Source organism: Pinus tabuliformis, chromosome 5_2, assembly GCF_031772625.1.
Source record: "Pinus tabuliformis cultivar Carrire ecotype Pingquan chromosome 5_2, CPIR1, whole genome shotgun sequence".
Lineage (NCBI taxonomy): Eukaryota > Viridiplantae > Streptophyta > Pinopsida > Pinales > Pinaceae > Pinus > Pinus tabuliformis.
Window position 1 is genome coordinate 374,582,612 of NC_142306.1, and position 144,179 is coordinate 374,726,790.

Sequence of the window (144,179 nt, forward strand, 5' to 3'; positions counted from 1 at the left end):
AAAGTTCTAGTCTGAAGGTGCAGCAATTAAGAATTACACTTTCATAACCATAATTGGAGGAAAACATTCATAACAGCATAGATTGAGTTCAGGGTATTCAATAAATAAATCCTGAAACTATTCTTTCTCTATGCTATTAAGCTATGAAACATAGAGCATGAACGGATTATGAAAGAATGAAATACATAACAAGAAGGTTAAAGAAACTTATTATGCCATGAAATATGCAGGAATCTTGTAGCAGTCAGCAAACACACCACAACGCATCAAACAACACAGAACTTTGGAAATTCCATTAGCTCCCTGTATTAAACTCTGAAATTTACAACATAGGCTCTTTTTAAGAGAAAATCAACAACCCCTGCAAGCTTATGCGAGGGGACATATATACAATCTGTTTTTACAAAATATCTGAACGCTGAGTCATTCACTCAATAACTGCGTTCACCAACTTTCAGAATAGAAGATAAGGAAGTTATTGTTGTCTTAAATTTATAATGAATACCCATTACTTCTGTCAGAAATCTTTTGACTTTTGGAGGCTACTGAGTCGGTTGAGCGCTCTTCATTAATTCTGAATGATATGTCTTGATGGCTCTGTCATGTTGTAGCTTTCTCGGCCTTGTCATCTATACCTGTCACTGTTGCTTTTGTGGCCAAATTGCTTTGCTAAGTTGGCTCAGCCCAGTCTTTTCCTGTCATACTGAATGCATTAATTTTTCTGAAGAGGATATGAAAAAACTTGATGAAGACCTGTTGGCTCACAGTAATAACTGTATCATGCTGGTCCACCATTCCTGTGTAGGCAACTGATGCCTCAAAATTGTGCCTAATGTTTCATCTGCTTCAGTATACTTAAAGTAATTAGGAGGCACTTCAAACAGATGCCTGATTTCATTCATAATAAAAAACAAATTTTCTACTTTCTCATAGAGGCTCTGCCCAGATGCAGGCCCTGCTTCCTCTGGGATACTTGATCCTGCAGTGATCTGATTGGTGGCAAATGTATTTACCCTTTTTTCATAGTTCTCATGTGATAGTAGCCTTCCTGCGCTGTTCAGTAAGCTAGGAAGGCCTCGGCTATGCAATGCTGTGAATTTATCAGTGAATTTGTTTACCTCTGTTTGCATCTCCTGGCACCTTCTATCCAATGTCTGCACCAGATTTCTCAAAGTGAGGACCCTCTTTATCAGCAAAATGGTGTCAGTTCTATTGGTGATTCCTATTGCTGCCAGCTGAGGACCTATGTGGTTATTGAGAACATTGATCATTCTATTAGCTATCTCAGGCATAGTGCCTAGAGATGCCCTTGCTCTTTGGCTTTCCTTGTGTGCCCTGCCTATGAGCTCCATGTGCTCATGGATAGTTTCAATGTACTGCCATTGATCTGTTATTGATTGGCCAATATTGGCCCATAAAACTTTCTTGATCTCAGCTACCACTTTGTCAAGGGTGAGCTCTTTCTCTAGCTCTTTTATTTTCTCCTTAAGAGCCTTCACCTCTCTTGCCTTTTCAGCTACACTTTGCTTTGATTTGTCATATTTCTCATTAAGTGTGGCCAATTTCTCCTTGGCTTCATTCAGCTCTGCCATCTGTGCCTCTAGAACCTGAATTTCTTTCATCATCTTCTGCATGTCAAGGCTTTGAGCCTGTTCTGATGTCGTTGCTGGTGCTGATGTTGATGGGCCTGTTTCAGCTGTCTGCCCTGTGGGAGGAGTGATAGTTTGAGGGGGCTCCTCAAGATTTATAACTTGTTGAGGGGGCTGAGAATTTTGGCCTCCCTCTTTCTGCTTTAGTGCCTCCTGTAGTGCAGCCTCTGTCTCTACCAGCTTCCCTTCTGTTTGTACCAGTTGCTTATGTAGTGTTAGCAGCATGGCTGCTACATCCTGGTCCTTCCTCTGTTGAGCAACCTCTTCCGTTTGAGGGTGAAGGGTTGCTGGGATCTTCACCATCTTTCTCAAAGCTGCAATATCTGCATCTCTTTCCTTTAGCAGTGCTTGTACAGCTTTGGGATCCTTTGGGTCATGCCCAAGCTCTATAATAATGTCCTCCAGAGACCTGATCCTGTTGTCTTTGGCCTGAGAGGATGCTTTCTCCAATTCAAGTTGGGCTATTGTATTATGAAGGCTATTTTGCAACTTATGTGCCAGGAAGGTCTTGTCTGCAAGTGTTGAATAGACCATCTCACCCGTTTGCTTGTGAAGCTCTATCTGGTCCATTGGGTGAATGTCTTTGGCAAGAACCTCAAGGTTGGTCCTTATATAATTTGCAGCTGACTGTGGCTGCAACATAGTGGGCATGAAATGACTCATAGTCATTTTCCCCTCTGTTATGTCATATGCTGACATAAGTCTTTGTTGGTTTGTGGGAGCCATTTTTAGCAAGTGATTGTACAGCTGAAGTCTCACCGGCTCATTTCTCTTTTTGATGTCAATGAACTGTTGTTTTATACTGGACTCTGCCCTCCTCTGCTGACTTGATGAGCTGACCTCTCCTCCAAGGGTTCTTTCTTGTTCCTGCTGAAAGGAATTGGCAGATGCCTCCATGCTTGGTGGACCCATACCCAATGATTTCCCAATAGGCATTTCTTCTTCAGAGAGGGGATTTAATCTTTGCCTTTTCTCCCCTTGATCTGTGGATGTGGTGAGGGGTGTTTCCTGCTCTCTATCCCTCTTCCTGCTTCTTTCTTCATTCAGTGGAGTTTGGAGCACCGAGGCCTCCACTGCTGTTTCTTGCCTAGGAGGCACTCTCTCTTGAGCATGTTGCTCTGTAGCTATTGGGGCCTCAGTTGTTTCTTCTTGCTGCTTTGTCTGCTCTTTTTGTTGTTCTACTGTAGGGGGTGGCTGTTCCTGCTCCATCTCCTTTTCTTTACCCTTGCTGGCTGCCTGAGGAGTAGTTTTAGCTGCTTGCTGGTGGGCTGTAGAGGATGAGGCAGCTGCTCCAAGTTGCCTTTGAAAGGAAGAGGAAACCTGCCCACAAGTTTCCAAGTCAGCTTATTTCTCAAGTTTCTTTGCTTCTCTTTGTAGTATTTCCTCTCTAGGACTTTCTTCCTCTAATGTGCCCTCTTTCCATATTAACAAATTGGCATATTTCTCAATGTGGGGCAGCGTGACATGATCATAGCTAGCCAATTTAAACTTGACCCTTCTAAGACTAATGAAATGATTGGGGTCATAGGGTGACCAGAGGAAACTGGTTTTCAATTGGAGGCCCTCTAGGATCTTATCTGCTTCTTTCCATCCTTCTTCTCTTTTGTTATAAAGAAATGGGCCTAGCTGGTTTCTGATTTTGAGCTGTACCTTCTTGTTTTTGCTGTGGAAATGGACCATGTCTGCATTTCCAAATTGCCTGAAATATTCTAAGGCAAAGAGTCTCATAGGGACATATCTTGGCAGCCTATATGGGGCCAATTCACAGCCATATATTCTGATCATTGTATGGTTTTGGTAAAAGTACCAATCCCCAATGCTGTAGGCCTTTGAGAGCTGGAGAATCCTTTGCATCTCATCTGTTAATCTTGGAGGAGGGGTACCCAATAGCAAGGACATAGTTGGATGGATAAAGAGGTCTATGAACTCACAGTAGCTGTATGGTGAATAAGATGTGTGGTGAAAGACTGAAGTCCAAAATACCACAAACCTTGGGTTTCCCTGAGCATCAAACTTCTTGAGGGGAATAGGGAAGCCATCAGGTTGATAAAAAAGGAACAAGTGATAGATGTATGAAGTGTATCTAAACACCTTTTCCCTCTCTAGATTCATCAATTGTTCATGAATCTTATTGGCAATGTATGCAACATAATCATAGTGAACAGAAGGAGGCATTCCAGGGGAGAAGATAGACATCATTGCCAGAATGGTTTCATTAGCATCCTTAGCTGATCTGTAACCCAGGACATAACTGATCAAATCCACAAGCAACCTGCCCAACTCATTAAAATAGACATTTCCTATAGGAGGGGTCCTCACAGTTTGAGAGCCTGATTCAATGAATAGCTGATTAATCTTTAAGATTTGGGCACTAGACAGCTTGCCTCCTTTCTTTAGCAAGTCCATCATGGAAAGAGGAGTCAATGGCTTTGTAGAGTGAAAGTTCAGCATCTGATTTATAGCCTCAGGGGTAACATGGAACAAAACTGAACCTGAGGTATTGAGGACAGCTCTTTGACATGGGTCATAGTTGGCACTGCATCTGTGAATTAAATCTGGAAGGACATTGACTTCAGGGAGGTTGTAAATGGGCAAATTGGAGTCCCAAATCCCTAGAATATCAGTTCCATTGAGGTGCTTGGCCTTCAGCTCATTGAGTACATGAATATTATATTTGGTGTGCATTGAGAGTGTTTCTGTCATCTGGTAATCTCTATCACCTAGGGCCTGCCATTCCAACTCTCTGTGTGGGGCATTCAAGGGTGGAATGTTTAGTGCTACTGGTGTTCCCATGGTTACTTAGTACTCTGAATTGTACTAGAACTTGTTTCACTGGGCAGAGCAACACAGAGCGGTATTTTTTGCATAAGTAAGGCAATTTGCAGGGGAAGCAGGGTGAATTATGGTGAGAATAAATTGAAATTCTCTCAAGAAAGTCTGATGAGCAAATGTTGGGACTAACAAAGCTGTTTTCCCGGTGAATTAGTGCGGCAGAGGTTTTAAGTTCACGAATGCGCAAACTGACTATAAATTTATGGAAACTTGGCTCAATGTGGACTTTTGTAGGTGAATTTCGACCTTATAACTGAAGATAAATGCTGGTGACCGGGGATTTGCTGGTAATTACAGTGATTTCTCTCTATTTTCTCACTCGTTTTGGTGAATTTATACAAAAAAGCAGGCGCGGAGGGGAAACTTGGATAAATACCTGGTGAACTTTGGCAATGGTGGCAAGTGCAGGCAGATTGAGGGCGCCCACGGTCTTTAAATCGATTTCTGCAGGTTGGCGGCGAAATGGTCGTAATTTGCATGTAGAGAGCAGACATAGTTCTTTTGGCAAAAGTGATAAAAAACATGAATTTTGGTGAAAGTATGGACATTTTGGGCTATTGGCGCTTTTTTGGATGACGTCAGCATGACGTCATCGGGTGGGGTCGGGTACAGAAGGGTGACGTGGCGGCCTGTGAGTGGTCCACGGGGACTGGTGAGGTGGCAGACAGGTCGGAGCGATGGCGGGCCGGGCGCTGATGCGGGGCCGACTTGGCGTGACGTGGGCGTGACGTAGGTGTGACGTGGGCAGGCGGTATACGGAGGGCGGTAAGCGGTTCCATCGGACCGCTTATGGTACGGGGGCGGTATTGGCAGGCGGCCTCCCGATACGATTTGGGAGCGACGCGTGGCACTGGCCTGACGTCACCCTCTGACACTTTTCGGGAGGTAACGTCCGGACATCGGGGGCGGCCCGATATGGATATGGGCCGTCGGATGGGAAAGCCCAGATCCGACGGTCGACGGGTCATAAAAACGATAGGACGATACGGCAGCGGGGCGGGGAATAAACAATTGTATTTCTTTGAAATGTGCACCCGGGCGGGACTTTGGAAACCAAAGAAAATATGGGTTTTTCAATGTTTTTGTATTCAATGCGCATTACAACAAACTTTGGATAAGGGGCACAAGTGGGTTTATTGGCGTTTATTGCAAATAGCGCGGGTTAGAGAAAATGTGGGTTCTTACAAGGTTTTTCGCAAATAATGTGGGTAAAACATTTCAAAGTGGTTGTAAACGAAAAAAGGGTAGGGCTTAGGCTATTAAAACAACCAGGGGTCAGTTTAATCCCTGACTTTACACAACCACATACAACAAGACTTTATCTCTGCATGGTTTTCCAATATTTGAGCATATGGCTATAATGCCAAAGGGGAGGGAATATACATATTTTCTGGGGTTTTATACACCTTAGTGTTATAGTAATAGGGAAAGGGGAACATAGGGAATTAAGCATAGATAGAGTTAGTAGTTAGTATTGGAGGGGAATAGGAATGGGAGGAAGCAAAGACTAAGTTGTTAGGGAACAAACTTAGTTAGGAGAGTAGATCAAAATGAAAAGACTTTTACACAGGAAATGTGGCTCTTTATGCAACAAGAACCAATCAATGAGTTTTTTTTCTCTCATGATCAAAGGTGGTATTGGGATGTTAGCAAGGATTGTGATGGGGGATGATTGGGAAGTTAGACATGCTTCATCGTGCTGCTAGAAACTGCTGAATAAGATGATCTGCACTGACACCATGTTTCCCTTTGCTTAGGCCAATGTAATGTCATAAATCATGCTTCCGCAACCCCATCTACTTACCCATTCTATTGCCTACCATTTTTTGTTACTTCAAAGAGGGTGCACTTAGACTTGCAAACCCTTATGTGCCTTTTCTTTTCCTTTGGCTTTTTCTTTTGATTTTCTATCTAAGGTTAGCCTTATTACTTCCAAGGCCCCAGATTAAACAGTTGGGAACCTTCATTCTCTACCTAACTACTTTATCTACCAAGATTGAACAGTTTGGACAAATTTCTTTCTCTAATCTACAACAAACAATTGAAACATGGCATGACCCAGCTTAGACTGTTGGATCACCCATTCATAAGTAGGACAGCATCAACCAACTGTAGATATGTGTTTTTCACAAGAATATGAGATCTTTGCATCACCAAAGCAGATCATATTGGCACTTTCCCTGCCAATCATGAAAAATGAAACCTATTGGTATAGGTAGCTAATAGCAGCCACAACTTAATACTTTCGGTGCTAAGCCCTTTTGAGTCCTACACGAGCCAATTCATTGTATAAATGGCTCCATGTCATTTGTCATGCTTCTATGTCAAGTGACCAAGGAGTTGGTGCTTAGTTGCTCCAAGAGATTTTTTGGATATTTTTATCCTTTAAGTCCCAGGTTCCTACCTATGACGTAGGGCCTAGAGTGGGTTGTTAGCCTGTAGCCCCCAACATCCTGTCACTTTCATTTATGTGCCCCTTTACTCATCTGTTGGGGTCACACCTCTGGGTTGATGTGTCCCATGGGACCTCCCGATGCTTCTTCGTTTGGTTGCCACTATGCATTTTCATTGCTGATGTGTCTTGGCACTTGTTGCCCAACAAACTTGCTCTGTGCAACATAGTGAACCTTTTGAGCTATGTACAATAGCATGATGTCAACTATGCCACAGGCCGACTTGTGATTGGTGACACATGTCACCTAGAAATTGGCCATTATGGTGCCCAAAAATGCCAAATCTACCTTCCACGTGTCACACTTCCATTGGCTTTTGCTGATGTCACCATTCTGTATCGTCTATGCCAATCACACACTGCCACCTGTCTTCTATTGGAGGAGAGAGAAATAGTCCCAAGGTCATGGTTTTACGACCAATTCCTTTGTTAATTTATTTTTCCGAAAATCATCAAATTCAAGCACTTCTCTCCTCGACACCACTCCTGAGCCAATTGTGGTTTCAAGAGGAGTGACTCTAGAGTGGTTCTCCATCGTTGATCTATGTGATCAATGGTGTGTGAAACCACCTACCGTGACCACCATGGCGCTCTAAAGGGTCATCTTAAGTGACATTGGAAACCTTCCACGTGGCTCAATGCTTACCTCCTGAAACTTAGTTGTGTGCTCTCTGTTGTCATTCCCAAAGATAGCCTCAGATTGCTTACAAGACCAGTGCCTAGGCACATATAAATTTGGAGCATCACAAATGACTCACAGTAAAGGGAGACCTCACTTATATTCTATATGTATATATAATGGGTTGGTTCATTCCTCTAAAGGAGTAAAACATGGATTTGTCGGTACTTCTTCCCATATACAAATCTCAGAAATATGTATTAAACAGTGGAGGCTGAGTAGTCCAAGGTATTAAAGTTTAGTAGACTTTTGCAGAGCAATCATAGAGGATGAGGATGAGGTGTAACTCATCATATGGAGCTTACAACATCAAGAATTCTATGCATAACACATAGAGCTCGAAGCTTTAAGAATTACTATACTTATCTGAGTTAGAAATAGATATAATGGGAAGAAGAGAGGCTGTGTGCTATGATTCATGAAGAGAAATTGTTAAAGATATAATTTCAATAATCCATGCAGGCAGTAGCATTAACAATGTCGATACAAATGAATCTATGACAAACTTACATGCACATGCATGACATATTGATACCACCAAATATGTGAGGAAGTCTTGAAATGTTTCCAACAACAGTAATTACATGAATTTAGAGAAGAAACATGAACAAAATGGGTTTTAACAGGGGGAGAACATATTGTAGCACTTGGAGGGGAAATCACCACCATTTCTCTTCATATTCTGGAAAATATGTATTGTAAATCCATACAAACTTAAAATAACATGTAGTGTTTCTTTAGAATTTATGAACCTTTGTTAAGTCTTGATTTCCCCTATTTATCTGGAGAGGGGAACAAGAACATTCATTACAACAAAATATCTCTAGTCTAGACTCAGTTGTCGGGTCGACTAGCTGTCTCAATCATAAATGGCTCCATGTCTCAAAAATATTACATAATTAAATGCCTCATGAAAGGAGGCACGTTATAGTATGGTAAATAAGAAATACTCAGATAAAAAATACAAAAAAACTCTCCTTTCCCATCCTGTGATCATCTCTGCTACAGGGGTTGTTCTACTTGCGGTATGGCTTCCTGCACTGTTTCACCAACCTCTGTCATTTCTGCCTTTATTTTATTCAGCGTCCACTTCCAGATCCGTGTCATAGTAGGCTTCTTCTAGATCAGCCCATCTTGTGCTTTGGATGCACCCTCTGTTTTTCTTAAAACCACAATTGTCAAACCATCACGCCCTTTAAATCCCTGTCCTACACTATTGGTGCCTTGATGTACCAGGTGAGTCTCTCTTGATGGCAATATGGGGGAACTTGCTCATTTTGGCCTCTGGCTATACAAAATGTTGTGAAATAGATGAAACTCGACCTCCCTTAACCCTTTTTACTTTAGCTCCCCTTTTGTAACTTTCTCCATATGATCGGGGGCTGGAACCAGGGGCTTAGCCCTTTGGGTGCTAAGGCTTTCCACTGCTGTGCAGGGGACTTTTCCTTTATAATATTGGAAATTCCTTTGATAACTCTTTATACCACAGCAACCAATATCCCGAACATGAAATGTTTATACACCATGCCATAATAACTTATCGCATCTGGGGACCTTTTTCCTTATCGCAATCACAAGCCGGGAGGGATATCGGCAAGAATCAACTTTCACTTTATGTGATCGCCAATCACCGATCCCAAGGCAAATTCATCATTACCATATGTCACCCTGTGAGTGGTGACACGTGTTACCTGGAAACGGCCCCATAGGACCCCTGAAAACGCCAAAACTGAGTGCCATGTGTCCTTCGTACTGTCACGTCATTGATGACATCAACTGCCATATCAGCCATTAGGACCAATCACATTGCGCCACATGGCCCCCAAGAAGAGAGAGAAAATGGCCTACCCGACCCTGTTTTTGCATGGGTTTCCTTTGTAAAATGATCTCGGCCTTCCCCGATGATTTTACACAATATCACAGAATCGCACACTACAAGGTTTTGGAGTGGTAGCCCCTTCTTTTCATTGATTTCCAAAACTGTGGGACTGCAGGTAGTCTGCCACGTGGCTCCCCATAGGAGAGAGAAAGGGGGGTCCGCCTGCCCTTGGTTTTGCACTGATTTTCAGTGTAAATTGACCTCTGCCCTCTCGGGGCTTTAACACTATCGGCGTGTTTCCCCCTAGAAATTACTTAACGATGGCCCATAGGGTACTGTGAGGGTCATGCAGTACTGTAGGATGCCCAATATGCTTGACTTGTTATGCCCGAGGCCCTCTAATAAGCTCTTTTCCTTCAGTTCAAGGGAACAAAACTCTTTCCCTTCAATAGGTCATATATTCTGATCCAGAAGTCCATTTTGGGACTTCTATATATTGTTGGAAAGCTTGTTCTAGGAACTATTCAATGGAGAGGGCCCGAGTTAGCTATGAGATATTGTGTGGCCTAGGAAGGTGACTTCAAACTTCACTACTCTTGGGCAACCTTGACTAACTGAAACCCACAATGCAGTGAGTGACAACACTCTCCAAACAATGTTTTGGGAATTCCTTTCTGGGCTCCTCCTCAGTGGGTTGAGCTATCAAAGTGGGGACCTCTGCATGCTTCACATCGGTCAACTTACTATTGTCGTGTCTCGAAATCAATAGCCTGATGCTTTGCTTTGGGCACTAAATCTAATCCCTCAGGGTATGCCTTCGGGTTACCACTATTGAGTGGGATCCACCCGCTCAATGCATCCCGATTCTTTTAACTTGTGCCACATTTGAAACCTTCGGGGTACCACAACCGTGTGGGTTCCACCCACTATGAACTACTCCAATAAAAATGTTTTTTGTTGTGAACATGTCTGCCATGTCTACCTGGAGCTTCGCATAGAGGCTCTGCTAGACATTTTTCTATACTTTGTTAATGTGCAAAACTTATCTATGAGCCAAGGCTCCTCCACTCTCCTTCTAACTCTACTAGGTCTGATTTGGTGTCACCAAATTTGACTGGATTGATCTCACGATCTAGGAAGTCATTTTCGAACTTCTGCATAACGTTGGAAATCTCTTTCAGATCTCTATCCATATGAGTGGTTTCCATATGCTCTTGAGATGATCTACTACTCTAGAATTGGATCCAAATACACTACATTGATTCTGATCCTTTTCCCTTCTTGTGTGCTTGGAACCTGCTCCCTGACTAGTGCCTCTGGTTGACACTTGTTGATATCAATGACAACTTATTTCCAATAAATGGCCCTCACACATCCACGGATACTAAGACTACAATTGGGACTTAGCATCAACAACCATGCCAAAAAAACTACCTAAACAAGATACATTAACCATATGGATGATGTAGCATGCTCTCTTAGCTCCCCTCAGTTGTACCTTGAACACACTTTCCCGGATCCTTCGACTCTTGATTGAAACAACTCCAACCTAACTTTATCAATGAACTATCTCCATTAGGTCATTGAACATGGCTCAAACTTCTCTATTCTTGATCATTTTTCCTTCATCGCATCAACACATTGAGACTCTTGTCGAGTTGTTCACAACTCCATTTGTGAACAACTCTCAACTGCTCATTATTACTCCTCAGCTGCTTTGGGACTTCTTTCCCAACTAGCTACTCCTTAATCCTTCAAGCACACATCTCTTAGGGACATTATTCCCACTAGTGTCTTCTTGTGTTACCCAATTAAGACACGCTTAGGGCATGGAGGGATTCCACCTATAACTGTCAAACATCCTTCTCCAACGATGAACTTGGGATGATGTGACTTGTTCCCTTGACCTCCTTTCTTCGTCCTTCAAGAATTAGTCCTCAGATCGCCTAATTCCGCCTCTTCTAAAAACTCATTTTTCCTTCAATGACCTACACTTAGGGCTTGGAGTGAGCCATTATAGCCCTCATAACTCATGTTCTTTTGGCTCCTCCACCACTTTCCTAAACTATGACAACATCCTCTAGCAAATCACATCAAATCAAGAAGATGACAAGCTTGTCCAACAATCTATTGTTGCTCCTATAACCTTGTGCAACTGCTAGTGAATTTTCTTCTAGGATGTTCCAAATATATCCTCAAAACCATTGTTCCAATTTCTTATGGAACAACCTCATGCTTGGTAAACAACATCAACAAAAGTAGACCATCATGCTTTCTCACTTCTCTTCCTATCCTTGGAAAATTGTGCACTAATTTGGGTTGATGACAAACCTGGTTAGGGCACATGGCAACCCTAAACAACTGTTGCAAGCTCTATGTTTACCCTAAAGACAAGATCCAAAACATTTACTGATCCTTCATATGAATGCGTCGTAGGAATAAATTCCTTCTTGGCCTCTATGCCTCTCTCAAACCAAGGGTCCAAACCTATAGTAACATTAAAAGGGTTTGCGACCTAGTCTTGAAACAAAACACACCCCAAAAAATTCTCAAATGTGCACTAACCTGCTCATATATCTTCCCTACAAACTTAGCCTCCCGCCTAGGTAACTTTACCCTCCAAAGAGTCTTGAAAAACAAAAAAAAATTCTTTTTTTCCTCCTCCATTTGGAGTCTTCCTCATGTGGCCAATTTAGAGATCTTATCCCTTGACATGTTTCTTCTTGGATGTGTAAATGAGGTCTTGCAAGCTCTATATTTATATGTTTCATGTGGGTGCAATGGTTGCCATTGAAAGGAAACCTTTAACACAAAGTTGACCTGAACTTTAACCCATTTTACGCATATTTAATATATATAAATTAATATCTCATATTGTAGACCTCATATTTGAGTGCTTGTAGCTACCCCTTGCTCCTTTAGGGGTCCTCTATCAACTCCAAGCATCAAATCATTGAAATACTTCTTGGTTTTGGCCCCACATCTTTGGATACAAAACCCCAATCTTGGGTTCTTAGCCCAAAGCCACTTTCGTTTTCCAATTCCTCACAACCCTCTAGTCTAGGGTTTGGAGTACCTCCCAAGCCAGAAATATCAACAAGGATCCATTTTCATTAGAGTTCCCAAATCTATAAATTTTTGGGTGGATGGTCTTGAAAACATGCCAACCAACTTGTTAGTGTTTCCCTTCATGCACATGATAATTAAATGAAATTTCTATAAGAACCCCATCCTCTTGCAGTGTCTAGTATGTTGTAGCTTACTCTAGGCTTGTAGGTACTATAATGGATAGTGATTTATGTGGATGATGGTCTCCTTTACCATTAGATAGTGTTTCCACTTTTTAATAGCTTGTAGCAAAGCATAGAGCTCCTTGTCATCGGTAGGGTGGTTGATGATTTCCCCATGAAATACTTCAAAATGTTAGCATACTTGCCTTCATCCTGACATCAAGGCCACTCCCATGGCATACCCACTCACATCTTTCTCCACTTCCAAGGGCTACTGCAAGTTTGATAATGTAAGAAATGATGGTTTATTTTCTTTCTCAAATCTTCAAAGGCATTATTCTAAACCTTCCCCCATTGGAATCTCTTGCAACTCACTTTTATAATGTGGAGTGGTGTAGCGCTTGCTAAAAATGAAGCTATGAATTTTCTCAAGCTCTATGTTTCTCCAAAAAATCTCCTAGCTTAAAATAAATTTGTAGGCACCAATCATTTCATGATGGCCTCCCTCTTTGTAGGATCTATCTCCATCTCCCCTCCATCAATCACATAGCCTAAATACACCAATGGCTATTGTGAAAATTCACTTTTCTTGGGATTTTCCATAGCTAGCGTGTCTTCAAAGTTTCTAGCACATGTATCAAGTGTGAGATGTGCTCCTCTTAGGTAGCATTGTAAACTAATATATCATCCAAATAAACAATAACAAATGAATATAGATAAGGGCGCAAGACATTATTCACTAATCTCGTGAATGTAGTTGGTGTATTACATAGACAAAATGGCATGACTAGCCACTTTTAAAGACCTTCTATAGTTATGAAGGTGGTCTTCTAGGTGTCTTATTTTGTGACTTGAACCTTGTGATAGCCTAATTTCATTTCCATCTTGGTTAAATATATCGTTTCCTTGAAATAATACAAAATATTGTCACTCTTGGGTAGGGGCACTTGTTCTTGAGTATAATCTTATTTAATGCTCTATAATTGATGCACATTTTACAAGTCTAATACTTCTTTGGCACAATTATTGATGGGTGGCCCAAAATGTGTGGTACTTGGCTGAATCATTAGGGGAATTTTGAGGTCAAAAGTGGGTCTCAAAATTAAAAAATACTAAAAAAATAAACTTTAAAATAACCAATAGGATTTAAGATGATGGTCTCATCCCTAGGGGTACATATTTTTGGAGGGGAAAGAAGAAAACTATTTTTTTAATCATTTTTTTATTTATATCCTTATAGGTTTACTCAAATTTTAATTGTGATAGTCATTGGATGTAGAATTAGACTCCACACCCAATAGGTTCCCACTCTACATGCTTTTGTGTAGACTAACATGAAGAAAATTGAAAATACATGAGAAAATTATTTTTCTCATGTATTTTCAATTTTCTTGTTGTCAATCTACTCAAAAGTATGTAGAGTAGGTGCTTGTTGGATGTTGAATTATAGAGTGCTGAAACTCGAAACTTGAAGAAACGTACAAGGAAATAAGTTGAAAATACAATAAAAAAAGTAGTTTGCTTTCTTTTCATTTAAAATTTCATAGCTCTTGTTCTATTAATTTTACTATTATTTATTATTTTCCTTAGGAAGCACATTTTATATGCCAAATTTCCCCTAATTCACAACTTACTCCAATATTTTTTTCAATTACTTCTTCACTTCACATGCCTATAGAATGAACTATTTGTATTTCCCAATATTTGGTAATCGATAGAGTATGACAATAATTGAATTTTTTACTATACTTCCCTCTTGGATGGTATCCCTTTAGGTTCCTAGAAAACTCCCATGTATGCTTATATAAACCCTTCCAGTTGTTGCCTTTATTCTTTAGTGTTGGGTTTTGTTATATTCTTTCCATGACTAGCCCCAGTGGTTAAACTGGGGGGTTAGAGGGGGGGTGGAGCCCCCCTTCTTTGGGTCGAGGCCAGCTCCTTGAGGAAAATATTTTTGGACCCTATATTAGGTGGGTGGACCTACCTATGGTTTTGTGCATGGATTTCGCACATAGTTTTGGGCACGATGGTTTTCGGTCCATGGTATTTTGTAGATTCGGTTAAGGGAACTACGATTATGTTCTAATCTAGGGTTAATGGATTGGAGTTTATGGATGCTTCAATATGTATATATATTTATTGTAACATGAAAGGAACATAATGAAAATTCAATCTGGTAGTCTCGGTTTTGGGATCCAGGGGAAAATATCTGTGTATTTGTTTTATGTGTTGTGCTCTTGTCATTGTTTATTTTTTGTTTTTAGAATTCGTATGCAGGTAATTTCTGTACAGGGTTAAAACCTACATTTATTAGACCCCTCCAGGGATGCCTTTTCCCTTATTGACTCCTCACTAGTTTGATTTTCTATTAAAAATAGTAAACAATATTTCTTGCTTGAACTGATCAATTTCTTGGCTTGGTTGACACTTACCTGTGAAATCTTAGACTTTCCTTTGTGTCCATTGATGATGAATTATTTCCCATCATTGTTGAGACAATACTGGTTGCCTCTTTGCATGAATATTTCATCCCACATATACATGTAGGGACTTCCAAACATGATTCCACATACATCAAGTGGTACAACATCCAATTTTACTTCATCAATAAAATTAGTACTGTTAGGAATTTTATCCTACGTTTTTATGTTACCTTAATTTCTATGTTGTTATTTACCCATCCCAATGGATATGGGCTAGAATGATCATGAACTTCCAATCCAATTTGGTTGACCAGATCTGCTGCTATGAGGTTAGCTTACGAACCTAGGTTGAATAGGGCATCGATCTTTGTCTTCTTGACCTAGATATTTATATGGCTGAGTTTAGTCACCTACTTCTCTTCCTTGAGATGAAAACTAATCAGATTCATGTCCTTCTACACTTATTTGTATAGAAATTTCTTGTCCACATGAGAGTTACTTTCCACCTGATTGCTTGAATATGTGGTGAGAAGATTCATTTTCTTCTCATCCTTATTCAAATTCTTTAGGTTCATCTTTGGATGCAATTTCTAATGCCTTTCCTTTGTGTGACCATTAATGTTGTAGTGGTTGTAATGATTGTTAGGATCCTTATGCTAGTTTCATATGATTACTATCTTCTTCTCCATTCCCTTTTCCACTTCTTGTTCCCTTCCTTGGAAGTTTCTTGGTGTTCCTTTTGCTTTTGAACCATTTGATTTCTCTTTCGTTTGGCCTATGTTTTCCAAGTCTCATCCACTATTCTTGCCATGAACAACATCACTTGATTTTATAGATGATTATGTAGACTCCCTAGATACTTGAGGAGTACATCAAGACTCTTGGGATAGATACCCAACATGATGTCCATCTTCTTGAATTAAATGGTGTACTCATATACACTCTTCCCATGCCTCTACTTGAAGTACACTACAAAAAATCCATGTGATTATCTTCCTCCTTAGCTCCCTTATTTTTTCTTCAAATGACATTTTTAGTGTACTTTTTTCCCCCTTTTTGAAAAAACTAGCATTACTTATCGGGATGGCGCTATTTTTGGCATTTTCCCCGATCACAGACAGTCTTACTAAAGTTGGTGCTAAATAATGCCAGATATAGAACCAAATTTGGAGTCGACTTTAGTGCTGAATTTAGCATCGCATTTAGCACCGAATTTAGCACTAACTTTAGCATGACCTTTTCAAATCACCTTTAGCACCTCCATCAAATTTGAGCTTGATCTCTTGCACATCTATTTCTTTTTCAAATTGATAAAATTACTCATTCAAGATTGATTCTCCTCCTACAAAGAATAATTTTCATCTTGAAGGCCATTGATACAATATTTCTAACCCGTAGTCTTCATCCTCAGCAACAAAACCCCTCCCATTAGAAGTAGGTGAATAAAGTTATGCTTCCTTTGTATGGCATGCCTAATGAAGCTAATATTTTTTTGTTTTTTATTTATAAATGAAGGTTCCATCTCAGCTATGGAACTTGCAGATTACAATTTCAGAGATTTAACAACTGCAATCCGGGAGATTCACGCTTTTCTCCCAATTTTTTCTCTGGAGAGAGGCTACCCAAATCACACACATATATTTAAGGAGGGTTACTGTGAATGTGTACAAATTATGTATGTGCATCATTATGCTATCTTTGAAAGTTTGAAAGTCTGTGTGACAATCTTTACTAGAATTTGTTTCATTCAATATATAGACTATAGTTTTATAATATCCTTCAATTACTACTGAACAAAGAATAATGGATCTACAAAAGTTAATCCCCATTGATCATGCTATCATTCTACTTGGTTATTTGTTACCTTCCCATTTGAATTTCAGGTAATTGAAAATAATTTTGCCTTCATTATTTCTAATGATTCCACCACCAATACCCTGCCTCATGTTTTCCCTAGAAGCATCATGAAAGTTTAATTTATACCTCTTTAACACAAGTGGGTTCCACGGGGGCTTCACTCAACGAACCTCTAACATATCACATGCATTCATGGCATACTAAACAATACCCTTAATTTGACTACATATTGGAAAATACCTCTAAAAATCACATTATTTAACCACCTATCAATACAAACCTGATACACATTCCCAATTTTAAAACCCTATTTTCAGTAGATATTGTATGTATCCATTTTTTATACCCCTTTATATTGTTTTATTAACTTTGAGCTCCATTTTTTATACTTGCCAAATAAAAACCCTTTACTGCCTATTATAAGATCAATATATTATGTCATTTTTTCCTCAATGTATGTCCCCCAATATGAACCCATGTGGTATGGTATTGGTTCCCTAGTGAAGCCCCCGTGGTGAGTTCCAAGGAGACTACAGGCTGCATGTTCCCAAATCTTTGTCCATTAGTGGAAACACAATCAGATCTTATTGGAGTAGGAGGTAATACTATATTCAAAAAGAGAAAGATACTGTAGGATATCATAGGGGTTGTGCTCCTTTTCTGATTCTTGGATGGATCTCATCTAATTTAGCTCAAATTTGGGTTGGATCCTTTTTTTTGTTTTTTGTTTTTTGTTTTGGGGTTTTGGCTTTTATTCTCTTTTAATTTTTAAGCAGGTCATAAATTAAATGTAATGATTTCAATTTTTCTTGATTGGATCCTTCTTCATTGTTGGGGTCCTTCTTCAATCAATTTTGTGATGTTGAGGCCCTCTTAGCCTCTATCCTTTAATTTGTGATGGAAAATGTTGGTTTATTGGGCCCTTGAAGGTTGTTTCCTCTAGAAGTCACAATGAATCCATAAAATCACTATTTCTTGGAGTTGTTACCATTGTGGATACTTCATGGGGATCAGGTAAGAGTGTTTTGCAGGTGGACATGGTGGAAAATGGAAAGGTCAAGTCATGGCTTGGGCAAGGAGGAAAGAAACTAGCCCATACAGAAATGCCAATTTTTTAAAGTGTTGGGATTTCAATTATGCTTGATTGGATCAATGAAGATGATAATTAGAGACATGGTGGTGGCTTCCTTTTCCTCAAAAAGTGAAAAAAGTCAGATCTGATTTCTTTTTGTAAAACAGGCTAAAATGTATGGGGTTTTTAGGCCATTTTTTGAAAGTGCTCAGATCTTGGTTTTGACTTAGGGGATTGATGAGGTATTAAATTAGAATCCTAATGACACATTTCCCAACCAAATAGGTGAAAAAAACTTGCTTCTATAGTTTTTTCCTAAAACAACCTTGTAAATAAGACCATCGTGATGTTTTAGAGGTAATGTAAAGTGATGAGACCCACTTTTTGACACTTGGAGGTGGTGTAGGAATTTTTTTTGAAGCTATGGGTACCTTCCTTCATAAAAAAGGTGAAAACAAGATGGATCTATAGCTTTTTTTGTAATTAGATTTTTTGTATTTTCAAAGAGATTCAAATTGGAGACTATTTTATTACTCATAAGCAACATCAATGCAATTAAAGTTTTATAATTTATGATCTAAAGGTCAAAGTTAATATAAATGAAAGTGTTGAATGAATCACAGTTCATGGTGTCCCCCCAAAAGTTTCAATAGTTTGTGAACAATAGAAACTTACTAGAAGCATCTTATTGCGCAAAATTACTAATTAAATAGTATACAATTTGAATCAATAAGATTGGAAAAGAAATGAAGCCTGGCTATGCATTTTAGTGAAGCAAGGAAATTTTGGTCTACTTCACAAACATGCACGCCCAACCTTCATTTCAAGGCTAGATTGAATGTTCAACATGAAGATTATTTTTTTACTCATAAGTAACATTAATACAATTAAAATTTTCTAATTTATTGATATGAAAGTCAAAGTTAATATACATGAAATGCTACAACAATTGTAGTTCACGATGTCCCCCCAAAAGTTTCAACAATTTGTGAACAACAAAAACTTACTGGAAGCAAATTAGTGTATAAAATTACAAATTAAATAATATACAATTTGAATCAATCAGATTGACCAAGCAATGAAGCGTGAGCATGCATTTTAGTGAAGCAAGGGAATTTTGGCCTACTTCACAAAAATGCACTCCCAACCTTCATTTCAAAGCCAAATTGAATGATTCAACTACGAGAGTATTTTTGTACTAATAAGTAACATTAATTCAATTAAATTTTTCTAATTTAGTGATCTAAACGTCGAAGTTAATGTAAATGAAAGTGTTGCAACAATCGCAGTTCACGATGTCCCCTGAAAAGTGTCACAGTTTGTGAACAACAAAATCTTACTACAAGCAAAGTAGTGTGTAAAATTACTAATTAAATAGTATACATTTCGAATCAATCAGATTGGCCAAGAAATGAAGTATGAGCGTGCATTTTAGTGAAGCAAGGAAATTTTGGCCTGCTTCAAAAAAATGCACTCCCTGCGTTCATTTCAAGGCCAAATTGAATGATTCAACTTGGAGAGTATTTTCTACTCATAAGTGATATTAATGCAATTATTTTTTTCTAATTTAGTGATATGAAGGTCGAAGTTAATGTAAATGAAAGTGTTGCAACAATCTAGTTCACGTTGTCCCCCCAAAAGGGTCAACAGTTTGGGAATAACTAAAACTTGTTGGGAGAAAATTGGTGTGTAAAATTACTAATTGAATAGTATACAATTTGAATCAATCAAATTGGCCAAGAAATGAAGTGTGGGCGTGCATTTTAGTGAAGCAAGGCAATTTTGGCTTGCTTCACAAAAATGCACGTCCAACCTTCATTTCAAGGCCAAATTGAATGATTCAACTCGGAGAGTCTTTTTTTAGTCATAAGAAACATTAATACAATTAAATTTTTCCAATTTAGTGATCTGAAGGTCAAAGTTAATGTAAATGAAAGTGATGTAACAATTGCGGTTCACGGTGTCCCCCTAAGAGTGTCAATAGTTTGTGAACAATATAAACTTATTGGAAGAAAAATTGTATGTAAAATTACTAAGTAAATAGTATATGATTTAAGTCAATGAGATTGGCCAAGAAACAAAGCATGGGTGTGCATCTTAGTGAAGCAAGGAAATTTTGGCCTACTTCACAAAAATGCACTCCTATCCTTCATTTTCAAGGTCAAATTGAATGATTCAAATTTTATAGTATTTTTTTACTCATAAGTAACATTAATGCAATTAATGTTTTCCAATTTAGTGATCTGAAGGTCAAAGTTGATGTAAATGAAAGTGTTGCAGCAATCGTAATTCATGGTGTCCCCCCAAAAGTATCAATAGTTTGTGAACAATAGAAACTTACTAGAAGCAAATTAGTGTGTAAAATTACTAATTAAATAGTACACAATTTAAATAAATATATTGGTCAAGAAATGAAGCTTGGGTGTGCATTTTAGTGAAACAAGGAAAGTTTGGCCTGCCAAATTGAATGATTCAACTTGAAGAGAAATTGTTCACTCATAAGTATCATTAATATAATTAAAATTTTCTAATTTAGTGATTTGAAGTCAAATTTAATGTAAATAAAAGTGTTGCAGCAATCGCAGTTCACAGTGTTCCCCCAAAAGTGTCGAACATTTGAGAACAGTAGAAACTTACTAGAAGCAAATTAGTGTGTCAAATTACTAATTAAATATTATTTTGAATCAAACATATTCGCCAAGAAATGAAGCTTGGGCATGCAATTTAATGAAGCAAGGAAATTTTGGTATCCTTCATAAAATGCACACCCATCCTTGATTTCAAGGCAAAATTGAGTGTTTCAACTTGGAGAGTATTTTTTTACTCATAACATTAATATAATTATTTTTTTCTAATTTAGTGATATGTATGTTGAATTTAATTTAAATGAAAGTACTACAACAATCACAGTTCACATTGTCAACATTTTGTGAACAACATAAAATTACTAGAAGAAAATTAGTGTGTAAAATTATTAATTAAATAGTATAGAACTTGAATCAATTAGATTGGCCAATAAATGAAGCTTGGGTGTGCATTTTAGTGAAGCAAGGAAATTTTGGCCTATTTCACAAAATGCAATCCCAACCTTCATTTAAAGGCGAAATTGAATGATTCAACTTAGAGAGTATTTTTTTACTCATAAGTAAAATTAATGCAATTAAATATTTTTTTATTTTTCATATATATATTTATGTTGTTCAAGAATACTCCAAATTACATGGGCTTCATAGGGTAAAAGGCAAGGTTGTGCCTCAAATAAATGCACAAAAGGACCTGTAATTAGTTAGTAGTGATATAATGCTCATTCCATCCTATGGGTGTGCAAAATTGTACCTCGATATTGTGGTGTAACAGGGCCCTAATGGGCCTTAGCCTTGTGGTGTAACAACACCCTAATGAGGCTCGATATTGTGGTGTAACAATGCCCTAATGGGCCTCAATTTGACTCTAATGTAAACAGATACAACTACTATTAATTTTCATGGTGATACTTTAAACTTACAATACTAGAAAATGCTAAGCATATCCTGATAGAGGAGTGGGTAAACAAATCTATAATACGCAAGCATACAAATTTTGTAAACATATTTTTAGATAACAAAGTCAAAATTTTGTTGATTGTGATTACTGGTTAGAACTGTTCACATTCACTAGAGAACTTGTTAAGCAAAGAGACAACACCTTATTGAAAACATTAGGTGATTATTCTTATGCATGGATGTTTTTCCAATCTGTTGACATTCACCTCTAGCATCACAATACTATTGGTTGCTTTTTAATCCAAGTTTGAATTTTACATCTAAGATTTCTTTTTCCATCACTTGTTGTCTTCAAGGGTTAATAACTGGTGTCATACTCCAATATTTCTTGTAGTGTAAATATTAAGCATTCTTGAAAATCCATCTTTAAACAATTTGGACATTAGTGACTACAAATCTTCAAACTCATATTGATCTGAAATAAGTGGGGATCTCATTCAATTTTGCTTGGTGAGAATGCCTTAAATCTTATCAATGAACTATAATTATTGGTTATCCCAAATTGCAATGAGCTCCTCATCTCATAACATGCATGATAGATTGTCCCTAGTATCACTATGTAGTGCACAGGTATTGAAAACTCATAATTAGCATAATATATTATCGCTTAGCAGTGCCTTTATTGTTGGAAGTTGTTGAGAAGTATGTAGATTTACCATCATCTTTCAAGTTTTGACCTTAGTTTCTTATACCTATGTATAGTCACAATATTTATTGCATCTACTTTTTGGAAGTTGTTAAGGGACTGTACAGATGAAACATAGACATGGAAACACTTGTAGAGTCACCAGTGGCTTTCAAGCTTCAACTTTAGAAACTTCGACAACAACCCTTAGTTATCTTGTAAATTTTAGAACTGAAATTTAATGCTTGAGAATAACTGTTTACGAGTAGTATTATAATTCAAAAAATACATATATGTAAGTGGAAGATAAGACTTATTAAAATGATAATGTATTTATGTGTTTATGAAACTTTGTAACACAATCCTCATATGTACTAGTTATAGAATAAGTCTAACAACTTTAAAAATGGTTGGATACAAATTAAAAATAATTTGAGAAACTTCTAAACCCCATTCTCATCGTTGCATCTTGAGAGTTGGGTCTAATTAACAACAACTTACGCAAAACTCAAGAAAGTAGGGGGTTTTTATAATTACATCATATATACTCATTTTTTTTAAATTTTTGGCATGCAAATAAGCCTTTTATGGGAAAATTGTTATGTTGTCACAACTGATTTACATGATTCACAAGGTGACAAATCAATATTTCGTGTAATTCCATATTTTAGGTTTGATAATTATAGGTCATAAATGTCTTCAAAGTTTCACTTCTAATTGAGTATTTGTCAGGGTCGAGAATTGTCATATTTGATACATATTTTTGCCTCCATGATGCCTTTTTTTACCCCCTTTGTTTTACCAATTTCTGACATCTTTACCACACACTTACATTTTTTATGCAAAAATAAAGAATTGGGTTTAATGTTATTTTAATCAAAATTTCTTCATTTATGCATGATTTCCAAAGTTTATGAATCACTAATATGAATTATACAGTTCCTGCACCAACAAAAGAGTTCTTGCACCAACAAAATAGTTCCCACACCCATTTAGGATTTGACGTATTGGTGCACTCCCAGGAGAAAATCGAGACATGGTTTGTGTTCACAATGTTGTTTTAATGCTATCACATGAGTCAAAACACACCCAGGTCATATGGATGGATTTTTAGAAGCTAATTAATGCTTCAGACCAAATTTGCAACAATTTTCAAACAACCAACTTTCTCCCCGATTTTCGTGAATATGAGGTTGAATTTGAAAATTATGGAACATGGGTTTTGTTCCCAGTATAGAAAATTGAATAAAGAAAGGGTCTTCTTCCAAAATTTTCTATGCTATGGGAGATAGGAAAGGTTCTTTGGGTCCAATTTGTTAAAAATGCACAATTTTCCAAAATTTCTAAATTATGCTTAGATTTGAAAAACTAGGTTTTTACAGCCTAAATTTGTACTATAACATGTATAAAAATATTAATGATGGCCCTATGTCGGGGAGATGATTTTATTATATTCTTGTATTGTTGGTTTGAACCTAGAGAAGATGGCCTCAGATGTAAAAGATTGAGCATCTTTTAATACAATACTCATGCCAAGTTTCTTTTCTATCTTTTGGTGTATTCAATAAATAATTGCATCCTATGATTTAATTTTTTCCTAGAGGGTGCTACTTGGTTGGTTTGGGCCCAACCAACCCAACTCGTCACCACTACTGTAGATTATCCTAATGTAATAGCTTGTTGATTTGTCGAGGTGTGTGTGTGATTTCTCATTAAGGAGTGTTAACTGTCAAGATTTATTTTCAAACTTAATAATCTTGTTTGTATGGTTTATGCTTGTCTTCTCTAAGATCTGCACAACTTATTAATTATATCTAGTTTGCATTTGTTTCATGCTAAAGATTTGCAAATTTTGTGGTGAATGTTGCCAAGAAATTTTATATGTACCTCTGGTATGAGTAGTGGCCATAAGTTATCACAGGAAACACTTATTCTGCTCTAAGGACATTCATTTATTTTATACTATATTGCAAGTTGTGGTTTAAGGTTTCAAGCATTGTTGTTGAAGTATTGATACAAAGGTAAATTGAAATATGAGCTAGACTCATAGCTCCAGATTTCTTCATACTTATATAAGATAACATATTTCTTGACATTTTAAACTTATGTAACTTAGATCTTGAGTTAGATTGCAAGACCTCTAGTTATTGTTAGATGCCTTTACAGCTTGTTAGAACTTGGAAGGAATTATATCCTAATTAAGGTCTGAGAAGTTGTGGATCTGAGTTTTAATACACTGAGTGACCTGGAACTATTTGAATATGCTCTTAATACAAACTATGTAACATTCTCATTTGACATCTTTTGATAAGAAACAGAGTCAACAAATTTGATCATTATAGTTGCATAGTTTGTATATTATTGGTACTTGATCCACAAAGTTTGAAATCTTAAACATTCCACACAGATATTTATACTTATGACTTGCACTTACAAATATTGATCAACATTGCTTGACAAGAAGGAGCATTGAATTATAAAATTCCTATCTTTGAGGCCAAGCATCTGAAGTCTTTTAAATTATCTAGAGGTTGATTCACTATAATGCACTTATAATTTTTTCAAGTACTTATGCCCCATATTCTTGTAATGTCTTCATTTAGCTGCAATTGTTGAATTGTATTCCTTTTATGCCTATCACTTTTAAGCGTGATTATTTATTGAGTACTGGTTCATGCTCTTAGAATTAAATAGTGTTTTACGTTTGGTTTCCTTCTTGCACTATTGTTGATGAAATAGTGTTTCTAGATCTGTCATTTATTTTGAGGAGGTGAAACATTTGTTGAGGGTATGTATGGTTGTGATTAGAGAAAGGCTATTTTTACTCATGTGTGCAATACTTACAGTTGATGCATTTTATTAACACTTTAGACAAATTTGCATCTATTTCCCTGCTTCCTTGATTAAACATAGGTTGAGTGAAGATAGAATAAGAGTGTAGGACTGATATTAGGGTTTTTTTCATTCATTGTGTGCTTTTCTTAGCTTGAGGAATAATTAGAATTGTCCTTTTCTTAGATCAATAAGACAATTTTTTTTGGCTTGCTCAGTTAAATAAGTGTCTAGTGATCATTTTCGCAATTAATTAGTAGTTAGGGTTTTACTTGGCAATAATTAAGGTTTGCTGCTTAATTAGGATTTTCTTTCAGATATTGATAGTTAGGGTTTGGTTCCAATTGTTGGTAGATTGTAGGATTAATGTTTTCAATAATTAGGTTTTTGTTTCTAATGAATTCCTTTGATTGCAGGATTGACTAGTGTTTGTAGGAATTCGAAGGTGTGAGCAAATGAGTTCTAGACAAATTAGAGTTTTGTTTTGCAGGTCACTAAAGTCTTTCTCTAGCATTTCCAGTGATGTGCCTCGAAGTCCACAAACCCAAATTGGCATTAAATGTTGGTCCATTTATCTACCCCATACTACACCCAACAATATTCAACTGAACATATTGAATATATTATATGTAACTATTTTTCCCTCCACCCACTTATCATAACTTCCATAACCATTAGGTAGGGACATGTAGCTTTGATGTTATTTTTCTTGTTTAGTAAAAGATTTTCCAAGACTTTACACCTTTTTATATTTTATTTAAAGTTGTATAATTTACAATTTATAAAGTTTCAAGGTCTAATTTTTTTTAAGTCTAATTCTTTAAAGGGTCCTAGCTCAATGGAAGAGCACCTTCTTCACAAGTAGGAAGTTGGTGGTTTGGTTCCATCACACTCTAATATTCATATGGAATATTGATGAGCAGTTTTCTGTGACAAAGGAAGCAACAATGGAAGACAAACTAGAAGCACACCAGAATAAATCTTGGAAGCAAAACTTGGCATTACCTAAGAAGTGAAAAAGAAACAATTTAGGTAGAAAATAAAGAAGTAATAATGGAAGAAATACTAGTAGCCAAACTTGGCATTACTTGAGAAGCAAAAACAGAAGCAATTTAGGTAACAAACAAAGAAGTAATAATGGAATCAATGTTAGAAGCCAAACTTGGCGTTCACTAGGAAGAAAACAAAGAAGCGATTCAGGTAGCAAATGAAGAAGTAATAATGGAAGCGATATTAGAAGCAACAAGAGACACTATAATGGAAGCCATATTAGAAGCTAAAGAAGATGCCATAATGGAAGCAAATCTAGATGCAACAAGTGATGCCATATTGGAAGAAAAACTTGAAGCAACAACAACATTATAATGGAAGCATAACTTGGCATAAATTAGGAAGCCAAAAAAGAAGCTATTTTTGATGCCATACCAGAAGTAGAACAATTCTTTGCGCTAAACCTGGCGCTAAACCCGATGTTATTCCCGACACTAAACTCAATGTTATTCCTTATGCTATTCCTGGTGTTTTTCCTGGCACTGAAGTGAAAATGCCATTTTGTGTTGGGTTTCTCATCACCAGTTGAAGCGAATTTGTAGTCTCAAATACACTAGATTCGACACTATTTCCACTGCTAATGACCTATTTTATTGTATTTCATAGTGTTATTGGATCCATTAGTCCTCTACATACTCGATAAGGTAGAATTGGGAATTTATGATGATTTTAAAGTCCTCCCACTTAGTTATTGGTGGATTTCCCTCCAACTTAAGTGCCTCCATATGGATTTCCCACTAGGTTAGGGCATGGATCCTTAACTTCAATCTAGAAAATGATATTTTTTGCTCCTTGTCTATGTGGTGAATGTTAAAATATAATTCAATCTAATTGTTGCAACTAATGATTCAATTTTAAGGCATTGATCTCACCTTAGTACGCCTTTATGTTGACATATGCTTCTTCTTAAATAATGATTGTGAATGGGTAATGTCACTCAAACTTAGCTACTCTTTCTTGGGTTCTTTCCTTGACACCTTTTAGGGGTCTTCATGATCCCTCGATTTTCCCTCTAATCTAACCTCTGAGTTAGAACCTCCATATTATTTTATTCCAAACTTGTTTTCTAGAGCTTCCATAAGGAGGTGCATATTGTGGCTGATGTTGGTGACCCATGCTTCCAACCTCACGAATCTCCCTCTTGTCATATTAGGGTTATTATGAATAGACTCATCAATTATGTAGAAATTTCTTGTAGATTCACAAGCTCATGCAATTTACTAAAGCATAGGACAAGAATCTACTTCTACTTTCAACTAGTGGAAGCCAATAGATCGATGAAAACAATATGAACAAGAAGAAGATAAATCAATGACACATAACACAATAAGTTTTCGTAGGGAAAGCCACAACACAAAACCCCACCTATCAATATTGCATTAAGTCAAAAATATGAGTGAAGATACAAAGCTTGTTCACACAAGAATAATTCCGCACAAGTATGCTCAGCTCTTTACCTCACAAGTCCACTATTAGCCAACACTTAACCAATTTCCATTGCTTTCCAAGCCCCTATTTCCTTGCACAATTCCTATGATGAATAACTCGTATGTAAAGGGAATTCATGCTTCCATAACTGCGCAATCCAAATATAGGTCCTTCCCTGATTGCATGCATGATATTTACAACTTAGTAAATCATACAATTGATAGGACATTGTCCCTACACTTTAGTCTCAACTGGGTATTTCTCTGAATTGACGTGCATGAGTTTCTCATGAGGGAATCTTCAGTTAACCAGAGTAACACTTGTGGATGATCCAGTGCACCAACTGACTATTAGTCCTCTATTAGTTCCACAAACAATTAGAACTAATTTAACTGACCATAACTTAGTAAACTGAGTTATCTAATTACAACTCATACTGGACCCCTAAACTTTAGGGAGAACATATACATGACTACAAAAATACTTCCAACTCGAAATTCCTAAGCTAATTAAGTTAAGTAAAATTAATTAAGTATTTACAAGTTGCTATGAGAATAGAATTCGATTTTAATTCTCAGTTTAATTCAAGGAAAAATTAACTTGAATTTCTTGTTGCCATTTCTCAACACTTCCTCTCAACAAGAAAGGGAATATCAACTACCTTCATCTTGTCTCTATGAAACTTGAATTTACATCTTGACAATGCCTTTGTCAAAAATTCAGCATCTTGCTCCTCCATGGGAATTTACTCTAACAACATGATCTGCCTCAATATAGAGTCTCTAAGATGATGATATCAGATATCAATGTGCTTGGACCTATCATGAGAAACTAGATTTTCAGATAGTTTGATACAACTCTGATTATCACAGTAGTTCATTGTCAGATTCATTTGCTGACTAAACAAACCAACTGGTATCTTCCTCACCCAGATGACCTCACATGCCACCTGACTTGCAGTCATTTACTCTGCCCCTATTGAACTAAGTGCAACCGATATCTATTTCTTGTTGTACCAATAAACTGCCGCTCAACCAATACTGAATATTTGTCCTGATGTGCTCTTCCTGTTGGATGGACTCCCTGCCCAATCTGCATCTGCGGAGCCTTGAAGCTTCACTCCCTCTGTCTGTTTGTACCACAATCTGTACTGAGTAGTGCCCCTAAGGTATCTCAATACATTCCTTTGTCACCTTCCAATACAACTTAGTAGGCCTAAACATTGCTTGAATACTCTGGTTAACTACATAGCATAAATTTGGTCATGTGTTCACCAAGTGCATAAGTGAACCCACAAGTTGCCTGTAAATAGTGGCTTCCACTACCTCTCCTAAAGTAGCATCCTCCTTCCTCCAATTACTAGCTAGAGGAGTATCCTTAGGCTTGAAACTCTCCATAAAAAACCTCCCGAGTATCTCATTGGCATACTTGCCTTGAGACACAAACAAATCCCCATCACCCCCATACTTCCATGCCCAGAAAGTAATGCATGAGCCCCAAGTCCTTCATCTCAAACTCTCTTGCAAGGTCCTCCTTGCAATATGTGATCAGCTGATCATCACCTGTCAGTATGAGATCATCAACATAAAGTACAATGATCAAAAATTTACCTTCCATCACTATGTGGTACAAGTTCGCATCCGATTCACTCTTCATGAAGCCCAACCCAATGAAGTATTTATCTATCCTAGTGTACCAAGCATGAGGTGCTTGCTTTAGCCCATATTACGTTCTCTTGAGTCGAAACACATGCGACTCATGGTCAAAGGTTTGAAAACCTTTAGGATGATCTATGTACACCTCTTCCTTAATCGTGCCATTAAGGAAGGTTGTCTTTACATCCTTCTGATGTATCTTCCAACGCATATGTGCTAATAGTACCAATATAGATATGATCGATGAGTACCTTGCAATAGGATCAAAGGTCTCATCATAGTCAATCCCATTTACTTGTGAAAAGCCACGGGCCACAAATCTAGCCTTATGCTTCTCCACACTACCATCTACAGCTTGCTTTACCTCGTAAAGCCAATGGGAGCTCACCACGAACTTATCCTCAGGTCTCATGACCATATCCCAACACTGTTACAAACTATGGAGTTATACTCCTCCACCATGGCATCAACCTAAACTGGTTGCTGCACTTCTTCCTCAAAGGAAGATGGCTCCGTCACAACACATCTTCTCATAAGAGCCATGTATCCAGTGTACGTGCTAGGTAACCTCCTCTGTCTATGCTGTGATGTGGGCACTCCCACATTCTCTCTAGCATCCGACAACAATCTATTTGCCTCTCTGGTGCGCTTTCTCCCATCTCTGAAAGTCTTTGCCTCAGTGGATTTCTCCACTCCTGAATCCTCTACATGTGGATGCTCCACATCAATCTAAGGCTCCTCAACCTTAGGAGCTAAAATCTCCTCAACTGCACGTAGTTGAAGCTCCCTCTCAAGGGAAAATCACATGGCCTTCTCCTCATCGAATCTGACATCCCTGCAAACCACTGTCATCCTGTTGTTCGGCAAGTACACCTGATAGTTGTGAGGTGTATCAATGTACCCCACAAATATCCCCAACTCTGTTGTCAGCTCAAGCTTCTTCTGTGCAGCTTTGGTCACATGGAAATATATTGATGACCCAAAAATCCTGAAGTGACCAACATCTGGCCTCTTACTGGAATAACCCTACTTTGAACAATGTAAACTTTGAAATGGGAACTGATACTGTTACCCGTTTTGTAAAGATAGCAAAAAAGTGACCCGATTTTGAAAATGGGTGATGCAAAACACACATGTTTTTTTTAGAGCATAGTTTTTGGCACTTTAATTTTTTTTATGTACTTTGCGTTTTAGAATGGTAGTGAATGGTAGTGATTTTCATGCTAATTTAAAAAAGTGGTTATTCTGCATCACACCCTTTTTTTAAAAGACCTATTTTTTGACTTTAACTTTTTTTATTGTATGAAATGTAAATAATTATTTTTTAAATTTAATAATTTTGGAAGTGGTCTTCTTCTTCATATTATCTTTTTTTTTTTTTTTTTTTTTTTTTTTTGTAGTGAGGTTTTTATTGTTTTGCATATTTAAAGAAGAAGGTCGATATTTTGCATTTTCGATATTCTACATATTTATACATTGTTAATTAAATTTTCAATCCAAATGAAATAATTGTTTCTAAAAACAAATATAAAAAAATAAAAAAGACAAAAACAAAAAATAAACAATGTTAAAAAAAAATTATCTCATAAATCCTAAAGGAATTTGGAAAAAAACAAAAATTATATATATATATATATATAAAATTAAGTAAGTAAAAATAGAGAAATTAAGAAAAAACGTTAGCAAAAACTAAGAAAAAAAAATTAAATTAAAAACAATCTAGTTAAAAAAAAAAAAAAAAAAATTAACGAAAAAAATTAAAAAACTAGTAAAATTAATATTAAAAAAACAAAAATAAAATCAAATTATAAAAAAAAAAAACCCAAAAAAATATGAAAATGGCGGAAAATATATGTCTTTTCAAATGAAAAAATAAATAAAAAAACATTTACAATTTATAAAAAAAATACCTATTTTTGATTTTTTTTTTTTTAATTCAAATTATAAAAAAAAAAAAAAAACCAAAAAATAAATTAAAATTATAAAAGAAAAACCCCAAAAATGCATATTTTTTGTTTTTTTTTAAGTAAATAATAATTATTTTTATTAAACCTAACATTTTTATTTAAAAAAAAAAAAAAATTAAACAATTTTTTTTTTTTATTAAAAAAATTATATTTTTTTTAAACATTTTTTTTAATTTAAAAATACAAATAATTAAAAAAAAAAATTCAAAAAAATTTAATTTTTTAATTTCAAATTTAAAAAATTATTACAAAAAAATTTAAATTTAATTTTTTTTTTAACGGATTTTTTTGTTTTTTATTATATATATATATATATATATATATATATATATATATATATATATATATATATATATATATATATTTGCCGCCATCCGCTCCCCGGCCGCGCCACCACGGGCGGCCGGGGAGCGGAGGGCCGCAAAATTTTAATTTTTTTTTTAATAAAAAAAAATCCATTAAAAAAAATAATAAATTAAATTTTATTTTCAAATAATTTTTTTAAATTTGAAATTAAAAAATTAAATTCTTTGAAAAAAATTAAAATGTTTTAAATTATTTGTATTTTTAAATTAAAAAAAAAATGTTTAAAAAAAAGATTGTTTAAAATAAAATTTAAATTTAAATTTATTTTTTCATTTTTTTAAATAAAAATTGTAGGTTTAATAAAAAATAATTAGATTTTTTTTTTAATAATAAATATGCATTTTTTTTTATTTTTATTTTTTTTCAATTTGAATTTATTTTTGTTTTTTTTAATATTAATTTCACTAGTTTTTTAATTTCTTTTCGTTAATTTTCTTTTTTTTTAAACTAGTTTGTTTTTAATTTCTTTTTCTTTTTTTTTTTCCCTGTTTTTGCTAATGTTTTTTTTTTTAATTTCTCTGTTTTTACTTACTTATATATATATATATATATATATATATATAATTTTATTTTTTTTTCCAAACTCTTTTTTGATTTGTGAGATAATTTTTTTTTAACTTTTTTTATTTTTTATTTTTGTTAATTTTCTATTTTTTTAAATCTAGTTTGTTTTTAATTTTTTTTTTTTTATTATTATTTTTTTTTTCCCTATTTTTACCTATTTAATTTTTAGTTTATTTTAAATGTTTTGTTTTGTTTTCTTTTTTTTGCCAAATTTTTTATGGTTTACAAGATAATTTTTGTTTTTTTATTTTTTATTTTCACTATTTATTTGTTTATAATTTATTATTTTTTTTTAGTTTTTTAATTTTTACCATTATTTTTTACCATTATTTTTTTTTTTTTTACATTTTTATGATTGATATTTTTTTTTTTATATTTGATATTTTTTAAGTTTTATACTTTTATTTTGTGTTTTGTTTTTATTATATATCTTAATTTATGTTTTGTTAATTTTTTAAACTTTTTTTGTTTTCTGTTTTTTCGTTGTTTTAAATTTTTATTTATTTATTTATTTATTTTTATGTTTTCATTATTTTTTTAAAATTTAATGTTTTTCGGGGTCATGATAAAATATTTTACGCCATTATTTCGAAATGTTGAAATTTTACTGTCGAAAAAAAAAGTGTTCTTCCAGAATTAACACTATTCATTTTGAGGGTGTTTTTTGGATAATTTTTGTGCAAAAAATTGGTTTTCACCGTCATTTTTAAAACATGTTGAAAATTTACCCAAGAAAAAAAAAGGTGTTATTCCAGCATCAACACTTTTTGTTTTTAGCACTATTTTTGATGTTTTTTTTGGGTTTTTTGGCTAGAGTTCCTGTTTTGAGTTTATAGTTCCCGTTTCAAAGTTTACATTGTTTTTGGTGTCTTCATCCAAAGTATCTTATGTGGGCTACAGTTCTGAGCATAAACTGATGTGTTTCATGCCTCAACCCACAAGTGTAGTGGGAGACCCTGGTCATGCAACATCACCCTTGCTACCCCTACTATGCTTTTGTTCTTCCTCTCGGCCACCCCATTCTGATGAGAGTTATAGGGTGCCTTCAACTTCCATTTAATTACTTCCACTGCACAAAAGTTCTTAAACTCATTTGAGACATATTCACCACCATTATCACTCCATAGAGATTTAACCTTCTTGCTCGACTCTTTCTCCACCAATGCTTTAAACTCATAAAACTTTATGAAGGTTTGATCCCTTTTTTTGCATAAAAAATATCCAACATTTTTTAGAAAAGTCATAAAAAAAATAACATAATCCTTGTGTTCGGCCATGGATGTTGTCAAGACTGGTCCACACACATATGAATGGACTCGCTCTATAATAGCCTTTGCTCGACTGTCTCTCTCATGAAAGTACACTTTGGAAGACTTGGTGTATTTACCCAAAGTACACCCCTTGCATGTATCAACTTGCTCTAGCGTACCTTTGGGAAAACTGATGGAGATCTGCTACATGATCTTCAAAGCCCCATGATGCAAGTGGCCCAATCACTTGTGCCACAACTCACTAATGTCTCGGCTCTGCACCATCTCTTCTTTCATGCTCAAAGCAACACAATCTTCTACCTCCAACTTATAGAGATTCTTCACTCGAATCCCTATCTTCTTTACTTGACCCATGGCTATGTGTCAAAGGAACGCCTTTCCTTTCGAGAATATCACATCATAGCATCTATCGTCAAGCATGGCAATGAATACCAAGTTATTCTTTAGCCCTGGCAAATACATAGCATTCTTCAAGGTGAGTGAAGCCCCATGCTCCCCTTGAAAAGTAACCGTTCCCAATCCAGTAGCATGATACCTCTCGTCGTCACCCATCTCGATATGCATATGGAGATCTTTCTCCTCCAGGTCACTAAATAACTCCTTATCACCAGTCATGTGGAATGAAGCTCCACTGTCTAAGTACCATACACTTCCCATCATTGATGACACCATGCATGCAATGAGGGAAAAGAACAATTCGAATTGACAGCCCAAAGCCTCACTCGTCGCTCCTCCTAAGGACTTCTTCTTGGACTTCTTGAGTGGACAATTTGTAGCAAAATGGCCCAACTACGTCATGTCTCTCTTCTTGCCTCCATGACAAGAATCCGATTTGGAATGGGAAGCTTTCCCTTTCTCCTTATTTTCCTTAATCTCTAAGGCAAAGTTCTCTTCATCATCAGTCTTTGATGAAGAGCCATCCCTGGTGTTCCTCCTGATCTCCTCCTGCATCAAATCTGACCACAGTCACTCCCAATTTGGCAGCTTCTCCCGACCATTAGCAGAGTCCTGATAACTATGCCAACTCTTTGGGAATCCTAGAAGAGTAAGACTCACCATATCATCCATGGAAACCATGATTCCAACACTTCCAAGTTCATCACGACATTGAGTGAACTTGGTCAAGTATTTTGGAATAGACTCGCCTTTCTCCATTTTGTTTTTTTGAAGTTTGTCCTTCAGTGCCAATTTCATTTGGTTGTTATTGTTCTGATACAAGTCTGTCAATTCTTTCTACATATAATACGAAGTTTCCTTGCCGCAGAGACTCGAGAAATGTGGTCTCAAACTCCCTCAAGGATTATCCACCTCGCCTTTTCCACACACTTCTTCCATTCAGCCAGATTCTGTGCATTTGATGTTGTTGGCTTAGGAATTTCTTGATCAACGAATTCCTTCAAGCCATTATCCTCTAGCACAACCTCCATTCTGTCCCTCCAAGCTATAAAATTCGATCTACCTTCCAAGGCATACTCGAGTCGCAAACCATAGAACGCCATCTGCCAATCCTGAAGTATGTATTTCAAATTTGAATTTCACCTGTAACCCAAAACTCAAAACTTCGAAATATCCTCTAATATATTGAATTCAACTCCGATACCATGTAGAATTTTCTTGTAGATTCACATGCTTATGCAATTTACTAAAGCATAGGACAAGAATCTACTTCTACTTTCAACCAGTGGAAGCCAATAGATTGATGAAAACAATATGAACAAGAAGAAGATAAATCAATGGCACATAACACAATAAGTTTTCTTGGGGAAATCCACAGCACAAAACCCCACCTATCTATATTGCATTAAATCAGAAATATGAGTGAAGATACAAAGCTTGTTCACACAAGAACAATTCTGCACAAGTATGCTGAATTCTTTACCTCACAAGCCCACTATTAGCCAACACTTAGAAAATTTCCACTACCTTCCAAGCCCCTATTTCCTTAAGAAATTCCTCGGATGAATAACCTGTATGTAAAGGGAATTCATGCTTCCAAAACTACGCAATCCAAACATAGGTCCTTCTCTGATTGCATGCATGATATTTATATCTCAGTAAATCATACAACTGATAGTACACTGTCCCCACACTCTACTCTCAATTAGGTCTTTCTCCGAACTGACATGCATGAGTTTCTCATGAGGGAATCTTCAATTAACTGGAGTAACACTTATGGATGCACCAATGCACCAACTGACTATTAGTCCTCTATTAGTTCCACAAATAGTTAGAACTAATTTAACTGATCATAACTCAGTAAAGTAAGTTATCTAATTACAACTCAATTTAAACTCATATCAAACCCCTAAAATTTAGGGAGAACATATACATGACTACATAAAGACTTCCAACTCGAAATTCCTAAGCTAATTAAGTTAATTAAACTTAATTAACTATTTACAAGTTGCTATAAGAATAGAATTCGATTTTAATTCTAAGTTTAATTCAAGGACAAATTAACTGGAATTTCTTGTTGCCATTTCTCAACAGACCATGGTTAGGATTCTACAACTTTCTGCTTATACTGCTTCATGGATCCCCTACAACTCTCCACAACATTCCCCAATGAATCCTGCTCTAAAACCAATTTGATCTATAAATTGTTGTGGATATTCGACTATATAGTTTATCATAATAGATCTTATAAAAATTAACTAAAATCTATACTATGAAGGTTAAATTTGTTTAGATTCTATATTTGTTAATTACTAATTTGTTGTTTATGCGTGAAACAAATGAAATATCAAAAATGGAGAAAAACAAAAATATAATCACACACTAACCACAATGAACACAAATATATGCTCTAGGAAACCCTTATGGGAGGAAAATCAGCTACAGGGTAGGGCTACTATACTCTCTTTTGTCTAGAACAGAAATAATGCAAGTACAAAGGAGAAAGCACTCTCTATGGAGTCACCTTAAACCTGCGGCATGATAGGACACTAAAAAACACTAACTCTCTCTATTTCTCTCTCTCTCATGCTCCCGGTTGTTCTACTCTGTTATGGAACAAGATATAATCGAATAGAATGAAACCTTTTCCCTCCTAGTGATGCGGTTATAACATAGCTCGATAGCCAACCAGAGGTCTAATTTGACTCCTTCAAATCTTAACTAGAGTTACAAATTTGGTCCTTCTAGAACCTTCTTCATATTCCTTACATGGCTAACCCATTTTGCATGAATAACAAGGGTTGATGTTGCATCCACTCGTGTCGTGGTGGTCAAACACAACAAGTCACCTTTGGGGGCATAAGTTTTGCATAAAAACTTTGATTGGTTTGATTCTTACACTTTCAGAAAGGTCTATGAGTGTAAAACAATGTCATAGGGTGTGGTGCCCTAAAAAAAATCATTTAAGGCCTCAAAATGTCCCTAAAAGGATTCATATTGCACTTCTCCAAATTGTGCCCAATTGATAAAACTCTTCCTGTAAAATGATTCCTCTAATTTTTGCATTACGAAAGCATCAAGATAGATGAAAAATTATATAATTATCCAATTTGAATGGTTGGCAAAAAAAACCGGCAACATTTATGTTGGCCAATACATAATTGTAAATAAAACTAATAGCATAAATGTTGTCAATTTAAACAAAAAAATAAAAAATCAGGCAGTATAACTATTATAGGGTTGGGATTTGAATTAATTAGTCATTCTAATCTATTAAAAAAAACCCACCACTTAGGTTAGATACCATGTTATAGGTTAGGTAGGTAGGTGGTTAAAAATTGGGTTTAGATCGAGCTCCTTAACCTATTTGTAGCATTTAAATGTAGAAAAAGCTCCTTGCAATTATGCAAGTTTCTATATACATTGGAATGGAGCTTATTAAAGCTTGTGACCCTTTAATGCTCCTTACTATGGTCCATTGCCCAAAAAAAAAACATGACCAAGATTCATGGATTCACCCAAATAAGAGATTTTATAGTTTAAAATGATTACAAGACATCACAAAATAGAGTTATCTAATTTTTGTTTCACACATAAGTACTCACTCAACATATGTCATAAGCGCCCACACTACATGTTCCACAATAGAAAACACATGTGCACCATACAACACATGTTTAAATATTCAAATATTGTTTCACAAACATTCACCCATACACATCTCACTGAAAATGCCATCCCATATATAATGTTACACATACTCCCCATAACACATTAAAAAAAATGTCACACAACACATATCTCCATATTCAATTCTTGTTTTAGACATATACACCCATAATACAAGTCCAATTACATATCCTATTGTTATTCCATACATACACTTACCTAAAGAATATTTGCATATGTAATTATTGTTTCACACACCTAACACATCACGTAGAAAATGACAAGGATGCACACATGCCCAGATATTTTACTTTAATTTTACACTCAAGCATGCACCCATACAACATTTAAAACATCCCACATAATATGAATGAAAGATTAAACACCTTAAAATCATTAAACTAGTTAGAAACATCACTCACTACATTAAAATAATATCATAGTATATTATAATTTATATATCATTACAAAACAACACTTTCATCTAATATACCCTAAAACTGCTTCTACTTGGCTAATAGCTCATTTTCCTTGGAGGTAAGGAAACAGGTTAACGACCCAAGACCTAGAGGCATTTGGCAGAAGTGAAAGCCCACCCCCTTACGGACCACCAACGGGTTATTCTAGGTGGCGTGATTTTCCTTGAATAAGGGTGATGAGCCAGCCTCCATTTACGCTTAACAACCAGAGATGATTGTCCTCACTACTAATTTGACAACTAAATTGTGATAAATTTTCTTATAATAAATTTTCCCCCACCAAAAAACACTCACATCTAATATAAAATCATAAATAAGTAAATAAATATATTAACAAACCGCGGGATGGAATGTGTCATGGATTAAATATAATTCCACTACTTACACTGGTACTACTTTTTGACTCATCATAGCAAGATATAGATTTTCAAAGTGATGCGGACGAAATATATTAACAAACCGCTGGATGGAATGTGTCATAGATTAAATGTAATTCCACTACTTACACTGTACTACTTTTTGACTCGTCATAGCAAGATGTAGATTTTCAAAGTGATGTGGACGTTCCGGTAAGATTATGCATGCATAACAGATTCACCTATGTAATGGAAGTTAGTGATGAATGAACTATAAGACAATGGATCCATGTGGTTGGCGTATGTTTGCACCAGTAAACCCAAAGCAAATTGAAAAAATAGGTGGCATCCATGAAAGTTACTGCACATGGTCTACCTAATTGAAAAATATGTACCAACAGACACGTTCTGCACATTTAGATTGCTGTGTCTAGTCAGGTCAAGGGAATAGTTAAAATTGGGTTGGAAACCGATGAGAAAACCTAGACACACCAGGGAAGGAGTGATGGCAGGAGAGACCTACTGGCCTGGAGACTGAAATGCAATCAAGCAGGAACAGTATAAACCTAATCAATGCAGGTTATCCATGAAATTATAATTTAAGCAATTGGTAATCTGATCAGTTGGGGATCCATGGCTTCCTTTGCAGTGCAATTGGGTTTATTGCTATGGCTTCTCCCATTGCAGTCTGTGCTCGGCTCCTCCAACCGTTTGCTATGGGTAAATATACTCAATGCTTTACAAAATTATTTTAATTTCAAAACAGTATTCATTTAGTGCATCTCTGAGGTAACTTGCCTAGTTCATACCATGTCATGTACTGTTAATAGAATGTTAGTCAATCAATTCTATTTCTGATGTTGTTGTTATTGGAGTGCAGGAGGACTGTAGCAATGGGTGCGAGTCAAAATTCTGTAGAGGTCTGCCTCCTTATCTTTGATTCTGATTTCTTTGAAGGACTGGGGTTTTGATTGAGTATGATTATTGGTATTAAGTTAAGGGGTTCTTTAAATAAGTTGTTGTACTCTGTTTCATCCGTGAATGTAAAGAACATTTTTCAGATTTCAAACATAAATTGTTGTACTCTGTTTCATCCATGAATGTAAGGAACATTTTTCAGATTTCAAACAAGGGTTTTGAGAAGAACTGTTACTTTATGTACTTTAATGGCAGAGGCACCGATTCTGAGGTATGGGCGATACTGCGGAGTGTTTTACACTGGATGCCATAACGAAGCTCCCTGCGATGGGCTGGACAGCTGCTGTAAAAACCATGACTATTGCATCACCCGCACTCACAATTATCTCAACATCCAGTGCAATCAGAATTTGCTGAGCTGCCTGAGCGCTTACATTAGTTCTGGACAAGCTCAGTTCAGAGGCACCAAGTGTCACAGCCAAACGGTGGTGAATACCATCGACTTTGCCATTAAGGCAGGTCTCTGGATCGGAGGAAGGATACCGTCCCGAGATCTGCAAAACTCCTCCTCTGCCTCTACAGTCTTTCATAGTCCCTAATAAGCTCAGCCTGACAAATAATTTCAGCCTTATCAGTGTTGTTACTTGAAGTCTAATGTCCAAAATTTTCAGATGATGGATAACAATTAGAAAGTCGAAACCCTTACTTTCCATCGCACAGTTAAGACTTAATGTTCTGATGTTGGTCTAAGTGGGAGGTCGTCTCTGAAGGTTTATTCTTCTTTAACATACATAGATTCTTGTTCACTATTGGATCAGCTTGGGCACCGAAGGACTTTCAAGTAGGTTTTGTCTCTGGACTCTCGGATTTCCTTTCTGTACTCCATTTATTTGTGGATTTGGTGTGAAATAACAAGTAATGTTTGTGCTATTTTATTTATCTGAATTGCCATGGGAATAGAATGAAAGTTTATCATAATTTATTTAGTAATGGGAGATTGTTTTATTATTTTTATTGAAGGATAATTATTTAGAATAATTTGCAAGTGATTGTAATGGCAGGTTTTTATTCTTGCGAGATGGTTTTAGATATTAGACAGTTACTTACTTTTTTGCATTTTTTGCAAGTGATTTGTAATGGACAAGTTTTTATTTTGGTCAGATGTTTTTAGATGTTGTGCAATGGTATCCCTACATCTATATCAGAGAAAACCAAATAAAAACAGTTTTAAATCATATTTCAAAACCAATATCATATATATAAAAGTTGGACAACCCCGCATGAGGAGATATTTTAGGAGCTTCTTATGTTGGCACCGATACTAATGGTACCTTATTTTGAGAAAGTGACAAAATCCATTTCAATTGGAGTTTAATCCAATCCAATTCTCCATAATATATGGAAAACGTAACTGTGGTTCGTGAAAATAAGTTTCAGTTGTTAAAATAGCGTCACTGATCAATACAACAGAGTTTTTTTTAAAGAATTCAGTTGTAATGCTTTTCTCCTTTGATATTTCATCATTGATGAATGAAGCAGGTTTTAATTTTTCAGTTACAAACGACTCTGAAAAGGGAGGGGAGGAGCCTGTAGGGTTTTATTGTGCTGTGAGAAGCCCAAGTGGTATACAGCCCTGTTTGAAATGATGTTCAATACTTTGATGCATTCTTTAAAAAAAAAAAGGAATTTCAATTATTTATATTCCTTTTCAGACTTCCAGGTTATCTATTGTTAATATAGATGTGGGAAAAATGTTAGCAGAGAAATTGAGGAAAATGTTTAGGCGATTTTGAATAGAGAAACCAATACTGTCGAGATTGCAATCAAAAGATGTGAGAGGGGAAACTTTGATTCACCAAAGTGGTATGGACTAAATGAATGTGGAGAGCTATGCCAAAACACAGACAGGAATTAATAACAGAGATGTGCAGATTGAGATGTTCAACCATTCCTTCAAAACCTTGGATCATTCAAGGCTCAATAGCAAGGAGATCTGATGCTGAGAGGATCGGAATCAGAGGAAGAATCAAGACTTTCAGGGCATCAAGCCTGCATATAATTTGCTATCCTCAGCATGCTTTCCAAGATGTTTAAGATGTTAAAACAGTGAGCTATCAGGTTTAAACATCAAAATACAGATAGTTCAGTCCAAGAGGCAGGGTCCCATTCAGTTAACATCATAACGAGGATTTCATTTCAGAGACTGAATCTCGCGGCCAGAGGTAGCAACAGGCCTCTGGGAAATGGCACTACCTAGAATAATAATTTAACAAATGATAAGGAAAAACAAAAGACTACTCGGAAAGTGGGTGGTGGATACTGAGGCTTACCTGGAGTCCTTTCTCTCATAACTTTTGTTAATGAGATTACAAGTGGAAGATGTAGAACATATTCCAATAGTTTTAACTGTTCAAGATAGAAGGCAAGGCTGATAAACCCTGTATTGTTAACTTTAATGAGATTACTCGGAAAGTGGATGGTGGATATTAAGGCTTACACAGAGTCCATTCTCTCATAACTTCTATTAATGAGATTACGAGTGGAAGGTGTAGAACATATTCCAGGAGTTTAACAGCTCAAAATAGAAGAAAAGGTTGTTAAACCCTGTAATGTTATCTTTGAATGAGATTTCTCGGAAAGTGGGTGGTACTGAGGGGGACTTTTAACAATGAGATTACAAGTGGAAAGGTTAGAACATATTCCAGGAGTTTAACCATTTAAAGTAGAAGAAAAGGCTGATGAGGCTGGTGTAGTTAAGAGTTAATTATTAGAAAGGGGATATTTTTTTGTTAATTTAACTTAACTTATGAGGTGTAGATTAGTTGATTGGTAGGAGTTTTAGTTTTTATTAAATTTTAAGTTCAAATATTTTGCGAAGAGGTATGGAAGACATTTTTAGGCTAATTTCATTGATTGTTCACTTTTAGTCATATCAAGGAACATTTCACTGATGATCCTCTTTTAAGGGAATTAAACTATCCCAAGAAGCATCTCACTCTAGACCCAAGCTTGACCAAGCTTACTCAAGATCTTGGTGATAGCATCTCATGGATAGACAAATCATTCTTCGATGATCCTCTTTTAAAGGAATTAAACTATCCCAAGAAGCATCTCACTCTAGACACAAACTTGACCAAGCTTACCCAAGATCTTGGTGATAGCATCTCATGGATAGACAAATCATTCTTCCATGTAACATTAAAAATGACTCTGAACTAAACTCAATATAATTAAAAAACAAAACAAAATAAATTTTATTTATGAATTCAAGCTCTTGTGATTCATAATGTTTAGAGAAATAGTTTTAATTTTTTTCAGCTTAATCACATTAATATTTTCTGTGAATAATAAGAAAAAACTATTTCTCTAAAAATAAATTTTAATTCAAAATTTTTCAGCATAATAAAGATGAAAAGAACATAATAAACCAATAATATTATTTTTTTCAAATTTCATAAAATGTTTATTTAAAAAAATCAATTTTATTTAATATATATAAAATTAAAATATTATATATTTAGTAATTTACTTACCCACAATTTGAATAAAATTAATCAAGATATATAATTTTTTATATCTAGAAACTTTGCAGATGACATGGGCAGCTCAAATTCAAATCATAGAAAAATTCTCCACATTTTACGAAGATTTACGAGAATTTAGGCCATGTTGGGAAGAGGGAGCTTCCTTGAGCGTTGGAATTTACCCAGCATTAGCCCGTTCAACAAATAAATTATATTTTGCGTTTGAATGGTCAATTACATAAGGTTTTGTTTAAAATTTAAATAAAATTTCCTTAATTTTTTTTTAATAATAGAAAGTTAGAAAACAAAATTTAACCTTATATTCAATAGTAAAGAAAAGAAGAAAAGATAGATTCTTAGAATCAAAAGTCATGCTTTCAAGAGTGTTATCCCGTAATATTATATTTAAAAAATAATATTTACATTAAGAAAATAATAATAATTAAAAAATTAATATCATCATGAATAAATATTTCAATTTTTTATATTATTTTTATGGAAGGATAAAATAATTAAAAGTAAATATAATTTTATATTTCACTGAAGAGTTATGAGTAAGATGTACAATTTATTACATTTTTAAAATAGGTATGATATATAACATTTAAAAAAGTATTACTAACAAAAAAAATTTAAATATGGAGTATAAATAAAATATTTCAATAAATATTCAATATAGTTGACATGTATATGAGGAATATTTCAATAAATACTCAATATAGTTGACATGTATATGAGGAATACACATGTACCAAGGACTATTCATTCTCAATAACCAAGCTAGAAGCCATTATATCATCAATGTTTATCATGTCACTTGCTTTAATGGAACTTGGGTGGGGAAGATCTCAATTATTTTTCCCAATGGCCCAATATTGACATGTATATGAGGAATACACATGTCCCAAGGCCTATTCATTCTCAATAACAAAGCTAGAAGCCATTATATCATCAATGCTCATCATGTCACTTGCTTTAATGGAACTTGGGTGGGGAAGATCTCAATTATTTCTCCCAATGGCCCAAAATAAAATAAATTCAATTGACTAATTCAATATATATAAATATTTCAATGTCAACAATGTATATATTATATGAAACAAATGAGAAAAAAAAAATCTTATAGTTAAAACATTTTATTAGTGTATTGCTTAAAATAAAGGAGATGTGTAATTCCTTCCTTGCTTAATATGGAATTGAGATATGGTAGATGGATGTGTGGGTGGATCTGTGTTTGTTAATCTCATAACTATGAAATGCCAAGAGAGATCGTGTGTGTGTGTGCCTTTGTTAATCTCAGAACTATGAAATGCCAAGAGAGATCGTGTGTGTGTGCTTTTGTTAATCTCAGAACTATGAAATGCCAAGAGAGATCGTGTGTGCGCATGTGTGTGTTAATTTCAGAACTATGAAATGCCAAGAGGGATCAAATCTCTAGATGTGCAAACCTTTTTTCAAATTTTCAATTCTAAAATAGGTATGCACATCAAGACATTTGATCCATCTCAGCACTTGATAAATATGAGATAAATATGGATCTATATTGGTTCTACTTAATTTATGAACACATATTGACTTCCTAATAAACATTGAAATATTAAAAGGTTTATTATGAATAAATTTATTAATAACTATAATTTATAATATGATTTTGTTGGAAGTAATGCTTCCATGTGTTGTTGTCAGTTGTCATTGTGAATTCCCAAGCATCAATCTAGCTGTTATTGTTTCCTTACATTAATTGTACTCGTGATCTAGATGTATTGAAGTCAGTTATTTATGTCCTATATATTTGTAATCGTTGCGATCAATAAAGATATCAATTTGTGTTTGGTGTTGTGTGTAATCACTATCTGATATCTCTCCAAATTAGTAACATTGTATCAGAGCCAGTTTTGGCTTGAATCTCTCCAGGGAGGGCCATCGAAAATGTGAGAGAGCCTTGAGTTTTATTGCTTTGTAAATAGACTAGGATAGACTGTGTAGATTAGATTAATTTAGGGTAAAATTCTTGTGTTTTATATATTGGTGTGTTTTGTGTGGATCATTGCTCTGTGTGGAGGCGCAGAGTAAGTTCAAAATAGAATCTCCATAGATTCTGCAAATCTTTTGTTAGGTGTTAAGCGAGGTGTAGGCATGTACCTACATATATGTTTGTTTTTATTTTGGTTTTATGTGTTGTTGTAATGAGATCGGGTGCAAAGAAAGAGTGCAGTCAATGAAGAAGGGCTACATATTGAGATCCGGCACGAATGGTAAAAATGATCACAGTTTGGTGTTTATTAGCAATGATGCTCACAGAAGAGAATTGAATGGCATGGATCTTGGAAGAGCTTCGACATTATCGATGGAAAAAGAGTCGAAGAAATCTGGCAGTCAAATCTATCCAAAATGAAATATTTGGAGGCCATTGTGAAAGCGACTCTTCATCTTTATCTCGTAGCCTATCTTATCCTCTCACATGGTGAACGAGGTGTGCACAGTAGGATGGTATCACGTTCCCCCAAACACTCAGCTTTTTTACACCCCTCGGGATCTGTGTGGAGAAGACCAATCAAAATATAAACATTGTCTATGGAAAACAACAAATAAATATCAGACGCCTGAACTCTGTTTTCAGAGTTCATATATGTTTCTTTGTCAAGGACAACAAGTCGCTTGGGAGTTTTCGATTGGATGGAATTCCTCCTGCTCCTTGAGGTTTCCCTCAAATAGAGATGAGTTTTGATAATTGCGGCCAACTCAAGCTGTAAAGCATAGGAGTTCTAGAAACGATGGGTCAATCTTCCACCAAAATTACTTGATAATATCCCCTAATGCCCAGAGGCTAGTGGGATGCATGACCAACTCAAGAATATGTATTTGCCAGCGTTGGCGCCTGTAATTCTTGGTCTTAGATAACTAAAGAAGTTTTTGGAACACCGAATCAATGTGTAAAGTCATCTTCTTTCAATTGCCGATGTAAAACTGAACATCAACATTGTGGAAAAGATGATAGTGGTGTTTACCCGTTGATTTGCTTCAGTGCCTATATTTTATTTAGCTCTAATATATCAGTGTGGGTTTGATATTGAGTGGTAATTATTTTCATGTTTTTATTTCTTTAAAAAAAAGGGGTCAAATGATGCATAACCACAAAGAACATGTTAACTATTGAATAGACTAATGTGACTCATTGTTCTCCAGGATAATTAGTTACAGGTAGTCCTTAATAAGGTCAAGTTGGTGTTATCCTTTGTGCTCTGGGAGCATCAATACATGTTATTTTATACAATGTAAAGTTGTAGAATTATTTGCTAAAGGCATTTTGTACCCACAATGCTATCCTAGATAACTGATGAAGGTTGCAGAGGGCCGTGGATTCAACAAATGGTGATAATTCATAGGATGGTTCAGTGTCCGTTAGCTTAAGGGGTCTTGACCCAGGTTCAGAGTTAGTTGTGCCAACCAAAAAAACGCTACACTACTGGCCCTTTCAGCAACAACCTGCATAGCGCAGGCTGCAGTCTCACCTGAAGCAGTATGGGGGGATGTTTGAACCAAGTTTCCGCATACAGAGATCATTGTGATGTCTTATAGCGCCCTAGATCTTCCTTCGCATAGATCTATAAGCCGCTAGGGCTTGGTACTGCAACTCTATTCGAATAGTCTTCAGACCTTCACAAAGGTCTACAATTGGCTTTCGCGGACCTTTATCAGTTGATTTATCCACTTACGCGCATCAGAGAACAATCCTAGATTAGTGTTCGCGCAGATCTACTTAAGTTATTTAGAAAACATAACATAATTCATCACAATCTTCGCGAAAGTACTTAACATGTATTTTGTTCATCTATTAAGACTTATTCAAATGAATCACGCATCATTAGATCAATAGTTCATAAGCACATTAGTCATTCGCAACATATATCGTAAACAAAAGTAAACAGAAATAAACAAATATGCACAAGAATTCTTCAATAATCTTCTTTATTGATCTTCAGTTAAACTTTACAGACTCAAAACTACCTTGCACACTCAGCTGCAGGGGTCCGTGCACTCAGTTGCGGACTCTCCCTAGGCCTTTGTGCACTCAACTGCAGAGTCTTTCTCTCCTATCTGACCCTCTCTCTGTGCTATCAATTTTCTCTTACTGACCCATTACATCCAAGATTATGCCTTAGACTCTCAAAGACACACCTATTTATAGCCTTTTACATATAATCCCATGGTCATGGACCATGGGTGGGTCTCAAAGCCGACTCAAACTTTACATAAACAAGGGGTTAAAACCCCTTTGACTCCTAAACCTCAATGCACTCTGCATCCACAAATCGCAAAGACTTACGTTTCTTACAAACATTACATAAAAAATTGGGATATTTTAATCCCAAAACTGACCTAGAGGACCCCGTCCCAACAATATCGAGGCCGACCCATTGCGCTTTGGGAGGTTGAGAAGTGTTAATTCTGCAATGTACATCAATGATGGTCTGAAGTGGTTATGTTTTAAATAGATCAAGTGGGAAGCTCAAAAGTGTGGTGAAGAAAAGAGCAGAAACTGTGAAATTTGAGAGTGGATGTGAGTGCTAGTGATGACCATATTAGAAAAATATGAAAAGATATATTTATTGTTGTATTGTGTGTTTTTATATTTATTACATGTAAGCATTAAGGGAGTGTGTTATAAGTATTGCTTCCATGTGTTGTAGTGAGTTGCCATTGTGAGTTCCCAAGCATCAATATAGAAGTTGTTGTTTCCGATGCATAAGTTGTAGTCATAATTTAGATGTGTTGAAGCCAATGATTTATGTCCTATATATTTGTAACTGTTGTGGTCAATAAATATATCAATGTGTGTTTGGTGTTGTGTGTAATCACTATCTGATCTCTCTCCAAATTAGTAACAGTTTTGATTATGATGATGATTAACTTCCACTAATTCTATATGGTCTATAAGACTGGGTAAGAGATTAATCAAAATCCTTCCAAGATCACCATAGTTTTGTTGGCTTAATATGTCAATAAATTTGATAATGTAATAAATATTTTGAAAATTCAATTGAATATGAGTATAAGATGGACTTATACAAAGGAAAGTACTTTTCATGTTCCACTCTCTTAGTCTAGCAAAGGTGATTGGTTCTTTTATTCTTGGTGTTTTGGGAATTAACCAAGGCCCAATTTCACTATGAAGTTGATGAGAATTACCATTCTAATATTAACTATGTTCATTTTCTTCTTAACCCTAATAAAGATAGAAAGATGTTTTTGATTTTCTAGATTGAAGTTAATCACCTCTTATAATATATTAGTTTCAATTGGAATACTAGAGAGATACACACAAATAGCATATAACGAAAGCCACACATTCTCACAATATGTGAGATCACACTCTATTAACCAAATGCTTGATCAAACATTACATATATAGAGACTCTTAGACAAATCATGGACATTTTACATCCTAATAAATTGGATCTAATATGCTAAAACTAGACAATAGCATAGACAACAAAGAAACTTACTCATAGCACTAACTATGAAGTAAACTAGCTCAACAACCTATGAGTATAACTCGTCATAGGAAAACTCATCAATGAGACAACTCATAATTCTAAAACACTCAATTTCTACCCTATTTTAACATCCCCCTTTAATGGAGAAATGAATTTTTCATAATGCCTAGTTGTTGTATACATATTTCAAAGTTCATCTTTCCAATAGGCTTGGTAAAGATGTCAGCTACATTTCCACTTGTATTACAACAGACTAAGTCAACCTCCTTTGACTGTATCTTTTCCCTAACAAAATGGTGTTGGACTCCAATATTTTTTGGTCTGGCATAATAAATTGGATTAATTTCCAACTTAATGGAACTTTGGTTGTCAGATTTGATGATTGATGGACCTCTTTTTTTTCTCCAACATCTTCAAGCATCCTGCTTAACCCAACAAATTCACAAGTTACATTAGTCATGGCTTTGTATTCAACTTTTGTGGATGATAAAGAAATAGTTGGTTGTTTCTTGTTGCTCCATGATATGATCCCCGATCCTATATTGAAAGCATATCCAAAGGTTAACTTTTTGTCATCGAGATTTCTAGCCCAATATGAATCAGAATAACATGCCAACTCAATACCAAATTCATCGATATACATAATACCAAAATTACGTGTTCCTTTTAGATATCAAAGGACTTTCTTGGCTACTTTCCAGTGGATTTCACAAGGCTTAGCAATGAACTGAATAAGGATGTTGACAAAATATGCTATATCTAGCCTGGTATTGGTGAGGTAGTTCAAACTTCCCACTAGTTGATGATATAAAGTTCCATTCATCTCATTAGTTCCATCATCACTGTACAATTTAGTATTATGTTATGAATGATTAGATTTTGTCTTACACGTAATCATATTGAACCTTTGAAGGATTTCCCTTGTATATTTGCTTTGTGTGATTAGTGTCTTACCATATTCCCTCCAAACTTCCCTACCTAAACAATAATGCAGTTCACCAAGATCCTTCATCTCAAATACCTGTGGCAACTAACGTTTAATTTATTCAGTCAACTTGGATGCACTTTTTGTTATGATAAGATCATCAACATATAAAGATATCAAAGTAATATTACCTTCGTCATCTCTCTTGATGTACAAGTTAGCATCAATTTTGCTTCTCACAAAGCCTTTCTCATAAAATAAAGAATCAATTTTCACATACCAATATTTTGGTGCTTGTTTCAAATTACATAAATCTTTCTTCAACCTGCAAACAGGATGCTCCTAATCCTTATTTACGAACCCTTCAAGCATAACCACATAAACTTCTTCTTTTAACTCACCATTGAATTAAGTAGATTTAACATCTAACTGATGTATTTTGCAATTATGTATTGTAGCTAATGTAATCAATTTTAATTGTGTTCAACTTAGCTGCATGTGTAAAAGTATCTTCATAATCAATTCCCTATTTTTGTGAATAACATTTTACAACCAAACTAGCTTTATACTTATGAATAATGCCATTAGCATTAAACTTGGATTTATAAAACCATTTGCATCCTATGGGAACTTTAGTATTAGGTAATTATGTTAATTTCCATCTATCATTCTTCATTATAGATTTATATTCTTCATTCATTGAAAAATAACCATTCTCTATATTCTTCATAACCTGAAGGTTCTACAATGATTCATTACATGAGATATCGATGCATAATATTTGTACCTTATAGGTTCCTAAATTTGACGTGATGACCTTCTTGGGGTTTTCCTACTTTCATCCTCTTCTCCTCTTCTTGAAGTGTCATGAGTACTTGATGCTTCTTTCTCTTGAACTTGCTCCTGTTCTCGTTCTTGTTCATGTTCCCATTCCACACTTGTATATATTTTTACATAATCATCAGTATAATGCCATACACCAATATTATTCCTTGTATCACCTCCATCTGCAATATCATGAAACACCACATCCCCATTTGCAAGCAATTTGTATGAATTGGGATCAAACAACTTGTATGTTTTTTTATCATCACAAAAACCAATAAATGTGCACTTAATTAACTTTGCATGATTTTTTCTTTTTTCATCCTTTGGAATATGAGCAAATGTCTTGCAGCGAAATACTCTTAAATGACTAACTTTTGGTTTATAGCCATAAAATTATTCAAAAGGTGTTTTAAGATATCAAATTTTGGTTGGACTCCTATTTTTCAAATAAGCATTAGTATTAATGGCTTCAACCCAAAAACCATTGGAGACATTTTTACCTTGAAGCATACTACGTGCACATTCCACTAATGTTCTATTTTTCTTCTCAACAACTCCATTTTATTGAGGTGTATATGGCACTAGAAATTGTTGCAAAATCCCATTGCTTTTACAATATTGATTGAATGCTCCTAATTTATATTCTCCCCCATGATCAAATCTAAGAATTTCAATGTATTTGTCAGTTTGTTTTTCCACCATATTTTTAATTTCTTTAAAGTATTCAAATACATCACTCTTTTTCCTTATGAAATAGACCCAAGTATACCTAGATATTTCATTAACGAAAATACCATGCTTCGCCAAGAGATCTAGTTTGCATAGGTCCACATACATAAGTATGAATCAATTTAAGTTTTTGGTGAAAATTTTTACTATAATGACCTACGGTTCGACTGTAGGGTGCCAATAAAGGGTCCATGGTAGTATAGCATTCAATTTAAGTTGTTGGTGAAATTTTTTATTATAATGACCTAGGGTTCGATGGTAGGGTGCCAATAAAGGGCCCGTGGTAGTCTAGCATGTCGTTGGCATTTTCAATCTTCTGAAAGTGAGGAATGTCTCACTCGAGGCATGTCGAGACTTATAATGATGTGTTGGGGTTTTAGGAGGTGACATGATTCATTTCCTTAATTGAAATACACATTAAAATTATAAACATTCACAGATCTATCGAATAACCCCTGCGCAAAAATAAATAGATACATAATAGGGAATTTAACATGAGATTTTAAATTTTTTTAAAGGAACCATGCAATACAATCACATTCATCCATAAACACTTATATAACTCCCAACAACAATATATATATATATATATATATATATATATATATATATATATATATATATATATATATATATATATATATATATATATATATATATATATATATATATATATAACTGAGCCAACTCAATCATTACAAATACAGATCAACAAGGACTCAAAGAGATTTTTTTAGATCTCCTTCCAAAACTCCCATTACAAACTCAAAATTATGATAATATTATAAATAAATAGATATATAGATTGTGAGTCCTAATTTCGACAAAATTTTGGCCTTCCTTTGATCTCTCTCTTCACATCTTGCTCTATATTCCTATATATAATATTTTTCTACTTGCATCTTGTCTGCATTCGTTTGATTTGGTCCAATTTAACCAACTTAATGAGATCTATCTTTACTTGGTCCACATTTGTTTGATCTCTTCAACCTTAGTGACTCGATCCTTATTTTACAAATTTGACGATTTCTAATGTAACTTCTTGATGTTTTACTTGCAAATTTCTTATTTTCTGGTGTTTCTTTCCAGCCAAATTAACCATTCATTTTTCATCTTGTGCATTATATTTTTAAGAAACTCTTTTCCACCAAAATTGTTCACAAAAATGAATGATTCAATAGGCCCCGACGATAGTATATTGACTCGAATCCAAGTCAATCCTTACTTGTACGATTGGTCCCTCTTGCGACTACTCAACTGATATTGATTCTTCATGTGCATGTATAGATGCTTCTCCTTCAAATGAATGACCCAAGTTTGGAATAATATTTGAAACCTTGTCGCGAACAGAGTTATACATGTCTAATTTATCTTTCCACTCCCTAGTCAAAGTACAGGTTTTAACAAAGAATTTTTGGGTTGTTTTTGCATTAGGATTCTCATGATGTGTTGCATTCAAGGCTTTCCATAATTCATTTGTAGTAAGATTAAGCTTATAGAGCTACAAATAATTTTCTTGAACTGCAGGCTTAAGAACCTGTATAATAGATTTGGTGTTGTGGGATTCGTCTTCTAAGGAAAGGATCTTATTATTTGTCTCTTCATCTTGATCAAAGATCTTATGCTATTACGTAAGGTCGAAAATGGAAATATCTTCCATTAACTTATTGTTCTACTCTTGTAATTGATAGAGTGATTGGTTACGCTTAGCTAGCAACTCAAGCCAGTCTTGTACTTGGTGCATAATTTCTTGGGAATCTTTTTGTTTTTCATTGAAGAATAGCTCTAAGTGTGGACCCTTACTCTATGATTTGATCGAGTTTATGATTGAATTATTTTGTATAATCCACAGTTTTACTGTGCAACTCAGAAATAGTATGATGGAGATATTTATTTGCAACTACCAATTTTGTCCAAGTGCTTTCAATAAATTTAATGCAGTGCATGGGATCATAGGAACAAATATCTTCCAGTGCACTGGAAGCATGATCTACAACTGTTGGAAACACTTGTTGAAGTTTAACATTGATATCCTCAACTTGCTATTGAAATTGCTCCTTCTACGCACACAATTGATCATGCTCTTATGTGACGAAGGAATTTTTGTCGGTGTTGCTCATGTAGAAGAGTGAGGTTGCTATACTTTGAATCGACAAGGACCAAATGATCCTCCAATTGCATGGATGACTCTTTGATAAACCGAAAAAACTATTAAGAGGACCAATGTCGGAGATATATCATGGATAAACTATCAATAGGTGGCAATCTGGATTGCAGTGGCTATCTACTTGCAACAAATTTTTCGAAGTGAGCGTGCAGTGAGACCTTTTACACTTTTGCTTGCTCTTGATGAAAATATTCACGAACTTTTACAAGAACCAAAGGAGGAAGTAGGGGAACAATATCTATAGATTGAGAACACAAGTAAAAAACTTCCCTACAATGAATTGGGTCCTAAACAAAATTAGAGAGCTTCGTAGGAGGAATAATGTTGCTTGCTCCTAGTTGCGATGCTGTAAGAGGTTGCATAGTCAATAAGGATAATGTTTATGAGAGTTTCTCTTATTACCTTTTGTTTTCTACTTCGGAAATTACCTCCATGTCATCCACAACCTTGAGATTATATAGAATCTTAATGTCTCTTACGAATCAGAGTGTTGTGAAGGAACATTAGAAATGGTATCATTGTTTGTAGGGGATTGCGGTGAAGAAGTAGGATTGTGTGGAGTAGATGTGGTAAGTGGAGGAACAATGTTCTCTTTTATAACACAGGTAGGATGAACATGTTCTACAGGTTCATCATCAAGAATGTGCACTATGGTGGAAGGATTTGGAAGTGGAGAAGAGTGTTTTGACATAATAGTGGCTAATGAATTCGAAGAAAAAGAAAATTTATGATCTATAGTTGAGATGTCAAAAGGTGGAATGATAACATTCTCCATAGTAGAATGAATGGGTGGTGCAAAAGATGATAGGGCCATAGAAGCCAAAGGGAGGGCCCCAGGATTAAAATATTTTCCCTAGAAAATTATAGCATCTAGAATAGAAGAAGTTATGGCAAGTGTACTTACTAAAGATTCAATGGTAGAAACAATGGCATGAGCAAAAGATAAAAAAGTGTACAATTGCCGGACTAAAGGATGAAGATTAAAAACAGGGGTAGCTGAAAGTTTTTGAGATGATGAAGCATCATCAAAATACAAACCTTGTGGATCTAATCCATCTAGAGAATATGCAACACCTATAGAAGTCTACATGTACTGAATATCGGGCCAAGACATAACTTCTCTATGAAATACTTCCTCTATGATATAATAGGGCAATGGATACATTTGGAAGGTGTGCTTATCAACGACCTTTAGGCAAATGTAAGAACGATTATCATCAATATGAACCCACATATTATATGCATGCTTGTCCAAAATGGATTTGGGAATTCATGTAGTTTGAGTGTCATCAATCAATTTGTTATAGCAAGCTTAAAATGTCGTCTCATTGAAAGAGATATTAACATAATCAAATCGATCTTTCCAAGGAGAAAAAGAAAGTACTACAACCTCACCATCTGGCATCTCAACCAAATTATGGCCTTTAGGTGCACAAAAATTCATCATCATGATAGCCACACCCAAGTACCCATAAATGAAGTACCCTCCTCTCTTGTTAACTTCTTCACATGCAAAGAAAAGGTCATCATGTAAAAGCTTGCACCAATTGAGATGCTCACCTTAGATACATAATTCAGCGATGGAGATGGTGTCAAGGGTAATTTTATCCTTATTATAGTGTTGCATTACCTTCCATGCAATAAGATAACATGAAAACTTCATCTACTCATTATTTGTTAGCTCAATGACAACTCTGTGACCCTTATGTTTGGTACCATATTTTTCATAGATGTTTGCAGTGCCTATCTTCTTGCTACACTTTGAAGTTCCTTGGAAGGTCATGAAGACATCTTCCCCATCTATTGATAACCTTATAAGCTTATGAATATCATGGACATGTATTTGACTCCTTTTCCAACCAAAGAGAGAGCCATTGTGGGTTCTTATAATGAGAAAGTTGGTGCATCTTGCTAATTCAGACGTGGTCCTAAATACTGACAAGTCACACAATTTCATAATAGTTGACCTATATAGTAGTTGGAAATCCGGGCTAATATTAGGAACAATTTATATGGGTGGGGTTTAAGTGAAAGCCATTTAAACCTCTTGTTGAAGAGTTGGAAACAACACAGGGTCATAGAAGTCATTATAACCAACATCACTTTCTCATACTTCCCAAATAATTCATCCAAGGGTTCAATGTGAGAGAGAAAAATCAAAGGGAACAACACGTTTAACACTAAAAACCATTGTAAAAGGCTTATGATTGTTAATTAGATGAATGGGAGGATACTTACAGGTTTTGGAAATAGGGGGATTCGATGTGGAAGTTAGGGTGAAAGACTGAAATCGCTATGTAAAGACATATGAATGATATCAATTCAACTTTTGACACTTACAAAAACTGGCCATACTATAATAAAAACTTGGAAGTTGGAAATTAAATGAGTAATACTGAAAGAAAGGAGTTGGATTAAGGACTTTATGATAACTAAGGCACAAATCCCCAATACATGATGCAAACTAACCAAAATGTATTTGATACGAAAACTATTCGGAAGGAAAAGGATAATCGACAAAATTAAATTGTTATAGGGAAAATACTCGATAGACTAAAAGACTCACATTAAATGACTTCATAAATGAAAAAAGACATGAATTGTACCTCCTTGACCACAATGGATTGTGGTATACTGCAACTAGGAAACATGACACTATTGACACAACTGAAATAACCAAATAAACTATAAAAAAACACAAATGATTCTATCCTAAAACCTAATTTATTCTCCCAGATAGAGAGCAATAATAAACCACATGAATTTAGTGGACATAGTAGGGCTTCGGGTGTGTACCATTCGCCCAACTAGGAAATATATTTCCATCAAGTTGCATGAGCTTCATGGCTCCATACTTCGTTATCTCTAGAACAATAAAAGGAACCAACCAATGCATATGTAACTTTATAGGATACTTCAAATACTTACTATTATATAGCAAGACCTAATCACTTACTGAAAAATACTTGGATTTAATATGTCAATCATGTCGAGCTCTGTGTCTATGTTTCTCTACACTCTGGAGAAAATCTATTAGAAATCATTGCTCATCAATTTCCAATAGCTCTTGTAAACACTATGTAAAAGACTCATCATCAATCCTCTTAGTAGCTTGCACAATATATAGATTTGGTACAATGAATTTCGTTGGAACCACAACTTCTTGACTATACAGTGGTGCAAATGTAGTATATTTAGACAATCTCTTTGTAGTAGTCTGATAAGAACATGAAGTAGTAGGAACCCTCTTGTCCCAATCATCTCAATTAGCAAAGAAAATTTTAGTCAATCCCTTCTCCAAAATTTTATTGAATCCTTCAGTTATCCCATTTTCTTGTGTGTGATAAGGACTACTCTTATGGTCTTGAATCAAGAATTCACGCATCAAAGTTGTAATGGTCTCATTGATGAAATGGGATTCTTAATCACTTGTCGAGCTCCGCTAGCACCCAAAACCAATAATTATGTTCTCAAATATAAATATTGTTGTAGTACTAGAAATGCAATCTTTTACAGGATCTGCTTCTACCCATCATGTCAAATCATCATTTTTGGTGATGATATATCAGGCATGTGAATGTCACACATGAGGTTCTATAGGGCTAATGAAATCAACATCCCATTTCTCAAAGGCTTTTAATGTTATGAATGGGTGCAGTGGAAGCTCATATCAATGAAAATTCCTTGCAACTCATTACCATACATCACAATTCCTAGAAAACTCCTTTGTATCCTTAAATAAAGTTGGTCACCATAGTCTTTCTTGTAACACCTTTCTTGCAATAGATTTCCCTCCTACATGTCCTCCCACAACACCACTATGACATTCCCATAGGATGTCATCTCGATCATGGCTCAAAATGCATCTATGTAAGACATTATCAAACACCAGCTTATATAGCTGACCTGCAATTAAATATTAATTAGATGCTCTTACAACCAGATGTCTCTTTTGTGTGGCGGAATAATCATCTGGACACTTACTAGTGGTTAATAAAAAGGAAATGTCTTCAAGACAATCCGACTTTGATTCTAAACAAGTCGATATCAGATAGTTAATCATCTAATGAACCTCCAAATTCCTTTGACTCAAAATGCAAAAGACAATAAAACACCACATTAGTTCAACCTAGAGTGACAATAACTTCATAGGGAAACTCTTGTAATAACAACAACCATCGATAAATCCTTGTTTCTAGCACAAGATTATTGACTAAAAATTTCAATGCAGAATGATCAGTAAAAAATTTAAAGTGACCTCCAAGCAAATAACACTGAAAATTTTGATGTGAATATACCGTAGCAAGTGCCTCACACTTAGTTGTGGGGTATTTTCAGTCAGTAGTAGAAAGTTTTTGGCTGGAAAAATAAATAGGATGATCAAGATTACCTTCTCTGGGTTGTGCAAGAATAACACTGATAGCAATACCAGATGCATCAATATATACATGGAATTCTTTATTCCAGTCTAAATAAACCATAATCAAAGCACTCACCAAATTTTCATTCAAAGTATTAAATGGAACATGTGACATTCCAGACTCTAATTAAAGGGTTCAATATTTTTCAACAACTTCTCTAGTGGTGCAGTGATCAAATCAGAGTTGCACATAAATCTATGATAATAACCTATATGACCCAATGTAGATCACAACTGCTTAATGCATATTGAGAATTACGACAAATTTGGTAAGATCTGCTGTACACCATATTTGCATACAATATATCCCAACAAATTTGCAAAAGGCACAACAAAAATGAATTTCTTTAGGTTCAAGGAGATCTACAGTTTCTTGCATCTGTCAAACATGAATTGTAATAGATTAGAGTGTTTTTTCAAAAGACTATAAATTGTCCAGTCATCAATATAAAGTTCAAGGAACTTATGTATATACTCCATGAAAGTAGTAATAACTATTCTAGAAAAAGATAGTTGGAGCATTCTTAAGATCAAAAGGCATAACATGTTAGGCATATGATCCCCATTCATTGATTAAGGTGGTTTTCTTCTTGTCATCCTCTATAATATAGAATTGATGATATCTTGAAAATCCATTAATGAAAGAGTAGGCTTCTTGTCCTGCAACATTATCTAATACTTCATCACTGAAAGGAGTAGGAAATGGATCATGTACATAAGCATTGTTGAGATTGTGATAATCTACACAAACTCAGATATCATATGAATCTTTCTTATCTTGAATAAATAATATTATTCCATTTAGCTTCATCAACAAGAAAAATCAATCCTACTGCTAACATCTTGTCAATTTCCTTCTTGACCTTTTCTTTCATTCTTGGATTCAAGCGATGTGGTCAATGATTTATTAGTCTAGTATTAGCTTTCAGAACAATTTTCATGTCTTCTAGATCTCCTTTACTTTCTTTAAGCTCTAAAGTTGATGTAGGGAACATATGCTCATATTCCCTTAGAAAATCAAAGATCTCCTTAGTAGTCTTTTCATCCTAATAATCACCAATAGAAGAAAACTTGGGTTTGTCTTCAGTCCCAATATTATGCTTGCAAAACTTTGAAGGTTTCAAATGTGGAATATCTTTTACAAGATCATCTTTAATACTCCTTTACCCTTCATATTCTTTGAAGGAAAAATTCCTTAAGTTCTCAAAGTCATCATCTTCAAGTTCCCTATTTATTTTGCTGCAAAAAAATACTTCCTGGAATCCTGACTTATGGAGAGTCTCAAACTTGAAGTGCTAAAATTTTCTGCAAGTGTATTCCAATAGGAAACAAGACTCACTTGACTATCTTTAAATCTTCAATAATCCTTGCATCTTCATCTGAAAAGTTTAAATCAATACAAAACTGAGAAACTAACGCATCCTACTTTGTTGTATGTCATTTCATTTCTTCCTTTAGAAACCAAACGTGAGGAAGTGTACCAAGGTGTGGATGAATTAATGAATCCACAACTTGAAAGAAACTTTGGCCTCCTTCCAAGCAACACTACAAATATGGACATGCTTCTTAGCCTAGTATGGCCTTTATATATAGGAATTACATCCAATCCCACCTCACGTAGCATACTAAACCGATATAGCATAGTAGAATTAAATGAGTCCCAAGTTTGGAATTGGTTGGGATGAGCTCCCCACCATTAGGAAAGAGTGGCTTGTAAAGAAACATCCATCAAAGGAATCCTCTTACTTTATTCATGTTTGATTCAACTATTTTTAACAAAAAACTACAAGGCTAATACCATTAAAAGTAGGATAAGGTATTACCTTTATACCAATCCATATAGCACAACAAATAGTTGTGCAACGTCTAGAGTACAACTCATGATCACCCTGTTTCCATTCTTCTAGTGCCACCTTTGAAACCAACTTCAATATGTTGAAAAACCCTCGAACTTAGAGAACCATTTGTTGTATGATTAATGTAATCCTCCCTCTTCCCTACAGTTAACTGTTATAGCTGATCCAAAACATTGGGCTCCTCTGCATCAATAACAAGCTTCGTAAACTTTGGACCCTAATAAGGATCTAAAGGTTGTATGACTCTGACTCCATCCACCTTGAAAAACATAGTTTCCTGCTTAAGATCAACGATAACAAAATTTTCAAACACCAAATCAACTCCAAGTAAGGCTGGATAAGTATCATTGTCTCCAATATTATCGATGACTTTTAAATCAACATAACTATTTACTCCACAAATGTCTACTTCTACATCCTCCAAATGACCAATAGGGATAATGCAATATTGGTTAGTCATGCAAAACTAAATTGGGAAAAATACCAACTTGGGTCTTCCCAATGCTTCCTAAGTCTTCCATGGAAAAATATTCACATCAGAACCTAGATCCAACATAATATCTTTAATATGGTATCCTGTGACTTGAGCACCGATACAAAACTCCCTCCCCATTCTATGCTCATTATGACAAACTCGTCTGGAATTTTTCTCTAGCAAGTTAGGTGAAATGGGATGATTTGAGAACTCTTCATCCTTCACAACACTTTTTAGCTTCTTCCATAATTGACAAAATAACTGCTCATCACCCAAAATATCGAAAAAATAGTTTGAAGTATTCCATAATGAGTTTGGAGGTCTCTTTAGGGAGCCAAGGACTATTCACTTATCTCTTGTCCTACTATCCAAATTTAGGGATATAAGAGAAAAAAAACTATTTAAAAATTTTAACAACATCCTTATAATACTCCTACTGTTGAACATGATCATATGGTCTCCTTGGAGATGCAACTTTTATAACAGTAGGTTGTTTAGGCACATCCTTGTTAGCTATAGTATGCCTACCCCCTCTAATAATGATATTGATCTTGGGCTATGGGATTGATTCAATTTCTCTTGGTTTTTCATTAATCAAGTTAGTGCCCCTCTATTTGTTGTGCTCTTCCCAATGAGCAATCAGGATTGGCAATATTTGGTTGAGTGAATATTCACTCAGTAATGAAAACACCAAGACTTCCTTGGCAATGGAAAATCTTGAGCAGCGTGACTTTCTTGGTCATAGTTGTAACATTGAAGTGGATCTCTACCTCCATTCCTTCCTCCTCTATATCCATCTCATCCTCTTCCTATAGGGGATTCATTTACCTAAAATGCAATATGATCCAGACAGTTAGCCAAAGCATCCAAGGCTCTACACTGATTGGTGTGATGAGTGGGATATTCACAAAACTAAAAGTAAAAATTATTGGGGATATTTGAATATTTTTTTCAACATAGGAAAAATTTGAGGATCATGTCCACAGGTATGGAATATTTCACAATATTCATTAGAAGACATACCTTGTTGATTAGTAAATGTGTGGTACTAGGTATGTCCCTGGAAAGGAACACTTGTTGAGACTTGCGCAACTCCTTTAGAAGGTCATGAATATGGTGGAGTTGGTCCTACAGGTACAATATAAGGTCTCACACTTGTTGGGTGATAAAAAGTGCCGTTTAAAACTCCTAATTATATTCACATTAATTATCAATCCAGGCAAGTCTTCTTATTTCAAGAGTGTACACAGTATATGGCTGCTATTTAATTCAGAGAGTAATTTTTTATAGATTGCAGTATATATCTTTTAATACAAGAGTAAACAAATGCATCTAGTAAATTCCAATTGAAATTAAAGAAAATTAAATCCTCTAACATAATCAAATCTTATAGCAATTCAAGTAACACAAGCATCAATTGAGAGTACAGTAGTGCTAACTCATCTCTCCAGAACTGATTTGATCTAAATCAAACTCACTCTTCAGTAAATAATCTAAACAAAAATTATATCAATCTGAGAGTCTAACAACGATAGTTAATACTCTTGATAGTTGATTACATCAAGCAGAATATTTATCTAAGTAACTCGATTCGAAATGAAAGTAAACTGAATCAATGACAATACTATAAATTATATAAAGCAAAGATATTATGTCAACACCAGAAAATAATAAACAACGAAGGAGATAAAATCACAGAAAGCAAGAATACTATCAAACCATCACACTTGTGAGAATTGGAAATGTATGACATAAAGAAAGCAGTGGAATCCACCAGAGGCCGGGCCCTTAGCACCAACAAACACTGCTAAGTTACTTCAGATAATGCGAGGGAACAACAATTTCACTTATATATTAATCATCAAACTGAATGAGCATTACAATATATTTTTGTTCTTATCGACAGTGAGAGTGTAATTAAAACTACAATTTCAATAATAACAGAGATTCCCCCTTTCCTTCTTACAAACATCTCCTTTTATAATAGGAAAGGGTAAAAGATAAATGATAAACGCGATCCCTCAGGATCTCTTGATCCTGAGGGATTCACAATAGATTTCCAACTTCAGACATCCTTTCCTTTCTTGCGCTGATTCTTCTTATTTGCTTTGGCCTTATCTGCAACCGCTGCGTTCCTTCCTTAGCTTGTTGATTTTTGCTGTTCCTTCATAGGGAACAACATTTGTCCCTTTTGTTATTTTCTTGCAAAAAGAAGGGTAATAATTAGCTAAGTCATAACCGCAGATAATTCCTTCATTTCTTACCATAATTCATTAATAGATTGACGCATTAAGATGTAGAAAAGGTACGAATAAAGGAAAATGATGATGAGATTAATAATAAATGCATACCTTTTCCGTGACTTAACATATTCCCCTGCTTACCCTGTTTCATGTCCTCATGAAAAGAAAGTAATTCGTATGCAGAGCAGTTAAGGAATAAGCTAGAGAAGGAATGTCGTAAAGTGGTATAAAACAATGATTCTTGGCCAAGAGCTCAAAGATGGGCCCTGTCTATCCTTCAGGCAATTCATATATAGCCTGATAACCTTCAGCAGGATACCAAACGATAGGGCTGCGAAACCGACAATCTAGCCAATAAAGACCTTCTCTCAAAATGAGATTGTTATAAGTGACAAAACGTTCTGCAGCTAATTTAAAATTTTTATAATTAAATGGATCTCTATTCTATACATTACTAGTGGAGACTGTCCACTTGAGCTTGGCTGCAACCAAGGAGCTTTCCTGAATGGATAGGAAGTATTCTACTCCCTTCTGTACAATCTCTTTCTGAATAGGCCCCAAAATTTTGATTACTCCTTCCCTTTTCATCAGACTCTTGTGATTGGACAGCATTTGAAAAGGGTGTTTGGATTCATCTCTGACCCCTCTTGCCTTTGGAATGCGTTATGAGCCTTGAACCATTTTAGTTGATTGACAACAAATGAGATAAAAGCTTGGAATTGCACATCCCCCACAAAAGGTTGGGGTTATTTTCCACTTCTTCCTCTAATATAAAATTATGTAGGTAAAATTCACAAAGAAATCTTTGAACTTTTACCCCATGTTGTTTGCAAGAGTTTATGAAATCCTCAATTCTTTTTAATTCTATCGGTTTTACAACCCTGATGAATTTGATTTTCAACTACAAGTATCTTTCTAGCAAAAATAAGGCATAATTATTGGCAGGAGATCTGCATGCCAAGACATCAGTGTACAATGAGCAAATAGTGTCTGTTTGACTCATGACCTTCTCTAATCTAAGCTTCATTTTCTCAATTTTCTCTTCTGCCTTTTAGTATTTGTTGAAGGTCTCACTTTCTGATGTATTCATGTCCCGAAGCTGCCTCTGTAATTCTTGGTATTTTTGCTGGGAGACAGTTTCTAGCTCAAGCCATTCTATGGCAAGTTGAGCCTGTGCTAAATCTTCTTGAAGAGTCAATATACTGGGGTCGTTGCTCGTCATGATATCTTTTGCTTGAATGGTTGTCTGCGTACTCCTGCTATGAGAAAGAATTCCTGTTGTCTGTGTTCCTTCATTATGGGAGGCCCAAGCCTCCGTCTGGTTTTCCATGCTGTAGGAGGGTACCACCTCCGTCTGCATAGCTAAGTCATAAGAGGGTATAGCCTTTGTTTGGGTAGCTACTTCTGCAAGAATTGCATGCTGTTCCTTAACAAGTTGAATGAGTGTGGGCTCAATTTAAGTCCTTGTAGCTTTTGTTTCATATAACTCAGTTTGAAAAGCTTCATCTATTGTTTCCAAGGTTTTGTCTGGAACCTTCCTCGCTGATAATTCTCTTATCTTTCGTCTGAGCTTTTTTACCATTTTCCGCAGCCTCTGTTGTTCCTTCCTGAGCTTTTTAATTTTGTCTCTATGCTTTTTAGGAGGAGCAACTGTTCTATTAATTGTATTTGCTCCTAACGAGCCCAGTTGCTCATCTTGGCTTTGTTCTAAAAGAACCGTGTCCCCAGATTGGTAGTCATCTTCCTGGTTTATTTCTATTTCTTCTATTTGGCCTATATTCTCCGTATTTAGGCCTACTTGGCTGGGTTCTCCTAGAGGCATATCACTAGGTTGGTTCACCTCTTCTTGAGTGGCCTTTGCCCTTATTTCTGCTTCGTAGCTTACATTTTTTGATATAATTCTATCGTGGCCAGAGTTCTCTACAGATTGGGTTGCTCCAATGTTAAAATTGAGCGGGCTTTCGGGCTGTATGAAATCATCCATATTAGCCAGGATCTGGGACAATTCCATATCCTGCAATAAATCTCATGGAGGACTTGTATTCGATGTTAAGGGGAGTCCTGATTCATTTCTTTCCTCATCTCCAAAATGCCCTGATTCTTCCTCATGGTCCGATTTAGGGTTATCCTAGCCTTCTATCTGCAAATACTGCTCACTTCTTGGATTGGATAGTTCTATGGGTTGGCTACTACTGCCCTAGGGATTTTTGGCCGCTCTTATGTTTGTCCTCAGCCTGACGGAATGTCTGCGCTTTTGGGGAATGTTTGTTGTAAGGGTGGTCCTCTTCCTTTTCAAAACAGGGTTAGATGCAGGTAGAGCTAAACCCCCTTCAATAGAAAATATTAATTCCTCCCAACTTGATCATTGCTAGGCGAGGTTGTAAATAACTATCAGCCTAATCAAACAGTGGTGGCTTACGACGATTTCTATGTGTTGGGATTTTTTTATCCTTTCAGCGGTATCATGCAATAGAAAATTCAAATATGTGGGTAAATTCACAGAACAATTTTGTTTTAGGACTGCTAAGAGTTTAAGTTGACGTGGCCTTACCACGTATTTTTGCCTGTCACATGTGATGTAATTCTAGACGACTCTGGCTAGTTCTCCCCACGGTTCTCCAAGGGATGATGATCAAAGTCCTTTTCTTTTAATGATAAACTCCTATCCTTCATCCTCAAAGACTGTAATAGCATCCTGTAACTTCAATATTTTATTATCCCATACGAGTCCTTCTGCTGGTAGCCCAGATACTTCAGCTATCACAGCATCTGACACTATGATTTGCCTGCCTCTTATCATGGATTGTACGTTCTGTAAATTTTGTAGGAATTCAATGGAAATTGCTTCATTGGGTTGTTGAAATCGTGTGAAGTATGTTATCCACCCAACTTGGGCTAGAATTTCTCTGGCTGCATTAGAAACAACCAGTATTAGCGGCTCCCTGCATATTGTTCTTCCTCCCATACTGCTTGAATTCTATAAACAGTTAGTGTAGCAGAGATATCACAATAATAGACAGAGCTGAGTGATGGAACAACAAGTTGTTATAATGGTTATATCGGATGATACTTTACAGGCATAAATACCGTTATCTAGGACTTGCTATTATACCACATACTTCGTAATCATGGAATGTCATATTGCCCTGCAAAATCAAATAAAGAACTAACATGTATACATAAGTACACTGGAGGTTGCTCCTCACCCCCCTTTGAAATAATAGGTCACCTTCGATCGAATGAGTGAAGGAATAATGGCCTGGCGGTGAAGTACAGGAGTGATAAAAGTGGCAAGGTACACATATTAATGAAAGGATCCTAAAAGATATCAGAGTGCTGAAATCAATGCATATAACGAGAATTATCAATAAGTGAGGAGATGCCGTGAGGTGATTCAAAAGGAAAAAGGACAACTGACACAGGAAAGATACTTTGCTTTCATGATTTCACTTAAAGCTACTATGATTGATTTTTAAAAGATATCGCATGCATAAAGGTTCAAAAATAGATTCGAAACATAGTCTCTCTGTAGTAAAGATAAAAATATAAGAAAAGGGAATTATAATAATTATTGATGTTGAAAATACGACTTCAATACCAGTAGCAGAGCTTCTGTTGCCCACAGGCGTCTATAGCCTCGACAAAATTGCTTTTTCACAATTTGAAACCATGATCCTCTATATATAATTGGGGAAGTGCATTATGATATCATAGTAGAGACCAATGTGCTGGCTTGGTAACCAGATGAGCACATTGCCATTCACTGGGAAGGAGCGAAGGGTTGGCAGGGCGGCTTGTAATGAGACCTCCTGTTCCAAGGAATTTTTTTTTTATGCATCCATTGGATCATATCCTTGGTGTGGTGGCCATAGTGGGAATACCACATCGCTGCTTCCTTATGATCATGGTAGGCTAGCTCGTAATGAGACCCCCTATCCTCCATCTGTAAAAATCATGGAATTGTTAGTAAACATATATTATTATTATTATTATTATTATTGAACAACACTTCCTATTTATATATATAGGGTGGCTCAACACTCCTTAGGAGTAGGGATGGTGGAAGAAGTTTGAACATATCAATAGAAAACAATGCCCTTAAACTTATTTGATGATAATAAACAGAGAGAATTATAGGGGTTAGGGGTGAACCATCATGGTACAAATCATCAATCAATTTGATTTATAATGGAAATAAGGACAGTGAAGTGATATAGATGGTTATGTCCTTTCTTTTTCGATCAATACAAAGCAATCTTATTAAAGATGATAATATTTGATTTGCTTGTTTTAGTAAACCTTAGATTTGTATCCTTACATATATATTTGTATGCTTGTGCCCTATAGAGGAAATAAAGGATGTAGTGTTGTTTGTTATAGGGAACAAAAACACACAAAAAGGGTGTTGTTCCTTAGAGGGGACAATAGTTGTTCCCTGTAGGGAACAACAAAGCTAATACATACGAAAATTGTTGTTCCTTAGAGGGAACAACAGCTGTTCCTTGTAGGGAACAACAAAGGAAATACATGCCAAAAGTTTGTTGTTCCCTGTGGGGAACAATGAAGAAAATACACACAAAAATTGATGTTCCTTACAGGGAACAACAGATGTTCCTTAGAGGGAGCAACGACTGTTCCTTAGAGGGAACAACGGTTGTTCCTTGTAAGGAATAGAAAGAAAAATAAAAAATTGGACGCGAAATTGTTGTTCCTTAGAGGGAACATCAACTGTTCCTTAGAGGGAACATCAGGGAAAAAATGTTGCACACGAAATTGTTGTTCCTTAGAGGGAACAACTAAAAGAGAAAAAAAATAGAATATTGCACAAGAAATTGTTCTGTAGAGGGAAAAACGGTTGTTCCTTAGAGGGAACAATAGTTGTTCCTTAAAGGGAACAATGGTTGTTCCTTAAAGGGAATAGCAAGAAAAGAAAAAAAATGAAAAATTGTTCGCAAAATTGTTGTTCCTTAGAGGGAACAACAACGGTTCCTTAGAGGGAATGACAAATGTTCCTTAGACAGAACAGAAGTTGTTCCTCAGAGGGAACAACAAAAAGCAAAAAATTGCACACGAAATTGTTGTTCCTTTAGAGGGAACAACGACTGTTCCTTAGAGGGAATAGCGGCTGTTCCTTAGAGGGAATAACGGACAACAGTTGTTCCTTAGAGGAAACAACAATTGTTCCTTAAAGGGAATAGAAACAAGAAAATCCACACGAACATTGTTGTTCTTTAGAGAGAACAACAGTTGTTTCTTAGAGGGAACAACAGAGGAAAAATAGAAAAAAACAAATTACATACAATTTATACAAGAAAATTCAATCAAATAGAAAGGAAAATTTATGTACAAATAAATAAATTCTTCACTGGACCGATGGTATGGAGAGGTTTCCCTCATCAAGAAGAAGTTGTATAGTGGAATCTTCCCGTAACTGTTGGCAAAAGGACTCCCTGGTAAGTGGTTTGTGATAGAGTCGTACTCAATGTCCATTCGCTTTAAAAGAGTAGCCAAACCCATCAATGGTGGCTAATGTGAGGGTGCCATTATCATGCACCTCTTGTATCTCGTAGGGGCCTAACCATTTAGTCTGGAGTTTTCCTGGAAAACCTTGGAACCTAGAATCATACAGAAGTGCCCAATCACCTTCGTGGAAGATCTTCTTCTTGATAAGGGCATCATTCCATTTCGCTCTTTGTTGTTGGATTAGTGCAGTATGCTGAAGAGCTGATAGCTGGATTTCATCCAATTCATTGATTTGATGTATCCTATTGATCTGTGCTTCATTTAAGTCCAAGCCTACCTCCTGAGCTATCCTCAATGTCTGAATTTCAAATTCGATTGGGAAGATAGGTTTTTTACCAAACACTAGCTGGTATAGGGAATATCACGTGGTATTTCTCCATGTCGTGTGGTATGCCCACAGGGCTTCTAGTAATCGGTAGCCCAGTCACGTCTATGTGATGCAACTGTCTTTGTGAGTATTGCCTCGATTACTTTATTGGTACTTTCTACCTGGCAATTTTCCTGCGGGTGGTATGGAGTTGTGATTTTGTGCATGATATGATGATTTTCTAATGTTGCAACAATCTTATGGCCTACAAATTGTGGCCCTCCATCTGTGATTATTTCCCTAGGCAAGCCATATCGCACGAACAATTGGAAAATAAAGTGGATTACTGAGTCCTCCATTGTGCTTCGTAATGCTTCTACCTCCACCCATTTACTCACATATTATGTTGCGACTAATATGTATGTCTTTTGATTAGATGATGGGTTTATTAGACCAATGAAATCTAACACCCATCGTTCAAAAGGTTCAAAGACTAATTGTGGATGTAGGGGCATCTCATAAGACTGCCTAGGGCATCCCACTCTTTGGCAACTGTCACATGCCTGGACAAACTTATTGGCGTCCTTAAAAATGGTGGGCCAATAATAGCCCATCTGTAAGACTTTGTGACCCGTCCTGTGGTCTGCAAAATGTCCACCACAAGGCCCATCCATGGCAAGCTTTCAGGATGTCGAAGACTTCATCTTCCCTTACACATCTTCAAATGTGCATATCAACCCCTGTATGAAATAAATATCCTTTGATCCAGGAGAACTGAGTGCTACGCTATACTATTTGTTTTCTTTCATTGGACGTCAGGTGCTTGGGTAATTTTCCGACTGCCAGGTAGTTTGCGACATCCACGTACCATGATGTTTTCACGATTACAACAAATAAATGTTCATCGGGGAACTGGTCTTCTACTGCTGCTGAGTCATCTGTCTTTGGCATATGTGAAAGGAAGTCTGCTACTAGATTTTCTTTTCCTGGTCAATCTTTGATTGTTATGTCGAATTCCTACAAAAGGATCAACCATCTTGTCACTCTTCCATTTGTAACAGGTTTATTAGCTAGATATTTAATAGCAGAGTGATCAATATACAAAACCATAGGGTATCCTGTTATATAATGTCTGAATTTATTAATAGCATAGATTACAGCCAAAAATTCCTTTTCGGTCACAGTGTAATTCAACTCAGCCAGAGATAGATTCTTGCTGATGTAATATATCGCATAAGGTTTCTTATCTTCTTCCTGGCCAAGAACTGCTCCAATGGCCGTATTTGAGGTGTCGGATGAAATCTGGAATGACAAATCCCAGTTTGGGCCTTGTAATACTAGGGCTGTTGATACAAGCCGTTTTAAATCTTCAAAAGCAATGTCACATTTGTCAGTCCAAATGAAATCAATATTTCCTATTAATGCACATAATGGTGCAACAATTTGAGAGAAATTCTTTATAAATCTCCTATAATATCCAAAAAATCCCAAGAAACTACGTACTCAGTTTGTGTGGAAGGAGTAGGTATTAAAAGAATTATTTGAATTTTTGTTGGATCTACCTGAATTCTAGCTACTGAGATGTAGTGACCTGGGATGAGGCCCTCGGTCATCAGCATGTGTCATTTTTCATGGCTTAAACAGAGCCTGGTAGCAATGCATATTTGCAAAAATTTCTCTAGTGTTTGTAATGCCGAATCGAAGTCATCTCCGTAAAGTGTAAAGTCATCCATGTACACCTCAAGCCCTTCATTTATCAAGCCTGAAAAAATGTTGAGTATAGCCCTCTAGAATGTGGTAGGTGCATTGCACAACCCAAAAGGTAAGACCCTGTAAGAAAATTTCCCCCAAGGGTAGGTAAAGGTGGTCTTATCCTAATCTTCAGGGGCAATTTGAATTTGATTGTAGTCGTTGAAGCCGTATAGGAAAGAAAATAATTTTTTTCCTGCCAATGTGTCCAAGACCTGGTCAATGAACGAAAGGGGAAAATGGTCTTTTTGGGTTGCTTTATTAATCTCTCTATAGTCAACACATATACACCACTTTCCATTCTTTTTAGGCACCACTACTAATGGAGAGACCCATTTGCTATAAAATATAGGATAGATGAAATTTACATCTAACAATTTTTGTAGTTCAGCTTTAACAATATATTTAAGGTGAGGGTTTAACCTCCTTTGAGGTTGTTGAATGGGCCTGGCATCCTTCTCTGTATAGATGTGGTGCATGCATAATTGGGGATCAATCCCTTTCATGTCTGGGTAGTCCCATGTGAAAGCCTCTTTATATTTTCTCAAAAGTTGAACAAGCTTCTGCTCCTTGTTAGCAGTCAATTTTTTGTTGATATTTAAGGTTTTCCCTGGGTCAATTTCTATGGTGTTACTATTATAAATAGAAGTTGTTGGTATTGACCGGTTGTTAATATCTTTTAAGGGATCTTCTTCAATTTCGTTATCCAGGGCTGCTTCAATCATGTGACATTTTGGATGGGATACGACATCTGGTTGGTTAATGTAAGTGTTAATGATGTCATCTTCTATTTGATCCTTGAATTCGAGAGCATCTTCTATAGTTAGTGGTGATCTAATGTTTTCAATTAGATATGATACAGGTTGTTTTCTAGTTTTTATTATTGTTAAAATTGGTTGAGCTGGAGGATATAAGGCTAAATTCTTCACATTACTTCCTCTCACTATATTCATGTTGCCTATTCGACAGCTTATGTAAAGCATCTACGGTTGCTAGCCAAGGTCTACCTAGAATTAGGGGATGTCTGTCTAACCGGTTTCTAGGATTGATGATCAGAAAATCTGCTGGGTATTCCCAAGAGTCTACAGACACCATTACATCCTGTAATGTGCGTTCTGGTCTGACCACTGATCGGTTAGCCAGTTCCAACAAGGTTGTGGTTGGGTCCAAGGATGAAATGCCAAGCTTTTGACAAGTTGTTGTTGTGAGAATATTGATTGCTACTCCTAGGTCAACTAATGCATTGGGGAAGGAGCATCCATTTATTTGTACCGTGACTATAGGGTTTCCTGGGTCCTCATATTTTACCAGTGTTTCTCTACTTGATAATAAATCAGACAAAGTACCGACTACATGGACAGTTGGGGTTGTTTTTATTTTCCTCTTCGGCTTTTTCATACACAATTCCTTAATAGTTTTTGCATAAATTGGAATGCCTTGAATAGCCTAGAGGAGAGGTATTTTTACACAATTTTTTTAATTCTCCGAGAAGATCAAAATCGGGATATTTGATTGGGTGGGATATGATTAATCTTTCTGGGAATGGTGGAGAAGAAGTGATAGTTTGATTGTGAGTTTTCTGTTTAACCATGTTCTCCACTTGTGGTGCTTGTTCTACAGGTAATGGATATTCAATTTGTATATTTTTATCCCCCTCTGACTCTATTATCCATCCAGACCTTAATTTAATCTCATTACACTCCCTCAACTCAGTTTCTGGCTCTGGTGCTTCAATAATTTGCATAGATTGGATGGGTATATTGTTGGGGTTTGGGTTGGGCTAGGCTGGGAGCTGTGGTTGTAGGTTGGTTTGAGGGTTTTGTTGCAATGTGTAGGGTGTTGGCAGTGTAGGTTGAGGTAAGGGGATTGTTCCTGCTGGCTGGCTTGTAGGTCTTTGCCAGCTTGATTTTCAACTCTAGTTTTGTGAAGTGGAGGGTGGCCATTGAGATTAATATGCATTATTATGCCAGAAGGGTGGGAAGTAAGAGGAATTTGGCAAAATTTTATTTTGATTTGATTGGTTGGGCCAAGGTGGCATAGAGAATGGTTACTGTGACCAATTGGAAAAAGGTGGCTGGTTCTACCACATAGCTCCTGGGTATTATTGTGAATTATATTGCGAGGGTTGAAAGAAAGAAGATGGGTCAGTAGGCGTACTTGTTTGTTGTGGTTTCCATTGGCAACACCGATTTAGTAGGTAGATTGGTTTTGTTTCTTCCTTTGCCTCCTTATATACTGCTTTTAACCCTGGGAGTGATGGACAACTTTCTGTGGCATGATATTTAGTACATATGGCATAGGTTTGTGCCATATCCAACGGGCATTCTTTGTGACTATGCTTCTTCCTGCATCTAGGAAAAAATATCACCAAGTTTTGTTCCGCTTCACCCTGCTTTTGCTTGGCCTACATGATTTCTAATTGCGTCGTCAAAATTCCCAAGATATTTGTTTTGAAATCCTCTAGTAGGTTGAAAATTTCTATGCGATTTATACTTCCACCAGAGATTTTGCTGTCCTTGGTGGTCATCTCGCGTTCTGCTAGTTTCAATCTTGTACTGCCTCTTGAGCACCTGATACACAATTTAATAATATCAGCATAGTCTTCTTGATATATATCACCTTTACCCATAATATTTAATGTCTCTATCCATTGTTCTTTCATCCCTTTAATCAATGTAGTTTTTAGCACATTATCAGGCAAAGGCAGAGTTGCATAGGGAGACCGCTGGAGGTTATATTGAAAATGTTCCACATATTCTTCTAACGTTTCACTAGGTCTTGCTACCATTTGGAATATTTCGTCTTTCAATTCCCTAGATCTGCAATAGTCCTGATATTTTTTAAGGAAAACGGTTTTCATTTGATCCCAATCATTTATTGTGCCCCCACCTAGTCCCATAAACCAACGCAGGGCTGCTCCTTTTAATGTAGAGGGAAACAACTTTAGTTTTTGGGGATCGGTGGTATAATCATAACCCCGATGTAATACATCAAATTCAAACAGAAATGCATTTGGATCCTCTGATGTAAGTCCATGAAAGGTGGGAATATTTTGTAAAGGGATGGCTTTCATGGGTGTGTTGACAACTGTGTTAATGATTGGATACTGTAATGTAGAGGTCTGGGGTGCTTGTGGGTTGTTGGCCATTTGATCAAATATATGCCAGTACCCTTCCAGGATCTCTAGAGAGTTATTCCTAGGGTGATTAGAAGGGGTGGGAATGATCTTAATAACACTCCCTCGGTCTGGGATATTGGGTGTTCCTTATTGAATTACTACCTGAGGGGATCTTGGCTCCTTTGTTTCCCCTGTTTCTCCTCCTCCTTCACGAATATTAGAAGAATTACTTTCTTGTGAGGAAATTGGGCGCGAATTTTCAATTTCTTGAAAACTCTGCTCAATTCCTAACATTTTGTTGTGGACCTCAGTGTAGGCTACAAATGGTGAGCCTGTGGCTCGAAGGGAGACAATAGGTTGTCTGGAGGCAACGTTTCGAGGACCTATTGATGGCCGAGATTCAACTTTCTTTAGGATGTCATCTATGAAAGTTGATCATCTAAGAGTCATTGGTCCCTTAGATTTTTCGGGGTTGGGTAGTGGAATTGGATTGTTTTCGGGTTTTTTCTTCTTAGTCATTCATGCAAACAATTCAAATGTTTATCTCTACCCTAAGTTCCTAAAAATTCTACTGGAAAGCGGGCAGGGGAGTAGGCGTTTTACGTTCTCCATACGCAGGTTCTTACCTTTCATTTTTAATACCCAGTTCTCTCTCAACAGACAAGCATCAAACACCTACTTTAGTTTTCTATAATTGTGCTGAAAAGCGAGCAGAGGAGCAATCACTTTACTTGTTTGTTACGTGGGTTCTTACCTTCTCTTTTCAATACCCAATTTTTCTTCAACAACAATTATTAGGTGTACATCACTCTTTATAAATGGCTACACTCTCCCCGACAATGGTGCCAAAATGTTGGGTGATAAAAGGTGTCTTTTAAAACTCCTAATTATCTTCACATTAATTATCAATCTGGGCAAGTCTTCTTATTTCTTCTTATTTCAAGAGTGTACACAGTATGTGGCTGCTATTTAATTCAGAGACTAATGTTTTATAGATTGCAGTATAGATCTTTTAATACAAGAGTAAACGGATGCATCTAGTAAATTCCAATTGCAATTAAAGAAAACTCAATTATTTAATATAATCAAATCTTACAACAATTCAAGTAACAATAGCATCAATGGAGAGTAAAGTAGTGCTAACTCACCTCTACGGAACTGATTTGATCTAAATCAAACTCACTCTTCAGTAAATAATCTAAACAACAGTGATATCAATCTAGGAGTCTAACAGCAATAGTTGATACTCTTGACAGTTGATTACATCAAGCGGAATATTTATCTAAGTAACCCGATCCGAAATGAAAGTAAATTGAATCAAAAACAATACTGTAAATTATATAAAGCAAAGATATTCTGTCAACACCGGAAAATAATAAACAGCGAAGGAGATAAAATCACAGAAAGTAAGAATACTATCAAACCATCACACTTGCGAGAATTGGAAATGTATGACACAAAGGAAGCATTGGAATCCACCAGAGGCCGGGCCCTTAGCCACCAGCGAACACTGCTAAGTTACTTCAGATAACACAAGGGAATAGAAATTTCACTTATATATTAATCATCAAACTGAATGAGCATTACAATATATTCATGTTCTTCTCGACAACGAGAGTCTGTAATTAAAACTACAATTTCAATAGTAACAGAGATTCTCCCTTTCCTTCTTACAAACATCTCCTTTTATAATAGGAAAGGGTAAGAGATAAATGATAAATGTGATGCCTCAGGATCGAAAATAAATGATAAACATGATCCCTTAGGATATTTCAATCCTAAGGGACTTGCAACAGATTTTCAACTTCAGACATCCTTTCCTTTCTCGCGCTGATTCTTCTGATTTGCTTTGGCTTTATTTTCAACTACTGTGTTCCTTCCTTAGCTTGCTGATTTTTGTTGTTCCTTCATTGGGGAACAACATTTGTCCCTTTTGTTGTTTTCCTGCATAAAGAAGGGTAATAATTAGCTAAGTCGTAACTACAGATAATTCCTTCATTTCTTACCATAATTCCTTAATAGATTGACCCATTAAGATATAGAAAAGATAAGAATAAAGGAAAATGATGATGAGATTAATAGTAAATGCATACCTTTTTTGTGACTCAACATGCTCCCCTGCTTACATTGTTTCATGTCCTCATGAAAAGCAGGTAATTCGTTTGCAGAGAAGTTAAGGAATAAACTGGAGAAGGAATGTCGTAAAGTGGTTTAAAACCATGATTCTTGGCCAAGAGCTCAAATATGGGCCCTGTCTATCCTTCAGGCAATTCATATATAACCTGATAACCTTCAGCAGGATACCAAACGATAGGGCTACATAACAGACAACCTAGCCAGTAAAGACCTTCTTTCAAAATCAGATTTGACAGTGAACTGTTGGCATAGGTTCAGGGGGAGAGTAGGCTATGCTTCTAATAATGCTTTGTTCACATTATGTTTAGAAGTATTTGCTACATAATGATTTTCATCAGTGGTGATGATTTTCATGTTGCTGAAGTGTTTTCATGCTATATTGCGGTTATGAATTACCCATGATGAAATCTCAGATGATACTTATATTGCTTGGGCCACACAATTGTTATTCAGATAAGATTTATGGATGATTGTGGATGACTCTTTTGGTGATGCATATAGTTATGTTACTTACATGGTGATCATCATAAGGACAAGGAGAAGAGAAAATCTAGAGTACACAACTTCATTATTTGATGACGAGTCACTCATTTCTTTTAAGTTGTTGTTATCATGTCTTAAAAAATGCATCAAATTCATATGGTGCAGTTATGGATAAGGATTCTTATAGTTCTTGTCTCTCACATGGTTGAGGATTGTTGTTGTTGATGGTACCAAGAAATTGGATTTAAGAGATCTGTGGTTTGTATCTTTTGAATCAGAGACCGGAGAATCCACAGTATGAACATTTTTACACCAACGTTTCAAATCCCAAGTGGGATCCATCATTAGGTTTGAAGAATGATAATAAAAGAAGAGCAGATCAGGGAAATAAATACTAATGAGGAAGGAAATTTCAAGGAGGAACACACTGTCGGCTAGAATCTTTTTAATTTTATTTATATAATTTTATTTAATCTAATAAACTGCTTTTATTTTCCTTAATATTATTAAAAAAATTTATTTAAGAGAAAGAAACTTAGCTCAAAACCTAAAAATAAAACTAGGGACAATAAGAAATAAAAAAAATTAAACTAATTTAATATATTTTAATATATTTAAATCATAATAATAATTATAAATAATTAATTTTTATAATTAATTAATATAATAATTCATAAATTAATTAATATAAAATTAGTCATTATAAAATAATTAATTAACTATTATTAAAATAATAATTAATTATTATAATAATTAATTAATATATTAATTAATATAATGATTATTATAAAATCAAAATTAATAGATAAATTTTTTTTAATTAATTAATATAAAATTAATTAATCTAAAATTAATTATTATAAAATTTTTTTTTCTTCATTATAAATTTTTTTATTTAATATAAAATTAATTATAAAATTAGTTAATTAATTATATAAAAATTAATAATTATAAATTAATTAATTAACTGTTATTATAATAATAATTAATTAATATAATAATTAATATAATGATAATTATATAAAATAAATTAATATATATAAAACATATTAATATTAATTTTTTTTTTTTTTTTATATAGAATTTATATAATGATTAATATAATAAATAGTAAATAATATAATAATTATTATATAAATTAAATTAATATATATAGTTTATGTTAATATTAATAACCATAAATAATTAATATTTATAGTAATTAATATATTAAATAATGGCTATATATAAATATTAATATATTATAGTAAATTAATGATATAAAACATGTCCAAAAAATGGAAAGGAGAGGGGAGAAAACTTACCTGAGGGGTGCATTACTTGGGGATGGGATGGCGACTTTTAATTTTCTTGATCAAGGGAAGCCAGCTTCCGCTAATTTCCAAACCACTGTCTCTGTTAAGATTCTGAGGATGCTTGATAATTTCAAGTGTTTCTCTGATCTTTCGTCTTTGATGCTGTTCTTCTCTTGCGATAATCGATGCGTCTTCCAAGCAGATATGGTGCTTAGTCTTCAAGGAGTGTTCTGCCAGTGCTGAGGTACGAGATCTTCCATTCCTAATATCAGCGCCATGTTCTTTGAGCCTTGTCTGGAGGGAGCGACCTGTTTCACCTATGTAGCTTTTTCCACAAGAACAGTCTATTTTATAGACTCCTTTAAGCTGACGATTGTCAATATCATCTTTAACAGACTTCAAACCTTGTTTGATAGTACCAGGAGCTGAGAAATGAGTGATAATGTTTTTCTTTCTTAGGATTTTAGCGATTTTATCTGTAACACCATGGATATAAGGTAGAAAAATCTTACTACCTTGAGGCTGGTCTTGTGCCCTATGCTCATGAGATGACAACCTTCTTTCAGCTTTCTCTATGGCTTTTTTAATCTCATGCTCTTTGTAGCCTATATTTTTAAAAGTTGAAACCAGATGCCTCTTTTCTTCATTCAGATGATCTGAGTCGGAAATTCGAAGGGCTCTAATGGCAAGGGTGTTTAGAACCCCAAACTTCTGGGCCGGGTGATGGTGGGAGTCCGCATGGAGGTAACTCTCTGTGTGGGTTGACTTTCTGAAAACCTTGTGGCCTAGAGAGCCATCCTCTTTTCTGATGATTAGAACGTCCAAAAATGGGATGCTCATGTTTTATATATATTAATTTATTTTATATAATTATCATTATATTAATTAATATATTAATTATTATATTAATTAATTATTATTATAATAATTAATTAATATTATAATAACAGTTAATTAATTATTTTATAATGATTAATTTTATATTAATTAATTTTGTATAATGAAATTTTTTTTATATAATGATTAATTTTTATATAATTAATTAACTAATTTTATAATTAATTTTATATTAAATAAAAAAAATTTATAATGAAATTTTTTTTTATAATAATTAATTTTAGATTAATTAATTAAAATTTTTTTATCTATTAATTTTAATTTTATAATAATCATTATATTAATTAATATATTAATTATTATATTAATTAATTATTATAATAATTAATTATTATTTTAATAATAGTTAATTAATTATTTTATAATGACTAATTTTATATTAATTAATTTATGAATTATTATATTAATTAATTATAAAAATTAAATATTTATAATTATTATTATGATTTAAATATATTAAAATATATTAAATTAGTTTAATTTTTTTATTTCTTATTGTCCCTAGTTTTATTTTTAGGTTTTGAGCTAAGTTTCTTTCTCTTAAATAATTTTTTTTAATAATATTAAGGAAAATAAAAGCAGTTTATTAGATTAAATAAAATTATATAAATAAAATTAAAAAGATTCTAGCCGACAGTGTGTTCCTCCTTGAAATTTCCTTCCTCATTAGTATTTATTTCCCTGATCTGCTCTTCTTTTATTATCATTCTTCAACCCTGATGATGGATCCCACTTGGGATTTGAAACGTTGGTGTAAAAATGTTCATACTGTGGATTCTCCGGTCTCTGATTCAAAAGGTACCAAGAAATCTTGACAAATTACTATGAGCTCATGGTTTGCTAGATACATATTGCTATCTCTTTGATGGATACACATTATGCTAGATACATGGATGATTACTTAAATTGCATATTGATAAATATTGTTGGTTGTCCAAGAGAATGGTGTTATTGCATGTCTCATGAAGATATAGCTATTTGAAGACATGGATATTTGGAGACATAGCTTACTTAGTCACACAATGATGATGCCTTCGTACTTTATGATGATAGGTTTGATACTCACATATGTTGATTATCATGGTTGATGCTTATGAGATGTGGGATGTTCCCTAGTGATGATACATGGTTGATATATTGATAGTTCTTGCGGAAATATCATACAATTCTTGATGATGATGTTATGATCATAGATGATAACTATGGTGTTTTCACATACATATGATATTATGTGAATGATTTTGTGTTATTGCTTGGAGATATGACATATGCTTAGTTGATTCATGGAAGAATGTAATAACGCTATTTCCACTAAGGAAACGTAGCAAATTGATCTTGATGAGATAAAGAAGATGAGTTGATATCTATATGCGACATACTTTGTCACAGGTTGATGATATTTACATTGTCATATCTTGGGAATTGATGATGGACATATATAGGTTGCTAGTCTAGATATTGTTGACAAATGCTTATGGTGTAGATCATATATGGTGTATGATAGTTTCTGATGACTATCATGGTCTTGTTTAGAACTTTTGTCTTTGTTATAAATTTCATGTATATCATTTGATGTAAAGGTCATGTAAATACCTATGATGCAATAATTGTCATATTCAGTCATGTATGGACTTTTTAGATCATGTCAAATATGTAATCCCGCTTGGTTGAGTGGTTGCATCATTTGGTATATCCCCACTTGGTTAGTAGATTGATGTATGTATGAGTCATTAGTGATAGGAAGGTCATACTCAGATAGTTGAGTTATAGAATCATGTTATTCTTTTGGAAAATATTTTTGCAGACTCTGCAAGTGCTCAGGGGGAGCATGGACGATATAGTGCATCTCAACATGTACAAAGGGGAAGTTTAATCAAATAATTCAACATGTGCCTAGGGGGAGCATGATCAATGTTCATATTAAGCTGTTCAGATATGGAAGTCTTCATTTAACATTGGTCAGTCAGCCCTTTTCCCTTGATGTCAAAGGGGGAGAGTAGCTTGGTGTTTGGAGAGTAGCTTGATGTTTAGAACAACTTGGTGTTATTTACAGGTTGTGGTGACCAAACACCAAAGTAGTTTCCATCAAGTCCAAAGGGGGAGATTGTTGGCATTATGATGCATGTGTTGTACTTGATGGAAACCCACTTGTAGCAGAACAAGTATATGGAAACTAGATGAATCTACATGACAGATCAAAGGCGATAGAATGATGGAACATAGATGAATCTATAGGTGATCAAAGAGAATAATGGTTAAAGATTTGATACAGGGAGATTGTTAGTGTGTGTTGTCCTTGATATTTTATGAATGAACTAATTGATAAAAGTATAAACAGGATGTGACAAAATGCAGGGTAGTTCAAAAGTTATGTATGATGGAAAATCACATTATAACAGGTCAATTCAGAGGTAACAGGGAACTTGTACAAAAGAACATGATGCTGGCACAAACGACTATAGATCAAAATCAAGAAGTTGAAGAAAAATGATGTTTTCAGGTATGTTAATTTAAATAGGCAGGTTCACTGTACAAAAGAGCGTATATGCACGCACTTTGAGTAGAGGAAAAGTGCGTATGGGATGAAAAATTAAGGACATTAAGGTGAAAGAATACTAAGGGTCAATACCATTGTATTAGCCCACAATATTGAGCGGAGTAACGGTTATTTGATCCTGTCGAAGAATACCATAAGTTCTAAGTTTTGTTTTGGTCTGAGGTATTGAGAAAGGCTAAAACTATATAAGGAGGAGAAGGTCAAAGGACTAACAACACAAGTAATGAATATCTTATGAGGTGTTAGATCAAAAGAAATTATGTATGTTATGGGTTTCTGATGCTTTGCTTGATCTGGAATAAGTATGCAATCGAGTGTTTGATGATGGATGAGAGCTAATGATGGATCATGATCATAAGGACATATCATTATGAGATCTGATAATGGATAGGCTAGATCTGAGTGCTAACAAATTTTTTGTACTATGATATGGGTATTTCTGAAGACTCGAATAGCTGCGAAGTTATAAGTTTTTATTTGCAGATCTCTACACTGGTTTGCCTTTGTGAAGATGCATATACACGCTAAATCGACACTTCGAAGTAGTGTATGCAAAAGAAATGCCTGTTGTTTAGAGAAAACTGATCTATTTGATCAGTGTTGCTATTTTACTATTGTCTGTCAATGATGTCTTCTTAGATCTGAAAGTATAATTGAATGCATAAGGAGATTGAGTCTGATTGATTGATGGATTAAGTGACAAGGGTGATCTTTACTGCTGACTATCTAGATCTCTGTAATATGACAGTAGATCTTCAGAATGTCATTGGTTGGTACAATTTTGATTCAGAAGTTTTATGATTCAGTATTTTTATAGGTACATGGAGGTTGGGTTAAAGGAAGTAGTATATACACGCATGATGGATTCATTGAAGTAGCATATATGTTCTGACACATTATTTTTGAGGTTATAGTTGGTTTTGGTTGTTGATGCAGTGTTCCGGGTTCAGATCTGTGTTCTGGTTACGTTGATTTTACTGTTCCAATTGATTGGTTGTTTCTTGATTAAGTATAGGTTGATTGGGTTTTGAATGAATGGTTGATTTAGTTGTGTCAGAGGTTCAGTGATTGTTTCATTGATTGGTTGATTCAGAAAGTGATGATTGGTTATGTCAGAGGTGATTGATTGATTCAATTGTGGTTGATTTAGAAATTGATGATTAGGTTTCAGTGATTGGTTGATGCAGATGAATTTGTTGGATGTATTTCAGTGGTGATTGATTTTGGGCTTCAATGTTACTGATGGGTCCACTATGAAAATTGGATGAAACGTGGCCTTCATATTGTGTTGTTGTGTACCAGGAGTATCCAATCTGAAAATTTATGAAACGTGGTCCGTAGAGGATACTGAGGGTTGGAGCCTTCAGTGAGGAAGCTGAAACTTCCTGCCAGTAGTGGCTGGTGATTTGATCAAGGGGTTGGAGCTCCCTTCCGGTAGCAGCTGGAGAATGAGTGAAGGTTGTAGCCTTCTGTAGGCTGGCGCCTACGTACTAGTAAACATATCGGCTAGTACAAGAGCTAGGGGTTGTAGCTCCCTTCCAATAGAAGCTGGAGAATGAGATAAGGCTGTAGCCTTCTGTAGGTGGGTACCCACGTACTGGTATGAGTCTACACTAGTACAAGATTGTAAATAGATTATTCTTTATATTAAAAAGAAGACAACGACAACAACAGCAGGTGGTTTTTCTCCTGCATTGGGTTTCCACCTTAAATCTTGGTGTTCATGTGTGTTGCTTATGTGTGATGGTTTATTTTGTTATTATTACACATGGTTACTATTTAATGTTTAATAAAGTATTGATGCATTGATTAAAAATCAACATATGATGAATTAACTGAATCATAAGTTCACTGGATATATGTTTGCTTCCTTAAGAGCAGTTGTGTGCACACATGAGTTCCCTTCACTGAAGTAGCATACATAAATTTGATTATGAAATTGAAAAAGTTATTGATTTGTAAATATTGATTCACCCCCCCCCCCCTCCTTGCCCCTCGTCTCAGTATTATTCCCAACAATTGGTATTAGAGAAGGTCCTTTGGCAGAAGTTTGAACGCTTGAAGGAGATCTGTAGTAACAATGGGAAAGAAGAAAAAGAAGAAAGAACCTCAAAAGAAGAAGACATCTCAAAGGAACTGTGATAGTGGGAGAGATGATTGGCTATTATGTGGAATCAACTCTTCATATTCAGAATCACCTTAGAATGAAGATGAACAAGAAAAAGAATTATTAGATACGAATTTTTTGTCCTCTGGTGATACATTTCTCTGTTCATTTGAAGATAATGAATGTGACAGCGAAACCACTGAATTTTATCTTATGGGTGAAAGAGAAAGAAATCAAATAGAGGCATAATTTAAAAAGCTCCTAGACACAATTAGAGATCAAAATGATATAATTGATAAAAGAGAATGTGACTACAAAGAAGAAGTTACCAGGTTAAAAGATTAGTGGGAGGAAGGAAACAAAGTAAGGATGTAGTACAAGGAAAAGGAAGATCAATGTCAGAGGCTGGAGGATGAAGTGACATCATTGAGAAATGAAGTAAATGAAAATGATACAACAATCAAGAAACTTATAGAAAGATCCAGTTACTATAAAAGTCTTGAAGCTGAGATAGTCTCTCTAAAGGAAGATCTTGAAAATTCAAATAAGAAGAATGAAGAATTACCTCAAGAAGATGAAGAAAAAGAAAATGAGATTCTCAAATTAAAACAACAAGTGGAAAAAGGAAGAAAATTTGAAGAAATCATGAAGAAGCAGTACCTTGAAAAGGAAGAGCAATATCAGGTAGAGGTAAATATCCTAAAAGGTAGATTAGAGAAAAAGGATAATTTTTTATGATTTCAAGATAGTACTAAGATTTTGGATGATATTCTTAGTAGTCAAAGGTCTCCTATCATCAAATTTGCTCTTGGTTTTCATGAAACTGTTGAAGGTGAATCTAGCTCACAAGATGAGGCAAGGAACTTTAATGAAAAATCTGAAATGCTCAATAAGGAGATAAGAGGTCAACCCCATCAACAACCAAGGAAAGAAAAACTTCAACGAAAATCATTTACTCCTAACTATAGAAGTGATATTCGATTATTTCCTATGATGAATAATGTTGAATGTTTTATATGTCATAATTTTGGACATGTTGCAGCCAGATGCATAAGTAGAATGGTTCAAGCTAATAATAGTCACACAGAAAGATCATCAACTTCCAGTTACTTTAAGGGATATTTTTTTTCTTGCAATATGTTTGGTCACAAACCCATTGATTACTTTAGAAGGAATATGAAACATATAAGATGCTATGCTTGTAACAAGTTTGGGAATATAGCAAAAGAATGCAGGAGTGAATTTCGACCAACATACCAAAAGGAGAAAACATCATCACACTCAAAGGTATGGAAGAAGAAGGAATTACAGTTAGAAAAATGTGGCATAACTCAGGATATAGACAGAACAGACTCGCGAGGAACTATGAAATTTCAGTGTTTTAATTCTCATACGCAATTCTCATGAATACAAGTCGCATATATATGCGAGTTAGAAGCTTTACAGTCACGTAGATGTTGGTTTGATGAAGATGCAATGGGACAAACTCATAAAAAGGGTCTGATATGATTCAGACAGTTAACAATTATCTTTTTTGTCTAGGTGATTGATGACTATAGTCTGTGGATGTTACTTAGAAGTAATTTTTGATCCTTATAAGTCGTTGATAACTTGATGAATAACTAGTTGATGATGATGCCTTCATCATTCTTAGTGATATGATCAAATATGACAGTGAGCATTTGGCACATGTTCAGGGGGAGAATATGTTATGCTTCTAATAATGCATTGTTGGCATTATGTTTAGAAGTCTTTGGTACATAATTATTCTTATCATTGGTGATGGTGCTTAGTTCTTGAAGTGTTTTCATGCTATATTGTGATTATGAATTACCCATGACGAAATATCAGATGATACTTATATTTCTTGGGCCACACAGTTGTTATTCAGATCATATTTATGGATGATTGTGGATGACTCTTTTGATGACGCATATAGTTATGTTACTTACATGGTGATCATTATAAGGACAAGAAGAAGAACAAATCTAGAGACTACACAACTTCATTATTTGATGATGAGTCACTCATTTCTTTTATGTTGTTGTCATCATGCCTTCAAAGATGCATAAACTTCATATGGTGTAGTTATGGATAAAGATTCCTATAGTTCTTAGCTCTCACATGGTTGAGGATTGCTGTTGTTGATGGTATCAAGAAAGCTTGGCAAATAACTATGAGCTCATGTTTTTCTAGATACATCTTGCTATCTCCTTGATGGATACACATTATGCTGGATGCATGGATGATTACTTAAATTGCATATTGATAAATATTGTTGGTTGGCCAAGAGAGTGGTGTTATTGCAGGTCTCATGAAGACATAACTATTTGAAGACATGGATTACTTAGTCACATAATGGTGATGTCTTCTTACTTTATGATGATAGGTTTGATACTCACATATGTTGATTATCATGGTTGATTCTTATGAGATGTGGGATGTTCCCTAGTGATGATACATCGATGATATATTGAAGGTTCTTATGGAAAGATCATGCAATTGTTGATGATGATGTTATGGTCATAGATGATGACTATGGTGTTTTCACATACATATGATATGATGTGAATGATTTTGTGTTATTTCTTGGAGATATGACATATGCTTAGTTGATTCATGGAAGGTTATGATAAGGCTCTTTCTACTGAGGAAACAGAGCAAGTTGATCTTGATGAGATCAAGAGGATGAGTTGATATCTATATGTGACATACTTTGTCACAGGTTGATGATATTTACATTGTCATATCTTGGGAACTGATGATGGACATATATAGGTTGCTGGTCTAAATGTTTCTCACAGATGCTTATGTTGTAGATCATATATGGTGTATGATAGTTGTTGATGACTATCATGGTATTGTTTAGATATTTGGTCTTTGTTATAAATTTCATGTATATCATTTGATGTAAAGGTCATGTAAAGACCTATGATGTAATAATTTCCATATTCAGTCATGTATGGAATTTTCAGATCATGTCAAATATGTAATCCCACTTGGTTGAGTGGTTTAGTCATTTGGTATATCTCCACTTGGTTAGGAGATTGATGTATGTATGAGTCATTAGTGATAGGAAGGTCATACTCACATAGTTGAGTTATAGATGCATGTTATTCTTTCGGAAAATATTTTTGCAAACTCTTCATGTGCTCAGGGGGAGCATGGACGATATAGTGCATCTCAGCATGATCCAAAAGGGATCCTAAAAACCCTCTAAGTATTCATAGATTGATCCAGGTGGATATTGGTGGCCACCTGCCAAGTCCACCTGGACCCCCACCATTGTTTATCTTAGCATTTTCAGTTTCCTTAATTGTAGCACAACTTACTATTTTTAGCAGTTTTTCGAGTCCTGAACTTCCGGAGCCGTTTTTAGGCCCTAAACGACATTTTTTGGGAAATCTGGGGCAACATGGGTCCATGGATTGATGTTGCCTCCCAAAGTGGTAATGCTCAGATAGATCTTTCTAACAAGCTATTGTATGCGTCAAATGGAGATCGTATGCCAAAGTTACGACCCCGAGAAGTTGGTGTACCAATTTACCCAAACGGGGCCCACAGTTTGGAGTTTCATCTTCTAGGGTTAGGTTTTGGAATGTTAAGGGTTTTCCATTGTTTCTCAACAATAAATTGGCCTTCGAGCTTCATTGTAACATAGTTCAGAGGCATGTAGCCACAACATTTCTTCTCAAAGATAAGCTACCATCGCCTTAGCTAGTTTATTTCCATTACTGTTTGTAAGCATATTTCAGTATTTTACATTAATGAAATGAAGTATTATTTCCACTGCATATCTGTGTTTATGGTTATCTCTGTAATTTTTTGCGTTCCTGTTTAAGTTTGGATCAGTGGTATCAGAGCAGTCTTCTTTTTCTCTATTTTTCTTTGCATGTCCCCAACAAGGTCGGGATATAAGGAGTTAGGGCTTGAACTGGTCGAACCTTTGCAAGACCAGCCTCGCAAATCCTGACGACCTTTCATGGCGGATGAGAAGAAAGATGAGGGGGTAGGAGATCCTATCAAAATCTTGCTCGAAGAAGCCCTCTAGCGACAATGGAATGCGATGATGGACAACTTTGCCCAGATCCTTCAGCGGCTACCCAGAAGCAATGCATCGGCTTCCAGCAGCTACTCTGGAAACACCACGCCCTTTAAGGTACAAGTTAATTTTGAAATCCCCATCTTTGAGGGTCAGATAGACGTAGATGTCGTAGATAAATGGTTAAATCTGCTAGAGGGCTATTTTTTTGTTCATGAATTTTCGAGTTGGGAAAAGATTGTTTTCGCTCTTCTCAAAGCAGCCCCCCACGTCAAGGACTGGTGGGAAACCTACTTCGAGCAGAAGGATGAAAGTACTGGCTCACTATTTTCAGCCCCACCCACCTGGAATTCATTTCGGGATGCCATCAAGGAGCAGTACTACCCTGTCGGAAGCTATGAGGATGAATACATAAAGTGGACAACGCTGCGGCAGGGAAGGGACCAAGACGTGCCGGAGTTCACCAATCTTTTCCATACCCTTCGCACAAAGTTGGGTATCAAGGATTTGGAGCAGCATTTGATACTCAAATACCGTGGCTGCCTGCACAAGTACATCCAGGAAGAAATACAATTCCTGAACATCTCCTCGCTTGGCACAACATACCGATATGCCGTCAAGGTCGAGCAGAAGTTTAAACAAAAGAAGCGAGACTTTGGATCTGCGAATCCAAAGCAGGGGAAAGGTGCCCCTAAACCACAGAACAAAGGACAAATCCAAGGCGGGGAAGCCCAAGACAACTCGCCGAAGCTGCAAGCAAAGAACAACGCCACGAAGCTGAAAAAGGACACGGGAAAATGGTGTGAGTTCCATAAGAGCTCCACTCACAACACAAGTGAGTGTCGGGCGAAGCAGTCACTGGTGGCTGAGCTAAAGGTTTTAGAATCAGATGCATGTTCCGACTCTGAGTCAGAACCCGATAAGGGGAATGACAAAGGGAAGCAGATCATTGATGTGGATCCCAACGCCACTGTTGCTACCGCCAAGATCCAGAAAAATGAACCCGAAGATCCAGAGGAGGAGGAGCGTCTCTTCCACTCCCAGATGTGGGTAAAGGGCTCCCCGATACAGTTCATTGTTGATAGCGGGAGCCAAAAGAACCTCATTTCGGTAGATGTCGTGAAGCAGTTGGGCTTACCGACCACAGCACATCCACAACCGGACACCATTGGGTGGCTTCACCAAGGACGAGATCTTCGCGTGAGCCAGCAGTGTCGCCTTCCATACAGCATCAAGCCCTTCACGGATGAGGTATTGTGTGACATTGCTCCCCTTGAAGTTTGTGATGTATTATTAGGACAACCATACTTGTGGAAGCGACATGCTGTGTATGAATCAAGGCCCTGTGCTGTTATTATTACATTGGGAAATAAGTTGTACAGGATACGAGAGGTAGCACCACCTACTGCCATCTCTTTGATTACTGCAAAACAATGAAGTAAGCTCATTTCCAAAACCAGGAAATTTGTTTTCCTAATGATACGCCCTCAAGTAAAGAAGAAGATGGTGGCCGCGGCCTCCAGACAGGGCCTCTCTGCACGAAAACTACAGATGGACAAGGTCGTGGAGGAGTATGAAGACATCTTCAGCTCCCCCGTAGGGGTTCCTCTGCACTTTCAGGTCAAGCACTCCATTGATCTGACCCCAGGTGCGCCGCTACCCAATGGACCAATTTATCGGCGCTCCGTTCTGGAGAACGATGAAATCAAGAGGCAGATTCAGGACCTCCTGCAGAAATGTCACGTCCGTCTGAGTTCATTGCCTTGTGGGAGCCTGATCGTGTTGGTACAGAAGAAGAATGGGACGTGGAGACTCTGTATTGACTATCGGGTGCTGGACAAGATCACTATCTGTAATAGGTACCCGATCCTGCAGATTGATGACCTCCTGGACCAGCTAAAGGGGGCGAAATATTTCAGCAAGATCGATTTGAAGTCAGGATATCACCAGGTACCAATCAAACCCTATGATGTGTGGAAGACTGCCTTCAAATCCAAGGAGGGCCTTTTCGAATGGTTGGTTATGCCTTTTGGATTGACGAATGCTCCTGCAACCTTCATGAGGCTAATGGATGACATCTTGCGGCCATTCACCAACTCATTTGTAGTAGTATACTTGGATGACATTTTGACCTTTATCGAAAGTCGGTAAGAGCACCTCCACCACATCCGACAGGTTCTCCAAACACTGCGGCAACACAAGCTATGTGCCAATTTGGAGAAATGCACTTTTGGCATGACCCAGGTTCAGTATCTGGGATACGTCATTGATGAACAGGGGGTGCATGTGGATCCAGACAAGATCCAAGTCATTCGGGATTGGCCATCTCCAACCACTCTAATAGAGCTCCGCAGCTTTCTAGGTCTTGCCAACTTCTACCGCAGGTTCGTGTTGGGGTTTTCTCATATTACTTTGCCCTTGAGTCAAGTCACCAAGGGAGGTGCGAAAGCAAAATTCTTTTGGTCTGAATCTCAACAGGAGGCATTCATAGAGTTGAAGGATCGCCTCTGCATGGCACCAGTGCTCACATTACCAGATTTACAACAACCATTTGAGGTTGAGACAAATGCCTCTGACTATGCTATTGGGGCAGTCCTTACGCAACATGGATATCCAGTGGCATATCACAATGAAACACTTTCAGACACTGTCCGGAAGTACCCCACTTATGATAAAGAGATGTATTCCATTGTGCCGGCCTGCCGAAAATGGAAGCATTACATTTTGGGGAAGGAAACGGTGATCCACACAGACCACCGACCCCTACAGTTCATACAAACCCAAGGGAAATTGCAGAATGATCGCCATCAGAAGTGGTCTACATACCTGCAACAGTTCCACTTGAATATCAAGTATAAGAAGGGAAGCACCAATAATGTTGCAAATTGCCTCAGTCGACCACCAATCATGGCGTTAACCACCATGCTCAACTCTTGTGGGCACGAGACTTCTGATTAGCCACTTCTCTACAAAAGCGACCCAAAATTCAGCCACACATACTAGACACTCTTGGGGGGTCGGCATGTTCCAGATTTTCACCTCCAGGATGCCCTGTTATGCCACCTGGGTCACCTTTGTGTTCCTTCAAGCGAGCGTGCCAAGATGATTTGGGAAGCACACTACAGTCGGGCTGCTGGGCATTTCGGGGTCGAGAAAACAGTGGCAGTACTGCAAAATTATTTCTATTGGCCGAATCTTCGGCAGGATGTTGGGAAGTACATCAGATCATGTACTGCCTGTGTCATTTCCAAACCGACCATCAAGAAGCACGGCCTCTATACCCCATTGCTTACCCCTGGTCGACCTTGGGAATCCATCTCCATGGATTACATGTCAGGCCTTTCTTCCACTAAGCATGGAAATGACTGTGTTTTTGTGGTCATCGACAGGTTCTCGAAGATGGCCATTATGGCGGCCTGCAAGAAGAATATCATAGTAGAAGCCACTGCTAAACTCTTCTTTGAATGAGTGTGGGTGCACTTTGGGATCCCACAGTCTATCATCTCAGATCGGGACAGTCAGTTCCTCAGCACATTTTGGTCCAGTCTCTGGTCAATGCTGGACACCAAACTCACGAAGTCCACAGCCTTCCATCCTCAAACTGATGGCCAGACAGAGGTTGTCAATAGGATGATTGTGCACATTTTGCACATGTATAACTCAAAGCATCCATGCACATGGGACGAGAGCCTCCCCTATGTTCAACACAGCTACGACCGAGCTCTTCAAAACTCCACTGGCCATAGCCCTTTTCAGGTGGGTTTGGGATTCCAGCCACTATGCCCCATTGATGTGGCCATGCCACTTGCAGCTACTCACATAAATTTAGCTCATGTCCAGTCCGAAACAGATAAGGCCACCAGCTTCATTGAGCGCATCCAACATATTCGCCAGTAGGTCCATGAAATTCTAGAGAAATCAAATTCCAAGTACAAGCAACGACATGATCAACATCGGGTGCCACTCAAGTTTCAGATGGGCGACAAAGTTTGGTTGCATTTGCAAAAGGAACACCTTACTGGAGCCTATCGGAAACTGAGACCACTCAGATATGGTCCTTACACCATTACTAAGGCTATGGGAGACAATGCATTTGAGCTCAGCATTCCCCCATTCCTTGGCCTGCACCCAGTGTTCAATGTGGACCGCCTTCGGCCATACTTTCCACCATTGCTAGACACATTAGACATTGCAGAATAGCTCACACCCGCAGAATTAAATCCAGATTGCATGGAACAAGTTGCAACTGATTGGATCATGGACACACAGATCAAGAACACTCGCCAAAAGAATATCCAACTGTATCGAGTTATCAAACCAGGCCAACTCCTTCACCAGGGCAAGTGGCTCACCAGGGAACAAGTTCACCAAAAGTTTCCTCATCTAATGGAGGAACTCAACGCAATGGGGACCATTGCTTCCTAAGGGGGGAGGAATGATCCAGGTGGATATTGGTGGCCACCTGCCAAGTCCACCTGGACCCCCACCTTTGTTTCTCTCAGCATTTTCAGTTTCCTTAACTGTAGCATAACTTACTATTTTTAGCAGTTTTTCGGGTCGTGAACTTCCGGAGCCGTTTTGAGGCCATAAATGACATTTTTTGGGAAATCTAGGGCAACATGGGTCCATGGATTGATGTTGCCTCCAAAAGTGGTAGTGCTTGGATAGATATTTCTAACGAGCTATTGTACGCGTCAAATGGAGATCGTATGCCAAAGTTACGACCTCGGGAAGTTGGTGTACCAATTTACGCAAACGGGGCCCACAGTTGGCGTTTCATCTTCTAGGGTTAGGTTTTGGAATTTTAAGGGTTTTCCATTGTTTCTCAACAATAAATTGGCCTTCGAGCCTCATTGTAATACAGTTCAGAGGCATGTAGCCACCACATCTCTTCTCAGAGATAAGCTACCATCGCCCTAGCTAGTTTATTTCCATTACTAATTGTAAGCATATTTCAGTATTTTACATTAATGAAATGAATTATTATTTCCGCTGCATATCTGTGTTTATGGTTATCTCTGTAATTTTTTGCTTTCCTGTTTAAGTCCGGATCATAGATCAAAAACTATCGCGAAGGAAAAACCTTCACAAAAGGCAGATTACACTATCGGGAGAGAAAAAACATGAAAAATGGCCAAAAATAGAGTCTATCATAGGCTTGAACAACTTTGCACATGAGCCGTCAAATCTGGCCGATCAACGGTCTAGATCTAATCAACATATTGCAATTGGTGGTGGCAGGCGGAGTTAATCGGGCACAGCCTTATGGAAATTGCAATGGCGGTCAAGTGTGATTAGATGAGGACCGTCTATCAAGCGTGCAGATCTGACAGTCTAGATCTATCTGCACTATATCGTATCACTTATATACGTGTACAAAGAGACTTAATCGCGGTTCGAGGGATTAGCAATATGCGATTGCGATATCGCAATATCTCATCACAACTATATAAAGGGGTGATGCCAAGAGGCCAATGACCATGTGATGTACCGATCGCCAATAAGGTCGATCGACGCAATCACCGATCGGAAGCCAAACAGAGAGATGCGACATGCGATATGGCTAGACCCAAAAGGGTTATGAATGCGATATTAAAATATTTGAAGTCCAGAATGAAGCCATTTTGTTGGGATTTTCTTTGTATTTGGGATTTTTCATAGTAAACCCAAATACAAAGGAACCCGGGATCGAGCGACTTGTGATAGCGATACAAAGGCAGACCCGATGGATTTTAGGGAAAAGTTAATAATATTTCAAGTCTGGAAAAAAGGCATTTTGGCGGATTTTTACAGTGTTGCTGTGTATTTCTTTGTGTAAACAGAGAACAACTGTTTTGGATTTCTAATGCGTCGATGGTCCCTTCCATTACAAAACAGGTGGCCACCATCCTTGAATACATTCAACAATGATTATTTAACACTTAGAGGGGATTTGAGCGGATAGAGGCTGGGAGCTAGAGAGCCCGAAGAGGAAAACGAATAGACAAACACCGATTGGCTTAAAAGCCACTAAATGGCAGAGATGGGGCTAGACAGTGCTGAAACAGAGAGAAGACAAAGACAGAAAGTGAGAGGGAGAGTTTGTGTACTCAGAGAGACTTGAGGGATTCAAGTAAACTCCTGATGTTTTGTATCTGTTGTGTTGAGACTCAAATTGAGCTCACTTTTGTAAATCTTTGCTCTTGAAGACATAATAGAGAGTTCACCAAGAGTTTTGGTTGAACTCCTTGATTATTTTGCTGTGTTATGTGTGTATGTCTATTATGTTATCTAACTTCTCATTGTCTATATTATTTGTAATCTTATCGATGTGTTGCACTAAGTGATATAGGCAAATCCATGGACATGAGTCTGTAATACCTTAAAAGTAAACTAAGATCTCATTTTCAGATCAAGTGGTATCACAGCTTTTGGGTTTTGGTTTTGTTAAGGTTAGACAAGCTTGTTCTAGATTTTTGAATGCTAACTATGTCAAAGCTCAAACTAGGAGAAGGAGAACTTGTTGAGGCTAATCTAGAGATTGGGAGACTCTATTCTCAAAGGAGAATGGGAGAAGAAACTCCATGGGAATCAGAAGCCCAATTCATGGAAAGTTTTATGGGCATGTGAGCCATGGTGGAAGAGATGTATTAGGAGTTTAAGAAAGGTTGAGGTGAAAGCACTTCAACACTTCAACTAGATAAAGGAGGAAAGGAACCTCTTTCTAGTTTCACATCCAAAAGGCAAAGGAAAAGAAGATAGGCCTTCTCCACCATCTACTCCATCATCACCTTCACCATCCTCATTATCTTCTTCACATAAAGCTAGCCCTGATAAGAAAAAGAATAAAACTTCTTTGATTAAATTAGATGTAAAGTTTGATTTGCCAATTTATGATGGAGAATTAAATGCAGAAAAGCTAGATAATTGGATTAGACAGATTGATGTATATTACAGGGTGCAGAACATTGATTCAGAAAGGAGAAAGATTCAGCTGGCTAGCCTTTGCCTTGGAGGAACTGCACTAGTGTGGTGGGAAGGCAAGACACAAGCTGATCTAAAGAAACATGGTAAAATTCTTTCTACCTGGAATGAATTTGTTTCTGCCATTAAAAAATAATTCTATCCACTAGCTTATATGCAGCAAGCAATGATGAGTTGGCAAACTCTTCTCCAATTAAAGGGCCAAAGTGTACAAAGTTATACCAAGAATTTAGAAAAAGAGATTTAACTCTAGGCATTTCTATAGACTCACCTGAAACTTTGTTGAAGTATATAGGTGGTCTGCATAACTATTTGAGGCACACCATCCTCATGTTTAATCCCACTAACTTAGATGATGTATCAGTTCAAGCTACACATCTAGAGGCTAGAGGCAAGAATGTGAACCTAGAGATTGGGGGATCATCAAAACCATTTGCAAGCAAGAACAAGAAAAAAAGAAGTTGAAATGGAAGGAGAGGAAGAAAAACACAGTAGAGAAAGACAAACCTTCATGCACTCATTGCAAGAAGGATGGACACGATGATGAACACTGCTGGTCTTTGCATCCGGAGCTGAAACTTAAGAAGTTTCGGGGTAAGAAGAAGAAGATTGTTGTTGCTATTCAGAAAGACTTGGGGTCAAACTCAGGTGATGAAACAACAATCACAGCCACAGGTATAAAAGGTAAAAATTCTGAAGCATCTACAAGTAATTCTGCATAATCTATTGATGATGAAGAAAATGAGAGGAAAAGGCATGAGCTTTTTCATATTAGAGTTATTTCCAAGCATCAAAATATTGATACTTTATTTGATAGTGGATCACAAGTAAACTTTATTTCTGAAGCAATTGTAAAGAAGTTGGGATTACTAACCACACCTCACCAGAAGCCATATCCATTAGGTTGGGTATGTGATAAAGAAAATCTACAAGTGACTAGGCAATGTAAACTTAGGTTTGCTATTGGGTCAACATTTGTAGATGAGGTTGAGTTAGATATAGTTCCCTTGGATATATGTGGTATTGTTTTAGGAAGTCCTTACTTGTATGATAGAAAAGCCATTTTCTATAGAGCTGAAAATAAGTATCAACTCACCAAAGATGGAATAGAATATATTGTAAGAACTCACAAACTCAGAAATTACTATTCTCTCATAAACTCACGACAGATGAAAAAAATTGTAAATTCATGCAAGCAATTTTTACTAATGGTTGTAAAGGAAAAGAACCTTGATAAAACCAATGTATTTGAAGGCTGTGATGCTAAACAGAAAGCCAATTTAGATAAAGTTGTTTTAGAATATGATATCCTATTTCAAGAACCTAAAGGTCTGCCACCCAATAGGGAAATAGTACATGATATTCATTTGCAACAAGATGCTCCATTGCCTAACATCGGAATGTATAGGTTATCCACTTTAGAGAATGCAGAGATCAAGAAGCAGGTACAGGAGCTGCTCGATAAAGGGTTCATAAGACCAAGAACATCACCATGTGGATCTCCAATCATACTGGTGAGAAAGAAAGATGGTTCGTGGAGGATGTGCATTGATTATAAAGCACTGAATAAAATAACGATTAAGAATAATTATCCTCTTCCTCACATTGATGATCTATTAGATCAGTTGAAAGAAGCAGTTTACTTTTCCAAGTTAGACTTGCGTAGTGGCTATCATCAGGTCAGAGTTGTAGAACAAGATGCATGGAAGACAACTTTCAAAACAAAACAAGGGCTATATGAATGAATGGTTATGCCTTTTGGCTTAGCTAATGCTCCTGCCACTTTCATGAGAGTTATGAATGATGTACTCAGACCTTTTATTGATGATTTTATAATTGTATATTTAGATGAAATTCTTGTTTTCAGTTAAACATGGGAAGAACATTTGAAGCATGTAAAGCAGACTTTAGATGTTTTGAAAAGAAAAAATATCCATGTGCAGTTATCAAAATGTGAATTTGACAAAACATCTTTAAATTATTTGGGTCATATTGTAGGGGGTGGTGAATTGAAGATAGATCCCTCTAAGGTTGAAGTCATTTTGAACTGGCCTAAACCCAAATTTGCTACAGAAGTTAGGAGTTTCCTAGGAGCAGTGCAATATTGGAGAAAGTTTATTGCTAACTTTTCCTTGATTGCAGCTCCCTTACATGCTTTAATAGGATTGAACAAGGTGTTTCAGTGGGGTGGCAAACATCAGAAAGCCTTCAACACCTTAAAATAAAAAATTAGTACAACACCAATACTAGCACTACCAAATCTTCAATGATCATTTGGGATTGAAACAGATGCTAGTGACTATGCCATGGGAGCAGTGTTGATGCAACACGGTAAACCCATATGCTATCATTCTGAGACATTTAATTCTGCAGTAGTTAATTATCCCACATATGATAAAGAATTGTATGCATTAGTGCAGAGTGTGAAAAAAATGGAAACGTTACCTAATGGGCAAAAAAACAATCATACATACAAATCATCAACCACTTCAATATTTGCACTCAAAAACTAAATTGCAACAACCAAGACATTATAGGTGGATGGGTTTTATACAACAATTTCATCTTGTCATTGATATAAGAAATGCATACATAATATGGTTGCATATATGCTATCAAGACCAATAATAAATGCATCTACTATACTTAAGCACAACTCAGTAATGCATAAAAGCTACATTGAACAATATGCTCAAGATGTAGATTTTAAAGATGTATATGCAACTTTAAGTCATGGAAACAAGTAGAAGAATTGGATTATTATGTTAAGGACCAACACTTGTATCATTTTGGAAAGTTATGCATTCCACAAACTGAAAGAGTTAACATAATCCGAGAAGCACATACTTCTCTTATATCAGGTCATTTTGGGGTAAGTAAAACAGTTGCACAGCTACAAAGGTTCTGTTATTGGCCAAGAATGCATGAAACAATTTCTAGATATATTAAAGGGTGTACTATGTGTGCTAAAAGCAAGCCTAGTAATAGAAAAATAGGCTTGTACACTCCACTTCCAGTTCCTTCTTGTCCTTGGGAAAGTGTTTCCATGGACTTTGTTGGGGGATTGCCAAAATCTCGAAAAGGTCATGATTATTTATATGTTATTGTGGATAGGTTCAACGAAATGTGTATTTTGATACCTTGTAACAAGCAGGTTATAGCTGAACAAACAGCGAAGTTATTCTTTTAGCATGTATGGGTTCATTTTGGGTTACTCACTTCTATTGTATCTGATCGAGATTCCTGATTTGTTGGGAATTTTTGGTCAAGTCCGTGGGAATTGATGGACACCAGATTGAAGAAGAGCACAACATTTCATCCACAAACAGATGGCCAAACAGAGGTAGTCAACAGGACAGTGATCCAGTTACTCAGGGGCTATTGCAGCAAGCATCCTAAGCTTTGGGATGAACATTCGTGTTATGTGCAACATGCTTACAACCATACCAAGCACTCTTCTACTCAGAGATCTCCTTTTGAGACTTGTTTTGGTTTTACACCAAAGTCTCCCTTGGATTTTGTCTTTGCAAAAGACATAGCAGTTGATGGACACAATGATGTGGACAAAGCAACCAAGTTCATTGAACAGATCCAAGAAATTCACCAGGTAGTGCAGGAATAGCTAGAAAGAAGCCAAACCAAGTACAAGGCAAGGCCTGATAAGCATCGAATTGAGCATAGCTTCCAAGTTGGTGATCAAGTCTGGTTGTACATCAGCAAAGACAAAATGCAAGGTGAAGGTAAGAAGCTGAAGCCAATAAGGTATGGGTCTTTCAAGATACTTGAGAAAATTGGTGAAAATGCTTTTCAGCTTGATTTTCCAGCTTATATCCATATCTATTCAGTCATTAATGCAAAGAACTTGAGACTGTATGAACCTTCACTAATTGAAGATCCTGAAGAGCAAAGTGAGTTGCCTTTTATTGATGAACTGTTGCCTGAATATCTCAATGAGTTGCAAGAAGACACAGTTCTAGACAGGAAGGTGAGAATTACGCGCAGAGGGGATGTTGAGTACCTGAGAATCAGACTCAAAGGTTCAAAACCAAGCAGTGCACGATGGATAGAGATTGGACAAGTGAGGAAGTTGCATTCACACTTGATCGATTCTTAAAAACCGACTTTTGGTGGTCCAAAAGATTTTTAGTGGGAAGGCGTGATCCAAAAGGGATCCTAAAAACCTTCTAAGTCTTCAAAGATCAAAAACTATCACGAAGGAAAAACCTTCAGAAAAGGTGGATTATACTATCGGGAGAGAAAAAACATGAAAAATGGTCAAAAATAGAGTCTATCGGAGGCTTGAACAACCATGCACAGGAGCCATCCGATTTGGCTGATCAACAGTCCAGATCTGATCAGCATATCGCAATTAGCGGTGGCAGGTGGAGTTAATTGGGTGTGACCTTATGGAAATCACGATGGCGGTCAAGCACATAGATCCAATGGTCCAGATCTATCTGTGCTATATCACATCGCTTATATGCATGTACAAAGGGACTTAACTGTGGCCTGAGGGATTAGCAATATGCAATTGCGATATCAGAATATCACATCGAAACTGTATAAAGGGGCGATGCGCCGATATCCGATAAGGCTGATTGATGCAATCAACGATCGAAAGCCAAACAGAGAGATGCGACATGTGATATGGCCGAACCCGAAAGGGTTATGAATGTGATATTAAAATATTTGAAGTCCAAAATGAAGCCATTTTGTTAGGATTTTCTTTGTATTCGGGATTTTTCATAATAAACCCAAATATAAAGGAACTAGGACCAAGCGACTTGCGATAGCGATACAAAGGTGGACCTGATGGACTTTAGGGCAGATTTAATAAAATTTCAAGTCCGGAAAAAGGTGTTTTGGTGGATTTTTACAGTATTGTTGTGTATTTCTCTGTGTAAACAGAGAACAACTGTTTTGGGATTTCTAATGCGCCAATGGTCCCTTCCACTACAAAACAGGTGGCCACCATCCCTGAATATGTTCAACAATGATTGTTTAAAGCTCAGAGGGGATTTGAGCAAACAGAGGCCTGGAGCTAGAGAGCCCGAAGGGGAAAACAAATAGACAAACACCGAATGGCTTAAAAGCCACTGAATGACAGAGATGGGGGCAGGCAGTGCTGAGACAGAGAGAAGACAGAGACATAAAGCGAGAGGGAGAGTCTGTGCACTCAGAGAAACTTGAGGGATTCAAGTAAACTTATGCTATTTTGTATCTGTTGTGTTGAGACTCAAATCGATCTCACTTTTGTAAAACTCTACTCTTGAAGACATAATAGAGAGGTCATCACTGAAGGCTGGACCAGGAGACATAGCCCAGGAGTTTTGGGTGAACTCCTTGATTATTTTGCTATGTGATGTGTGTATGTCTATTATGTTTCTCTAACTGATCATTGTCTATATTATTCACAATCTTATTGATCCATTGCACCAAGTGATATAGGCAAATCCATGCACATGAGTTTATAATACCTTAAAAGTAATCTAAGATCTCATTTTCAGATCACAGCATGTACAAAGGGTCAGGATTTTAATCAGAGAATTAAACATGTGCCTAGGGGGAGCATGATCAATGTTCATATTCAACTGTTCAAATATGGAATTCTTCAATTAAAATTGATGAGTCAACCCTTTTCCCTTGATGTTAAAGGTGGAGAGTAGCTTGGTTTTTAAATAGTAGCTTGATGTTTAGAACAAATTGGTGTTATTTACAGGTTGTGGTGACCAAACACCAAAGTAGTTGCCATCAAGTCCAAGGGGGTAGATTGTTGGCATTATGATGCATTTGTTGTACTTGATGGCAACCCACTTATAGCAGAACAAGTATATGAAAAATAGATGAATCTATAGGGTAGATCAGAGGTGATAGAATGATGGAACAGAGATGAATCTACAGGTCAGAGGTGACATAATGATGGAAGAGAATAATGGTCAAAGGTTTGATATAGGGAGACTGTTAGTGTGTGTTGTCCTTGATATTTGATGAATGGACTAATTGATAAAAGCATAAATATGATGTGACAAAATGCAGGGCAGTTCAGTGAAATCAGTTCAGAAATGATGTATGATGGAAAAACACATATTACTAGGTCAATCTAGAGGTGACAGGGAAATGGTACAAAAGAATAGGATGTTGGAACAAAGGACTACATATCAGAATCAAGAAGTTGAAGAAAAAGGATGTTTTCAGGTATGTTAAGTTGTAGACACGGGTTCACTCTACAAAAAGAGTGTATACACGCTGGTTCACTATTTAAAGAGAGCGTATACCATGCACTAACTTTCAAAAGAGGAAAAGCGCATATGGGATGAAAACTTAAGGAAATTAGGGTGAAAGAATACCAAGGGTCAATACCATAGTATTAACCCACAATATTGAGCGGAGTAACAGTTATTTGATCCTGTCTAAGAATACCACAGGTTTTAAGTGTTGTTTTGATTCCAGGTATTGAGAAAGGCTAAAACTATATAAGGAGAAAATCAAAGGGCTTACAACACAAGTAATGAATATCTTATGAGGTGTTAGATCAAAAGAAATTATGCATGTTATGGGTTTTTGATTTTGCTTGATCTGGACTAAGTATGCACCTGAGTGTTTGATGATGGATGAGATCTAATGATGGATCAGGATCATTATGAGATCTTTTAATGGATAGGTTAGATCTGAGTGCTAACAAATGTTTTGTGCTATGATATGGGTATATTTGAAGATTGGAATAGCTGCGAAGTTATAAGTTTTTATCTGCAGATCTGTACGCTGGTTCACCTTGGTGAAGACGCATATACATGCTGGTTCGACACTTCCAAGTAGCGCATGAAAAATAAAATTATGTTGTTCAGAGATGACTAATCTATCTAATCAGTGTTGTTGTTTTACTGTCATCTATCAATGATGTCTTCTTAGATCTGAAAGTATAACTGAATGCATAAGGAGATTGATTATGATTGATTGATTGATTAAGTGAGAAGGGTGATATTTACTGCTGACTGTCTAGATCTCTGTAATATGACAACAAATCTTTAGAATGTCATTGGTTGGTAGAGTTTTGATTTAGAAGTTTTATGATTCAGTATTCTTAGAGGTATACGCAGGTTGGGTTAAAGGAAGTAGTGTATACATGCAGGATGGATTCATTGAAGTAGCGTATACATTTTGACACATGATTTTTGAGGTTACAGTTGGTTCTGGTTGTTGATGCAGTGTTCTGGGTTCAGATCTGTGTTCTGGTTATAGTGATTTGACTATTCCATTTGATTGGTTGTATCTTGATTAAGTATCAATTAATTAGGTTTTGAATGAATGGTTGATTCGATTGTGTCAGAGGTTCAATGATTGGTTGATTTAGAAAGTGATTATTGATTATGTCAAAGGTGATTGATTGATTCAATTGTGGTTGATTCAGAAGTTAATGATTGGGTTTCACTGATTGGTTGATGCAGATGCATTTGTTGGATGTATTGCAATGGTGATTGATTTTGAGATTCAATGTTACTTATGGGTCCAGTATGAAAATTGGATGAAACGTGGCCTTCATATTGTGTTGTTGTGTTCCAGGAGTATCCGATCTAAATATTTATGAAACATGGTCCTTGGAGGATACTAAGGGTTGGAGCCTTCAGCGAGGAAGTTGAAACTTCCTGCCAATAGTGGCTGGTGATTTGATCAGGGGGTTGGAGATTCCTTCCAATAGTAGCTGGAGAATGAGTGAAGGTTGTATCCTTTTGTAGGTCAGAGCCTACATACTGGTAAACATATCGGTTTGTACAAGAGCTAGGGGGTAGTAGCTCCCTTCCAGTAGAACCTAGAGAATGAGAGAAGGTTGTAGCCTTCTGCAGGTGGGTGCCTGTGTACTGGTATGAGTCTGCAATAGTAAAAGATTGTAAACAACTTATTATTTATATAAAAAAGAAGATGGAGACAACAACAACAGGTGGTTTTTCTCCCGCATTGGGTTTCCACATTAAATCTTGGTGTTCATGTGTGTTGCTTATTTGTGATGGTTTATTCTGTTATCATTGCACATGGTTATTGTTTAATGTTTAATAAAGTATTGATGCACTGATTAAAGATCAACATATGATGAATTAACTAAATCATAAGTTCATTGATTATATGCTGGTTTCCTTAAGAATAGTTGCGTGCACATGCAAGTTCCCTTCACTGAAGTATCATACATAAATCTGATTATGAAATTGAAAAAGTTATTGATTTGTAAATATTGATTCACCCGACCCTCCACGCCCCGCCCACCCCGTCCCCTCAGTATTATTCCAAACATATTACTTGTCAGAGAATAACTTATGGAGATATTGATGGATTGAGGTATACTTGAGTTGATGCACTATTTTGTTGCATATATTAGTGATTGATTTTTTATGATGATGTTTTTTTGAAGACAAAGGCATGAAGGAGCTTATTGTTAAGGGTTGCTTACTTATTTTGTCATCATATATTGCTATGTTGCTAGCTATGGTGCAAAGGTTGTTATGATTGTAGAGAAATATACATATGTTGAACTACTTGCATATGCATATATTGTGATGTTTCCATATTGTTGATCATTGTTGTGACGATGTTGATGATAGTTATGGCTGTAATTGTTGAATGGTTTGGTGAAAAATATTGCAAAGATCAGTGTTGCAAAGATATTAAGGCAAAGTGTGTGATATGCCACAATATATGTTGCAGAGGGATATGTTGTTGACCTGACATGTTGCAGAGAAAAAAGATATGGCATTGGAAAGTGTTAGGGTCCAACCTTAACCACGTTATTTATGTAATAGGGTTGAGTCATAGTTATAGTTAGTAAAGAGTCAATCAAGCCCATAGTAATAAATAAAGTGGTTAACCCGTATCATGTAAGGGACCACAAGTAGTTAGCAATAATATAATAAGCCCATTGTATTAGATAGATGGTATTGAGGGAACCACGGTAATGACCCATGGTATTGTATGTATGAGGCCTATATAGAGGCTAGAGACTCCCCATTGAGAGATGTCAATGATTATTGTATGGACAAGCATATGGCTTGTGGAGTGTTCTCCTTCCTTAAGGAGTGAATGTGTGGTGTTGCCCTACCTCAAGGGTTTGATATTAATAAAGTAAAGCATTTCTATATTCAGAACTTGTTATTTCTTGGGTATATTTTCATTATCATATATTTTCAGGTCAGATCTATTGCAGAAAGTGAATGTTTTATGTTTAAGGCTTGCATATGTTTTATGCATGAGGTTGATTTGAAGGCTAATGTGTGCATTGTGTTGCAAGGTTGTTTGTGCATTGTAGGTGTTGCTAATGAAGGAGTTGATTGATGTATGAGGTTGATGCTTGGTATGGCCTAATGCATTATGGTTGTGAGATGTAGTATGTTGTAGAGATTGTTGTGATGCAAGGCAAAGGAAAATGCATGAAGAATAGGGTGATGCAAGGCTATGACAAAGGAAAATGTGTGCAGAACAGAGTTGCGAAGATGTAGGCTTACATATTTCTTTTATGTATAAAGCTAATTAAAATCTTATTAGTAATTGGGAAGTTGTAATCTTTAAAGGTGGCTTGTATTAATATTTCAAATTTCATATTATGTATTTTAATATTTAAGCGTTGAGAATTTGGAAAAGAATGAATGCAATGCAAACAGACAAAGTTGTTCATTTCAGATTATTTTGTGGAATACTAGCAACTATCAGAGTTCATTTGTAAAAATGTGTGAGGTTGAAAGGTTTTAATGTTAGAGCTTTTGAGAATGTCAGAGTTGATTCAAGTCATTTATTGCCTAGTGACATATAGAGCAGATGTGAAGCAGATTTAAAGAGATGAAGAAGTAGAGGTAGAGAGAGGTATGCACATTTATAGACCAGGTAACTAGTACATTCTTGCATATTGTTTTATTTATGTATAAGGGGAGTATAATCTCCTTTCAAGTTGCAACTTGATAAATAATAGGTTGGAGCTTATTAGGTAGAAGCTTCCTGTGGGTTGTAGCCTACAAAAAAATGGTGGGAGTTGGAGCTTCCTTACAAGTTGAAGTTTGCATAATTGAGGTAGCAACCTCCTTTCGGTTGGAGCCTAAAGAAAATTAGATGTAATAAAGGATTAGGAGCTTTCCTTTACATCACAACAATAACAAAATCGTGGTTTTCTTCCCTTATGGGTTTCCACTGATATTTGATGTCCACATGTGTTGATTTTATGTTATGGATTACATGAGTGCATGTTGTTCATAAGGTATATGATACTCATATAAAAATTAGTTAATAATTGAAAAATAATGAAAATTTAATGTCCATGAATGAACTAAACGGATTCACCCTCCCCTTAGTTTAGTTAAGTTTCCACCAATTTGTATAAGAAAAAAGCTCCTTCTGTGTAAGCCTAGCAGCTGGAAGGTAGATTTGGTTGAGTCACGGACTATCAAAGTCTACTTGTTCTTAGTACAGAACACTTCCATGAATGGAGAGATAAGGTGAATGTAGAACTAACAGCTTATGGATATGGTGTATGGAAGCTTGTATGTGATGGATACAGTAAAGATGATTCCCCCTCTACTAAAAGAAATAATGGAATGCTAAGGAAAAATATGCAATGCATAAAAATATTCATAATAAAGATCTTGATACGGTAATATATTTAAATTCCACAAAAGAAATATAGGATATATCGCAACTCATACATGAAGAAGATACTAGTAGTAGCGGTGTAGAAAAGGAGAAAAAGGAAGGGGAAAATTGTCTCTCAGAAGGAAAACATCCAATCAAATGAGACCTTTGCTAGTGTGAATGAACCTAATTAAGATGAAGAAAAGTTACCTGAAGAAAAGGTCAAGCTTAAATCAACATTTTCTTAAATAGACGGGCTTTCCAATGAAAGCAAAGACCATAAGAAACTGTCAAAAATATGTGATGAAAGAGAGAATGAGTACAAGGAATTAGCTTAAAGACAAAACTTGAAGAGGAAAGGAAATTAGAAGAGATGTTGAAAACTAAATTGAAGGAGAAAGAGGTATAATTTGAAAGATTAGAGGCTGAGATTTTCTCAACTAAAAGTGAGCTAGATGAAAATAGTAGATTGTTTAAAAAGTTAGAAGAGGAGATTGTCTCCATGAAGAACTCAAAAGAAAAATGTTGTAGATCAAAGACACACATAGAGGATAATGATGCAACCCTTGAAATACCTGGTAAACTATCAAATTGGAATTGCACCGAGTTTTCATTTTTTTTGGGTAGCAAAAAATCATCTGATTTTGAAAATTGTTCATTGAGAACACACATTTTCTTTTGGAACATATTTTTGACACTTTAAATTTTCTTATGTATCAAATATGATTTTTTTTTTAAAGGTTAGTGATTTTCATGTTGCTTTTGAATAGTGTTGATGGAGCATCAACTTCTTTTTTTAGAGGATTTATTTTTGACAGTATAAATTTTCTAATGCATTAAGTGTGGATAATTTTTTTTAAATGTTCATGATTTTCATACAAATTTTGAAAAGCATCAACATTTTTTAAGACATATTTTTGACACTTTAAATTTTCTTATTTCTTAAATATGCACAATTTTTTCAAATGTTGATTATTTAACCATTTTTGAAGTTGTCGTATTCCTATTTTTGTTTTAATCCTAAGATGTTTGTGTTTTAAGGCTTTTCCAAACATTTATTTTTTGTTTTTCTTTGCAATGTTTTTATATAATAATTTTTTTATTTTTTTTGCAAAGTTCAAAAAAATAATAACATTAATATTTTGAGGTTATGATTTTATCTATATTTATATATCGTTAATTAATACTTCAATATACATAAAACAATTGGCACTAAAAAATAATAATTTTAAACACTCAACAAAAAATATACATAGCTCTTGGATTCATCATTAATGTTGAAGAATATCTATTGTTGCATCCCCTGATGATGGACTCACTTGGCAGTCTGAAACGTTGGGTTCACAAAACTTTGTAATAGGTCATTCCTCCTCTCTATCTAAAAAAATATACATTTTACATATAGATATAATTAAAAGTACATATTTTAGGACTTTTTCACTAAAAATGATATGTATTTTTAGTATTTTTGTCATTTGTTTAATTGGACTCAACCCCATATTTTATTGTTGACCCTGTTTTATTTATTGATTATTTTTTTTAATATCTATATTTCTTTTGACTTGTGTATATTTTTGTTTTGTTTTATTTATTTTCCATTAATTATTTTTATTTATTAAATGATCTTGTCTCGATTAGGGCCTTGACTCATTTTTATAATTTTTGACTTCCCTCCTTGTTTGGAGTTTGACTTTGATTTTTTTGATTCTTGTTAGTTTTAATTTTTATTAATATTTGATTAAAATAAATTAATAAATTAATATCATAATTTAAATACTATTTTTGAAAAACTATCCATTTAATATAGTCGTTACTTAATAATATTTGTTTTAAATATATTAATAAATTAATATCATAATTTGAATATTATTGTTCAAATATCTAGCCGTTACTTGAAATTTTGGTCTCTACGTTGCTCTTTATTTAAGCCTTTGTTCTGGCCTGCCTCTTCATCTGGTCCTGATGATGAACCACACTTGCTGGTTCGAAATGCGTCAGCCAAAAATTTCTCTTATGTGATTTATACCGAAAGACATTGCTTAATAAATAAAATGTTTTTATAAAAAAATAAATATTTTTTTTGAAAAAATAGCAAATTTTATAATATTTTTATGAAATTATATCTAAAAATGTTAACATTTGAGGGTTTTTTTTTCCAAGAATGATTCATAAAATTTTAAATAAAAATAACAAAAAAACGTTAGAAAGAAATAAAATACACAAAATTAAAAAAATAGGATATATATATATATATATATATATATATATATATATATATTCAAAATAATAAAACCATTAAAAAAACAATTTAAAATACCTTTTTAGAACAAAACGAAATTAAAATAAAACACATTAAAAATACAAAATATATATATATATATATATATATATAAGAGATGGACGTTGATTCAAGGAATCGAAAAAGCCTCACCAATGGCCCGTCGCAATTTTTCAAATTTTTTGTTTTTACTTTTTTCCAAATGTATTTTTATAAAAAATAAATTTAATGTTATTTTTTTAATTTTTCAAATTTTTTGTTTTTTACTTTTTCCAAATGTATTTTTATAAAAAATAAATTTAATGTTATTTTTTATAATTTCTTTCCTTTGATTTTTTGATTTTTTTCGTTTTTCTATCCATGTTTCTATTATTTTTTATGTTCTTATTTAATGTTTTCAATTTCATTTTAATGTATTTTTGGGTGTTTTTTTTGTTTTTTGTTTTTAATTATTTAAAGTATTATTTATTTGGTTTTTTTTTTTTTTTTTTTTTTCTTAAATTAAGTTTTTTTTGGAAATTTATTTATATTTTAAATTTTGTTATATATATATATATATATATTATATTTTGACATTTTGAATGTTTGAATTTTTTTTTGTATTTTTAATATATTTTTTAATATTTTTTTGTCATGTTTTATTTTTTATGTTTTAATATATATTTTTATTTACTTATTATGTTATTATTTTTTTATTTTTTATTTTTTTTGGCTTTAGTTTTAGTTTTTTTTTTCAATGTTTTATTTTTTGTTTTCTTTTGTATTTTTCATTTTCATTTATTTATTTTTTTTGTCTATAGGGTTCATGTCAATCTCCGACTAGCAACCCAATCTCATTATGTGTTACTTTGGTTGTTGATATTAAAGTTTTTGTTATAATGTATCGAGTCTGTCTTCATAATGTATCAATTTAATGGTTGGTCTTTAAATTTTCATTACAATGAATCAAGTTCACCTACACTGCGTGTCAATTTGATGGTTAATATTTTAATTTTTGTTGCAATGTATCAAATTGTATCAGGTAAGATTTTAAATCTCTATACCTTTAGCATTTAAAAAATAAATTACTCATGGTATAATGACTATTTCATTAAGGTGTTCATTTTCAAAGTTTTTTTTAGTTATAAATTTTTTCCATAATCCAATGTTTGAAATATGTTGAAAGCTTAAGGTCTTTTTGTAGTCATGATCTTTGATTTTAATTCCATGGTTGAAAATTATCAAAATTTTAAGGTTTTTCTAAGTCGTCATATTTTTCTTTACTACTATGATTGAAAACAATTATAAATATTTTTTCTTTAACACCATGATTGAAAATTGTTGGAATTTTAAGGCTTTTCAGAGACATGATATTTTATCTTTAATATTATGCCTAAAAAATGTTGGAATTTTAAGTCTTTTCAAAGATGTGATATTTATCTTTAATGTCATGCTTGAAAATCGTTGGAATTTTAAGGTTTTGTGGAGTCATGATATTTTACCTTTAACGCCGTTATTAAAAAAAGAAGAAAAAATGACATTATTCCAGCATCAACAATTTTCATCTTCATGGTGCTTTTTGCATAAAAAAATTGGTTTTCACTACCATTTCTAACAATGTTAAAAATTTGCCCTGAAAAAAATAAAAATAAAAAATAAATTTTGACGCAACATCAACACTTTTTCGTTTTTAGGTTATTTTTTCATGTTTTTTTGGGGGTTTTTGGATAGAGTTCTCATTTTGAGTTTACAATTCTCATTTGATAGTTTTACTTTGTGTCACAAGCAACATGAATAGCAAGGAAATAAACAAAGGAAAGTAACAAAATAAAAAATGAAAGAATGAAGTGAATAAAGGATCCATTGCAAAAATGTCATTTTCTCCCTTCAAATATGTCAACTGTTTTTCTTGCCTTGAACCTGGATATATAGTAGTAAAATGTAAGAACATGTGAACCAAGACTAATCATCAAAAGATGCAATAAACAAAAAGGTTCCCTAAGCAAGAAAATAGGGAACACAAACATCTACCAGGTACAAAAATCATTTCTATGGTTACTATTAATTGTGCAATATATTTGGACATAAAGAAATTGATTGCAAAATGTATGTAAAGAAGAGTATAAATGACTCAAGAAGGCATACACCATTTGCTCCATTTCTTGGCTATATAAGGTGTTATTAGTGTAGCAATCTTAGCCACATGCCCAAAGACTGCAAACTGACATATACCCTAAAGAGTTCTAGGCAAAAGATGGAAGCAACTCCAAGTATACCAAACAAAGTAGATACATACAACAAAAGGTAGTCCACTAAAGTGTGGAAAAGAAAGAAAAAGAAGAAGTCAATGACTTCAATAAATTAAAGTCATCTTAGCCTCAGGGGGAGTTGCTCAAGAAAGCAAAAGAATAATTAAGTTAGTGTTAAAGCAACACATCTCAGGGAAGGAGCAGCCTAAGAATGCCTTGCATGATAAAGCAGATGTTGGGCTTCCAAAATTTCATCCTCTTTTACCCCCATTCCCATCATTTTACCATATTCCATAACTCTTTAGCATATTTTGTAGCTCCATAACCCTACATTAATAACCATTTTCATGACCATATGGGTTTATCATTATTATTTTACAAGTCATTTATTTTAAGTATTTTAAGAGAATTTATGATTAAATGCTAGGAAATTAACATGTTTTCATATTTATCTAAAAGTAGTATGAGTTTTATGCTACTGTAGGTCTCTTTGAAGATTCTAGAAGGGTTTTATTTGGATACTCAACCACAAATTTGAATTTCAATTCCAACTCATGAAGATTTGTGGAATAATTGTAGAAGATTTGGATCATTGACTAAACACATTCAAAGGATAAAAATCATGAATGCTTCGATATGTGTCTCTTAAAGATGTGTGAGAAAATTTGTATCTCATATTTTTAGGTAATTGGTTGTAACCATAAGAGATATTTATGAATCAATATTTATTGATTAGTTATTTTAAGTTTTTGTATAAATAGTAGTGTATCCTTCATACAGAGAGTTCCAAGTTCTATACAAGATGTAATTGGTAAAGTGAGGATAGAGAAAAATAAATTTGAATTATTAGAATACATATAGCTGCTTTGATCTCCAAGCTTTGATATTCATTTGGTGTGCTTGTTGAGGAGTGGAGGACCCCCATCAGCCACAATTTTCACACCTTTTACATTTATTGTACATATTGGTAACATTGTGTAATTATGTTATTTCATTTATTTTCATCTTATTCAAGTGAGATTTTCAATTCAGAAAGTGTTATTTTCATTTTAAGCAAGTGTGATTTTCATTTTAAGCGAGTGTAGTTTCATTTATGCAACTTTAGTTCAGTTTCTTTTATGTTATTTTGATTCAAGTTGTTTTGTTAAGATTGATTTAATTTCTTTATGTTTGGATTGGATTGGATTGGATTGATTTAATTTTCTTTGTAATTAGTTTCAAGTTTCTTGCATTAGATTAATCTATTTTGAGAAATAATCACTTAGTACATATAGTACATGTATATCTCATCAGTTCACGAACCTTGGGTTGACAATTTAATGGTAGGGATTTAACTGACAATTAAATCACCCAACAACAGAGATGTGAAAACCAAATTTTCACATGAGGTGTGGGAAAGACTTGGTGTTTTAGTTGTGGGTAGCATAACAAGTGAAGATAGGCCATTTGGAAAAAAAAAATGATTTAGCTAGTGATAGTGTCCTTGAGCAAGTCTTACATGGTTATTGCAACTGAAGAAAACCATAATCAAAGTACAAAGAATATTGATAAGATAGTAAAGGCCTTTATTTTTTAGTTAAAATTAAGGTCAAAATCTTAGAAGGAGAGAGTGGCATTGAAGAACTCTAAATCCAAATAATAGCATGCACCACTTACAAAATGTTTTCATTAAGAAAGTTAAAATGTCACATGTAAGAACCAGAGAAAGATGATTTTTTATAATTTGCATGTCGTTAATGTCTTTGAACATCACATCATATCACATTTTATAATTGGAGGTGGAAATATCATTTCCATGACATTTGTGGATGTTGGAATAACATCTCCTACCAGAGAGAAACATGGTTGTTGATATGATACTACCAGTCTACTCGATCAAGATGGTTTTGGCTCTATGTAATATTCAAGCACCATTTGTAAATCCTTAGCCCAAATTCTATGGAAAAATCCACAGGTTTAATACGTTCCTTCTCTCAAGTAAAGTGAAATATCGTCATGATAAATATGGTCAATAATAAATATGTGACATCGCTATGAAGTTGCCACCCAACGAAGACATAAAAGAAGAATAAATATAAATTCAAATATTTCAACTTTGGTATCACTACGTGTTATTCGTAGTTATTTCTCACATTTGCATCTCCTCCCAAGAACCCAGGCATACCTAATATACTTTTCTTCATGGTTATGAGACTATAACTTACTAATCACTTTCTTCTCGATCTATTAGCTGCAGATATGAAGAACCATCCCATTATTTTTTTCGGTGCCCAATGTTATCATGTGGTTGCTATGGCCACATTACTTCCCTACAATCAATAATACTAACACAGAGTATGTTATTTCACCGACCCTCGTGGAATAGTTGATAATGATTCACTTGAAGCCCTCTTTTGGATTGGAATGAAGGACCTCTGTGAAGGTCATGGTTGGGAGCTTCATTTGTGTTAAAGTTGGAAGATCAAGGCATTATCAAAGGAATTCATTCTTTTGGCATAAGGGAAATGGCCAAAATAGTCTTGATTCATGCTACTTTAATAGAAATATTTTCAACAATAAGCGATCTCTTCACATGTAAGAAATCTCAATATATCAATCACATCTACAATAACAAAAACAATCAGTTCAATGCAAATTTTTTCAGGAAGAATAAGAGGAAAAATATGACAGCATAGAGCATTACATCCTTACGACTGAGATAGAGGACTTGAAAGGAATTATCGAGGAAAAGAGAGAGGATATAAATGAAAAAAATTGAGATAAAGACAGATAGAAGAGAAACCTCAAGGAAACAAGAAAGATCGAAGCATAAGAAAGATCAAGACTGTACATATATTTGAAGAGAGGAACAAATGGTGTAAAATCAAGTCCAAACAATGTAAAAAGAAAAGACAGAAGCTCAACTTACAATGTAGAAAGTGTAAATTAATGTCGAGCAGCAACAATAAGTAACAACAATAAAAAGCTACCACAACATTCTACTCAGGGGAAAGAAGTGTTCGAAGAAAAAATAAAATAAAATTGTTAAACAATGGTATAGGTATAAGTCTCTTTCAAGATCATGTGAGTAGCTTTGTGTATCTAACCTCCCAAGTTAACAATATATTATGAATTTTTGTCTTATTTATACATAATCAATATAAGTATTCAAGCAATCGAACACGGATAGGAATTATCGATATTGGTTCAGTGCTAAAATCTAAGTTGTAATTGTATATGAAGTATGCTATTTATTTTTTATGGTGCAATAAGTAGCAGGGCACCACACAAATAATGAAAATGAATTTTAGTTTTGACGAAAAATACAACTCTGTTGAATTATCTAATAAAAAATACATGTACATCCAGTGTATTGAACAATGATCAGAAATAAAATATACTTTTTTCATGCTCAATGCAAACAAATCTAAGTACATGGCAATCAATTGTAGTAGAGATAAAGAGGTCAGGAGATCGAAAGTGAGCATGAATGGGCAGCCAAGGAAACATTGAGATAGGCTAAATAGAATCAATCATTGGCACATAATCAGAAAAATGAGCAAACAAGATGGAGAGGACATTGTTGAGGATAGGAAGGAAGCCTTTCCATATGCCAAGCAGAGTAGTTACAAAGAATGAGTGAATGAAGTGAAGGAAATATAGTGATATGCTAGATGATAGAGGTGGCAGAAGCAGAATGGAAAAATGACAAAGGATAGAAATGCTAGGTGAGAAGAATGCCAACATTGACATAATTGCACTGGAAATCATTTAATTTTTATATACCAGAGGTGCTTTACATACATCAGGCCGGTCGATAGAGATAATGATAACAGAAATAGATAGATGTTAATATAAGCATTATATTGACAAAAGCAAAATCATTTTGTTGGTAGCGTTATTATTATTGTGTTATATTGACCAAGAATTATAGCTAGGAAGCAATTGTTCTTGGTAGATGCAATTATATTGATAAAGAGGTGTTATAACGTTATATATTATATTTTTTTGAAGGGCCTGACTGAATTATTGACTGTGTTATATATCAATACGTTATATATTGATAGCTTGATATATCAATGTAATTAATAAATGGTGCTTTATCATATGGAAAGGAATATATATATGGTGTGTTCATGATTTCATTATTAGATGGTGCGTTGATTACCAAATTATTGGCATCACGTTAGATATTATAAAAGTTGTGTTTTATATATATATATATATATTTATTTTTATTTTTATTTTTATTTTGCACATCGTATATGCGACCATTTCATCAAAATCTCTTTTTCCTCCCGCATTGGATCAAAATTATCAGTATCTTACTGACTGAGCAACAATAAAATATTATTTTCAACTTGACATTCAAATGGGTTAGATGTTGTAAGTAGAATTTTCCAGTTTATATTGTGTAAAAATCACTAAACGAGAAGAAATTCTTTGAAGATAAATATATATGAAACACTAGAAAGGGTATACCTCTATCGCCACCAGTTGGTAGAAGCAGTCAATGAGTTCCTCTAGTAGCCTGAACCATTCAATTTCAAATTTATCTTTTGTTATCGAAACACTCTTCTTAATGATTTCCATATTTCCAATTTATTGATGATTGTAGAAAATATTTTGAGATTGTTTATGCTTGTTAAACTTCGAGTTGTTCATTCTTAGTTGTTAGAAATGTTATTCTTTGGGTGTGAGGAGCCATCGAGTAGTTAATATTCCAACAGGAAAACCTGTTTTTCCATAGTTTCTAGTCATGGCACCTTATAGATTATAAATGGCACAATGAATGGCTTGAATATTGGCATTTTGGTATTGGTATATGGCTTTAGTATTAGTATGACAGCGATTGTTGGCGTTGATATGGTGTTATTATATGATGAGTGTTATATATCTATATATATCTATATATATATATATATATGAGCGCGTGTTAATACATTATATCAACTCTATTTTCTTTTGCTACGAAACTGAAAGGTATCCAATTTATCATACTCTTGCAGTTTTAGTTTACTTTCAATGGGTAGTACATGATAAAATTATATTTCTAATTCAAGAACCTCGAAGAATCAAGCGATTAGAGTATAATCCAAGTGAAGCATGGTATTTATGGAATTTCTTGCGAACTATCAAATTCCATTCAACCTGCATGTGAGAAAAAGCCTACTAATGATAGAACAATTGTGACATAAGATCAACTGATAGGATATCATATTAGTCACTACCTGAATGGTAATCATGTGTTGGAAAATGTAGTTATGAATACTCTGAAACCCATCTATCAGTTAGTGCAACAAGTGGTAATGTTCATGAACACGGTATAAAATGGATCCTTGTGTTGTTATATCTCAAACAAAATGCTACGACCTACGTGTTTCTCTCAATCATGGGGCGATGTGAAAATTAATGAAATATAGTAAGAAATATTATTGCTATTTTTTTTTTCAAAATATTGGAGCCTTGACATGAAAAATTATATATAAACAAGATGAAATGAAATCTTATTGAAGAGTAGACTATTATAAAGTTAAGGGCGAGCTTGTTTGTTGACAATGCATGAGAATCTACGCATATGGAAATTGTACAATCACTGAACTACACATATGGAATTTGTACAATCATTGAACTGCACCCCCTTGCCATTGATGTAAAAGGGGGAGGTAAGCAGAGGTAAGGAAGATACTTCTCATAACAAATTAGGGGGAGAAACACTATTTTTTCATCAATGCCAAAGGGGGATATTGATGGAATTGTTTTCATTAATGGAAAAGGAGAAACAAAAGAGTAGTAAAGGAAAAAGAGTAGCAAAGGAGTGGCAAGAAGAGTGGTCATCATATGTGTGTGAGCAAGTACAACTGAGCATGTTACTTGTTAGAGAATAACTTATGGAGATGTTGATGCATTGAGGTATACGTGTGTTGATGCACTATGTTGTTGCATATATTGTTGATTAATTTGTTATGCAGAGGTTCTTGTGAAGGCAAAGACATAAAGGATATTTTTGTTAAAGGCTTCTTACTTATGTTGTCATTATATATTTCATATACTTCTATGTTGTTGGTTATGGTGCAAAGGTTGGTAATATTGCAAAGAAATATACATATGTTGAACTGCTTGCATATGCACATATTATGATTTTTTCATATTGTTGATCAATGTTGTGATGATGTTGATGATAGTTATGTTGTAGAGATCGTTGCAATGCAAGGACAATACATGATGCAAGGAAAATACAAATACAAAGGCAAAGGCAAAGGTATGAAGAATATTGTGATGTAAGGCTATGACAAAGGAAAATGTGTGCAAAACAAAGTTGTAAAGATGTTGGCTTGTATATGATTTATGTATAAATCTCATTAAAAGTTGATTAGGACTTTGGTTGTTGTAATATTTAAGTTTAAATTGTATTAATATTTCAATTTTCATCTTATGTATTTTAATATTTAATTGTTGGGAGAATTTCGAAATGAATGAGTAGAATGCAAAGAGACAAAGTTGTTCATTTTAAATTCTTGTGTGGAATACTAACAACCATTAAAGTTCATTTATAAAAATGTGTGACATCGAAAGGTTGTAATGCTAGAGTTTTTGAGAATGTAAGAGTTGATTCAAGTTTTTTATTACATAGCACATATATAGCAGGCGTGAAGAAGATTTGAAGAGAAGAAGAAGTAGAGACATAGATGGAGGTATGCAGATTTATAGACTAGGTAACTAGTACATTATTGCACAATTTTTTCTTTAAGTATTAGGGGATTGTAGTCTCCTTTCAAGTTGTATATCAATAAATAACATGTTGGATCCCATTGAGGTAGGAGACTACTATGGGTTTTAGCCTCCAGAAAATTGGTGGGAGTTGGAGCTTCCTTACAAGTTGAAGCTTACAAAATTGAAGTAGCAACCTCTTGCAGGTTGGAGCCTACATAAAATCAAATGTAATAAGGGAGTAGGAGCTTTCATTTGGATCTCAACAATAAAAAAGTTGTGGTTTTCTCCCTTTAAGGGTTTCCACCTATATTCGTCTCCATATGTGATGCTTTTATGTGTTGTTTTTATGTTGTGGTTTACATGATTACATGTTATTTTTGTTTTAAATATGTTGTTCATAAGGTGTATGCTGATCATTTAATAGTTAAATTACCCATTGAAAAATAAACAAAATTTAATGTCCACGAATGAACTAAACTGATTCACCCCCCTCTTAGTTTAGTTAAGTTTCAATCAAATATTTTGTCTTAGTGTTTCTGGTGTTTAGGCTTCTTTTGATTCCTAATGGGCCTTCCTATTCCTATTTTTCTCTCCTATTGCATCTCTTGTATCTCCTCCTACGGTCTCATTTTGCAACTCTAAACTACTCATATGTCCTCTCTATAACCTCATACTGCTCAACACTTCACATATCTACTACAACTATCATCATCTTATCCTAATCTCACAAAAAAATTTCTCCCTCCAGTTATAATCTATCCACGACCTTCTAAGTGCTCTAATGTCTCATTCTTTTTGCAACTCCTCCCCATCCATCGCAACTTCTTCTCATCTTCCACAACCAGCCAACACCTCTCCCAAGGGCCCCACCCCCAATACAAGGGTTTACACCACCATATTAGATTGTTGAAATCACAAAAACATTTCTTCCACCACGAGAACTTTAATCCACAATGGAATCTCCTTTATCAACCATCCTCTTAATTCATACTTGAACACTGCTTCTGCCCTAAAAAATTCCTAATGGTTCTTTGCAACAAAATCGATGATATATCCCTCTAATGTGGCCTATACCCAAAAGTCAACAACCCTTGTAAATTTGTGGTCTAGCTGATGTAAATAAGCTAGATTGGTTGTGGTTCAAGTCTAGAAGATTCACCAAACACTTCTAGTTCCAAAATTATTTCAAAATATACTTAACCAATGATACAATTTGTCAGGAAATTTACACCAACATATCTCGTATTGATCACATGTAGGCTCCACAAAGAGAATCTTATCCCTAACCCAATCTATATTTTTTTTCCATAACTCAACTAGTTGATGAACAAATGAGTCAACATTCTCTTCCTACATTCTTGAATACTACTCTTGATAATCATAATCACCATTATCTAAGAACCCCAATTAATCTTTGGGTCCTGACAACGAAACCATTTGCTAGACAATTTTTTTTACTGCAATGACCTAGGTTTCAATCGCAGGGTGCTAATAAAGGGCTTGTGGTAGTCTAGCATGTCACTGACATTTTCAATCTTCTACAAGGGAAGAAGGTCTCCCCCGAGGTGTCTTGAGACTTTAAGTGATTTTTTGGGGTTTTAGGAGGTGACAAGCTTCATTTCCTTAATTGAAATACAAACTAAACTTATAAAAATTCATATATACACTCAATAACCCTTATGCAAAAATAAATAGATGCATAACAGTGAATTTAATAGAAGATATTGAATTTTTTGAAAGGATCCATGCAATACAATCACATTCATCCATAAACACATATATAAATCCCAACAACAATCTCTTTTATATATATAACCAAGCTATCTCAATCATTACAAATACATATCAATAAGGACTGAGAGAGAGATATTCAGATCTCCTTCCAAAACTCCCAGTACAAACTAAAAATTATATCAATATTATAAAGAAATATATTTGTAGAATGTGAGTCCTAATTCCAATAGCATTTCAGCCCTCCCCTGATCTCTCTCTTCATGGCTTGCTTTATAGTCCTATATATAATATTTTTCCCTTTCGATCTTGTCACGCTGATTTGATATGGTCCACTTTAACCATCTTGATGAGATCTATCTCTGTTTGGTACACAATATCTTGGTCTCTTAAACCTTAGTGACTTAATCATTCTTTTGTAGATTTGACAAGTACCAATGTAACTGTCGGATGTTTTACTTGCCGCTTTATTCTTTTTGGTGTTGATTTTTGGCCATATTAACCATTCATTTCCCAACTTGTGCATTCTATTTTTTTGTAGCTCTTTTCCACCAAAATTGATCACAAAAATGAAGGACACACATAAGTATTTCCTTCTATCTTTTCTCTTTATGTACATGAAATTCCTCTCTATGTTGCTTGTCAAGTGCACATGCTCCACATTCAACATGTTTATTCTTCATAACAAGAATACCTTCAACCATTGTTTTCTATCGAAGTAACATTAAATTATTGTGATTTAAAAGCCTATACCTTTGATGCCATAACTCTTCTATTGAAATTGATGTATATGCTAACACTTATACAATCCTCCAACTTTGGTACATGTGGCAATAACCTTGTAGAAATTTTTCATGTCTTTAACAACACACTGTGATATAATGAATTCCACTTTTAAATCTTGATCAACAATAGTAGAAACATAAATTAAATTATTTTCTATACCAATAACATACATCACATTATGGATTTGTCTTTCTTGTCCATTAAGCAAATTCACACCTATTACTCCATAACCTTGAACTCTAAGTGATCTGCTATCTCATAAATAAACATATGTTCAATCAATGTTCTCATAATATTCATCAAACCATTCCTTATTACAAGCCATATATAGTGATGCAATAGAATCAATGAATCAACCATTCACATCATCAATTTCCACAGACAATGAAGCATCACAAACAAACAATCTAAGATTTTTAAATCCATTAATGATTGATGTTTTGTTGTCTACATAATTTCCATTATGATTTTTTTTTCTTTGTTTATACTCATTATATTTTCTTTTACATAAATCTTTATAGTGATGTCCAGGTTTTCAGCAATAATAACAAACATCATTTCTCTTATCATGAGTTGGAAATTTAAATTGTGCCATACCTTTCTGTTTTGCTTGAAACTTGCCTCTTTTGTTCTTGTCTCATGGCTTACCTCTGAATGGATTTTTACCATGGCCTACCAATGCCAATTCTAAACTATTAGAGCCCAAATCAAAGTTCTTCATCCTCTCTTCCTCTTGGAGAAGAATCCCTGTCAATTCATCAAACACATGGGTCTTCTCTCTAGTTAAAAGACTTAAAACATAAATTTGACAATATTGCACTAAGTCATTTAATGTAACGGTGACCAAGTCAGTATTGGACACATTTTCACCAATATCTACTAACTTATCACTAAGATATTTGACATAGGAATTAAAGTAACTTATATTTTCATTTGCTTCTGTTTTTATAGACAAAAGCTTAGTCTTCAAAAATAAGACTTGGTTTGTATTTGTTGTTTCATACAAACCCTTGAGCACATCCCATGTTTATTTTGATGTCTTGCAATATTTACTATGAAGAACTATATTGCATTTTACAAACATTCATAGTATCACCTTAGCTTTCATTTCCTATTTCTCCCAATTTGAAATAGCATTAACAAAAATGGGTTTGGGCTCATCCCCACTTATAATTGACCATAAATAATAACCTTCCAACACTGTTAACAACTTAAATTTCCAATTAACATAATTTTTACCATCCATATTAGTGTATTCATTAAGATATGTATCAGCGAGAGGATTTGACATGGTGAGAAAAATATATTCAATCTTCAAAAAAATATTGAAGGCCAATATAAAATATATAAAAAAACTTGTTTCACCACTAACACAAACTCCTTTTCACCATTAAAAAGCACCCCACACTCTTTAAACAATAATCACCACACCTCAATTTTTTAATAATACTACAAAACAAAATTCAAAGAGTTTTCAAATTTGGATTTTTTTACCCAAACTCACTAACCTTTCTTACAAGAGTGGCAATGACTCCCAAAACAGTGAACTCTACAACCTCAAGCACCAAGATAACTTCAATGTGCTTACCACTCTGTAATTGAGCTTGTAGCAACACCCTTAGAAACAAAAAAAGAACATTTATGCCATTGCTTCTGATCTGTAAACTACTGTGGATATTCTATTGGACAGTTCGTCACAACAGATTTGATAAAATTATATTTAAATAAGAAATTCTACAACATTATAGTTCTAATAGATTTATGGATTTGTAGATTTACTATTAATAATGCATGCATGTGAATTTAAAATTATGCAAAAAATATACATTAGTGAAATAAAATATCACACAAACATTTGAGACAATATATGCTTTGGGAAACCCTTTCAGGAGAAAAACCCAGCTAGAAAGTGAGGCCACTCCCATCTCTTTCTTTGAATGGAAATATGGAGGCAAGTACAAATAAGTATCGCCTGTGGCCCTTGTATGTTGCATTGCACAAATCCTCTCTGTGTGTACTACCTACTATCCCTCTTGGCTATGTTTGCACAACTATGGAGAAAATGCACTCAAAAGAATGAAATCCATTTTTCCTCATAGTGGCCCAGATATAGCACAATCTAATATCCTACTAGTGGTTAGGTTTGACTACCTTAACTCTTAACTAGATCACACACACATTTGACACAAGTATGCTCCGGGAAACTCTTTCAGGAGAAAACCCAGTTGGAAGGTGCGGTTGCTCTGCTCTCTTTCTCTAAATGGAAATATGGTTGTGAGTACAAAAAAGTATGGCTTGTGGCCTGTGGAGTGTTAGAGTACATAAATCCTCTCTATGTTCTTTGCCTCCTATCCCTCTTGGCTATTTTTTTATCACTTGTGGACCAAATACACTCGAAAGAATAGAATCTCCTTTTCCTCCCAGTGGCCTGGTTATAACACAACCTGATAATCTACTAGTGGTTAGGTTTGACTACCTCAACTATTAACCAAGGTTACAATATAAACTCTTCTAGCATTTTATACATCATAATCACATGGCTAGCACATTTTCATGAATAATTGGGGTTGACATGGCATCCTCTTGAAATAGGGTGGTGAAAACAAGAAGGTCAACTTTTGAGTGGCATAACTCTCGCATACAGACTCCGATTGATGTGATTTTTATGTCATGGGAAAGGTCACTGTGTGTAGAATAAGAAAATAAGGTGTTGCACTAAAGTGGCAAATCTTTACCCCAAAAAATGTTGTCTGTTGCTTCAAAATGCTCTTGGAAGGTTTCAGACCCCAATTTGTTAAAGTAGACCCACTGGTAAAAATGGTCTTGGAAGCTAATTCCTCCTTTTTATCCTCTATGAAAGCATCGAGATGGATAATAAACAATATAATGATCCAATCCAGATCAACTCCACATTCATGACTTTGATATTGTGAAACCTCTGAGAATTGACTGATCTGGCGAGTTTTGAAATGCAATCAACAATCAGCCTTAAAGGTGCACATGCAAGCCTCGAACCTTATTCAGAGGTTAGTCTTTTGTCAACCCTAGAAAACGAACAAAAAACTTATAATGGCATTTAATGAGTAAACTCCCTCACAATATTTAACACTGGTAGCTCACACTTATATTTTTGTAGAGTAGAATAGAAATCATCCTCTACCAACCACATACATACGCACAAATCCACACTTGCATTGTGTTGTCTTTTTTTTAATGTAGCCAATTCCTTATTACCGAGCAAATAGAAAAATAGGATTTTAGATCCAGATCCACGCACCACACATCCTCACGCAGATCTAATCAATATTTAACAACCCAAATTTGGATCACATAGTCTCACAAATCTTCACCTTCTTGGCTCTGATACCAAATTCAAATATCAGAGAGATGCATACAAAGAACATATAATTGAAACCACACAATCTGACAATATGTGAGATCACACTTTATTACCCAAATGCTTGATCAAACATTACATATATAGATATTCTTAGACAAATCTTAGACATTCTAGATCTTAAAAAAATGGATCTAATATTATACAAATAGACAATAGCACAGAAAACAAATAAACCAACTCATAACACTAATTAAGAAGTAAACCAACTCAACAAGCTACAAGTACAACTCATCAACCAACAACTCACAATTCTAAAACACTCCATTTCTACATTATTCTAATGGTTTCTTTATTTGTATTTTAGAAATTAAAGTTGATCACTTTTTTCTATCAACATCATATCACTCCTAAAAATTAAATATGGGAAAAAAATATTTAATTCCTTCCTCTAAACCACTCATAATAATCCAAGTGAACAAATATTTTTAAAAAACTCACTTTATCATCTAAATGTTTTGATTAAAAGAATAAAAAGTTTTGTTATCATTTTTTTTGGGAGTTGTCTATAATGCGACTTTTTGGAGATTAGGATGACGGAATCCGGCGGAAAAATTTGAGGTTAAATCTTGATTTGTATTATTTAAAATGGTTTTTTAACTGCATATTTTGATTCAGCAACTTGAAAAACCCCTAGGACGCTTTGATTGTGTAGTAGCTATCAAACTTGCGATTCCAATAAATTGCTGCCGGATTTTGACCGAAAAACCTACCGAAAAAGCTTTCAAAAAGTCGCATTATAGACAACTGCTTTTTTTTTGGGGATAAAACCTGATTTGATTTACTCGGCGTTCCCATTATTATTGTCAAAAAAAAATATTTATTGGTATTGATTACTCACTTGAGTTTGTCGGTTCTTATGGGACACGTCAGACATGTCGCTTTATCTCTATTGAAGATGTCATGACACATCCCTTATATTTTACATTATCGTAACTTTTAAATTAGCGATGCATTTGTATATAAAAGAGGGCCTTTTTCAGAAAAGATAAAAGATACATGAGGCCATTTATCGAGATAGAAGTTATCTATTTAGGAAATGAGTTAAAAGTAGGATATGGTATAAAAGTGGGATTAAGTCTCTTTTTAAAAATATTATTTATTTATTTAAAAAAGAAAAGTGTTACACATGATTTATTTTCTTTAAATTTTTACCATATAGATTTTTTTAAATATATTAAAATGATTAGAGTAAGAGATCTGGAAATTGTTAATAAGGTTTTAGGGGCGAAATTATGGTGGAGATGGGTACAGGGGGGAACTGATGTGTGGAAAAGAATATGGAACCAAAAATATGATATGCCAGGTACAACTGAAGGGCGTCTACGAATAGCAGAAACTCCACGAGGATCACAAATATGGGAGTTAGCAAGAAATAATAAGGATCTAGTTAGGGACCTAGCCTTTTGGGAAATCCGCGAAGGAAGTTCAGCAAGGTTTTGGGAGGAAGGTTGGCAACAGCGTGATAAGCTGGATAGAAACCAACCTCTGCATGAAATCCAAGCAACAGCGCAAAGAGCAGGACTGGAATATGTAAGGGATTATTGGAGAAGAGCAGAATTAAATGATATTTGGAGAGTCTGGAAAAGACCGCAGGAATGGGATGATAGTATAAGTCTGGAGACTGCGCAAGTGTATGTCAGAGAAATAGAATCGAGGAAAATTAAGATCCGAGAAGGTAAAGATATCCTTAGATGGGGTAAAGCAATGCAGGGGATGTTTACAGTCAAAGAAGCATATTACTGGGCTACGAAAGAGGAAAGGGAGGATGAACCAACGGATTGGAAAAAGATTTGGGAAGGAAAATGGTGGCCAAAAGTAACATATTTTGCATGGTTGGTGTGCAGAGGACGGATCCTGACTTGGGACAATATGCAGAAACGAGGAATGATTGGACCATCAAGGTGTTACCTGTGTAGTAAAGAGATAGAGAATCAGGAACACCTACTGAATCGATGTATATATACTCAGAGTCTATGGGAAGAACTACGGGTACTCTTTGGTAAGTCAAACAGGGATCCAGATAGCCTTAGGAATACCATACTTCAATGGGGAAAGGGGAATTTTCAAAGTAAAGTTGTAAGGAGGATATGGAATTTAGCGGTTGGTTTTGTAATATGGGAGGTGTGGAAAGAGCGAAATCGAAGACTCTTTAGAGACAAAAGATGCCAAGAATCAAGAATTTGGGATGAAGTATGTAGGTCGATCAAAGAAACGGTTTTGTCGGAAGTCTGGAGTGAAGACGATTGGAAATTAAACTCGGAAGAACAGCGAATAGTCTCCAAATTGAGTATTGACTTTAAGATGTTATATCCCAATACAGACAGGAGAAATAGTTATCGCATGCAAAGCCCAAACCATTTTAGATTTCCAGGAGATAGTCGGATCAAATTGAACTTCGATGGGGCATCGAAGGGTAACCCTGGGCAAGCAGGATGGGGAGGTATCTTTAGAGATAGTAGAGGGATTTCGCGGTGGGCGTATGCTGAATGGGGAGGGGAAATGACGAACAACGAAGCGGAGTTATGGGCAGTTTATAATGGACTTCGAATTGCAGCACGAAATGGATATAGGAACCTTGAAATTGAAGGCGATTCCCAGCTCACGATAGATATGTTAAGGAAATTGAGGGGTGGCAAAAGCTGGGATCATGTGGCGAAGAGTTGGCGGACAGCAGGGATTATACAGGACATAGAAGGGTTGATGAGGACGATTGAATATATAACGATAAATCATGTTTTGAGGCATGGTAATAGAGCAGCCGATTTCTTAGCCAATTGGGGAAGTGGAGAGCCGAACAGGGTAATGGATGGCAGCTGGTTATCATTTCAGGAGGATCCACGGTGGAATGATTTAAAATCTATATTAAGGCAGGATAATGATGAAGCGATTGCGCATGAAAGGATTGATTAGCTGCCTCCTCATTATGGATAGGAGGGGAAAAGACAGGATAATTAATGTTCGCTCAGGGTGTATGAAGACGACAGTAGATAAAATTAAAATCATGAATGGTGAGTATAATCGAACAATGGGAGGAATGATCATCCCAAGAAGGAACGGGGGTAAGGTACCGAGGAGGAGAGGTGGAAGCGTCAGACGGACAGTGTACGTCTCACATCATGATCCAGGAAATGAGACGTGTATTAATGAGGTGGATAGGCAGCAACGAAGTATCAAGGAGGAAAGGTGGCCGAGCAGGGTTATATTACTGTTTGCATGCAGTCGACCGGAGACAAGGACGAATTTGGGAGTGAATAGCAGCCAAGTGAGGGGGAGAGTTACGAATTTACTGTTTGCATGCAGTCGACTGGAGACAAGGACGAATTTGGGAACGAATAGCAGCAAAGCGAGGGGGAGAGTTACGAATTTGCCGATAAGCAATATGGCAGCGAACCCAGAAAGGGGAGAAGGCAGGCGGACGCGAAGCCAGGGGGCGAATTTAGATAAGAAAGGGAAGAGTGCGGTTGAGGAAACATCGAAGACGATTTACCTTGAAATACCGGAGGAATCAGAGGAAGAATTCGATATACGAGATTATCTTGCAGAGGAGGAGCAACGTCCGACATCGGGGGGAAAAGTTGGTAAATGGAAGCAGTGCAATACTGAAATGGGAGACAGGGGAGATACGGATGAGGGGTCGGAAGAAGACGAAGAGGAAGCGGATGGCAGGCGCGGAAGGAGCAGAGGACTGAGGGGACGGGGTAACCAGAGGGGTAGAGGGAGGCCTAAAGCATGTGGAGGTCGAGGGAGCAGAGCTCAAAGATCTGAATATGAGGAAGGATCAGCCAGTGAGGTCAGAGGCAGGAAAAGAGGGAAAAAAGATATGAGGAAAAAATTGCAGGAGGCAGAGGAAGCTTATCTTCATGAAACCAACCCGAACATCCGCAGAATTATTGACCATTTAGAGGAAGATGCTATGCAGGAACTCTCAGATCCTGAAATGGAGGATTGGGAGTGGTTTCTTCCTAACCTGGGGCACACAAGAGGAAGAATGTCCTTATACAAGCAGTCATTACATGTCTATTGGGGCATGAAGAGATTATTAGCCAAGGCCATGGAGCAAGTGGCCATGGAAATGGTGGAGCTGGCTCAAGGAATTCCTACCCTCAAAAGGGAGCTGAAGAATATCCAAGTAACTCTTCTTATGCAGGACAGAAAGATGGACAAGCTGTTGCAGATGTTTAAAGCGAGTGGAATGGAGGTCAAGGTAGAAAGTGAGGCCAAGCCAGATACAATGAATCAGTAGAATAGGCAGTTGCTGCAAGGAGGTTTTTCTATACTTCTTTTTTGTCTTTTGAAATATTAGATGGTAATGCTTCCAGTCAAGAATAGTTTGTTTGTAGTAAGAATAGAGGGGTTTTTTGCATGGTTAGATCGACTGGTCATATACTTTTTCTGGATGGTTGTTAAAAACTTTCGATGGTCACCCGGTTTCCCTTCTGGGCGGGTGGAGACCTGCCTATGTATGTAATCTCTCTTTTTCAGTAATAGAATACCGCCTCAGTTTACAAAAAAATATATATTAAAATGGTTAAGGGTAAAGCTTTATCTTTAATTTAAAAGATAAAATATTTATGATATTTATAAAATATTAATTTTAAGATTTTTGTGATCTATCAGGTAAATAAATGTTTGAGATTAACTATGTTATTAAGATTCAGTTCACGTTTTTAATTAAGTAATGTGGTTTCTCTTCTAAATAAGGTGAAAAAATCAATCAATATTCAATAATAAATAGTATAGATGCATTATTGCTTGGAGTTAGCCATTGAAAACTGGCCGATAGTGATTAGTTAAAAATAGCATTACTTAATTAAAAATTATAAATTTAGTTACAAAATAGCTATTAAGAATCATTTATATTAATTTCTTTTGAATAAAGTATGAATAATTAATCAAAATAGTACTATTACAAATTATTATTTATATATAAAGTAGATGTTAAGAATAATTCAAGAATTAATTAAAAAAAAGCTCTAAAGTAATTATTATTATAAAGTAGTTTAAATAATAATAGGGTAAAGAATTTCCAAATATTAAATATTTATAAAGTATAGGGTTAAGAAATAGTTAAGGATCATAAAGTATTAATATTGACATATACATTTTTTTTGGTAAGTTTAGTAAAACTATATCTTCATCTTAATATTGACATAAAGTAATTAGAAATTTAATTATCTATTTTAATTATATTAAATCAATAATTTATAATATAAAAATTAAATCATATTAAAAATACAAGGTTAATAAAAGTTACAAAATACTATACATTTATAAAGTAAATGTTAGAAGCGTATTTGATTTAATTATAAAAAAAAATTATATTCAAAATTTTCCTCTAGCCATTTTTATTTCAATTAAAAAATTTATATTTGAAATTCCTATTTATTAAATAAAATTATAATTTTTGATATTTCTTTATTAAACTTGTAAAATAATTTTATTTAAAAAATTATTAAATTTATTTAAAAAATTATTAAATTTATATATTTTTATTAAACTTGTAAAATAATTTTTATTAAAAATTATTAAATTTTAATATAATTTAGTGATTTATTATTTATCTATAAGTTTTGGATAGATGGTGAATGATTTGTAATAACTTCACAAGAAGATTTGAATATACATAAAAACAATTTATTTTGTTTATCCAACAAACCTTTGTTTTGAGTATGCATCTTAAAATTTTTAATTTTTTTTATCTAACAAATTCTTGTTTTCTTAGGATTAGTTTAGATTATTTTTTTTTTTAATAAAAGTATATTCTCATTTGAGATTTGAAATAAATTTGCCTACTATCATGATATATTCTCAAATATATTTGTATTTCATTATTATAATATCTGTTCAAATATATATGAGTACTTGTACGAATTATCACAAAGTCCAAATAGATGAATTCATTCTTCCATATCCAAAATTTGGATTTCAAACACTAATGTGGTATTCAAATCAAAAGCTTATTTAATTAGGCATACATTTACTATAGTAAGTTAACCTTTTTAGCATAATTACATAAGGTGTCATTACTAGGTTAAGTTTCAACTATATTTGACTAATATGACATTGAACTCATAAGTTTATGCACTTACACATACATTTAACAAAAGTTCCCTCCCTTTTGCTAAGGTATCTTTTAAGGTTAGATTCAATTATTTATGTTCTTGATATATATGGTCATTTTGGATTTTGAAGTAGCAGGATTGGTTATAGGTAATGAAAAATATTATATTTTTTTTATTATTTATTAATATTTATGTTATTATTTTTATTTATAAATAAATATTTTTTATTGTGGTAATAAGTGTGTTTATTTAAAAATAAGTTTTTAAAATTTTAATTTAATTATCAATAATTATTAAGTGGATGAGGTAGATATAATTTCTATAGAATATTCTAAAATATTTTTAATAGTAGTCAAAAATTAAAAGCTGAGCTTTATCTTCAAAATAGTTGTTCCATTTTAATTAAATTGATTAATTAAAATAAATGTCATACTAGTAAGTATCATGTGAAATGAGTTATGGTTTTTGAGGCATGTGGTATTGATTAGCCATGGTATTAGCTTATAGTATTGTAACAAAGCCTATTTACAAGTGAAGAATCTCTTCTTGTTGCATATTTTTTAAATGTATATATATGTTTACCTCACATATTAACCATTTATAATTATTATTAATTATAATAATTTAAAATAAAGTTATAATTTAATTATTTTTTATGATTCTTTTAATCTTAACAATGTGAGATGTGTTGTAAAGTGTTTTGATGCTTATCATTGATTGATGTCAATCGTCATCATTTAATTTATATGCTTGCATTTGTAGAAATTATAGTGTATATTTGCAACTACTCATGAAGTTTTAATCAAAATCAAAAGACACAAACCTACTCTACTGCTTTGTGGAAGTTAATTCATAATTTAGAACAAAAAATTTAGGCATGCAATAAGAAATAACACACATGCACACAATATTTTTTCTGTGGAAAGAAATCTGCTAAAAACACCAATGTTTTCTTGCATCAATATGCTGAATAGAGATATATTACAATTTCTTTGCTCAATTGAGCACAACTTGAAAGTGCATAACCTATCTCTATATTCATTGAGAAGCACTAACCTAGACTTAGTTAGTTTCTGCCTCTTCTTGAACCCCTATTTCTGCGCAATTCCTTGAGAAATTAGGCCCCTATTATTTAGGAATTTCTCCAAAATGGATTGTGTAATTCATCCGGTTGATCATCAGGTTACATGAAACACATGTACACTCCGAAATAGTCTACAACTGATGTTACACTCCCTTGGAATCTCCACCTCAATTGGGTAACTCAAATTCTTTGCATGCACTAGCTATTTTCGGTTGATGATTGGTTAACTGGATGATACTGAGTTTCATTGAAGTCCCATTGCATAACTAACCTTCCACTAGTTCCTCCAACAGTTGGAACTAGTTTAACTGAAAACAACTTGAGATAATTGAATTTGATTGCTACAAATTAACAATCACATATGCTTAATTGAACTCTGACCCCTCCAACTCAAATTTATTGAGTAAATTAGGTGACACAAGCCATGTCACACAAGTTAATTGCATCCAAGTTGTTTGTTGATGTGGAATTTCAATTTTTCTCAATTTAATCAAGGCAAAATCAAATTGAGAATTTCTTGTTGCATTTTTCAACACTCCCTCTCAACAAGAAAGGGATTATCAACCACCCCTATCTTGCAAATATGGAACTCAAACTTTCCCCTTGACAAGGTCTTTGTTAAAATGTCAACATCTTATTCCTCTGTTGGAATGTAGTATAGTAATATTATCCGCCTCTGCACACAATCTGTAAATGGTGATACCAGATATCTATATGCTTGGATCGATAGTGAAATATAGGATTCTTAGAGAGATTGATGCAACTCTAATTATCAGACTAGATCACAGTTGGATCCATCATCTGACTAAACAATCCAACTAGTATCTTTCTCATCCAGATTGCCTCACATATTGCTTGACTTGTAGCCATGTATTCCGCTTCTATCGAGCTAAGCACCACAAATATTATCTTCTTACTATACCAAGAAATAACTGCGGAACTAACACTAAAAATTCCACTTATTGTACTCTTTCAGTCTAATGGACTCCCTACCCAATATGCATCTATGAAGCCACACAAATTCATTCCATTTGTCCATTTATACCATAGTCCAAACTGGGTAGTGCCATTGACGTACAGTAAAACTTGCTTAGTTGCCTCCCAAAATAATTTGGTTGGCCTAACCATAGCTTGGCTCAACTAGTTGACTGCATAACACATATCTGGTCATGTATTCGCAAGATACATGAGTGAACCCACTGCTTGTTGATAAATGGTAGCATCCACTTCCTCACCTGAAGTGGCATCCTCCTTCCTCTAGTTGGTCTCTAGAGGTGTTTCCATAGGTTTGCAACTATCCATGTGGAACTTCTGTAGTATCTCATTTGCATATTTTCCTTGAGAGACAAACATTTCCCCATAGCCTTGCCATACTTCCAACTCGAGGAAGTAGTGCATGAGACCCATGTCTTTCATTTCAAACTCCCTTGCAAGGCCCTCCTTACAAGATTTGATTAGTTTCTCATCAACATATAAGACAATAATAAGAAATTTACCTTCTACCAAGATATGATAGAGGTTTGCATCCACTTCTCTTTTGGTGAATCCCAAACTAGTTAGATAGCTATCAATCCTAGTGTACCAAGCACGAGTTGTTTGTTTAAGACTGTACAATGCTGGCTTGAGTCTACACACATGAGAATCTCAATCAAATCTCTCAAAAACTTCTAGTTGCTTGACGTACACCTCCTCCTCAATAACTCCATTGATAAATGTTTTTTTTACATCCATCTAGTGAATCTTCCACCCCATTTATGCAAATTGAGCAAGAATTGATCTAATGGATGAGTACCTTGCTACCAGAGAAAAAGGGTATTCTCATAGTCAATTCCCTCAACTTGAGAGTATCCCTTGGCCAAAAATATGGCCATATACTGCTTTATTCTTCTATCTTATGCCTACTTCACCTTGACGATCCATCTCAACCTCACTATTGCTTTATTTGTTGGTCTTGGGACCACTTCCCAATTTTTGTTCTTTACAATGGATTTGTATTCCTCCACCATTACATCAACCCATATAGGTTTCTATATTTCTTCCTCAAAAGAGGATGGCTTAGTTTCTACAAGCTCAGTCATTAGAGCAATGTATCTAGTGTACCAATCAAGTGACCTTCTCTGTCTGTGCTAATTTGAAGGAGCACCCACATTCTCCCTCGCATCCTGCACAAGTCTCCCAACCTACCTGGTTATTTTTCTGCCTTCTTTAAATGGTTATGCTTGAGTGGTTGTCTCCACTCTCTACTCCTCAATTTGTGGTTGCTCCACAACTTATTGAGGTTCTTCCTTTGGAGCTAAAATATCCTCTTCTAGTGGGATTTGAAGCTCCCTCTCAAGAGAGCACCACATCGCTTTCTCCTCATCAAATTTTACATCCGTTCGCACAACTATCATTTTGAGGGATGATGAGTACACATAGTAATTGTGTTGAGTTTCTATGTAACCCTCAAATAACCCTAATTCTACTATCGGCTCAAGCTTCTTCCTTGATTCTTTGGAGATATAAAAGTAAATAGAGGCTCCAAAAATCCTGAAGTGCGACACATCCGACTTCCTCCCTGAGAAAGTCTCCTCTAGTGTAATCATGCCCAAAATCTGATGAGGACTCCAATTGTGAAAATATACTGTTGTGTTGCATGCCTCTACCCACAAATGTAGAGGTAGGCCTTAGTCATGCAACATCATCCTTGCTTCTCCCACAATACTACGATTGTTTCTCTTAGACACCCCATTTTGTTGTGGGTTGTGGGGTGCTATCAACTCTCATCAAATGGAATCTTTTGCACAAAAAAATTTAAATTCATTCAACACATAATCACCTCCATTATCACTCTTGAAAGTCTTCACATTCTTGCCACTCTCTTTCTCAAACAGTTCCTTGAATTCTACAAACTTGGAGAATGTCTCATCTTTCTTCCGCATTAAGAAGATCCAACACTTTCATGAGAAGTCATTAATAAAAGTGACAAAATATTTGTGCCTAGTAGTGGAGACTCTCGAGCAAGGTCCACAGACATCAGAGTGGATCCTTTCTATGACTTCATGTGCTTTTCTATCTCGATCATGGAATGTGGATTTTGTGTACTTTCCCAAAGTACACCTTTTTCATACATCCTATTGCTCAAGTGCTCCTTTGGGGAGGCCTGTGGTTATTTTCTGCATAATATTTAAGACGCCATGATGAAAATGGCTAAGTCTTTTGTACCAAAGTTCACCAAGATCGTGGCTCTACACCTTCTCTACCTTTGCACTAAATGCAACATAGTCTTCCACATCTAGCTTATACAGGTTCTTCACATGAACCTTGATCTGCTTCACCTGTCTCGTGGCTACGTGTCTTAGGAATTCCTTTCTTTTTCGAAAGATCACATCATAACCATAGTCTTCCAAAACTACAACATAGATGATATTTTTCTTTAGTCCCAGAATGAACATGACATCCTTGAGCCTAAGAGGAGAGTGGGAGCCTAATTCCCTTTGAAAGGTGGTTGTACCAACCTTGGTCATGTTGTACCTTTTGTCGTCCCACACCACAATATGCATCTGTAGGTTTTTCTCCTCCATGTCACTAAAAATCTCTCTACACCCTATCATGTGGAATGATGCACCTGAGTCCAAGTACCACACGCTTCCCATCACTGTGTTGGACATGCATGTGATAAGGGTAAAGTCAAGCTTGAAGTCTGAAGCCAAGGCTTCAACTGCTGCTCCTCTTGAGGTATTATTTCTTGCCTTTTTGTATGGAAACTTTGTGGCATAGTGCCTAAATTCATGATAATATAAGCATTTAACTTTAGACAAATATTTCTTCTTGCCCCCTTGGTTGGACTATGGATTAGATTGATATTTCTTCCCTTTCCCCTTCTTTCACTTTCCAACCAATGCAAATTTCTATTCATCCTTGCCCTTAGATGAAGTCCGATCTCTGGTATTCTGCCTTATTTCCTCCTATACCAAATCAGACCATAAGCATTCCCAATTTGGTAGTTTCTCCCTCCCATTCACCCAATCTTAGTAGCTATGCCAGCTAATGGGAGGGCCTAAAATGGTTAGGCTTAACAAGTCATATTCTTGAACATTAACACCAACCAAGGCAATTTCATCACGAAATTATGTGAACCTACTCAGATACTATGGGATAGTGCCATTCTTTTGCATCTTGATACTTTGAAGTTTATCCTTGAGTTCCAACTTCTTGTGGTCACCACTATTCTTGAACAATTCTATCAATGCTTTCCATATTGCGAACAAATTTTATTTTCCATGGATATTTGAGACAATGTGATCCCGTACTCCCTCCAAGATTATTCTCCTCACCTTGGCTACATATTTATTCCAATGAGAAAGGTTCTAGATATCAGATTCTACAAGTTTTTCCACATTTGTCTTGATGTATTCTAGAAATCAATTGCCATCATTTAACGCCTCCATGCGATGAAATTAGAGTTTCCTTCCAAGACATACTCTAGCCTTAGTACATTGAAGGCCATCTTCTCGGCTCTAGAGAGATCCTGCTATACTGAACTCCAAATTCGAACCTCCCGAGAAACAACTTCAAAATTTCTTCTCTAGTGTGAATCCTGCTATGATACCATGTAGAAATTGTGGTGTAGATTTGTAACCGCTCATTAAGTTGTAATCAAAATCACAAGAGACAAACCTAATCTACTGCTCTGCAGAAATTAATTCATAATTTACAACAAAAATTCCATACATGCAATAGGAAACAACACACATGCACACAATATTTCTCCTAGGGAAAGAAATCTACTAAAACCCGCAATGCCTGCTTGCATTAATATGATGAATAGAGATGTATTACAATTGCTTTTCCCAACTGAGCACAACTTGCAAGTGAAAAACCTATCTCTCTTCTCATTCAGAAGCTTTGACCTAGACTTAGTCAATTTTTGCCTCTTCTTGAGCCCTTATTTCCTTATGTCATTCTTTGAGAAATTAGACCCCTATTACTTAGGAATTTATCCAAAATGGATTGTGCAATTTCTCAATTTGATCATTAGGTTGAATGTTGTTATCACTTAGAAATTTCTCAAGGTTAAAGAAAGAGATTTTCAAGGTAACCACAAACCAATCTTCAAACTCAGGCTCTAGCCAACCTAAGTCCAGAGAGGGCTCTCTCTTTATAATTTAACTTTGTTTGGGTGGGATTTTAGGCTAGTTCTTGGTGTTCATAAGGTTTTGATTTTGATTGGGTGGTGGAATCCTTAAAAAAGATGGATAGAATGATGTCTCTAGACCATTGGGCTATGGAGTCAATCAAAGGATGGCTTAACTGGACCAAATCACTAAAGGGAGTGTTCACAGGGTAGTCTAGCAAAGCAAAAGGCAAATCTTCAGGTTCAATGGATGAGATAGTCCTAACCAGGGTGAAAAGGCAATGAAGAATCCTTAGATCAGGATCAAGACGAAGAGCAGGAGGTGGTCATGAGCAAAGAGCAACTAAGAATCCTTTACTATAGACTGAGGGGGAAACTACGGAAGTAAGGGAGCATTTAAGAATCCCCTAACTAAGATAGTTTAGCAGAAAACATTAAGAAGGTAAACAGTCAAGAGAGAGTGCATTAAAGCAAGTTCTGAAATATCATTCCTAGTTTACCATTCAGATTTTATAGAAACAAATATGATTTATTAATAAACATAAGGATAAACAATAATACACATGAAAGAATACTTATCTAATTTTTTCTTTACACAAGAATCTTGTAAAATGTCTGAACTTTATTCCATGATCCAGCAAGCCAATCCAGTTTTTGATACAATAAGTCTTTGATTTGAGTGAAAAGTCTACATAAATGTCTTTCAATCCACCCAAAATACTTCAAATGAAGAAGTATTTATACAATTTCTAAATTGAAATATCTTGAAAAAAATCAAGATTGGTTTACAAATATCTCAAACTGTTTTACATTAATAGAACTTAAATAAAGGACACACAAAACTAATGAATCTATATGGCACTATCTTTATGGATTGAGGGTGAAAAAGAAGAGAAAATCGAATTTGATAGCAACTCTTAATTGATGATGAGGCATCCAAGTCACTAATTGCATCCTTTCTTTGTGCATTTTGCCCCAGCAATTCTGCAAAATTAGGGTCCATTGATACCTTTGTATATCTCAATCCGAGCTAGATATGTAAAACATGAAATAGGTTATTGTAGATAAGAATGATTTTGAGATAAAACTCTCTCCGTTTCCCAAAATTCACACCCAGTTGTTCACAATATTCTCTGCAAAAAGATGTCTAAAACAGGACTTTACACAGTCCGAAACATAGGTTTTGAAGATATGCATTTATCTAGCTTTTTGTAATACCTATGTACAAAGTGAGATAGGTTTTTTAGATTGGCCTTTTAGGAACAAAAACCTCCTCCAATTTCTCACAATACTTCTTGGATTGGCCACAACAGTTCCTGCAAAACTATGACTTAAACAGGAAATTTCTGAAGAATGTACCATTACTGCTCTGATTTCATCTTTTAACCTTAAATTTCTTTTAACTGTTTTTCACTTTTACTTTGGATAAACTTCATTGTTGCTAGTGAAACTATTTTCCTCTCTATTTAACCCTTATTGTCTCCATGTTTACTTTTACTGTTTACTTTTATTGCTCTGCTTTTTCATCTGTCTTCACTTTGACATGAATATGTAGGATTTGTGGCTGTCTTCCCTGTTGTTTGTCTTCATGCTAGCTATTTTACTTGACTTGGTCTTCAATCCAATACTCTTTAACCCTAATACACTTTGACTATTCTTTACTGTTTCCTTTTACCTTCACTGTATATTTTGGGTTTTTACTATCTATTTCAACAGTAAATTGTTTAATTCCATGTTTCCTCTACTTGTCTTTTAACTGTATGTTTTATTTTCCATCTCTGTTTGAATAGATTTGATAACAATCTCAGAGTAAAGAGGCCTTATGACTAGTATTAAGACTGTTTATCCAAGGCTGGGGTCTTTTGATCATCTGTAAAATAAAATAAACTATTAGGAAAACATTGGGTTGACAAGGAGGGTCATTAATGGTTTTATCGAGCTTTATAGGTCTATGGAGTGAGTCCAAAGTGATTTCGGGAGGTAAACCATACTTGAATTGGTTAGCAGAGGCTTCAGGTGGTGCAGAAGGGTTACACAGGGTTTTACTACACAAACAGGTGAAAACGAGCAAAAATGGGGTTTTTGTGTTTATGCACAAAAGTTAACTTTTGGCGGGTAAGGTGAACAATGGTACTTTTGGAAGTTAGCGGGGTGATGTGATAGTTTGGCGTTTAGCGGGCGGTGGTAAGAGGGTTTTTTTGCACCGCTTATGAGTGCTGGGTGGTTTTGGGGGGAGGCCGCCCAATTCCACTCATTGGGCGCCACGTCGCATCGGGGGCCCCAGCGAAAACAACCCATTTCAGGTGGGTAAAGTTTGGGTTCTGGGCCCATACGAAATCGACGTGGATCGTTGGATTTGAAGGGGGAAGATCAGGTGGCGATCTGTCGATGAGAATGCACAAATGGTAGTGGGGGGTCCCGGCGGGCAATTAACTTGGTGGTTTTGGATTTAATATGGGATTAGGTTGAGATTAATGCTTCAGGTGTGATTTTATTGGTGGAGGATTTGAATTTTAATTAATCGCTAATTGATTAATTAACTCATTTGTCGGGTTCGAGTATTTATAAAGTTTATATTTCAAACTTCGGGGATGGGGTATCAATATTAAAGGGATTTATTAAATACATAGGGGAAAAGGGGAATTTTGAGAGTTAATAAATATAACTAAAATTAGAAGTTAATATGAAAATTGGGAAAATGGGTTTAACACTAAGTATAATGTATATATATATAATTCATTTGCTTTTCATAAACATATTATAACTTAGGCTAAGTGTTATTTTTGTGGGTTTTTCGGAAAAGGGATTTACTTGGGGGTAATGGCTTTTCCTTAGGAAAAATGGTGTTTTATCTTAGGAAAAATGATTTGTTTTGGAAAATGAGGGAGAGTGAAAGGGGGTAATGTTTGTGGGGGGAATTTTAGTACTTAGGACCTATAAGTCATTGGGCCGAGGGTCCGGTCCCTCCAGAAGTCAGAGAAATGCTCTGAGCCCCTTTGACTTTAAGATTTTGGGTACTTGAAACTTATTTTGGGAAATTAGTTAAGTAAAAGGTGAAATGGATGAGGGGAAATTAATAAATTGACTTTGTGGACTTGATGCATGTCCAATTGCTCATTAATACTTGGAATTTTCATGATGAGAGTGATAAATATGCTTTTGTCTAACAATCATCACAATTTTGTAGCCTTTCTACTACTTACCCATCTACTCATCCTACCATTTTTACTTCTCTTTATTAGGGCGCATTTAAGCTAGCAAACCCTTATAATTTTTTTTTCTTTCTTTTACAATGGTAATCTAACTAAATCTAACCTCATTACATCCAAGGGCTCAGATTCAACAGTTGAGCTCCTTTATTGACTCTACCTATCTATTTATCTACCAAGATTACACTGTTGGGTCAGATTTTATTCTCTATCTATAAGCATGAAATTGAAAGCATGATAGCCAAGTTTAAACATTTTGACTATCATGGATTTGTGGCATAGGTTACAAACTGCACACAATCATTTATTCTGGAATAAAGTAAACTAGGAGTGGCATTTTGGCTTGCTCACTTTCATGGTCTTTTTTCTTTTCTTGGGGTTCATATTTTTCTTTTTTTTTTTACCTTTTTATTTTTTTTGTCCTTTGATTATTCTTTTAGGACATACCCTCTTTACATTTTGTAATTTTTTGAATATGGAAAAAATTTGCAGTAAGCAAAGGTATGTACATATTACAGGTTTTAATCTCAGTCATTCAAAAATTATGACTCCTATTGGTATAGGAACCTAACAATGCTTCCACTTCGGGATGGCATTTCCTTGTGAAATGTCAAGAACACCATCGACTAGTAGCCTGATTCATTGGGTCAATCCCACACATGTATATGCTCTGTTGTATAATCTTTGTGACTAAAAATTTTGAACTGAAAATACACCGTTTTCTGCAAACTGAAATATGATCTAACATAAACTTGCTGCTGAAAACTAAATTTATTCAAGCTAAAATCCTACCTACTTACTCTAATCAACTTTCTGACTGTTGGTTAGGTAAAATGAAATAGCCAATGCAACCATTCAAGCATCATATACATTGGTGAATTTTGCTTCTTGTGCTTGTTTGTGATTAAAACTGAGATTCTAAAGCCAATTATAATCTTGTCGACAAATGAGAAGATAAGGAAATACTCGATTTCATTTGTTGACTCTAGAAACTGTACAAAAGGATCTTCCAAAATATATGCACTATTTTTGAACTGATTTAAGCAACTATACATCTTTTGTGGATGGCCTCCAGGCCATGAAACTGAAATATCACTTTGATCACCTTTATCACCCTGCATATTTTCAAACAAGCTTTGTGATGATATTTCTTTTGATTGAAATGTTTGACTGATGAAACCTTTATCATCTTTATCTTGAATCTGGTTGTTAGTTAATGAAGAAATATTCTGATTGCATTCACTATCCAACCCATCAGTTATGGGATCATGAAAAACTTGGAAGGGTTGCTGCAACTTATTACTCATAGGTTAGAATGGGACTTCGCAAATTTCTACAAGCTGCTCATCCTTTTCTTTAGAGTTTTCATACCACATTTCCTTTAAAAATTGAAATGATTCAAAACATAATGGTATATAACTTTCTTGTATTATTTGATCAGGTGTTTCAATGGAATTTGGCAACTGTAATTGTGAAACTGAAGGATCTTGATTAGGGATTTTATTGTTTTTTTTGTTGTTAATGTTAATACCTAAATATTGCTGATTTTTTATTTCTTTAAAGTTTTCTCTGATGAACTGAAATGAAGCAAAACAAAGAAGCAAAGAAGCTTCACTTATTTCCAAATTTTCTGCACTTCCTTCTTCACTTTCATAGCTGATATGGATAAAATTATCATTGTTTTCAAGCTGCTGAAATTGACTTTCCTTATTCCGCAAACTAGCTTCTGATTGCTCTGTAAATTTAGTTTGGATTTGGAGAACATAATTATCATCATACTGATCATATTTGGGAAAATCATCAAAATAAGTAATGTCATCAAACATACACATTAGATCAGGAGATCGCTCCTCCACATATTGCTCTATGAATCTATCTTCTAATCTATGGTAGTTGGAGTTAGTAGGAATTTGTTCATGAATATCAACCTTTTCCTTTTGTGAAATAAATGTGTCATGGTGATTTTGAGCAAAAAATTCATCTTTCATGGTGATATTCTAAATCATTTCCTCTATTTTCTTCATCAAAATGTCGAGTTCTTCCTCAGCAGTGTTGTTTTTCTCTACTTCTTCTTTCAACGTTTCTCTTCTAATTTTCAGATTAACTTTTACATCTACTGCCATGCTTTGCATCTTTTCCAGTGTTGAGGGGTTTCTTTCTCTTAGCTGAAATTATATCTATGGATCAAGTGCTCTTGGGTAATGCAAAAGAGTTGAATGAAGGGGCGGTATTATATTTGATGGCATTGAATAATAGGCTTGATTAAATCTGTCTGAAAATTGTTGTATTGTTTCATCTGGCTATCTTTTTAATTGATTATATTCTTCTATGATCACAAGAATATTGACTTTGATTATCCATCTATCAAGGAAAATTTTGAAACGCTGTTGGAAATTTGAGATGCTTGTAATAGGTAAATTCTTGAACCAACTCTTTACTCTACTTTGCAAAGAAAGAGCAAAAAGCCTGATAATAACATCATCTTCATCAATTTCAAATAAGTCTAGATAATTCTCAAAACCTTGAATATGTTTTTGAGCAGTGATACCATTCTCTCCATCAAACCTAGGGAGATACTTGTAATAATTTTTAGGGAAAGCATGGAGTGTAGGAGGTAAGATGAGTGGCTTATATCTATCAGGAACTTTATGAGGTACTGGAATATGTACAAGGATTGTATGATTAGTCTTGATTGTTTGATGCTCCTCAATTGGAAAATGATCTTCATAAGAGTTAGAAGACTGTTGTTCAAATGTGTAAGGAGACTTTATATCTACATTTTTCAAAGGGAAATAACAAAAAATAAATCTAATATTTTCTCCAAAATACAATATACATTGAAAAGAATTATCAATGAGAAAGAACATAATGTCTTAGATAACAATCCAAGTTAAAAGTGTGATATTTTCACATAGTTCTTTCAGGTTCATTCCTCCAGTGGAGTCTTGATTGTGGAATTGATTTGGAGTCGCCGGGTGGATGATTTTAACCTTTGTGTGTCTGATCACTGCCCACCATCAAAGATCAGATATGAACCTGTAAAACATTACTGAAGAAAATGTTAGTTCTCCCCAGTATGGTCGCCACTATGTTATCACTCAGAAATTTCTCAAGGTTAAGGAAAGAGATTTCCGAGGTAACCACAAACTAATCTTCAGACTCAGGTTCTAGCCAACCTAAGTCCAGAGAGGGCTCCCTCTTTATAATTTAACTTTGTTTGGGTGGGATTTTAGGCTAGTTCTTAGTGTTCATAAGGTTTTGATTTTGATTGGGTGGTGGAATCCTTAAAACAGATGGATAGAATGATGTCTCTAGACCATTGGGCTATGGAGTCAATCAAAGGATGGCTTAACTGGACCAAATCACTAAAAGGAGTGTTCACAGGGCAGGCTAGCAAAGAAAAAGGCAAATCTTCAAGTTCAATGGATGAGATAGTCCTAACCAGGGTGAAAGGGAAATGAAGAATCCTTAAATCAGGATCAAGACGAAGAGTAGGAGGTGATCATGAGCAAAGGAAAACTAAGAATCCTTTAATATAGACTGAGGGGGAAACTACGGAAGTAAGGGAGAATTTAAGAATTCCCTAACTAAGATAGTTTAGCAGAAAACATTAAGAAGGTAAACAGTCAAGAGAGAGTGCATTAAAGAAAGTTCTAAAATATCATTCCTATTTTACCATTCAGATTTTATAGAAAAACATATGATTATTAATAAACATAAGGACAAACAATAATATACGTGAAATAATACTTATATGATTTTTGCTTTACACAAGAATCGTATAAAATGTCTGAACTTTATTCCATGATCTAGCAAGCCAATCCAATTTTTGATACAATAAGTCTTTGATTTAAGTGAAAATTCTACATAAATGTCTTTGAATCCACCCAAAATACTTCAAATGAAGAAGTATTTATACAATTTCTAAACTGAAATATCTTGAAAAAGTTATCAAGATTGGTTTACAAATATCTCAAACTGTTTTACATTAATAGAACTTAAATAAAGGACACTCAAAACTAATGAATCTATTTGGCACTATATTTATGGATTGAGGGTAAAAAAGAAGAGAAAGTCAAATTTGATAGAAACTCTTAATTGATGATGAGGCATCCAAGTCACTAACTGCATCCTTTCTTTGTGCATTCTGCCCCAGCAATTCTGCAAACTTAGGGTCCATCGATACCTTTGTATATCTCAATCCGAGCTAGATATGTAAAAAAAGAAAGAAGTTATTGTAGATAAGAATGATTTTGAGACGAAAATCTCTCCATTTCCCAAAATTCGGCTCCAGCTGTTCACAATATTCTCTGCAAAAAGATGTCTAAAACAGGACTTTACACAGTCTAAAAATAGGCTGTGAAGATATGCATTTATCTAGCTTTTTGTAATACTTGTGTAAAAAGTGAGATAGGTTTTTGTAGATTGGTCTTTTAGGAACAAAAACCTCCTCTAGGGTCTCACAATACTTCTTGGATTGGCCACAATAGTTTATGAAAAACTATGACTTAAACAACAAATTTCTTAAGAATGTACCATTTCTGCTCTGATTTCATCTTTTAACCTTAAATTTATTTTAACTGTTTTTCACTTTTACTTTGGATAAACTTCATTATTTCTGGTGAAAGTGTTTTCCTCTCTGTTTAACCCTTACTGTATCCATGTTTACTTTTACCGCTCTATTTTTTCATCTGTCTTGACTTCGACATGAATCTGTATGCTTTGTAGCTGTCTTCCCTGTAGTTTGTCTTCATGCTAGTTTTTTTACTTGACTTGGTCTTCAACTTGATATTCTTTAACCCTGATACACTTTGACTACTCTTTACTATGTCCTTTTACCTTCACTGTGTATTTTTGGTTTTTACTGTCTATTTCAACAATAAATCATTTAATTCCATGTTTCCTTTGCTTGTCTTTTAACTGTATGTTTTATTTTCCATCTCTGTTTGAATAGATTTGATAACACTCTCAGAGTAAACAGGTCTTATGACTAGTATTAAGATTGTTTGTCCAAGGTTGTAGTCTTTTGATCGCTTGTAAAATAAAACAAACTATTAGGAAAACGTTGGGTCGACAGGGAGGGTCATTAATGGTTTTATCGAGCTTTATAGCTCTATGGAGTGAGTCCAATGTGATTTCGGGAGGTAAACCATGCTTGAATTGGTTAGCAAAGGCTTCAGGTGGTGCAGAAGGGTTACACAGGGTTTCACTGCACAAACAGGCAAAAACGAGCAAAACTGGGGTTTTTGTGTTTATGTGCAAAAGTCATCTTTTGGCGAGTAAGGTGAACAATGGTACTTTTGGCAGTTAGCGGGGTGATGTGATAGTTTGGCGTTTAGCAGGCGACGGTAAGAGGGTTTTTTCACATCACTTATGAGCGTTGGGTGGTTTTGGGGGTAGGCCGCCCGATTCCACTCATCGGGTGCCACGTTGCATCGAGGGCCCCAGGGAAAACAACCCGTTTCTAGCGGGTAAAGTTCGGGTTTCGGGTCCATGTGAAATCAACGTGGATCATTGGATTTGAAGGGGGAAGATCGGGTGGTGATCGATCGATGAGAATGCGTGGATGGTAGTGGGGGGGCCCAGCGAGCAATTAACTCGGTTGTTTTGGATTTACTATGGGATTAGGTTGAGATTAATGCATTGGGCGTGATTTTATTGGCAGAGGATTTGACTTTTAATTAATCTCTGATCGATTAATTAACTCATTTGTCAGGTTCGGGTATTTATAAATTTTATATTTCAAACTTTGGGGATGGGGTATTAATATTAAAGGGATTTATTAAATACAAAGGGGAAAAGGGAAATTTTGGGAGCTAATAAATATAATTAAAATTAGAAGTTAATATGAATATTGCGGAAAATGGGTTTAGCGCTAAGTATAATGCATATTTATAATTCATTTGCTTTTCATAAACACATTATAACTTAGGCTAAGTGTTATTTTTGTGCGTTTTTCGGAAAAGGGGTTTACTTGGGGTAATGAGTTTTCCTTAGGAAAAATGGTGTTTTATCTTAGGAAAAGGGATTTGTTTGGGAAAATGAGGGAGAGTGAAAGGGTGTAATGTTTGTGGGGGGAATTTTAGTACTTAGGACCTATAAGTCATTGGGATGAGGGTCCAGTCCCTCCAGAAGTCAGAGAAATTCTTTGAGCCCCTTTGACTTTAAGATTTTGGGTACTTGAAACTTATTTTGGGAAATTAGTTAAGTAAAAGGTGAAATGGGTGAGGGGAAATTAATCAGTTGACTTTGTGGACTTGATGCATGTCCAATTGCTCATTAATACTTGGAATTTTCATGATGAGAGTGATAAATATTCTTTTGTCTAACAATCATCACAATTCTGCAACCTTTCTACTACTTACCCATCTATTCATCCTACCATTTTTACTTCTCTTTATTAGGGTGCATTTAAGCTAGCAAACACTTATCAAACATTTTTCTTTCTTTTATAATGGTAATCTAACTAAATATAACCTTATTACATCCAAGGGCTCAGATTAAACAATTGAGCTCCTTTATTGACTCTACCTATCTACTTATCTGCCAAGATTACACAGTTTGGTCAGATTTTATTCTCTATCTATAAGCATGAAATTGAAAGCATGGTAGCCAAGTTTAAACATTTTGACTATCATGGATTTGTGGCATAGGTTACAAATTGCACACAATCATTTATTCTGCAATAAAGTAAACTAGGAGTGGCATTTTGGCTTGCTCACTTTCATGGTCTTTTTTCTTTTCTTGGGTTCATATTTTTCATTTTTTTTTTTACCTTTTTATTCTTTTTGTCCTTTGATTATTCTTTTAGGACATACCCTCTTTACATTTTTTTTATTTTTTGAATATGGAAAACATTTGCAGTAAGAAAAGGTATGTACATATTACAGGTTTTAATCTCAGTCATTCAAAAATTATGACTCCTATTGGTATAGGAACCTAACAAATGCAACACCTACACACTTTGGAATAGTCTACAACTAACCTTACACTACCTTGGAATCTCCACCTCAACTGGGTAACTCAAATTATATGCATGCATTAGCCATTTTGGGTTGATTGATCAGTTAACTGGATGATCACTGAGTTTGAATGAAGTCCCACTACACAACTGACCTTCCACTAGTTCCTCCATTAGTTGGAACTGTTTTAACTGAAAACAACTTGAGATAACAAACTTTGATTGCTACAAATTAGCAATCACACATGTTTAAATGAACTGCAACTCCTCCAACTCGAATTTACCGAGTAAACTAGGTGACACAAGCCATGTCACCTAATGTGGAAATTTGAATTTTCTCAATTTAATTAAGGAAAAATCAAATTGAGAATTTCTTGCTGCATTTTTCAACAACATTAGTATATAATGTATCTTATTATATATATAACTGAATTATTATAATTATATTAATTAAATATTAATATTAATATGTTTTTTATTATGTATAATAATTAATACATTTAATTAAATTTAACAATTTCTAAATACATAAGGATAACTTAAATTAAATTATTATGGTTCTTTATATATGGCTAAAATTATTTAATGACTTTGTAATATCACTCAAGCTAGTTATGGATTTAACTACATTATAATTTTTAATGGTGTTGAGATATAAGGAAATGGAGCCATAGAGTAAACATAGAGGATATTTAGACTATCTTAATGAATATATATTTAGGTGGCGGTACTAAATTCATAACACCTAATAATTTTTTGGAAAATTGGAAATTCACTTTAATTAGCATTTATATATTAAATAATTCACTTCATCATAAGGATCAATTCATATTTTTATTGTATTTTATTAACAATATTTCTTTATAATCAAATGTTTGGTTGAGTATAAGTTTTTATCTGTAACAACCCTTCTTGTAAATTACACTATGAATTGTAATTCATGTAAAATGATGTGGAAAGGGAAAACATGACGGGGCTAGAGGAGGGGACATGAATTTAGAGACCGAGGAGGAGGAGTTGCTTGTGTAGTGTTTAAACACAAGACTAAGCCACTTC

General features: G+C 35.2%; 1 protein-coding gene across 1 annotated transcript; it reads left to right on the forward strand.

Moving 5' to 3' along the window:
• Positions 1-38,525: 38,525 nt before the first annotated feature.
• LOC149159020 (phospholipase A2-alpha-like) lies at positions 38,526-40,070 on the forward strand. The gene is made up of 3 exons (XM_089433433.1): positions 38,526-38,933; positions 39,094-39,133; positions 39,387-40,070. Exons 1-3 carry the CDS (start codon positions 38,847-38,849, stop codon positions 39,728-39,730), a joined length of 471 nt encoding a protein of 156 aa, XP_089289559.1. The 5' UTR covers positions 38,526-38,846; the 3' UTR covers positions 39,731-40,070.
• Positions 40,071-144,179: the final 104,109 nt, after the last annotated feature.

Excerpts from the sequence above, each read along its gene's own strand:
- LOC149159020 (XM_089433433.1), top strand. The coding sequence starts at position 38,847 with ATGGCTTCCTTTGCAGTGCAATTGGGTTTATTGCTATGGCTTCTCCCA. Across the intron at positions 38,934-39,093 it reads CCTCCAACCGTTTGCTATGG|GAGGACTGTAGCAATGGGTG; the intron begins GTAAATATACTC and ends ATTGGAGTGCAG. Across the intron at positions 39,134-39,386 it reads CGAGTCAAAATTCTGTAGAG|AGGCACCGATTCTGAGGTAT; the intron begins GTCTGCCTCCTT and ends CTTTAATGGCAG.